Raw genomic sequence first — 135,244 nt, forward strand, 5'->3', positions numbered from 1 at the left:
CTCCAAGCTGGAGGCAGATGATGTGACCTCAGAGCTGGAGGCAGATGATGTGACCTCAGAGCTGGAGGCAGAGGCTGGGACCTCGGCACAGGAGACAGAGGCTGGGACCTCGGCACAGGAGACAGAGGCTGGGACCTCGGCACAGGAGACAGAGGCTGGGACCTCGGCACAGGAGACAGAGGCTGGGACCTCGGCACAGGAGACAGAGGCTGGGACCTCGGCACAGGAGACAGAGGCTGGGACCTCGGCACAGGAGACAGAGGCTGGGACCTCAGCACAGGAGACAGAGGCTGGGACCTCGGCACAGGAGACAGAGGCTGGGACCTCGGCACAGGAGACAGAGGCTGGGACCTCGGCACAGGAGACAGAGGCTGGGACCTCGGCACAGGAGACAGAGGCTGGGACCTCGGCACAGGCGGCTGGAGCTGGCAGATTGGGTCTCTTCCCAGAGAACAGAAATGGTGGAGCATAAATAATTTTGGAATGCGGAGAGGAAATAACAGGAGATGTTTCAGTAAGCTGACGTGGTCTACGGACAGGACAGTCCTGCAAGAAATGTGCATTGCTGGCACAGTAGAGACACAACTTGTATGTTATCCTGCGCCGCCGTTCCTCTTCGGTCAGATGGGGGCGTGGATCACCTGTGTACTGGGAATTTGTTACCCCATAGTTCATAGAAAACAGCAAATTTGTAGACGTATTTTTAAGAGGTGCTGTTTGCACAGGTTCATCAGCGGAGAAGGTGGATTTAGACAGATCAGCAGCTCCTGAATTAGGAGAGACAGAATCTGACAGTCTCCTGAGTGGGTCCAAAAGCAAAGTGGAAAATTTAGCCAGCTGGGAACGTAGCAATATAATGTCCATCTGTAAAGTTTGTAGCAGTGGAAATTCCAAGACTGGTGAAACAGACATGTTGCAAACACAAATGACAACTTGATTGCAGAAAAGGGTCCCAGAAATAAACAAAACTTCCACCTGACTCCAAAGCTGTTTTGGGGCTGGTTATACTGTCACGGTTACAAACAGAAGTACAGCTAGGAGTATGGTGAAAACACTCTGTGTTTATTTGCAGACAAGTATAACAACAGGTAGTCAAGAGTAGTGGTAATTACCAGGTGCAGGCTGATGTAGGAAATAATATAAATGTCCAGAAACAAGCAGGTATACAGCTAATGCAGGGAAGCACTGGTGTGAACAGACTCCAGGCAGCATGAACCAGAGGAGCAAGGCAGGAGGAAGAATCCACAGGTAACACAGGATATGACAAGAGAATGGGACCACAATAACCAGCCCTGTGTGCTGGGAGTGGCAGGTATATATAAGGGGAATGAGACACACCCAGGTGCATGAGATAATTAGTGAACATACAGGTTAACTCCTTAAGCACAAGAATAAAGCACAATAGCAGCACCTCTGGTGAAAAGAGGTACTGCTGGAACACGAAATAGAAATACAAATAATAGAATGACAAAAAGGCAGGAGCTGCCATGCAAAGCAGCATGTAATGCATACGCTGTAGGCAGATCATGACAGTACTGTTACGAGCCGCGGCGGTGCCCAGCCGCCGTGACTCTCCTACCTGCGTCCCGGCCATCGCTATGGCGACCGGGATGTCACTTCCGCCTGTGACCCGGCCGTTGCCGGGGCACTTCAGCGCTGCGTCCTGGCAATGAGAAGCCGGGCACATGCGCCCATCAATATTACTAGCCTGCGGGCTAATGAATTTAGATTCAGGGGGCTGGGTATTATCAGAGCCAGGCTCTGATTGGCTGTCCTCACTATTTAAGGCAATGAGGTATGCTACCTCATTGCCGGTTATAGCTTCTGTGTTTCAGTCTGCTGACCTGCTTGTTCCTGTTCCTGTATCCTGATACTGCTACTGATTTCCCGTGTATGACGCCTGGCTTTGAATTGGACTTCGCTTGTGTTTCCTGTGACCCTGATCTTCGGCTTGTTCACTGTTTCTGCTATCTGCCTGTGACCCCTGACCTCAGCTTGTTTACCGATACTGTTGTCTGCTGCCGGCCCTTGACCTCTGCTTGGACCTCACTCCGCTTGCCTGGGTTCTCCCCAGCCGGTACACACTTCACGACCCTCTGTCAGTCTGCGGCCCAGTCTGTCCCCACCATCAGGGGCTCCAGTGAACACCTGACTGGCAGAGTAGATACTGGGTTGTGTTGTGCCGGCTGGAGGGTTTCCTAACAAGCAGCAAACTTTATGAAAACCAATATTTGTGTCATTTTCAATACTTTTGGCCATGACTGTGTATAGGACCCTGGACAAGCACAAAAACCCTGATATGACCAGAACTCATAATCCTAAAATGCCTTTATACAGTCATAAGAGACACTAATCTCAAAGCTGCAAAGTGGGCTGGAAACTGACTTATACCGCTTTCATACTGCCGCCCCGGCAATATCCCGGGTTTTTCAAGCCGGGTTTTTGCCAGGGCTCGGAGCGTCCCAGCTCAGAAACACCATTCATACTGCACCTTGGACCCGGGAATTTCCCGGGTTGACCCCATTCATACTGCACAAGTCTGTGCCCTGACAATTTGTGGGAGTCATCACCAGAGCAGTTTTCATTGGCTGAAAAATGGTGATGTCAGTGAAAGGTGACTGGTTTTTTGACACATAAAGATGATGCAAAAGTGGGTGGTGATTTTTTACCACATTATTTTTCATCATGGCCGACGACTCACTTTTGTGTAGCCCAGAGTTCATGTTTACTAGTGTGTTTTTGCTGTTTTATGCAGCAAATGAGAGTTTGCTGCAGCTGCTGACACTGTGCACTCTTGCACAGTCCCAGTTCAGGAGGAGGATGTTAGGAACCCCTCCAGCAGGCACAACACAACCCGGAGTCTACTCTGCCAGTCAGGTGTTCACTGGAGCCCCTGATGGTGGGGACAGACTGGGCTGCAGACTGACAGAGGGTCGTGAAGTGTGTACCGGCTGGGGAGAACCCAGGCAAGAAGAGTCAGGTCCACGCAGAGGTCAAAGGTCGGCAGCAGGTAACAGTAACAATGAACAAGCTGAGGTCAGAGGTCACAGGCAAAGTAGCAGAACGGGTAAACGAGCCAAGGATCAGGGTCACAGGAAACACAAGCGAAGTCAAATACGAAGCCAAGGGTCATACACGGGAAGTCAAAATGTAGATACAGGAAACAGGGACTGGAACAAGCAGGTCAGCAGACTGGAGCACAGAAGCTATAACCGGCAATGAGGCAGCAGACCTCATTGCCTTAAATACAACCCACAACCAATCAGAACCTGCCCCTAGACATGGCCACACTTGTAGGCTAATTGCCAGCACCTAGCAAGACCAATCAGGGCTTAACCCTGAAATCCACACCTGCAGGCTAATGCCTGCTAATTCAGCCACAGGCTAAATCTGCCTGATTGTCCCTAGAGCGCATGCGCGCCTGGCTGCCAGGACACGGCGCTGAGGAAGCGTCCGACCGTTGCCTTGGCAACGGTCGGGAGTTGTAAGGAAATGACGTCCCGGTCGTCATGGTGACGGCCGGGACGTTGGGACCGACAGAAAGCGAGCCGCGGCGGCTGTGAGTACCGCCGTGGCTCGTGACAGTACCCCCCCTTGAGGAGGGGTTAAGGAACCCCGACATCCCGGTTTCCTTGGAAATTTTTTAAAGAACTCCTTCAACTGTTTAGGAGCATCGAGTTGTCTCCGTGGGATCCAAGACCGTTCTTCTAACCCACGATTCCTCCACTGCACTAGGAAGTGCACCTGACCTTGCACTTTTTTGGAATCCAAGATCTTCTGAACAACGTATCTTGGTGATCTGTTTGATTTTCTCTCAGGCAAATTTGAAGACTGGATTTGAGTAGGATATAATACCGGCTTCAACAGAGAACAGTGAAATGTGTTGGGAATTCTCAATGAGCCCGGAATTCTTAACCTAAATGCAACAGAATTAACCTGCTTGATGATAAGGAACGGGCCGATGAACTTGGGACCTAACTTTTTGCAAGGCTGTCTGAGTTTAATGTTTTTTGTAGACAGCCACACTCTCTGGCCCACCTTGAAGGAGCAGATGGTACGGTGGCGATCCGAATTTTTTTTTGCGACAAATGAAGCTTGTTTCAGAGATGCCTGTACTTTCCTCCAGATAACTCTGAGATCTCTTGCAGTGGAACGGATCTCCTGGACACCAACTGGGTTAAGCGAATACAAGGAGTTAGATCTGGGGTGAAAACCATAATTGCAGAAAAACGGAGAAGTTTTAGTAGATGAATGACAGGAATTGTTACAGGCAAATTCCGCCCAGGGTAACAAGGAAGACCAATTATCATGGAACTCTGATGTGTAGCATCGTAAAAACTTTTCTAAGGACTGGTTAACTCTTTCGGTTTGCCCATTTGACTGAGGGTGATATGCGGATGATAAACTAACCTTGATTCCGAGAAGGGTACAGAAAGATCTCCAGAATTGCGCTATGAACTGAGAACCCCGATCGGAAACTATGTCAGTAGGGAGTCCATGGAGCCGGAAAATATGTTGAATAAATAAGACGGCCAAATCCCGAGCTGTAGGCAGTCTGGGTAAGGGAACGAAATGGGACATCTTGCTGAACCGGTCTACCACGACCCAAATGGTATTGTGTCCTGCAGAAGGTGGTAGATCCACTATAAGGTCCATGGACAAGTGGGTCCATGGTTTTGCAGGTGGTGCCAAAGGAACTAACTGGCCTATTGGGCGGATCCTAGGAACTTTGTTTCTGGCACAAACCTCACATGAGAGGACATGACTCTTGACGTCAGCAGACATAGATGGCCACCAGACTGTACGGGAAAGGATTTCTAACGTCTTGAAAATTCCAGGATGCCCCGCAACCCTACTGTTATGCGCCTCTGCAATAACCGCCTTCCTTAGATGGACTGGAACAAAGAGACGTCGCTCCGGAGTAGTATCAGGGGCTAATTTCTGGAATCTCTGAAGTGTGATACTCAGATCTTGGGTCAACCCGGCATGGATTACAGAAGGAGGAATAATCGGCTCTGGGATAGTGACTGTAATGTGGTGTGCCGAGAAACTTCTGGAAAGGGCATCTGCCCGGACATTTTTGGAGCCTGGTCGGTAGGTAATCAGGAAGTTAAACCGGGTAAAGAATAACGCCCACCGGGCCTGTCTGGGATTTAAACGTTTGGCTGACTGTATATATTGTAAATTCTTGTGATCGGTAATGACAGAGATCTGATGTGAAGCACCCTCCAACCAATGCCGCCACTCCTCGAAGGCCCATTTGATTGCCAATAGTTCTCTATTACCGACATCATAGTTGGCCTCCGCTGAAGAGAACTGACGGGAGAAATAAGCACATGGGTGCAGACGATTAGTATGAGGATCCTTCTGCGATAGGATGGCACCGGCACCGATGTCAGAGGCGTCGACCTCAAGAACAAATGTCCTAGCTGGATCCGGATGTCTAAGGACCTGAGCGGAGACTAAGGCCTTTTTCAGGCTTTCGAATGAGGCTACTGCTTGGGACGACCAATTAGTTGGATCCATTCCTTTACGGGTCAGAGCGACAATGGGAGCCACAATGTCGGCAAAGTTGTGAATGAATCTCCTATAATAATTGGAGAAGCCCAGGAACCTCTGCACCGCCTTAAGATTGTTGGGTTGCACCCAATCCAAAATAGCCTGGACCTTAGCTGGATCCATGGAGAATCCCTCAGAAGAGATTACATAGCCTAAAAAGGATACCCTCTGCACCTCGAACTCACACTTTTCCAGCTTAGCGTACAGGTGGTTCTCTCGTAATTTCTGTAGAACTTGTTTGACGTGAGTCTGATGGGCGGGCAAAGATCTGGAATAGATGAGGATATCATCAAAATAGACGACCACGAAACAACCAAGGAATTCCCGAAGAACTTCATTGATCAAGTCCTGGAACACTGCAGGTGCATTGCTAAGGCCAAACGGCATGACCAGATACTCGTAGTGGCCAGAGTGCGAATTGAATGCCGTCTTCCACTCATCTCCTTCCTTGATACGGATGAGATTATACGCTCCACGAAGGTCGATTTTTGTGAAGACCGTAGCCCCTCTCAATTGATCAAAAAGTACGGAAATGAGCGGGAGAGGATAGGTGTTCTTAATTGTGATAAGATTCAATCCCCGGTAATCTATACAGGGTCTTAGCCCTCCATCCTTTTTGGATACAAAGAAGCATCCTGCTCCTACGGGAGATTTAGATGGCCTGATAAAGCCTTTCTCCAGATTTTCATCGATGTATTCCTGCATGGATTTGGTCTCGGGAACAGAGAGAGAGTACAGGCGACCCTTAGGCAACTTGGAACCAGGAATAAGCTCGATGGCACAGTCAAAGTCACGGTGAGGTGGTAAGGTATCAGCAGCCTTCTTGGAGAACACATCCCAGAACTCATGATATTGTGAGGGAAGCTGCTCTGGAATAGACTGAATCACCCGCAGGGGCAGTGACAAGCAGGACTGTGTACAATAAGAGCTCTACTGGACAATTTCTCCTTTTACCCAGTCCATGACAAAGTTATGACGGGAAAGCCATGGGTGGCCCAAGATCAAGGGAACTGAGGAACAATCGATAAGGAGGAAGGTTATTGACTCTGAATGGAGAGCTCCGATTTTTAATTGTAGTGGCGAGGTCTCCCAGGAAATCTTGCCACCAGGCAACGGACCTCCATCTAAGCCACAGACAGTAATAGCGGACTTGAGTTCTACCATCGGAATTTTAGCAGCGCGTGCGAACCCGATGTCCAGGAAGTTGCCTGCAGCTCCACTATCAACGAAGGCGGACAGGTCCATTGAACGAGCACTAAACGTGAGTTGTGCAGGGATCAATAAGGCGTTTTTCGGGGAGACAATCTGTAGACCTAGGTGAACTTTCCCCTCGTTCCCTAGGCATGCTCTTTTCCCGACTTATTCGGGCAGGAACGGGAGAAGTGGCCTTTTGTGCCGCAATAGAGACATAAGCCCTGTGATCTTCTCTTGTCTCTATCCTCAGGTGAGAGACGATACGCTCTCAATTGCATGGGTTCCTCACCATCCGTGGGAACAGGAATGAAGCCGGATAGATGTGATGATGTCTCCTTTTCGGTTTTCCGCTCTTTAAATCTCCTATCGATTTTAATGGAGAGGTGCATCAGATCCTCCAGAGAGGTAGGAGATGGGTACTGCACCAAAGAGTCTTTGACCTGTTCCGACAGGCCAAGACGGAACTGACTCCGCAAGGCAGGATCATTCCATCCACTATCAGGTGACCATCTACGGAATTCAGCACAGTATTCCTCTGCCGAGCGCCGGCCTTGTTTCAAGGCCCGTAGATGAGCTTCAGCGGAGGCAATACAGTCCGGGTCGTCATATAATAGACCTAACGCCTCGAAGAAAGCGTCTACTGACTGCATGGCAGGACTGGTCTGCGGCAAGGAAAACGCCCAGGACTGGGGGTCACCCTGTAGAAGGGAAATGATAATCCCGACTCTTTGATGCTCTAACCCAGAGGAGCGGGGTCTCAATCGGAAATAGAGCTTGCAGCTCTCCCTGAAATTCCGAAACAGGGACCTATTTCCAGAGAAGCGATCCGGCAAGTTCATCTTAGGTTCACAGACGGAACTTGAAGTGGGTTGTGACACTTTTGCGGCTTCTTCTTGAACAGACAGACGCTCAGCCAATCCCTGGATCATCTGATATAAAGACTCAACATGGGCTGCTAGGGCTTGTGCCGGAGACGGTGAGGATCCACTTGCATCCATTCCAACCTCGTCTCCGTGAGTGGGCCGGTTATAATGTTAGGAACCCCTCCAGCCGGCACAACACAACCCGGAGTCTACTCTGCCAGTCAGGTGTTCACTGGAGCCCCTGATGGTGGGGACAGACTGGGCTGCAGACTGACAGAGGGTCGTGAAGTGTGTACCGGCTGGGGAGAACCCAGGCAAGAAGAGTCAGGTCCACGCAGAGGTCAAAGGTCGGCAGCAGGTAACAGTAACAATGAACAAGCTGAGGTCAGAGGTCACAGGCAAAGTAGCAGAACGGGTAAACGAGCCAAGGATCAGGTCACAGGAAACACAAGCGAAGTCAAATACGAAGCCAAGGGTCATACACGGGAAGTCAAAATGTAGATACAGGAAACAGGGACTGGAACAAGCAGGTCAGCAGACTGGAGCACAGACGCTATAACCGGCAATGAGGCAGCAGACCTCATTGCCTTAAATACAACCCACAACCAATCAGAACCTGCCCCTAGACATGGCCACACTTGTAGGCTAATTGCCAGCACCTAGCAAGACCAATCAGGGCTTAACCCTGAAATCCACACCTGCAGGCTAATGCCTGCTAATTCAGCCACAGGCTAAATCTGCCTGATTGTCCCTAGAGCGCATGCGCGCCTGGCTGCCAGGACACGGCGCTGAGGAAGCGTCCGACCGTTGCCTTGGCAACGGTCGGGAGTTGGAAGGAAATGACGTCCCGGTCATCATGGTGACGGCCGGGACGTTGGGACCGTCAAGAAGCGAGCCGCGGCGGCTGTGAGTACCGCCGTGGCTCATGACAGAGGAAGGCGAAGTTTATGGCACAACAGAAGAAAACTCGGTGTCTGTATATGCGCAGGAGAGCGTTTCTCAGGGCCAGCATTGCCTCAATTTTGAGATTCATTGCTGCCAGTAACCGAACCATGCGTGCCAGAGAGCGTAGCCACGGAGAAGCTTTCTGGTCTACTGTGGAAGCGTTTGAGGAACAGCAGTGGATGCAACACTTCAGAATGTCACATGGGACATTTAACTATGTGCTGGACCTTATTACCCCAGCACTTTCCAGGAAGGCCACTAACTTTGGGAAACCTATTCCACCATGTAGGCGCCTTTCTATTGTGTTGTGGTGGTATGCTACCCCTGGAGAATACCGGACAATCTCCTGCTTGTTTGGAGTGGGGATATCCACAGTGTGCACTCTAGTGCATGAAGTCACCACGGCATTGCTGGAAGCCCTGTATCATCGCTTCATCTCCTTACCGCAAGGTCAGCGCCTGGATGATACAATTGCAGGATTCCTGAAGCGTGGGTTTCCACAGTGTGCTGGAGCCATAGACGGGACACACATCCCCATCATTGCCCCCACAGACAACCATGCGGATTACTACAACCACAAAGGCTGGCTTTCCATCATTCTGCAGGCTGTGGTTGACCACAACTATTGGTAAGCATTTTTTATGGGTTTTTTTAATGTGACTGTGCCATGTGTAATGCGTATTGTAAAACATTGCTATATGTATTTTTTATGTCAGTTTCACAGATGTTTTCATCGGCTGGCCTGGACGTTCCCATGACGCCAGAGTTTGTAGCAAATTCAGACCTTTACCAAATTGCTGAGGAAAGACAAGATGGCTGGCTGTTCCCTAGAGAGGTAAATATAGGTGTAATGTTGTATGATGTTTTTGTAATTGAAGCTTATATACTATTGTTTGCTATCAATATTGTATGTATTTACTGCCCCTTTTTATATATAGATGTACCACTTGCAAAATGCATTTTCACCATATAGCACCAAGTGTACTGCGTTATGTGACCAATATTTTTAACATGGTGACGTGAAACTGCATGTTTTTATTTACAGAAATCTACGTTTGTTGATGGTGTGGAGATACCGGTACACATCATTGGGGATGCTGCTTACCCTTTGAGGCGCTGGCTGATGAAGGGGTTCACTCAGCAACATCACCTGTCTCAGCAACAGATCCGGTTTACACATACCTTCAGCTCGGCTCGGATGGTGGTGGAAAATGCTTATGGGCGATTGAAAGGACGTTGGCGCTGTCTATTGAAGCGCAATGACATTGACACCAAGCTTGTGCCCCACATGGTTGCTGCTTGCTGTATTTTACATAACATTTGCGAAATACAAAAAAAACAATTTCTACCTGAGTGGAATGTGCAGGAATCTGAAATGCCAGTGCTGTCAGTGGACTCCAGTACTTTTGAAGAAGAGTGCACCAATACCTCTGCTTAACTTATTAGGACCACCCTCACTGCCAATTTGACCTCACTTGTTTGAATGTACCACACAAATGTAAAAGTAAAAAAAAAATGTTTATTTCACATATTGTATTTCGTTTTGTACATATTTCCTCATATGTCTCTTCACAAAAATATAAAATGACACAATACAAAAGTGCTTACTTGCATGTAGAAAAAAAAAATATATATACACAAGTAGTAAACAGAAGACACAAATGTGCCCAAACAGTAAGTGCAAATTTGCTTTTCACGTAATATGTGAAGCTAACGGCGTGTTTCCAGATCACACGTAACATACATGATAACAATTAAGTGTTAAACATTTGTCCATAAAACATGATTATTACAATTGCCGATATTGTGGCATTTCTGGTTGTGGAGTGGTTTGGTTACCAAGTGGGTATTCTATGTTGGGGTTACCCATAGGTTGAGCATGTTGTGTATTCTGTACCGGGTTTGGAGGGTTATTGTTGCCTATGGCTTGCCCCCGCTGGTACATAGGATAATGTCCGTCATAATAGTAAGGACTTGGAGGAGGTGCCTGCACCCGTGAGAGGAGTCTGTCCATGAATCCCATCATACAGTCACGATTTTCGCGTAACACGCGTTCCTGCATATTCATGATTTGCATGAGGAAAGAGTCCTGCAGTTCCCGCTCATTGTCCATGAAACGCTGCAGTTGTGTATTCTCGTGTTCCCTCATGGTGCTGTCCATCTCCCGCAGTTGATCCATCAAGACAGTTGTCATTGTTTTAGTTGCTTGCTCCATTTTGTTGGGCCTTTTGCGTTTTCTAGGAACGTTGTAAAATGTACGTAGAAAAAAACACAGTAAAACATACATTAGAATATATAATGTGGCAGAACAAAAAAGCATTGTTGTAAACTGATATGTGCTTGAGGCCTCCTCCCTCTTGCCCAGTAGTTTTGCACTGCAATATATGCGTGTTAATGTTTTAATACTTTGGAGTGTATTATATTTGTCTTTTGGGCTTTTTGTTGATATAGTTCTCTTTTTTAAGCTATGTAGATATATTGGTATTTGGTTTGCATTTATGTTGATATACGTCTCTTTTTTTGCCAGTTATGTTCAAACATTTTTTTCTTTTTTTTTTTCAAGTTATGTAGATATATTTATTGGTATTTGGCTTGCATTTCTGTTGATATAGTTCTCTGTTTTTGGCAGTTATGTTTATACAGTTAATTTATTTTTTTGCCAATTATGTAGATATATTGGTATGTATATATAGTTGGTTATTATGTGAGATTATTAAAGATACTTACTGTTGGAGCGTAAACTGGGACCTGGCGTAGACTCTGACACCGGCACTGGTTCTGGCTGCGTTTCTTGCGAAGTATCTGTAACGACTTGCGCAGCAGGGAATGGCTGTGAATCGTTCAGTTCGTCCAAAGAAATGTTGGTGTCATCTGTTGTGGCAGAGCACTCCAGTTCTGGGGTGTCTTCAATAGAATCTTCTATTACTACCGTTGCGGCCTTGCTTGTCTGTGTGCTCTCTGGTGGTGTTGGTATAGCCGCATTCACATTGCTAGAAGATGACAGTGCAATTGGATTTGTCAGAGGAGAATGTCCAAAGACCATATTGCACTGGTCATAAAAGGGCCAGTCAATTCTTGCAGCGCCACTTTTGCGCCTGTTGTGGTCATGGACTTTAGTGTACTGCTTCCTCAGGGACTTCAATTTGTTCAGGACTTGTTGCTGTGTCCTCTTTATGCCACGTTGTGTGAGTATTTTGGCGATGTTGTAGTACACTGTGGCATCCTTCACAGTCCCAGTCACTTGCCTTCGAATTTCTTCCTCCCCTCTGACATTCAGCAGCTCACGCACCTCCTCCTCCATCCAGTGTGTCATAATTGCTGTTAATACACACTTTTTCAGTGAAATAAAAGCAATTTTCTCCAACAAACTCCGATTCTGCTTCAGCTTGATCTGCACTCCACCATCCACCATTTCTCCTAAACTCCTTCTCCAATTTTCCACGGGCTCCCACCGATGACATCATCCTCCAGAGACAGGCAGACAGCCAATCAGCTTGTTTTCTATGCAACCCGGGTTGAAAAACCCGGGTTGCACCATTCATAGTGCAGGCATCCCGGGTCCGACCCGGGAATTACCCCTCGATAAATCCTGGGTTGAAGACCCGGGTTTTTAGACCCGGGATTTTTGACTTGTACCATTCATACTGCACCAAGACCCGGGTCGTTTGAGCTCGCCCCGGCAAAAACCCGGGATTTTGGTGCAGTATGAATGGGGTATTAGAGTGCATACACACTGCAGAATTGTAAGAACATTGTTCTACTGTTGAACGAGATTTTCAAGTCCGTTTTAAATCAACAATTTTACGTGCTTTGAAATGATAATAATTCCTCGTTGCAGGGTACACACTACTGTGATATCGGGCCAATCAGTCGTATATAATTGATTGGCCCGATAATCGGCTGAAAACACAGTATTGTGTATTTAGACTTACCCATGACAACCATTACTAAACTGTGGACCCTGAAGCCAGAACCACTGTTACTGGTAGGGAAATATTTACATTTTTAAACAGTCATAAAAGATTCCACTCCTTATTGTCCCTTGAATGTCATAACAGTTGTTTACTCAAAATATTATTTACAGATGCACTACCCACTTCCACATTTCTGTAAAAGTCTGCTGCACATCCTAGGTTGCTAACTGTTATCTGTAAATTACCTTATAGTCTTTAGTCAGTCAATTAGGATCTCTGGAGCATACATGTTGAAAAATGCAACCATTGTAATAGTGTAGCAGTTTTACTGTTATTGTTTATTTCCTGTCACCTTGAAAAGTTTATGCAGCTGTTACATTTTCACATCCTATAACTTCATGTTAAATATCTTGCTCAACCGTATAACATACCATTGCATTACAACCACTGTTTATTATTGTCACTGACAGTAAAAGTCTGGCTCTGCCTCATGGATCTTGCCCAACAAATATGCCACTTCAAATTAAAACAACTGTATTAAATAAGTAGTAACATCTTCATGCACAGTTTGTTATACACAGTGCTTTAATCGTTTTAGCTCTGCCGAGACAAGGCAACGGTTTTATGATACACATCTAAAACAACATTTATATTTAAGAGTATTCAGTACTTAATATGCCAAAATCTGCACTTGAAGTAAATAATTTATTACTGCTGTCAGGTACGCCAGAATGAGACAAAAAAAAGACATTGCATATTTTTGTAAAAAAACAAAAAAAAAACTTGTCTGCCTCCATTTCGAAACGTACAATAATTATGTATTTCAATATATACAGACAGTATCTATGAAAACTGGACTCAGTGACATGTCTGTCATGTGACCCCTGCTCTCCTCTATACCAATATTTGGCTATTTATCCTGGGCTCACTGTTTGTCCAGACTCCCTGTCACACTCTGCCTCCACCTACTGAGGTATCTCAAACTTCACTGAGACAGACCAACACTCCATAACTATCTAAATTTAGCAGTATCCATTACAAGAATGTAGTGCTCTGTCTTGTGTTGTATAAACCTGTGAAATTTTTATTGTATAGTCCAGCAGTTCCCAAAGTGTGCTGTCACAGGGGTGCCGTGGCCAGGGGAAAAAACAACCAAAAAAAACTTCCAATCCTGCGGCACCCAGGACCCAGCATCCTCCTCGCTTCGCACTGAATGTCGGGCGTGATGTCATCACGTCCGACATATTCAGTGAGCAGCAACAGGAGAAAGGAAGATGCTGTGTCCCGGGCGCCGCCGAATTGGTAAGAGGACAGAAGAGAAGACTGAAGAAATAGAAGAAAGAAGCCCAAGTATCGTAAGTAAAGAAACGGAGGGGAAATGGTGAAAGGAAACAGCAATGAAGGGGCAAAAGAATGAATTGGGGCACATAGTGTGGAAATGAAGGAGAGCACAGAGTGTGAGGATGAAGGAGGGCACAGAGTGTGAGGATGAAGGAGGGCACAGAGTGTGAGAGTGAAGGAGGGCACAGAGTGTGAGGATGAAGGGGGGGCACAGAGTGTGAGGATGAAGGGGAGCACAGAGTGTGAGGATGAAGGAGGGCACAGAGTGTGAGGATGAAGGAGGGCACAGAGTGTGAGAGTGAAGGAGGGCACAGAGTGTGAGGATGAAGGGGGGGCACAGAGTGTGAGGATGAAGGGGGGGCACAGAGTGTGAGGATGAAGGGGAGCACAGAGTGTGAGGATGAAGGAGGGCACAGAGTGTGAGGATGAAGGAGGGCACAGAGTGTGAGAGTGAAGGAGGGCACAGAGTGTGAGGATGAAGGGGGGGCACAGAGTGTGAGGATGAAGGGGGGCACAGAGTATGAGGATGAAGGGGGGAACAGAGTGTGAGGATGAAGGGGGGGCACAGAGTGTGAGGATGAAGGGGGCACAGAGTATGAGGATGAAGGGGGGAACAGAGTGTGAGGATAAAGGGGGGCACAGAGTGTGATGATTTTTGTACATGTTGTTTTATTTTATTCCTCTTAATATTAGCTGTAAATTATTCTTTGACAGAAATATAATTGAAAAAAATATATAAAATATTCTTTTCCCTTGAATTTATGTGTATTATTTTTGCAAACAATTATTTCTGTCCTGACCTAAATACTTATTATGTTATTTTGACTTAACTACTTATAAAACTGGACTGCTCTGTAATTATTTTGGAGTGCTGCCTTGAAACAATTATGGAGACTCTAAGGGTGCCACAAACTGAAAAAGTTTGGGAACCACTGATATACCCCTTTTTGATTTACCATGCAGGACAGTAGAGTATTACAAGCATGCAGAACAGTCTGTACTTTACCATAGGTAGAAAAGGTGTAATCTCAAGTAAATACAATGTTGATACCATCTATTTCAAAGCAAAGGGTCAAACTGGCCTGTATTAATGAAATATATATACTGGATATTATTTCCTGTCTCTGAACATTTTCTCTATGCTTTTTACGGATGGGTTTAGCAGATTAACATCATAATGCCTTCAAGCCTGTCTCTGAGCTCTTTCGTTCAGCATGGTACATCCCGAACTCCAGAATAGCTACTCTATAATTGTTGTACAAAAGTTAAATGACACTAAAAAAGAAAAGAGGCAATATTTTTTTTAATAAAGAACTATTAAAAGCATAACAGCACAGAGTCTTTGTCAGGCCGTAGGCCTATGGATGCTTGAAGTGGAGCAAACACTAACCGGTATTAGCACTACTGATCTAACAGGCGCGGAGTCTAACGTGCCCCTGGTGTTCACCAGGGACCCCCGCAAGGAGGTTTGGACTTCGCTGCACAGGGCACGCAGGTCGCGGTCCTATCAGTCAGTCAGCAGTGTAGTGTAGAAGGGTCAGACGGCCCGGGTCACAACATTCAGGAATATCAGGTACCAAGGGTAATCCAAAGGAATAGTCGCCAAGCCGAGGTCACAGAACAATATGGGTCACACAGATAAATAGAATGGTCGTCTAGCCGGGGTCACAACAGGTAATCAGCAATAGCAGGATACACAGAAGGATGTAGAAGCACGGAAGCCAGGAACACTGGTAGTAAACCTGTTACTCTGGCACCCTAATGGCGCCAGAGACAGGTTTAAATAGGGGTTAGGATGACCTGATTGGCGGTCTGGAGGAGGCGGTCCGGGTGGAGACAGCGGCGTCCCGTTGTGCTCCCGAAGATCCGGAAGTGCGTGGACTCCCGGAGCTGCCTGACAGCAGGTCAGACGTCCGTTCCCTGTCTGACAGGAGATCAGCGGGGACGGCGTCTGACAGTACCCCCTCCCCTCCTCCCTCTTGGAGAAGGATTTACTCTCTTAAGGAATTTAGCAAGAAGGCGAGGAGCATGAAGATCGGCTTCTGCAACCCAGGATCTCTCCTCAGGACCGTAGCCCTTCCAGTGTACCAGATACTGAGGTTTGCGCTGGAAGAAACGTCTCTTCAGAATCCTCTCAACCTCGAATTCATCACCTAAAGAGGTCTTGACAGGTGGAGGAAGAACCGGTTCTTTGAAGAATTCGTTGAGAATTAGCGGCTTCAGCAAGGAAATATGAAATGTGTTATGGATCTTGAGGGACGGAGGTAATGACAGCTTGTAGGAAACAGGATTTATGACTTGTGATATAGCAAAAGGACCAATAAACTTAGGAGCCAATTTCATGGATGGAACTTGAAGTCGAAGGTTGCGAGTAGCCAACCAAACACGGTCTCCCACCTTCAAGACTGGAGAATCTCTCCTATGACGATCGGCCGCTCTCTTCTGTCGTTGCACTGAAGTAGAAATTGCTGCTTTAGTCTGAGTGCAAATTTGAGAAAGGTCATGGATGAGAGTGTCGGCCGCCGGAACTTGTGAAGAGGGAGCTTCGGATAAGAAAGGAGGTGTGGGATGTCTGCCATAGATAATGAGGAATGGTGAACGACCTGAGGAGAAATGTAGAAGATTGTTGTGGGCGAATTCGGCCCAATACAGAAGCTCACTCCAGGAAGTTTGATGATCAGAGGCAAAGCACCGCAGGAAACACTCTAAGTCCTGATTCACTCGTTCTGTTTGTCCATTCGTCTGAGGGTGGTATCCGGAGGAGAATTTGAGACTGACTCCAATCTTAGTACAAAGGGCTCTCCAGAACCTAGCGACAAATTGTACACCCCGATCAGAGATGATCTCCTAAGGACATCCATGGAGACGAAAAATATTTTTAAAAAACAGATCTGCGAGTTTAGGAGCTGATGGGAGACCTTTACAAGGAGTGAAGTGAGACATCTTTGAAAAGCGGTCTACCACGACCCAGATGGTATTGTAGCCGTTGCTCAAAGGGAGATCGGTAATGAAGTCCAGGGAGAATCAGGGATAGGAAGAGGAAGGAGAAGACCAGGAGGGCTTTGTCTTGGAACTTTATGGCGTGCACAAACACAGCATGCTGATACGAATCTACGAACATCCGAAGCAAGTTTAGGCCACCAGTAGCTGGAAATAAATTCCTTCGTTCTCTTGTAACCGGCATGACCAGCAAATTTGGACTCGTGTGCCCAGCATAGTAATTTAGGGCGGAGATGTGGTTCCACAAAAGAGCACCCCGGAGGGGGAGAGGTTGCTGAGGAATTGGTAATGGCCACTACTTGCATCGGATTTAGAATCATCTTGTTGTCTGGGAAGGCGAGAGCATCCGTATTATCAAAGGACCTGGAAAGTGCATCGGCCTTAGAGTTCTTAGAACCGGGACGAAAAGTAAGGATAAGTTGAAATCTGGAAAAGAAGAGAGACCAGCGAGCCTGACGAGGGTTAAGACATTGTGCCTCCTGGAGGTAAGTAAGATTCTTGTGGTCTGTCATCACCGTGACAGGATGTAAAGCACCCTCAAGCAAGTGGCGCCACTCCTCAAGTGCAATCTTGATGGCCAATAATTCCTTGTCACCGATTCCATAATTTAGTTCACACCCGGAAAAATTTTTAGACAAAAATCCACAGGTCTCCAAGATACCCAAAGAAGATCTCTGGGACAGTACAGCTCCAATTCCTACCAAGGAAGCTTCAACCTCAAGAAAAAACGGTCTCCCCTGGTCAGGCTGTTTGAGTATAGGGGCCGAAAGGAATGCTTCCTTAAGAGTCTTAAAAGCCAGTCTTGCTTCGGTAGGCCACGGTTTGCAGCAGGCACCTTTGCGGGTTAAAGCTGTGATGGGACAGATGATGGACGAAAAACCTTTAATGAACTGACGGTAATAGTTGGCAAACCCGATAAAGCACTGTGTAGCCTTGAGGCCAGTTGATAATGGCCTCTACTTTTTTGGGATCCATTTGAAGGCCGGTGCAGGAAACTATGTAACCCAGAAAAGGAACTTGTGAACATTCAAACAGACATTTCTCCAGTTTACAATATAACGAATATCTTCTGAGGCGAGAAAGAACAGTCTTAACATGAAGACGATGAGAGGATATATCAGATGAGAATATTAAAATATTGTCCAGGTAGACAATCACAAACTGATACAGAAGATCCCTGAAGATCTCGCTGACAAAATCTTGAAAGACTGCCGGAGGGTTGCAAAGCCCAAAAGGCATCACTTGGTACTCATAGTGCCCGTCACGGGTGTTAAATGACGTTTTCCACTCGTCTCCTTTCCGAATGCGTATCAAGTTGTCGGCCCCTCTGAGATCTAATTTGGAGAAGATCTTGGCACCTCAGATCCGATCGAACAATTCTGTGATTAAGGGGAGAGGGTAACGATTCTTGATGGTAATGGCATTAAGACAGCGGTAGTCTATGCAAGGTCTTAATGAACCGTCTTTCTTCTTTACAAAAAAAAATCCAGCTCCTGCGGGCGAGGTGGACTTTCTGATGAATCCTCTTTGAAGGTTGTCTTAGATATACAAGGACATAGCCTTCGTCTCTGGAAGAGCCAGTGGATAGACTCTACCCTTGGGAATAGTTTTGCCGGGTATCAGCTCGATGGGACAATCCCATGCACGATGTGGAGGGAGACTCTCTGCAGCAGTTTTGCTGAAGACATCAAGGAAGTCTAAGTACGGCTCTGGTAGTTTGACCTGGGAGTCCAGAGAGAGACAAGCAAGGCGGGTGGGTGGAAGTACTTTCGAGAGACAGCGGTTGAAACATGAAGTACCCCAGGAGGTTACTTGAGCGTGAAACCAATCAAATTGTGGTGAATGCATTCTGAGCCATGGTAGCCCTAAGATGATAGAGTTAACAGACTGCGGAATGACCAGGAACTGAATCCACTCTTGGTGAAGAACCCCTACCTGCAACTGGACTGGAGTGGTGATGTAGGTGATGGAACCGTTGCTGACACGGTTACCGTCAACTGCAGTAAGAACCAATGGTTGCGGCAATGGAGAGCAGGGTTGTCACGGGCACTAGGAGTCTTTGCCCAGGATATCACCAGATGATGTTCTTACCAGAGTAATATAGCTGGTACTATGGTCCTCTGGTAGCAGGGTGACAACGGAACAGGAGAATCAGCAGATGGTGAGAGAATGCTCAAGGAAAGTCTATGACTAGCAGCAACTGGTAATGACTTAGATGTAAGTACACGAGGAACCAGATGGACAAGGAAACGTGAGGGGAGTCAGTGGTCTGCGTACAGCAAGTTGTACCACTGCTATAGTGAGGAGGAATGTCCAGGAGTAGAGAGGAGGTAGTGAGAGTCAGTGGTCTGCGTATAGCAAGTTGTACCACTGTCTATAGTGAAGGAATGGATTCCAGGTGCAAGTAGGTAACGGGGAAGTCAGTGGTCTGCGTACAGCAAGTTGTACCACTGCTATGTGAGAGGATACTTGAAACTGGTGCCAATGGGAAACAGGAGTCAGTGGTCTGCGTCAGCAAGTTGTACCACTGCTATATATATGTGAGGAGGGGCACGAGGAGATGAATGTAATGCAGGGGATACACGGGGCACACGGAACTTGATCCCATGATGATATCCACAATACAATAATAACTGACAAGCGCTGCTTGAAGTATACAAAGTCACTATAGCGATCCAGGTAATAGGAAACAAAGTCAATAGTAACAATAGCTACAGTAGATAGAAGACTCCGGAGATGAACACAACACAGTCCAGACGGATATGCAATACAATAGCAAAGTCAATGGAAAGTATGCATACCGTGGTTCAGGAGAGCAGGCTGTCAAGGAGACGTGCAGGGATACCTGAAAGGCTGAACGCCGGCAGGAGGAGAGACCACTGGAGGATGGAAGCTGTAATCAGGTTGGTGCAGCGCACGGAAGGTAACCGGTAATCAACGGAGCAATACTCAGGAAGCAGTAGTAAGTAAAACTGGAAACATGATGAACACGGGAGAGTTGAGGCTGTCTGGAATCCGGCAGAGTAACGGAGGCAGCGGAGGGAAGGTACGCTGAACACAGGAGAGTAGAGGCGGTCTGGAATCCGGCAGTAGTAGTGAAGGCAGCGGAGGGGAGACACGCTGAACACAGGAGAGTAGAGACGGTCTGGAATCCGGCAGCAGTAGCAGATAGGAATCAGTGGAGAGCTGACACGCTGAACACAGGAGAGTTGAGGCGGACTGGAATCCGGCAGCAGTAGCAGATAGGAATCAGCTGAGTGCAGACACGATGAACACAGGAGAGTTGAAGTGGTCTGGAAACCACAATCGTAGTAGACAGGAATCAGCTGGAGCTAAATACACGAGGAAACACAGGAACACCTTCAGAGGCTCATGGGGAATGAGACTCCAAGATCAGGCAACTAGGTAATGATCACAGGTGGTTTAAATAGGGAGGGTTGCCTGATCATCCAATCAATTAAAAGCAACAGGTACTGAAGGTTTCATAAGGGCTGCACATGCGCAGACCCTCAGGATGGCGGACGGCCACGGTTCCTGAACACAGGAGAAATGGCACTCACAGTACGGTGAGTGACAGTACCCCACCTTTTAAAAGTGGGCACAGAACACCTGGAACCGGGTTTGTCCGGAAACTTGGAATAAAACTTCTTAAGAAGAGCTGGAGCGTTGAGATCTTCTGCTTAAATCCATGAACGCTCTTCAGGACCAAAGCCCTTCCAATGAACGAGGAAACGAAGCACTGCTCGCGAAATTTTTGCATCCAATATATGAGTAATCTCAAAGTCTTCCTCTTGATGAATTTGAAATGGCCGAGGTGCTGAAGGAGGGACCGAGAAACGGTTGATGATGAGAGGTTTGAGTAAGGACACATGGAAGGCGTTGGAAATACCAAGATTCTTAGGAAGTAGAAGTTTGAAACAAACACAATTCACATGCGGCTACAAACTCTTTGACATCTCTCCTCATAGAAGGCCACCAGTAACTTCGAGAGAGGATCTCAAAGGTCTTGCGTTCACCAGAGTGTTCAGAAAAACGAGAAGAGTGAAACCACAAAAGGATTTTCTTCCTAAGAGCAGGAGGCACGAGGGTTTTCCCAAATGGTAGCACCTTAGTGGAAGAAGCAGCCAGAGAAACACATTTGGGATCTAATATAGAGTGGTTGGGGACCTCTTCAACGTCTGAGGACGTCACAAAGGCTCGAGATAGAGCGTCTGCCTTTTTATTCTTTGCAGCAGGTTTGAAGGTTATGATTAACTCAAAACGAGAAAGGAAAAGAGACCATCTTGCTTGACGAGGATTCAAACATTGAGCAGACTGTAAATATGACAAATTCTTATGATCCGTGAAAATTGTCACAGGATGACGAGCTCCCTCCAACAAGTATCTCCACTCCTCTAATGCTACTTTAATAGCCAGCAACTCCTTGGCCCCGATGGTGTAATTCTTCTCCGCAGGCAGAAGACCCCGAGAGTAAAAGGCACAAGGATGGAATTTTTGTTGCTCCGATCTTTGGGAGAGAATGGCTCCTAAACCAACATTAGAGGCATCTACCTCTAGGAAGAAGGGAAGCGTCACATCAGGCTGTCGAAGAATGGGAGCAGAAGAGAAGGACTCTTTAAGAAACTGAAAGGCTTGAAGAGCCTCAGATGACCATTGCTTAGTATTGGCCCCTTTACGAGTCAGGGCCACAATAGGAGATGCAATTGAAGAGAAGTCTTGAATGAAGCGTCTATAGTAATTGGCAAAACCTAAAAAACGCTGAATGGCACGAAGAGTAGTTGGCTGAGGCCAATGTAACACAGCATTCACCTTTTCTGGATCCATTTGCAGACCAACTCCGGAGACAATATAACCCAAGAATGGAATCTGGGGCAACTCGAATGAACATTTTTCTAGTTTGCAGAATAATGAATTTCTCCGGAGTCTGGAAAGAACTTCTGCCACATGTTGGCGATGAGAAGGCAGGTACTGTGAAAAGATCAATATGTCGTCCAGATAAACGACGACACATACATATAACAAGTCCCGGAAGATCTCATTAATGAAGCCCTGGAAAACAGCGGGGGCATTACATAACCCGAAAGGCATTACTAAGTATTCATAATGCCCATCCCTGGTGTTGAAAGCTGTCTTCCATTCGTCACCGGACTTGATTCTAATTAAATTGTAGGCACCACGAAGATCCAACTTGGTAAAGATCCGAGCTCCCTTAATCCGATCAAATAGCTCAGTAATCAGTGGAATGGGATACCGATTTTTGATAGTAATGGCGTTAAGACCACGAAAGTCTATGCAGGGGCGTAGTGATCCATCCTTCTTTTTTACAAAGAAGAACCCGGCTCCAGCGGGAGAAGTAGAAGGTCGAATAAATCCTCGCTGGAGATTCTCTTGGATGTATTCAGATGTAGCTTGAGTTTCAGGTAACGAAAGTGGATACACACGACCCCTAGGAGGAGTCTTGCCAGGTAGAAGATCAATCGGACAATCCCATGAACGATGAGGAGGAAGACGTTCAGACTGAGTTTTATCAAATACATCGGCAAATGAAGCATATTGAGGAGGGAGTCCTGGTGAGGAAGGTGAAATGGAGGATTGCTGTATTTTAAGGGGAACGACTTGGGAGAGACAACGATGATGACATTCAGCTTCCCAAGACGTAACTTGAGGAGTGCGCCAGTCAATCTGGGGAGAATGACATTGAAGCCATGAAAGGCCTAAAACAATCGGACTTGTAGTAACAGGAAGAATTAAAAACGAAATTTCTTCTTGGTGTAGCACACCAATCTGAAGAGTTACTGGAGACGTACTCTGGGTGATGAGACCATTGATAAGACGTGATCCATCAATAGCAGTCACAGTAATAGGTGTCTTCAGGGTAATCACTGGTAGGGACCATTGATTCACGAGGGATTTAGAAATAAAATTTCCCGCAGCTCCAGAATCAATAAGTGCTTGGGACGCAAAGGATTTGGTAGCGAAGGAAATTGTAACATCAAAAGCGCAGACTTTTAATTTCGTAGAACATGGAGAGGACTCCAGGGACCCTAACTTCACCTCTCCAGAACTAGTTAGGGCCTGGCATTTCCCGATTTTTTAGGGCATGAATTGAGCATATGTGTGGAATCAGCACAATAGATACAAAGTCTATTTTTTACTCTTCGGTTCCTCTCCTCAGTGGTTAATTTGGAGCGTCCTATCTCCATGGGTATCACAGGAGATGAAGCTGGACGAAATTGAGAAGTTGAGCGAAGAGGTGCTTTAACTGAAGTTGTTTTTTCAGACTCCCTTTCACGAAATCTCATGTCTACACGATGGCAAAGAGAAATCAAATCTTCTAAAGAAGTAGGTAGTTCTTGAGTAGTCAGTGCATCTTTCATTTTATCGGAGAGCCCCTGCCAGAAGGCGGCAATTAACGCTTCAGTGTTCCACTGAAGTTCAGAGGCTAGAATCCTAAATTGAATGACGTACTGGCCTACTGTACGAGAACCCTGACGTAGACGGAGGATGCTGGATGCAGCGGAGATGACACGACCTGGTTCATCGAATACACTTCGGAACGTGGAAATAAATTTGGCACTATCCTGTAATAATGGATCGTTTCTTTCCAACAGAGGGGAAGCCCATGCGAGAGCTTGTCCAGAAAACAATGAAATAAGATAGGCCACTCTGGAACGATGAGTAGAGAAATTTTGAGGTTGGAGCTCAAAATGAACTGAGCATTGATTGAGAAAACCCCTACATGTTTTGGGGTCTCCATCATACTTTGACGGAGTAGGCAGGTGAAGCGTAGAAGCCGTAGAGACCTAGGATGGCACTGGGGAAACGGAGGAAAGCACAGGAGCATCAACATTAGCTGTGATATTTGGCCCAGATGTTCCTTGGGAGGCTAACGCCTGGTAACATTGTAGTAACAGCTGTTGGCGAGCATCCTGTTGCTCCATACGGGTAACCAGATGCTGCAGCATCTCGTTAGCTGTAGGTTCCGAATCTGGGTCTGTCATGGCCTGATCTTACTGTCACGGGCACTAGGAGTCTTTACCCAGGTATCACCAGATGATAGACTTACCAGAGCAGTATAGTTGGTAATATGATACTCTGGTAGCGGGGTGATCACGGAACAGGAGACAGCAGGTGATAAGAGAATGCTCGAGGAAAGTCTATGACTAGCAGCACTGGTAATATATAGATAATTATACACGAGGAACTGGATGGACAAGGAAACGTGAGGGTAGTCAGTGGTCTGCGTATAGCAAGTTGTACCACTGCTATAGTGAGGAATGTCCAGGAGTAGCGAGGAGGTGATGAGAGTCAGCGGTCTGAGTATAGCAAGTTGTACCGATGTCTGGGTGAAGGAATGGAATCCAGGTGAAGGTATCCGGGGAGTCAGTGGTCTGCGTTAGCAAGTTGTACCACTGCTATGTGAAAGGATACTGGAAACAGGTGACTCAGAAAACAGGGAACAGTGGTCTGCCTCTAGCAAGTTGTACCACTGAAATATATAAATGAGGAGGAGCACGGGGAGATAAATGCAATGCAGAGTATACACGGGCACACTGAACTTGATCCCACGATGATATGCACACAATAATAATAACTGAGCAGCACTGCACAAATATACAAAGTCACTAGAACTATCCAGGCTAAAAGGTAACACAGTCAAATGATAGCAATAGTCCCAGTGGATAGGAAACTCCGGAGGAGAACAACTCAGTCCAGCTAGATATGCAATGCACAGCACAGTCAATGAAAAGTATGCATACCATGGTTCAGGAGAGCAGGCTGTCAGAGAAAAAAAGCATGTAGCGAAACGCGCGTTGGCGTTTACCCTGCTACTGTGTTTAATCACTCCCTGTTATTTTACCTATATTTAGTAATCTTTGATACCAACTATACCCTGCATGGGTTAGATAAAAGCATGAATGTGTGTGTGTGTGTGTGTAGGACTGCAAAAACGGCAGGCTTGCAACTTAGAAGGAGCTTCAACAGACACAGCAGATGCCTGTCTGATAACAGAGTAACTGAACAATCAAATACACGAGTGGAACTACTGGGGCAGCAGGGTGTCTGATTATAAAACTAAGCCAAACAATTGCTAGGCAGAGACCTTATTCTAACCCTAATAATCCTATTATAAATATATACAAAAGCTCAAGCCTTTTCTGAGCTCTATACAATAGTGTTTATGCAGATTAGTGAAATCACATTGAGAATGTGTCTCAGGTTTATATGGAGCTCTCATTATCTTAAGATATCCTTTTATTGACAAATAAAGTTATTTCATAGGATTATTGGGACATCAGATCGATTAAACAACTGCCAGAGATCCCAATTAAGTTCATCCACATACTGCTGCTAACAAGATTACATGATAATCAGTCCAGTTTACACTATATATACTTAAACCAGTTTTGATTTGGAGTGATATTCAACTGTTAGACTGGTCTAAAATAGGAGTGATTACTATATTATACATTGAACAGCTATACACATTTATATCAAGTAGTGGGGTATAGCAATTTATTTTGCTATTTTAATTCACTTAAATCACTTTGGTTTTAATATTTCGCTATTCAATTAGGAGGGATTCTTTTTAAGTATACCAAATAAAATATAGATTTTTTAACATATTATTGATATCGCGGAGTGCCTTCGAATACACATTTTCTCTCTATCCTTTCTTCCTCTACCTGTATATTAGTTACACGTGTAGAAGTGCACCATCCAGTAACCATATTATCTGACCATTTATAAACTGATAAATATTATGATACTGGAATAGCGATACCTAGTGCAGTGGTATTTTCTTTTGCAATTGTGTCACTATAGTGATTTTATCACTATCTTTCTCCACTAGCACAGGCAGTTTTCTATTATTGGATTATCATATCCCCCTCTGATTATACATTTTTTGCTCATATTATACACAATGGCATCGTTTAGTATTAACCAAGAATTGAGTCTCAGACAAGAAAAATGGTTACGAGATACTGAAATTGATTTTCTTGATGGCAATTCTCTAGAAGGAAATTATAACAGAGGTTGGTCAGATTATTTAATGGAATTAAAAAATTTAATGTTCAAACAAACTAAAGTACATTGGAATAAAACAATGTTTAACAATTACATCAAACAAAAAATGATTCCAAGAGGTCTGAGACCGAGATTGTATCCGGCCTTCGAATTAGCCACACCAGATCTCAAAAAAGAGTGGGAATCTATTTTGACAAAATGTTCTACTGATTTAATTAACGTATTGTTGAAACATGACAACCTACTATTAGAACAGTATACAAGAGATCTTGCCAGATTAGGAGACAAATTGAAGGAGTTTGAAGGATTAGACCATTTTAAGAAAGCTTATGACAAAGTTAAGGAAGACTTAGATGAATATGACAAATTTATTATGGAGAAAAAACGTACAAAATTCATACGTGACAAAAATGATTATGCCCAAAATAAAATATTTAAATGGGATTCTCGTAAATCTCAAAGACCCACTACCTCATTCAGCACCTCTGAAATAGAATCATCTGAAGGTGAGACACCTGAAACCTCTCCTAGGAATAGAGACCATATATTTTAATCTAGGGATTTTTTAGGACGAGGTTCAAGAGATATAGAAGGAGGGAGCCATGTACAAACAAACCGATACGAAGGGGCCGGGGCAAAATCCAAAGACAGAAAGAGGAAGCAAATGGAAGGATTAGAAGGCCCCCAAACATTTCGGAGGAACAACAGACGACAGAGATAATGGAGGACACTTTGAGAATTATAAATTTGTCAGATAGATTACTTGATACTACACATATTCAAGTACTTAGTAAGGGATTAACATTTTCTCCAACGAAAACGTTCAATAGATTTGAATGGGAGAAAGACCTTACGCTATTTACAAGAAAACTTCTCCTTAAAAAATTCTTTAGCAATAAAGAGAGACTCAATTCAGATACAAATGATGCTACTGCACAAGTACTCAGTCTAGAAACTGAAGAGGATAGACAGACCTTACAGATTTTACAGGAATTGGATACCAACTCTGGTCAGTGCTTACCAACGGATAGCAATACTGTCAATTTACAACTCAAGAAAAAAATCTAAATTTTCTCCTGACCTGTCAATATGCCCACAAGTCAGAATATACAGAGATCTAGTGTCAAGGGATCTTGATAAATTAATGAGTAAATCTAAATATCCACAATCTAAATGTAATCTCACTGTACAAGAGAGGAATGCTCTAAGGGATTTAGAATCTTGGAAGGACATAGTGATTAAACCCTCTGATAAAGGGGGAATGTTGTCCTATGGCCAGTATCAATGTATAAGGCTGAGATATATCGCCAATTGAATGATCCCTTATGTTATAAAAGACTTATCTTCAACCCCACTGCAAACTTTCTTACAATGTATATGAATTTAATAAAACGAGCTTTCCATAATGGAATAATATCAAAAATGGACTTTGATTTTCTTGAGGTAGAAAACCCAAGAATTCCAACACTCTATGCTCTACCGAAAATTCATAAGAATGATAAAGTTCCACCAGGGAGACCCATAGTCTCAGGGGTTGGTAGCTTAACTGAAAAAGCCAGTCAATTTGTAGACCAACATTTACGTGAATTTGTAACGAGTTTACCCTCGTATACAAGAGATACTTTGGATGTATTATCTAAGATCAATGACTTATCAGTAAATAGTGAAACCATGCTGGCATCCCTCGATGTAGAATCCCTGTATACTAATATATTACATCAATTTGGTATCCTGGCAGTCCAATATTTTCTGAACATGAAGATCCAGAGTGACTTTAATACATTTCTAATTGAACTTCTTGATTTTGTTTTGATGAAGAACTATTTTCTATTTGATGATAAATTTTATTTGCAGACCAGAGGAACCGCTATGGGCACATCTTGTGCACCGACGTATGCTAATATCTTTCTTGGCTGGTGGGAGCAACAACATGTATTTAATGATGTCAATGAGAAGTACACTAGCCATATATTATTATGGCTTCGTTATATAGACGACATTTTAATATTATGGGATGGTCAGGAGAATTTATTTCATGAATTCACGGGAATTCTGAACAATAACAACCTCAATTTAAAATTGACTTCAGATATACACCAAAATACCATCAATTTTCTTGACCTAAAAATACAAATTAATAGCGATGGTAGATTATGTACTGATATCTATAGAAAATCTACAGCTACCAATAGCCTATTACATTACACCAGCTCACACTTTCCCCCTGTCCTTAGAGGTCTCCCTAAGGGTGAACTTCTTAGGACCAAACGCAACTGTTCAGATGAGAATACTTTTAAGATCAGGTCTCAGGAATTGCAGATGAGACTAAAACGGCGGGGGTATAGCAACAAAATCATACGGAAAGCAGTACACTCGGTCCAAGAAACAAATAGAGAATCATTAATTTATCCATCTATAAAAGAGAGAGCTCAGAACTCTGGAGTCAGAATGATTGGGTCATTCTGTAATGAATGGAAGGAGATTTCAGAGATCTTCCAGAAACATTGGAATGTATTGCTATTAGATGAAGATCTTAAGCAGTTGCTGGATAACAAAGTCTCTATGACCTGGAGAAGATCCAAGAATCTTAAAGATCAATTAGTGCACAGTCACTTTAGTTCCAACAGAAAGACTCCGAAGACAACTACAAGATTTTTCAAATGTGGCACATGTAAAGCGTGTGAATACTGTATTAAAACCAAAGAATACACTGACCGGTATTCCAAAATCTGGCGAATAACAGAATTTCTGAATTGCAACTCCATAGGCGTAATATACTGCCTAACGTGCCCGTGTAAGTTACAATATATAGGCATGACAAGTAGGCCGTTTAAGAAACGCCTCTTAGAACATGTAAATAATATCAAAAATGCTTCTCGGGATAGAGACAAATTCAAACCTCTGACAACTGTGGCAAAACATTTTTTATTATATCATGAAGGCAATCCTAAACAACTATTAGCCTTTGCCATGGAAAAGGTCTCATTGGGGATTCGTGGGGGAAATTTCCAACAAGAACTCCTCAAACGAGAAGCAAGACAAATTTTCATGATGAATAGTCTGATTCCAAATGGTCTTAATGATACCAATAATCTTATGGTTTATTTATGAACCAAAAACAATTGATTCTTATATCCATAATCTTTTTATTAAGATTCATCATCCTTAGTCACACCCTTTAATGTTAATTATTATCACTACACAATAATTTACAGTGCATATTGTTCACTGAATAAGGCATGAATATTTTATATTACATGCAGTTATAATGTTACACCATATTGCCCTCCTCTCTTTATTTTTGATATATGGGCATCATAGAATATCAGATTGATCATGTTCTCACGTTTTCTTTTTTAGCCCTTACTGGGTTTTATGTTTTATTCACTACATTACTGTATATTACAACATATTCACCTCATTACATGGGGAATGAATCCAGATGTTGATTTAGGTAAGATCTAAGAGGATCCAATACAGACAAGATAAGCTTTAATAAAATTTTGGAGGAGATCTAATTAATATAAGAGGGACCTTAATTTATAACAGCATAATTGAGTAACTAAATCTGTAACCTGTATCATTGGTACTCTATCTAACCCATGTTATTCAATCACAAGTGTAGACACATGGTTCATTTTCACTGGATTTTTATGTTTTAATTATCACATGAAATGATTGTCACCACATACTTACTGTACTATACGGGGAATGAATCTTTGTTTAGATTAAGGTAGAATTTCAGAGGAAACAGACATAGGAAGTTATAACTCAGTATCTACATACTGTTTGTTTACATGCTGACAGCCTGACACACGGATTTACCAATCACCAACTCTCGGGGGCGGGCTAATACTAACTCTAACAAGGGATATGTTAACATAACCATCAATCATGAAATCATGAGACACAGAGTTGCTGCCTATCAGACCATGACACGTCATTCAAGTGGGCGTGGTGAACTGCATAAATATTCTCAATCCTCTTCATTTCAGATTGCCTTGAAAAAGCATGTAGCGAAACGCGCATTGGCGTTTACCCTGCTACTGTGTTTAATCACTCCCTGTTATTTTACCTATATTTAGTAATCTTTGATACCAACTATACCCTGCATGGGTTAGATAAAAGCATGAATGTGTGTGTGTGTGTGTGTGTAGGACTGCAAAAACGGCAGGCTTGCAACTTAGAAGGAGCTTCAACAGACACAGCAGATGCCTGTCTGATAACAGAGTAACTGAACAATCAAATACACGAGTGGAACTACTGGGGCAGCAGGGTGTCTGATTATAAAACTAAGCCAAACATTTGCTAGGCAGAGACCTTATTCTAATCCTAGTAATCCTAAATGGCAGGCTTCCAATTTAGAAGGAGCTTCAACAAACATAGCAGATGCCTATCTGATAACAGAGTAACTGAACAATCAAATACACGAGTGGAACTACTGGGGCAGCAGGGTGTCTGATTATAAAACTAAGCCAAACAATTGCTAGGCAGAGACCTTATTCTAACCCTAATAATCCTATTATAAATATATACAAAAGCTCAAGCCTTTTCTGAGCTCTATACAATAGTGTTTATGCAGATTAGTGAAATCACATTGAGAATGTGTCTCAGGTTTATATGGAGCTCTCATTATCTTAAGATATCCTTTTATTGACAAATAAAGTTATTTCATAGGATTATTGGGACATCAGATCGATTAAACAACTGCCAGAGATCCCAATTAAGTTCATCCACATACTGCTGCTAACAAGATTACATAATAATCAGTCCAGTTTACACTATATATACTTAAACCAGTTTTGATTTGGAGTGATATTCAACTGTTAGACTGGTCTAAAATAGGAGTGATTACTATATTATACATTGAACAGCTATACACATTTATATCAAGTAGCGGGGTATAGCAATTTATTTTGCTATTTTAATTCACTTAAATCACTTTGGTTTTAATATTTCGCTATTCAATTAGGAGGGATTCTTTTTAAGTATACCAAATAAAATATAGATTTTTTAACATATTATTGATATCGCGGAGTGCCTTCGAATACACATTTTCTCTCTATCCTTTCTTCCTCTACCTGTATATTAGTTACACGTGTAGAAGTGCACCATCCAGTAACCATATTATCTGACCATTTATAAACTGATAAATATTATGATACTGGAATAGCGATACCTAGTACAGTGGTATTTTCTTTTGCAGAGGTGCAGGGATACCTGAACGGCTGGAGGCTGGCAGGATGCGAAGTCCCAGGAGGGTGGAAGCGGTAACCAAGTAGGTGCAGCGCACGGTAGGTAGACCAGCAAGGATGAAAACAATACTCAGGAAGCAGTAGTATATAGAACTGGACACCTGGAGAACACGGGAGAGTTGAGGCGGTCTAGCTGAGATGAAAGCAGCGGAGCGTTGATCCGATGCAGACAGGCGAGTTGACACAAGCAGGAACGCTGTAGAAGCACGGAGACAGCGGATCGGCTGGCTGCAGACACGATGAGTACTGGAGGGTTGCAATGAGCAGGACACTGCAGATACACGGAGGCAGCGGATAGGAATCAGCTGGTGCAGTCACGATGAAACACGGAAGAGTTGAGGTGAGCAGGATACTGTAGAAGCATGGAGGCAGCGGATAGGAATCAGCTGGTGCAGTCACAATGAAACACGGGAGAGTTGAAGTGGTTTGGAAACTGTAGAAGCACGGAGGCAGCGGATGGGAATCAGCTGGTGCAGTCACGATGAAACACAGGAGAGTTGAAGTGGTTTGGAAATTGTAGAAGCACGGAGGCAGCGGATAGGAATCAGCTGGTGCAGTCACGATGAAACACAGGAGAGTTGAAGTGGTTTGGAAACTGTAGAAGCACGGAGGCAGCGGAAAGGAATCAGCTGGTGCAGTCACGATGAAACACAGGAGAGTTGAAGTGGTTTGGAAACCACAAACGAACAACAGGAATCAGCAGGAGCTGAATACACGAGGAAACACAGGAACACCTTCAGAGGCTCATGGGGAATGAGACTCCAAGATCAGGCAACGGGGTATTGACCACAGGTGCTTTAAATAGGGAGTGTTGCCTGATCAGCCAATTAACTAAAAGGAACATGTACTGAAGGGTTGAAAGGGCTGCACATGCGCAGACCCTCAGGATGGTGGACGGCCACGGTTCCTAAACACACGAGAAGTAGCACTCACAGTCCGGTGAGTGACAGTACCCCCCCTTTTAAAGGTGGGCACAGAACACCTGGAACCGGGTTTATCCGGAAACTTGAAATAAAACTTCTTAAGAAGAGCTGGAGCATTGAGATCTTCAGCCTTGATCCATGAACGCTCCTCAGGACCAAAGCCCTTCCAATGAACGAGGAAACGGAGAACTCCTCGCAAAATTTTTGCGTCCAATATATAAATAATCTCAAAGTCTTCCTCTTGATGAATTTGAAATGGCCGAGGTGCTGAAGGAGGGACCGAGAAACGGTTGATGATGAGAGGTTTGAGTAAGGACACATGGAAGGCATTGGAAATACGAAGATTCTTAGGAAGTAGAAGTTTGAAACAAACTGGATTTATCACTTGAATGATCCTATATGGACCAATAAAACGAGGAGCGAATTTCATAGATGGGACCTTCAAACGAATATTTTTGGTAGATAACCAGACACGATCTCCAATTTTCAGTGGTGGAATAGCCCGTCTCTTTTTATCTGCAAAAGACTTATATCTGGCAGATGTCTTCTTTAAACAGGTTTTGACCTGAGACCAAATATTTTTGAAAGTTTGACAAACAGTCTCTACAGCAGGAACTTGGGTGGGAGGGAGGGCAGGAAATTCCGGAAAAGACGGATGGTGACCGTAAACCACAAAGAATGGAGTTTTGGAAGATGACTCATGGTACATGTTGTTATGAGCGAATTCAGTCCAAGGAAGCAATTCTACCCAGTTGCCTTGATTGGCTGACGAGAACATCCTTATAAACGTCTCAAGATCTTGATTGACCCTTTCAGTTTGTCCGTTTGATTGAGGATGGTAGGAAGATGAGAGTGATAATCGTATGCCCAAGATCTTACAAAGGGCCCGCCAGAATCTGGAAACGAATTGTACTCCTCTATCTGACACAATCTCGGACGGACATCCATGAATACGAAAGATTTCTTTGATGAAATATTCAGCCAGAGTAGAAGAAGAAGGCAAACCAGCCAAGGGAACAAAATGCGCCATCTTCGAAAATCTGTCCACCACTACCCAAATAGTATTGCAGTTTTTACTAGGCGGAAGATCAGTAACAAAGTCCATACTAATATGGGTCCATGGCTTGGACGGAATGGGTAGTGGTTGAAGCAAACCCGCTGGAGTTCTGCGGGGAGTCTTGAACTGAGAACACAATTCACATGCGGCTACAAACTCTTTGACATCTCTCCTCATAGAAGGCCACCAGTAACTTCGAGAGAGGATCTCAAAGGTCTTGCGTTCACCAGAGTGTCCAGAAAAACGAGAAGAGTGAAACCACAAAAGGATTTTCTTCCTAAGAGCAGGAGGCGCGAGGGTTTTCCCAAATGGTAGCACCTTAGTGGAAGAAGCAGCCAGAGAAACACATTTGGGATCTAATATAGAGTGGTTGGGGACCTCTTCAACGTCTGAGGACGTCACAAAGGCTCGAGATAGAGCGTCTGCCTTTTTATTCTTTGCAGCAGGTTTGAAGGTTATGATTAACTCAAAACGAGAAAAGAAAAGAGACCATCTTCCTTGACGAGGATTCAAACATTGACCAGACTGTAAATATGACAAATTCTTATGATCCGTGAAAATTGTCACAGGATGACGAGCTCCCTCCAACAAGTATCTCCACTCCTCTAATGCTACTTTAATAGCCAGAAACTCCTTGGCCCCGATGGTGTAATTCTTCTCCGCAGGCAGAAGACCCCAAGAGTAAAAGGCACAAGGATGGAATTTTTGTTGCTCCGATCTTTGGGAGAGAATGGCTCCTAAACCAACATTAGAGGCATCTACCTCTAGGAAGAAGGGAAGCGTCACATCAGGCTGTCGAAGAATGGGAGCAGAAGAGAAGGACTCTTTAAGAAACTGAAAGGCTTGAAGAGCCTCAGATGACCATTGCTTAGTATTGGCCCCTTTACGAGTCAGGGCCACAATAGGAGATGCAATTGAAGAGAAGTCTTGAATGAAGCGTCTATAGTAATTGGCAAAACCTAAAAAACGCTGAATGGCACGAAGAGTAGTTGGCTGAGGCCAATGTAACACAGCATTCACCTTTTCTGGATCCATTTGCAGACCAACTCCGGAGACAATATAACCCAAGAATGGAATCTGGGGCAACTCGAATGAACATTTTTCTAGTTTGCAGAATAATGAATTTCTCCGGAGTCTGGAAAGAACTTCTGCCACATGTTGGTGATGAGAAGGCAGGTACTGTGAAAAGATCAATATGTCGTCCAGATAAACGACGACACATACATATAACAAGTCCCGGAAGATCTCATAAATGAAGCCCTGGAAAACAGCGGGGGCATTACATAACCCGAAAGGCATAACTAAGTATTCATAATGCCCATCCCTGGTGTTGAAAGCTGTCTTCCATTCGTCACCGGACTTGATTCTAATTAAATTGTAGGCACCACGAAGATCCAACTTGGTAAAGATCCGAGCTCCCTTAATCCGATCAAATAGCTCAGTAATCAGTGGAATGGGATACCGATTTTTGATAGTAATGGCGTTAAGACCACGAAAGTCTATGCAGGGGCGTAGTGATCCATCCTTCTTTTTTACAAAGAAGAACCCGGCTCCAGCGGGAGAAGTAGAAGGTCAAATAAATCCTCGCTGGAGATTCTCTAGGATGTATTCAGATGTAGCTTGAGTTTCAGGTAACGAAAGTGGATACACACGACCCCTAGGAGGAGTCTTGCCAGGTAGAAGATCAATCGGACAATCCCATGAACGATGAGGAGGAAGACGTTCAGACTGAGTTTTATCAAATACATCGGCAAATGAAGCATACTGAGGAGGGAGTCCTGGTGAGGAAGGTGAAATGGAGGATTGCTGTATTTTAAGGGGAACGACTTGGGAGAGACAACGATGATGACATTCAGCTCCCCAAGACGTAACTTGAGGAGTGCGTCAGTCAATCTGGGGAGAATGACATTGAAGCCATGAAAGGCCTAAAACAATCGGACTTGTAGTAACAGGAAGAATTAAAAACGAAATTTCTTCTTGGTGTAGCACACCAATCTGAAGAGTTACTGGAGACGTACTCTGGGTGATGAGACCATTGATAAGACGTGATCCATCAATAGCAGTCACAGTAATAGGTGTCTTCAGGGTAATCACTGGTAGGGACCATTGATTCACGAGGGATTTAGAAATAAAATTTCCCGCAGCTCCAGAATCAATAAGTGCTTGGGACGCAAAGGATTTGGTAGCGAAGGAAATTGTAACATCAAAAGCGCAGACTTTTAATTTCGTAGAACATGGAGAGGACTCCAGGGACCCTAACTTCACCTCTCCAGAACTAGTTAGGGCCTGGCATTTCCCGATTTTTTAGGGCATGAATTGAGCATATGTGTGGAATCAGCACAATAGATACAAAGTCTATTTTTTACTCTTCGGTTCCTCTCCTCAGTGGTTAATTTGGAGCGTCCTATCTCCATGGGTATCACAGGAGATGAAGCTGGACGAAATTGAGAAGTTGAGCGAAGAGGTGCTTTAACTGAAGTTGTTTTTTCAGAATCCCTTTCACGAAATCTCATGTCTACACGATGGCAAAGAGAAATCAAATCTTCTAAAGAAGTAGGTAGTTCTTGAGTAGTCAGTGCATCTTTCATTTTATCGGAGAGCCCCTGCCAGAAGGCGGCAATTAACGCTTCAGTGTTCCACTGAAGTTCAGAGGCTAGAATCCTAAATTGAATGACGTACTGGCCTACTGTACGAGAACCCTGACAAAGACGGAGGATGCTGGATGCAGCGGAGATGACACGACCTGGTTCATCGAATACACTTCGGAACGTGGAAATAAATTTGGCACTATCCTGTAATAATGGATCGTTTCTTTCCCACAGAGGGGAAGCCCATGCGAGAGCTTGTCCAGAAAACAATAAAATAAGATAGGCCACTCTGGAACGATGAGTAGAGAAATTTTGAGGTTGGAGCTCAAAATGAACTGAGCATTGATTGAGAAAACCCCTACATGTTTTGGGGTCTCCATCATACTTTGACGGAGTAGGCAGGTGAAGCGTAGAAGCCGTAGAGACCTAGGATGGCACTGGGGAAACGGAGGAAAGCACAGAAGCATCAACATTAGCTGTGATATTTGGCCCAGATGTTCCTTGGGAGGCTAACGCCTGGTAACATTGTAGTAACAGCTGTTGGCGAGCATCCTGTTGCTCCATACGGGTAACCAGATGCTGCAGCATCTCTTTAGCTGTAGGTTCCGAATCTGGGTCTGTCATGGCCTGATCTTACTGTCACGGGCACTAGGAGTCTTTACCCAGGTATCACCAGATGATAGACTTACCAGAGCAGTATAGTTGGTAATATGGTACTCTGGTAGCGGGGTGATCACGGAACAGGAGACAGCAGGTGATAAGAGAATGCTCGAGGAAAGTCTATGACTAGCAGCACTGGTAATAGGTAGATAACTGTACACGAGGAACTGGATGGACAAGGAAACGTGAGGGTAGTCAGTGGTCTGCGTATAGCAAGTTGTACCACTGCTATAGTGAGGAGGAATGTCCAGGAGTAGCGAGGAGGTGATGAGAGTCAGCGGTCTGCGTATAGCAAGTTGTACCGCTGTCTGGGGGAAGGAATGGAATCCAGGTGAAGGTATCCGGGGAGTCAGTGGTCTGCGTTAGCAAGTTGTACCACTGCTATGTGAAAGGATACTGGAAACAGGTGACTCAGAAAACAGGGAACAGTGGTCTGCCTCTAGCAAGTTGTACCACTGAAATATATAAGTGAGGAGGAGCACGGGGAGATAAATGCAATGCAGAGTATACACGGGCACACTGAACTTGATCCCACGATGATATGCACACAATAATAATAACTGAGCAGCACTGCACAAATATACAAAGTCACTAGAACTATCCAGGCTAAAAGGTAACACAGTCAAATGATAGCAATAGTCCCAGTGGATAGGAAACTCCGGAGGAGAACAACTCAGTCCAGCTAGATATGCAATACACAGCACAGTCAATGAAAAGTATGCATACCGTGGTTCAGGAGAGCAGGCTGTCAGAGAGAGGTGCAGGGATACCTGAACGGCTGGAGGCCGGCAGGATGCGAAGTCCCAGGAGGGTGGAAGCGGTAACCAAGTAGGTGCAGCGCACGGTAGGTAGACCAGCAAGGATGAAAACAATACTCAGGAAGCAGTAGTATATAGAACTGGACACCTGGAGAACACGGGAGAGTTGAGGCGGTCTAGCTGAGATGAAAGCAGGGGAGCGTTGATCCGATGCAGACAGGCGAGTTGACACAAGCAGGAACGCTGTAGAGCACGGAGACAGCGGATCGGCTGGCTGCAGACACGATGAGTACTGGAGGGTTGCAATGAGCAGGACACTGCAGATACACGGAGGCAGCGGATAGGAATCAGCTGGTGCAGTCACGATGAAACACGGAAGAGTTGAGGTGAGCAGGATACTGTAGAAGCACGGAGGCAGCGGATAGGAATCAGCTGGTGCAGTCACAATGAAACACGGGAGAGTTGAAGTGGTTTGGAAACTGTAGAAGCACGGAGGCAGCGGATGGGAATCAGCTGGTGCAGTCACGATGAAACACGGGAGAGTTGAAGTGGTTTGGAAACTGTAGAAGCACGGAGGCAGCGGATAGGAATCAGCTGGTGCAGTCACGATGAAACACAGGAGAGTTGAAGTGGTTTGGAAACCACAAACGAACAACAGGAATCAGCAGGAGCTGAATACACGAGGAAACACAGGAACACCTTCAGAGGCTCATGGGGAATGAGACTCCAAGATCAGGCAACGAGGTATAGACCACAGGTGCTTTAAATAGGGAGTGTTGCCTGATCAGCCAATTAACTAAAAGGAACATGTACTGAAGGGTTGAAAGGGCTGCACATGCGCAGACCCTCAGGATGGTGGACGGCCACGGTTCCTAAACACACGAGAAGTAGCACTCACAGTCCGGTGAGTGACATCGTTGTGACGAGTTTGATGTTCAACAAATCCTTGATTCCAGATTTTTTAGTGGGAAGATTCAGTTTCTAGTGGATTATAAGGGGTTTGGACAAGAAGAAAGTGCTTGGATTGATGCTGCAGATGTTCATGCTCCCAGTCTACTGAAAAAATGTCATCAGAACTTTCCCAAGAAACCTTTTATGGGGTGTCCTGAGTCCAACCTGCAAGGTTGACTACTGTCATGCACCAAACCCTCCTAGATACTTACCGTCCGACTCTCCAGTGTTTCTTGTTATTTCCATTTGGTCCAGTGTGTTCCTGGTTATTTCCATCTGTCCCAATTCTGTTCCTGGTTTTTCTATCCACGCCAGTGTGCTTCTGGTTCTTCTATCCACAACAGTGTGTTGAAGGCTATTATCCTGAGAGTACCTCTACACTCATGCCTGGATTCACCTACTTGTCAGCCATGGCAGATACCTGTATGTATGGCTTGTGATCTAAGCCTGCACCACCTTGCAGGGATCCCTGGTGAATACCTACCCTTTGTTAGTCTCCGTGCATCCATTTCAGAGTCAAATTGGTCTGTTTGAATCCTAAAGTTCCTGTGTGATTCCTGGTAAGCAGCAATATTTAAATTGACTTGAATTATAATCCAATGGATCCACTAATCTCATGTGATCATCTAGAGCATGTCTTAAAGTTGGAATATGTGTATTACAATTTTATACATACTTGACTACTCTCCAGGGATATCCCAAAATTCAGGGAATCCTCCCCTACTCCCAGTAGAGTAGGCCACCCTCCCGGATCCCACGATTCACATAGAATCAAATCATCGATGCCCTGCTGTCTGGTGAGCTATGAAACAAGTTGCGTCATTGCACAGTAGGGGGACGTGATAATGCAAATTCCCTCCACACTTGTAGGCAAGTATGGTTTGTCAATAATATAGGGATGTTTTCAAGCTCATCAACACTCTTGAATATTTCCATCTAATTTTTGGGTGAAAAAATTATTATAGAAGAAACTACAGTACGTTTATACAGTAAACATACTGTGTATTTAAGTTTATACAGTAAACTTACTGTGTAGGTAAGTTTATACATTAAGTTACAATATAGAAGAAACTTCAGTAAAAGTCCACATATTTACAGAATACTTCAATCATTATTTACTGCACACCACTCAACTGTCCTGATTTAGGCAGGACAGACCTAATTCACGAACTGTCACTCACCGGACCGTGAGTGCCTCTTCCCGGACATTTAGGAACCGTGGCCGTCCTCTATCCTGAGGGTCTGCGCATGCGCAGCCCTTTCCCATACTTCAGTGTATGTCCCTTTAACTTAATTGGCAGATCAGGCAACCTCCCTATATTAAGCACCTGTGGTCAACACCACGTTGCCTGATCTTGGAGTCTCATTCCCTATGAGTCTCTGAAGCTGTTCCTGTATTCCTCGTGTTTTCAGCGCTGCTGATTCCTGTGGTTTCCAAACCACTTCTACCTCTGTGGTTTCCAAACCACTTCTACTACTGTGGTTCCCATACCACTTCTACCATCAACTATATCATCGTGACTGTTAGCTGACTCCTATCCGCTGCCTCCGTGCACTTCAGTCCTCTAATCCACATCATCGCTATTATATTTCACTGTGACTGTTTGCTGGTTCCTACCCGCTGCCTCTGTGCACTCCAACCGTTACTTTACATCCACTCACCTGTTCCTCATCAAGTCAGTGAGCTGATTCCTATCCACTGCCTCCGTGCACTACAAGCCTTCAGCCTGCAACTCGCCTGTGTACATTATCGTGACTGTTAGCTGTTGTCTATCCGCTGCTTCCGTGCACTACAGCCTCCAGCCTACAACTCGCCTGTGTTCATCATCGGGATTGTTAGCTGATGTCTACCCGCTGCTTCCGTGCACTACAGCCTCCAGCCTACAACTCGCCTGTGTTCATCATCGTGACAAGTTAGCTGATTCCTATCCGCTGCTCCTGTGCACTGCAGTCTCTTCTCAGCTCTTCTGTGTTTCCTCGAGACTGCTGCTCTCATTGCCATTTGCTACTCTCCGTGATCAACAGCTCCTGGTCTACTCTGCTATCCCGTGTTCCATCGCTACTGACAACTATTGGTTGCTACTGGTTACCTGGGTACCGCAGAGCCCTGCTGCTGCTGACCGCGCTATCATCCATCTACTGCTGATCCGCTCTCCACGCCTTCACGTGTCCCGCAGGTCTACCCTCCTGTCTGCATTGGATTTATATTTCATCTACTACTCCTCTGCTGGATCATCTCCACTCTCCTGGGTCCTGCGTGAGTCCAGTTCCACGTGTTATTGGTTCCTGTGGATTCGTGTCCCTGTTGGTCTACTTATCTGTGCGCTGCACCTACTGACCGCTGCCTCAGGTATCCTGGGTCTTCTCATCCAGCCGGCCTCCGGCCGCTCAGGTATCCCTGCACTCCTATCTGACTACCTGCTTCTGAACCACGGTATGCATACTTCTCATTGACTGTGCTGGTGTATTGCATATCTTGCTGGACTGTGTTGGTTCTCCTCTGGAGTCTGCTATCCACTGAGTTTATTGCCATCATTGACTGTGTTAACTTGTGCTGGACTACTTCAAGAGACTTCCTATATTTGCAGACCTGTTCAGTCATTTATATATATATATTGTGCATGTTACTGTGGATCGTATATAAGGTGCCTGTGTATATCCTGTGTTGCAGTCTCTTCCCGTGCACCTCCTCACATATATATTCAGTGGTACAACTTGCTAGTAGCAGACCACTGATCCCTGTTTCCAGTATCACCTGTTCCAGTATCCTCTCACATAGCAGTGGTACAACTTGCTATCGCAGACCACTGACTCCCCGGATACCTCCACTTGGATTCCATTCCTTCACTCAGACAGCGGTACAACTTGCTATCCGCAGACCGCTGACTCTCATCACCTCCTCGTTTCTGTTGGACATTCCTCCTCACTATAGCAGTGGTACAACTTGCTATCGCAGACCACTGACTACCTTCACGTGTTCTTGTCCTACAGTTCCTCGTGTACTATTACCTCCATATTACCAGTGCTGCTAGTCATAGACTTTCCTGAGCATCTCATCATCTGCTGTTTCCTGTTCCGTGATCACCCAGCTATCAGAGTACCCTATTACCATCTATATTGCTCTGGTAAGCCTACCACCTGGTGATCCCTGGGTAAAGACTCCTAGTGCCCGTGACAGTAAGATCAGGCCATGACAGACCCAGATACGGAACCTACAGCCAAAGAGATGCTGCAGCATCTGGTCAGCCGGGTAGAGCAACAGGATGCCCGCCAACAGCTGTTACTTCAGTGTTATCAATCGTTAACCTCCCAAGGAACATCTGGACAGACAGTGACAGCTACTACTGAGGCTCCTGTGCTCTCCTCCGTTTCCCCAGTGCCATCCCAGGTGTCTACAGCTTCTACGCTTCACCTGCCTACTCCGTCAAAGTACGATGGGGACCCCAAAACTTGTAGGGGTTTCCTTAACCAATGTTCAGTCCATTTTGAGCTCCAACCTCAAAATTTTTCTACCCATCGTTCCAGAGTGGCCTATCTTATCTCTTTGTTTTCTGGACAAGCCCTGGCTTGGGCCTCCCCTCTGTGGGAGAGAAACGACCCAATATTGCAAGATAGTGCCAAATTCATTGCTACATTTCGAAGTGTGTTCGATGAACCAGGTCGTGTGACCTCCGCTGCTTCCAGCATCCTCCGTCTGCGACAAGGATCTCATACAGTAGGACAGTACGTCATTCAGTTTAGGATCTTAGCCTCTGAACTTCAGTGGAACACTGAAGCTCTAGTTGCCGCCTTCTGGCAGGGGCTCTCCGATAAAATTAAAGATGCACTGACTACCCAGGAGCTTCCTTCGTCACTTGAAGATCTGATCTCTCTTTGCCATCGTGTTGATATGAGATTTCGTGAAAGAGAGGCTGAGAAAACAACTTCTGCTAAAGCACCTCTTCGTTCTAACCCTCAATTTCGTCCAGTTTCACCCTCTGCGATTCCCATGGAGATAGGACGTTCCAAATTATCTTCAGAGGAGAGGAAACGAAGAGTAAAGAATAGACTCTGTATCTATTGTGCTGATTCCACTCATATGCTCAGCTCTTGCCCTAAGAGATCGGGAAATGCCAGGCCCTAACTAGTTCTGGAGAGGTGAAGTTAGGGTCCCTGGAGTCCTCTCCATCTGCCATGAAATCCAAAGTCTGCGCCTTTGATGTTACAATTTCCTGTGCTACCAAAACCTTTGAGTCACAGGCATTGATTGATTCCGGAGCAGCAGGAAATTTTATTTCCAAATCATTAGTAAATCATTGGTCCCTACCAGTGATTACCTTAAAAACACCCATTACTGTGACGGCTATAGATGGATCACGTCTCATCAACGGTCTCATCACTCAGAGTACGTCTCCAGTAACCCTTCAGATTGGTGCCCTGCATCATGAAGAAATATCGTTTTTAATCCTTTCTGTTACGACAAGTCCAATTGTCTTAGGCCTTCCATGGCTTCAGTGTCACTCTCCCCAGATTGACTGGCGCACCCCTCAAGTCACGTCTTGGGGGTCTGAATGTCACCATCGTTGCCTTTCCCAAGTCATTCCTCTCAAAGTACAGCAATCTTCCATCTCATCTACCTCACCGGGACTCCCTCCTCAATATGCTTCATTTACTGATGTTTTTGATAAGGCTCAGTCTGAACGTCTTCCTCCTCATCGTTCTTGGGATTGTCCGATCGACCTTCTACCTGGCAAGACTCCCCCCAGGGGCCGGGTCTATCCACTCTCGTTACCTGAAACTCAAGCTACATCTGAGTATATACAGGAGAACCTCCAGCGTGGGTTTATTCGACCTTCCACCTCTCCCGCTGGAGCTGGGTTCTTCTTCGTTAAAAAGAAGGATGGATCTTTACGCCCTTGCATAGATTTTCGTGGACTCAATGCCATTACTATCAAGAATCGGTACCCCATTCCGCTGATCACTGAGCTATTCGATCGCATCAAGGGAGCCCGTATCTTTACTAAGTTGGATCTTCGGGGTGCCTACAATTTAATCAGAATCCGTTCCGGTGACGAATGGAAGACAGCGTTTAACACCAGAGACGGGCATTACGAATATCTGGTAATGCCTTTCGGGCTGTGTAATGCCCCCGCTGTTTTTCAAGGTTTCATTAATGAGATCTTCCGGGACTTATTATATGTATGTGTCGTCGTCTACCTGGACGACATATTGATCTTTTCACAGGACCTGCCTTCTCACCACCAACATGTGGCAGAAGTCCTTTCCAGGCTACGGAAAAATTCATTGTTCTGTAAATTAGAAAAATGTTCATTCGAATTACCCCAGATTCCATTCTTGGGGTATATAGTTTCCGGAGTTGGCCTGAAGATGGATCCCGACAAGGTGAATGCTGTACTACATTGGCCCCAGCCAACTACTCTTCGTGCTATCCAGCGTTTTTTAGGTTTTGCCAATTACTATAGACGCTTCATTCAAGACTTTTCTTCCATTGCATCTCCTATTGTGGCCCTGACTAGGAAGGGGGCTAATCCTAAGCAATGGTCACCTGAGGCTCTTCAAGCCTTTCAAACACTAAAAGAGTCCTTCTCTTCGGCTCCAATCCTTCGACAGCCTGATGTGACACTCCCCTTCTTCCTGGAAGTAGATGCCTCTAATGTGGGCTTAGGAGCTATTCTTTCCCAACGCTCGGAACAGCAAAAATTTCATCCTTGTGCCTTCTATTCTCGGGGTCTCCTGCCCGCAGAGAAGAATTATACTATCGGGGACAAGGAGTTACTGGCTATCAAAGCTGCATTAGAGGAATGGAGATACTTATTGGAGGGAGCTCGCCATCCGGTGACGATCTTCACAGATCATAAGAACTTGTCATATCTCCAGTCTGCCCAATGCTTGAACCCTCGTCAAGCAAGATGGTCTCTTTTCTTTTCCCGTTTTGAATTAATAATAACCTTCAAACCAGCTGCCAAGAACAAAAAAGCTGACGCTTTATCTAGAGCTTTTATGACGTCCTCTGATATAGAAGAGGTTTCCAACCATACCATTCTAGACCCCAAATGTATCTCACTGGCTGCTTCATCCACCAAAACGCTACCATTTGGGAAGACCCTCGTGCCTCCTACTCTAAGGAGGAAAATCCTTTCGTGGTTCCATGCCTCTCGTTTTTCTGGACACGCCGGTGAACACAAGACCTTTGAGATTCTCTCTCGAAGTTACTGGTGGCCTTCAATGAGGAGAGACGTCAAAGAGTTCATTGTTTCCTGTGAGCTATGTTCCCAGTTTAAATCCTCCCGCAGAACTCCAGCAGGGTTGCTGCGACCACTACCCATTCCGTCCAAACCGTGGACCCATATTAGTATGGATTTCGTTACTGACTTACCACCTAGTAAGAATCATAACACTATTTGGGTGGTGGTGGACAGATTTTCGAAGATGGCTCATTTCATTCCTCTGACTGGTTTGCCTTCCTCGTCTATTCTGGCTGAACATTTCATTAAAGAGATCTTCCGTATCCATGGATGTCCGTCTGAGATTGTGTCGGATAGAGGAGTACAATTCGTTTCCAGATTCTGGCGAGCCCTTTGTAAAACCTTGGGCATACGATTAGCACTCTCATCTTCTTACCATCCGCAATCTAACGGACAAACTGAACGTGTCAATCAAGATCTTGAGACTTTTATAAGGATGTTCTCTTCAGCCAATCAAGACAACTGGGTAGAGTTGCTCCCTTGGGCTGAATTCGCCCATAACAACATGTACCATGAGTCATCATCCAAAACTCCATTTTTTGTGGTCTACGGTCACCATCCGTCTTTTCCGGAATTTCCTGCCCTCCCGCCCACCCAAGTTCCTGCGGTGGAAACTGTTTGTCAGACCTTTAAAAATATCTGGTCTCAGGTTAAAACCTGTTTAAAGAAGACATCTATCAAATATAAATCTTTCGCAGACAAGAAGAGGCGGGCTATTCCACCACTAAAAATTGGAGATCGTGTCTGGTTATCCACCAAAAATATTCGTTTGAAGGTCCCATCTATGAAATTCGCCCCTCGTTTTATTGGTCCATATAGGATCATTCAAGTAATCAATCCAGTATGTGTGAAACTTCTTCTTCCTAAGAATCTTCGGATTTCTAATGCCTTCCATGTGTCTTTACTCAAACCTCTTATTATCAACCGTTTCTCTAATCCTCCCTCAGCTCCGCAGCCAGTTCAAGTTCATCAGGAGGAGGATTTTGAGATTACTGAGGTACTAGACGCAAAAATTTCGCGAGGAGTCCTCCGTTTCCTCGTTCATTGGAAGGGCTTTGGTCCTGAGGAGCGCTCTTGGATCAAAGCTGAAGATCTTAATGCTCCTGCCCTTTTGAAGAAGTTCTACTCCAAAAATCCGGACAAGCCCGGTTCCAGGCGTTCTGTGCCCACCTTTAAAAGGGGGGGTACTGTCACTCACCGGACCGTGAGTGCCTTTTCCTGGACATTTAGGAACCGTGGCCGTCCTCTATCCTGAGGGTCTGCGCATGCGCAGCCCTTTCCCATACTTCAGTGTATGTCCCTTTAACTTAATTGGCAGATCAGGCAACCTCCCTATATTAAGCACCTGTGGTCAACACCACGTTGCCTGATCTTGGAGTCTCATTCCCTATGAGTCTCTGAAGGTGTTCCTGTATTCCTCGTGTTTTCAGCGCTGCTGATTCCTGTGGTTTCCAAACCACTTCTACCTCTGTGGTTTCCAAACCACTTCTACTACTGTGGTTCCCATACCACTTCTACCATCAACTATATCATCGTGACTGTTAGCTGACTCCTATCCGCTGCCTCCGTGCACTTCAGTCCTCTAATCCACATCATCGCTATTATATTTCACTGTGACTGTTTGCTGGTTCCTACCCGCTGCCTCTGTGCACTCCAACCGTTACTTTACATCCACTCACCTGTTCCTCATCAAGTCAGTGAGCTGATTCCTATCCACTGCCTCCGTGCACTACAAGCCTTCAGCCTGCAACTCGCCTGTGTACATTATCGTGACTGTTAGCTGTTGTCTATCCGCTGCTTCCGTGCACTACAGCCTCCAGCCTACAACTCGCCTGTGTTCATCATCGGGATTGTTAGCTGATGTCTACCCGCTGCTTCCGTGCACTACAGCCTCCAGCCTACAACTCGCCTGTGTTCATCATCGTGACAAGTTAGCTGATTCCTATCCGCTGCTCCTGTGCACTGCAGTCTCTTCTCAGCTCTTCTGTGTTTCCTCGAGACTGCTGCTCTCATTGCCATTTGCTACTCTCCGTGATCAACAGCTCCTGGTCTACTCTGCTATCCCGTGTTCCATCGCTACTGACAACTATTGGTTGCTACTGGTTACCTGGGTACCGCAGAGCCCTGCTGCTGCTGACCGCGCTATCATCCATCTACTGCTGATCCGCTCTCCACGCCTTCACGTGTCCCGCAGGTCTACCCTCCTGTCTGCATTGGATTTATATTTCATCTACTACTCCTCTGCTGGATCATCTCCACTCTCCTGGGTCCTGCGTGAGTCCAGTTCCACGTGTTATTGGTTCCTGTGGATTCGTGTCCCTGTTGGTCTACTTATCTGTGCGCTGCACCTACTGACCGCTGCCTCAGGTATCCTGGGTCTTCTCATCCAGCCGGCCTCCGGCCGCTCAGGTATCCCTGCACTCCTATCTGACTACCTGCTTCTGAACCACGGTATGCATACTTCTCATTGACTGTGCTGGTGTATTGCATATCTTGCTGGACTGTGTTGGTTCTCCTCTGGAGTCTGCTATCCACTGAGTTTATTGCCATCATTGACTGTGTTAACTTGTGCTGGACTACTTCAAGAGACTTCCTATATTTGCAGACCTGTTCAGTCATTTATATATATATATTGTGCATGTTACTGTGGATCGTATATAAGGTGCCTGTGTATATCCTGTGTTGCAGTCTCTTCCCGTGCACCTCCTCACATATATATTCAGTGGTACAACTTGCTAGTAGCAGACCACTGATCCCTGTTTCCAGTATCACCTGTTCCAGTATCCTCTCACATAGCAGTGGTACAACTTGCTATCGCAGACCACTGACTCCCCGGATACCTCCACTTGGATTCCATTCCTTCACTCAGACAGCGGTACAACTTGCTATCCGCAGACCGCTGACTCTCATCACCTCCTCGTTTCTGTTGGACATTCCTCCTCACTATAGCAGTGGTACAACTTGCTATCGCAGACCACTGACTACCTTCACGTGTTCTTGTCCTACAGTTCCTCGTGTACTATTACCTCCATATTACCAGTGCTGCTAGTCATAGACTTTCCTGAGCATCTCATCATCTGCTGTTTCCTGTTCCGTGATCACCCAGCTACCAGAGTACCCTATTACCATCTATATTGCTCTGGTAAGCCTACCACCTGGTGATCCCTGGGTAAAGACTCCTAGTGCCCGTGACACGAACCTTGAAAGGGGTCAGAATTTAGGGTTAGTGGTTGAGACTTCAACAGAAAATTGGATTGATGGGTCAGAAATTGGAAGTGATTGGGTGGTGTGGGGAGGGGTGTGCACCCTTAACTTACCTTGGGTTTACCTAGAATGGATGCTCTTCGGCTGTTTTGGTTTGGACTTGGGCTACATCTCGCTGGCAATGTCCTGTTGCTCCTGTGCTTCGTTTGTGGTGGCCAGCAGTGCTTTCTATGGAAGAGGGAATGCTTAACCTAGCAAATTTCCAAGTTTGAATCCAAAATCCTAATCCTTTTCCATTGCACTGCTTTCATTACCAAAGGTAGAAACTTGCAGTTCCTGGGTAGCCAGCTCTCATCCTTGGCTTGCACCATGAGCAATACTTCAATGGGACCATTAAAGCAGGTAAACCCCTACACACAGAAAAAAACTTTTATTCATGAGCAAGACACAGGAAAAGACACAGGGGAAGTGGAGAAGCTGCACTATATATTACCAGGGGTATTTCTATTTTCCTGGCTACCTAAGGCTAGAAGGGGACCAACCCATTGTTATGGCTGCCATGAAGGATGGAAGAGGAAACAACTGTCTCAGACTTTCAATACGCATAAATAAATAATAACACATCCCAAAGATGTAATGCAATTAGGGAAGTATATTGGATATCAAGAGAAAATGATCCCATTATTTACAAATTGCCCTGCTACAAAAAACCATCAGTGACAACAAACCTAATTTTAACTTTACTTGATATAAAAAACGAATGCATACTTATCTTAGATGCACAGTTCACTGCATCTGCTGGGGTTCCCACTGACTGTAATAGTAAGATGCCACTCTCCTCTCTTACCACATGGCTTGCTAAGTTGGCCTCTTTGCCTTGAAGTTCCCATACATTTTTAAAAAAGAAAATGCCTATATTATCTACCTGTATTCAGCTGTGCAGGATGTTAACAAGTGCAGCTTGTAGAATTCAGCGAATATATCAATCTTCATTATTGTGGAAAGTAGTTGGGCTGAATGTATAAGAGTATATAAGACCTAGTTTATTTAATGATACAGCATTCAGTAGAGTGCCATATTTCTGTTCTTGTTCTTTTAAGTTCTTTATCTCCTCCCAAATCTCTCTCGTTAACCTTAATGAAGGAAGATTAGACAAAGAGGTAGCAAACACAGCCCCTTGAGGTTACTCATAACTTGCACAGAGGGATAACACAAAACTATGTCTCATTCCGCTGTGTGCTTATAAAACCCATCTACCCGCCCAGCATACTTAGCGACCACGTGTGTAGGTGGAGACACTGTGTGACAGCCAGGTATAATGACATCATCACACCTGACCAGCCTGCATTGCGCTATTTCACTTGCTGATAGTGTAGCTGCCTCAACAGAGATTCCCCTGTGGCTAACTGTGTCCCTCTCGACATCATCACTGCGGACCTTGTCGTAAGAGTGGGTCGCTACTTCACACAGACTTTATATTTTAATAGTGATATTATCCCATTCTTACAATGTCGGTGGGGCCCCTGATCTCAGGGAGCCTTATGGCTATTATTGCAAAAACTACATTATGAAGAAATGTTTGATAAAGGGGACAACATTCTAACTCCCCGCTTGTTTGCTTTACCCACCCCAAAACATATTATTGTTATAAACTTTTTAATATAAATTACATTTTATTAATAAGACATTGAGATATATAACAATTTTAAACTCCTCTCTCAAGGATAGGCAAGGATCGGAAGTATTGACTATTTTGAACACATTTTTAGATAACTCAAGCAAGTTGACTGTTTGCAGTGCTGCTCTCATGTGGCTAGGAAAAACATAAACCAAAAGAATTGTGTGATACAACACGTGACCATAAATTTACCATCAGCAATATTATTGATCCTCTAAAAATCTATAGATAGTCGCTAAATTAGAGCTGCTGGCATTTGCGCAGTGAACTACATAGAAAATTATGCACACAAGAAAAAGTATACTAACATACATACATTGCATGTTGGAAGTTGGTAACGGCAACCGGCGTCCCACAGTCAATAGGAGACAGCAGTTGCTGCCTCACTCTCAGCTGGCTGCCAGGTAGTCGGCTGCCTAGCAATGTCTGCTCATTCTGTTTATGTGCATCCCATTATGCCTCCTTAGTGCTTTCACCTTTCATTGGTTCCCCAGCCGTTATAAAACCTGTGCCATCTAAAAGAAGTGCTGGTGATAGTTTAGTGTGCTGTGTATACTTATCATGAAAAGATCTACTATTGTGACCCAGAGTGTGTATTGGACTTTGCTGCTTTCTCCTGCTCTTGGCCACTGGATATTTTCTAGATTTGCTATTAATATTTGCGTGCCCTCATTATCGGATTTACAATTGAACTCTGCCAGCCCTGACTACAGCTCGATTACCGGCATGGCTACTGCTCTATGCCAGCCCTGACCTCAGCCTGTTTACAGATACCACTATTGATCTATGCCCACACCAGCTTTGGCCTTTGTATTGGACTTTCCCTTGCTATTCCTCTGCCCTTTTGACTTCACCCTGTTTATGTTTGTCACCAACTGCCTCTTTCCGTGTCCTGTCAACTCCACTCAGCAATATCGCAATTTAATAATCCACTACTACCATGAGTTAAGACCTTGGGGCAACCAAGTACTCTGGAACATTTCAAGTTTCTTGGAAAGGGGGCTGCTATAAGTAAATACCTTGTGATGTGAATATAGGGGTTTTATTATCTTACCCGATAATGACATAAGAACGAAATTAAATACAAACCCAACTGCCTCTATTGTTTACTCCTTTAAAAATCAAATGGTTATCTTCTTTCCTGGAGTTGCAGAAACGAAAATGGCAGTTATGTGAATAGACGTTTGCGCCATGATATAATATAGTTGCAACACTAATCTTTTATGTCTGATTAACTGGATGGGTCAAAAAGCAATCAGATAGGGCTAAAAAGAGCTGCTGAGTCATCCTTGCACCACCTCCAGTGCCTGCAAGAGGTACGCCTCCTAACAGATGTATCGGCGGATGCGTCCACATCTAATGATGTCGCAATTGCGTAAATATGTCCTTACTCCGCTTATGGTTGGCTGTCTCTTCAGTTGTAAGGGAACAAATGTCTAAATATGGACGTATGTGCAACCATTTTTGGTGCGCAAGTATGCAAATTCGGATCTTAAACAAAAACAGACATAGGTCCTCTGCACTCACCATGTACAGACTGGGGTGCAAGAGGGGGTTGCCCACATTGTATAGACAAGAAAGGAGGGATACTCTGCACTCTCCAAACACATAATTAATGCTATATCAAGTACTGTTCTATATTAAAAACAGGGAATGTTAGTTCCACATATTGCAATATATGTTTAAGCTGACCAACTCACGCCAAAGTCTTCCCATTCTGGTCAGTCCTAACATGATCAAATGCTATGCTATTTTATCTGGGCTTAAGGCTCACCTGCACACAGCTTTTAAAGGCAAGTCTTTCCCTAGCACTAGCAGCCATGGGAGACCTGGGACTCATCTGACACAAGTTGGAATTAATTAATGTAAAGAATGGGGTGCAAGAGTCATGGGACTTACATTGTATAAACAAAAAGCTGTGTGCAGGTGAGCCATAAGCCCAGATAAAATAGCATAGCATTTGATCATGTTAGGACTGACCAGAATGGGAAGACTTTGGCGTGAGTTGGTCAGCTTAAACATATATTGCAATATGTGAAATTCGGATCTTACACAAAAGAAAATTGACATATGTCCAAATCTAAATGAGTGAGCATTGGGCAATGTATTCAACACTCACATAGTGTCGAAGAGCCCTGGATGGTTGGTCAAGGATGACCAAAACAGAATTCATCCCCGTGTAAAAGTGCTCTACTACACAGTCTATATCATAAGACGCACAATTCAGTGTAAAGGTGTAATAGTAAATATTAAAGTTTTACATGCTCTAATCAAAGTGAAAAAGTTATTTCTGTATACCTTTACTTAAAAAAACACCATTTTAATTGTGTGTTTTAATGACAATAACTTTGTTGTTATAAATATAATATATACTTACTAAATTGTAGCCTTTAAAATTTTTGTAAACACTTGATTTCAGTTCAGCTTTAAATAATGTGCCATTTCTTCTGCCACCATCTTTATTGTGTGTAATTATATTTACTAATTTTCTTATCTAAAAAGAAACACTGAAAGTCATGTTTCCACTGATTATTTAAAAAACTACTCTATCTAGGGGGTAAATGTATCATACCCCGGTTTTGTCAACTCCCGCGAGAACTCGCGGGAGTTGACAAAACCGGGGTATGATACATTTACCCCCAGGTGTGAGATCGAACCCTTCCACAATAGATAGAACCATGAGGTTCCCACATCCAGGAATTAAGAAATCCCTTACTCACCACTGGTTCCATGAGTAATGGCGTCCATCCAGCATTATCAATACATTTTCATTGAGTGATGGATACATTTAAAGTTTTCGAGTGCGTCGAACCCTGGAGATCTGACTCTATGAGGAAATCCATAACATGGGAGTATGATGATTATGCAAATTGGGGGAGGGGTGTAAATTTTTAAAACACTAGATTTGGGTGCAGTACTTTTTTAAACCATGTCACTTTTTTCCACTAACCATTAATGTAATTTAGAAACATCACATTACAATTCTGCTTACAAATGTATTTGGGTTAAACGGATACATTGCAAATTAATAAAAATTAGCAAGGTTATTAAGGTACAAACCCCAGCTGGATGTAAAGGTGTTAAACATAAGCAGGGTTTATTTTCAGTTTATATCTCTGCGCATTCCATAAAACTTTGGGCTACACATCCTATTTACTTAGAGAAACTTACTTTTCTGAATATGTACTTACTAACAGAAATGACAGCTGTCTCTTTGCTTTACTTTCCTGGTAGAATTCAATATTATCCACAGATTCTAAATGACTAGTGAATTTTTGTCATGAACTGGTGTCACACTGCAAGAAACCAGTAATGTCACAAAAACTGTACTTGCAGACTGTATGCCTGTAGAATTTTAAGATATATTGCATTGATTAAAGTGGCAAAATTGCATTCCCTGCAGTGTGAGAAACTCTTGCATTGAATGCAAAAGTACAATTGAGTCGTATGGAGAGTGTGCCTCACCATCGTAGGATAGAGGTTATGCATATTTTAAAGTGTTTTTGTGGGGGGCTGCTGCATGATTTTCAGCCCTGCCAATGGAGGGATTTAAAATTTACACCACATTAGATTAGGCTGAACACAGTCAATTTCAACAAAGCCTCTTAACTCCATGTACAAACAAATAATACTTAGGGCTAGATTTACTAAACTGTGGGTTTCAAAAAGTGGAGATGTTGCCTATAGCAACCAAACAGATTCTAGCTGTCATTTTGTAAAAACTAAATAAATGAAAGCTAGCATCCGACTGCTTGCTATAGGCAACATCTTCACTTTATCAAACCCCACAGTTTAGTAAATATACCCCTTAACGTCTATACATATGTGCATCCAAAACCAGAAAATATCTCTTGACATAATGGCAGATGTCAAGTGATACTATGCCCATTTAATTTTATTAATTCTTTGAAATATTCATAAGTGTCATATGACCAATATACTAGGAGAAAATTATAAAATTGCAAATTAATGAGAGGAGCTCTAATGTGATATTAGGCTGTGCTTTGTGATGTCATTTAACTTTTGCAAAACATTTCCCATGACATACGCTGTGCCACGTAAGTCTTGCTCTTTTTTGAATGATTCCCCAGTGTGATCTCATTCAAATTATTAAGGAAATAGCATGACACTAATATTATACTGCCAACCTGTAAATATAAGACAAAGTCAGCTGATTAGTCAGTGAATTGTAAAAACACTCTTGCTATGAAAAGAATAAATAAATAAGAGTTTTCACTGGTGTTACAGGAAATATGAGGGAAATTTATCTTAACGCTACACACATAAATGCTTTTCTTATAATCAATCCATGCACTAGCCAGTCTGCGCTCATTAATGTGATTTTGGGCAACCTACAAACCACGTTCGGAATCCCTGAGGTGATCACAGAGATTTCTGGTGAATGTGCCACACAGAAGATGTGATGCTGCAGTGGCAAATGTTCGTTGTGGTTCCTTGACTCAACTATCATTTATTGGGGCAGCACGGTAGCCTAGCTGTTGGCACTTCTGCTTTACAGCGCTGGGGTCATGAGTTCAATTCCCGACCATGACCTTATCTGTGTGGAGTTTGTATGTTCTCCCCATGTTTGCGTGGGTTTCCTCCGGGTGCTCCGGTTTCCTCCCACACGCCAAAAACATACTAGTAGGTTAATTGGCTGCTATCAAAATTGACCCTAGTCTCTCTATGTCTGTCTGTGTGTGTGTATGTTAGGGAATTTAGACTGTAAGCTCCAATGGGGCAGGGACTGATGTGAATGAGTTCTCTGTACAGCGCTGCGGAATAAGTGGCGCTATATAAATAAATGGTGATGATGATTTATTCCCCACATCAACTCTATATCTAATTCATGTTATATACATCTAAAGAACATTTCCAGAATACGCACATCTCACACAAGACACTGCAAAAACCTTAATTCAAGCACTCTTCATCTCCCGCATCGACTATTGCAATTCCCTCCTTACTGGTTTCCAAAATCAGACTTGAACCCCTACAATCTATTTTGCACGCAGCAGCTAGATTGTCCTTGCAAGCCGTTCTTCCACTGTTGAGCCACTTTGTCAATCTCTGCATTGGTCGCCTATATTTCAACGAATCCAATATAAAATTCTTCTACTGACCTACAAGGCTGTCAACAAAATTGCACAGACATACATCTCCTCACTTGTCTCAAAATATCTCCAAACCTCGACACCTCCGTTGTGCACAAGATCTGCGTCTTTCTTCCACTCTCATCACATCCTCCAATTTCCGGTTACAGGATTTTTTTTGGGCTGCACCCATTTTGTGGAATTCCCACCCTCGCACAGCAAGACTTTCCTCTAGTCTTCAAACCTTCTCTGAAACCCACCTCTTCAGACAAACTTATGATATTCCTCAACCAGCATCTTATACTCCCTAGGTAACCCTATTACCAACCTCTACACAGCTAACACAACAACCCTCTGACCAACATTGCCGTGTGACTGATCACACAGCCCACTCAATACTCAATCTGGAGACTGAGGTCATCGCTATATTGAATCAAGATTTAGGAAAGAGGGCATGGCTTGAATTTTCTTAGAAACCATTTTTTAAATGACACTTTACCAAATTGTGCATGATGAACATATGCCCCAAATACCTCTAGTCTACTATAGTGAGGGCTTAACGAGAACCCAGGGTAGCCTGGAAAGTCCCTGTATTTTCCAGTGTGGCAGTGGTTGTAAGATTTACAAAGCACCATCCTGTTTGCACCCAAATTATACTAGCACAACTCTTACCAGTCTAGCTTCTGAATGATGTGATAAGAGGAGATCACTCTGTGAGTTAACCCATAAATAGCCCAAGCTGGCTAACAGAGCTTAGCTTGAAAATATGTGTGCATGTTAGTGTTTTTTTTGGGGGGAAAATGGTTAATAGGGGAAGTACATCCACGTATCTGGTTTGTGCTGCAAGATGAAAAAGAAAAAAAGAGGTACTTAATGCTTTCCTCTGTAGGATCTACAAATCATATATTTTTAGATTGTTTTTAAAACAAAAAATTAATTTCTCTCTAAAGTGCTGTGGGATATGTAGGAGCTATATAAATTTCTGAATATGCAGGTACTATCATCACATCATCATCACCATTTATTTATATAGCGCCACTGATTACGCTGTACAGAGAACTCACTCACATCAGTCCCTGCCCCATTGGAGCTTACAGTCTAAATTCCCTAACACACACACAGACGGACAGAAAGAGAGACACTAAGGTCTATTTTGATAGCAGCCAATTAACCTACTAGTATGCTTTTGGAGTGTGGGAGGAAACCAGAGCACCTGGAGGAAACCCACGCTAACACAGGTAGAGCATACAAACTCCACACAGATAAGGCCATGGTCGGGAATTGAACTCATGACCCCAGTACTGTGAAGCAGAAGTGCCAACACCTAGGTACTATATAAATTACCAGTGCAAACAACTTTTACTAGATTATGTTGTTTCTTGATTTGAATTAGAGACTTGCATATTGCACATTTAAACAAGTGCTTATATGGACCTATTTTATCTTAAAATACCTGGTGCATGTTCTCTTGGTTATTGGGGGGGAGATTTTTTTTTCCCTTGTATTCACTGCTTCCTGGGCATACTTTTTATTCAGGAAGTGGGAAATGCAAATGATAATGAAGTCTGCAGAGAAGAAAACACAAGGAATGTCATAACTTTAATTCTGGCAAGGTATGGAAATATGTTATTTTAAAAATACGCGTTGTAGCAATTTATAGAACAACTCCAACTTACATTAATATACGCATGCAATAGGATTTCAATATTTTTGGTGACAATCGTATAACAAATTATATTTAAAGAAAAAAGTAGCATTGTGATTATAAATGTGTAATAAGTGACCACTGTAGTGATGCTCTCCTACAATACCGATATAAATAAGGAAAAGAACTAGTACAGGGGGTTGCCCTGTGTATCAGCCTGATCTGTGTACGTTCCACCTAATAACACATATAGCGCTGGCTCGGCTTCCTCCCCTCCGGCCTGGGATGTGAGTGAGGCCTCCTCCCCCCGCACATACAGGAGGGAGGGGGATTCCTGAGCACCGGAGAGGAAGCCGCTGTACCCGGACGAGCAGGCCGTTCCCCCAACTAGGCCCGGGCCGCTTCCTGGTTACCAGCTGCCGTTGTCAGGGAGGGAGGAGAAGGAGAGAAGGGTCACGGCGGAGGGTCAAAGGGGAAAGGTCACCCACCCAGCATCCTCCGGGTTGGAAACACAGCCATCTTGGTTCTGCGAGACAAGAAAATTCATGCGGTAAGTGTTTTTATTTGTCTGCCCCGTCACTCCGGGTCCCCCCTCCCAGCCCGTGTTGTACCGTTGCTCTGTCGGGGAAAGCTGAGGAGAAGAGCAGGAGTTTGGCGGGCGGGGAGAGAGGGACCCGAGGGAGAGAGGCCCTGACGGCCGCGGCAGCTTTTGTCTGGATCCGGCCGGAGAGAGAGACAGGGGCTGGAGGAGGAGACAGTTGTAAAGAGCCGGGAGGCAACGGGAACGATCCGGGGAATGAGGGAGACGGAAGAGGTTGTAGGGTCTGAGGAGAGATGGCGATAAGCTGGCCGGGAGTGAGGGGACGGTAGCGGGGAGAGCAGCAGCAGAGACCGCAGGCTGAGTCCAGGCCTCTATAACATAGACCATTAGAGAGTGAGGGGGGACACCTGAAATCACAGTACATGTCTGTCAGACAGGTCACTGCAGGATAAGCTGATCTCCCAGCTTCAGCCCACACAGGTGGTTATAGAGGAACAGTTAGGCCTCTCATGTAAGCATCATCTTTATCCCAGGTATGGGGAACCTGTGTTTGCATCATTTGAATGTTCATCTTGTAGTGTAGACATCTGCAGCGGTAACTGTCACTTCCTGGTGCAGATTGCCGGCTGCTCGGTGACATTGGCTGCATAGTGATGTGAGGTCAGGTCACAGACCACAGACTGATGCATCCTTGTTGGAAAGGTGCATCAGAGGGAAACCCGTGTCACGTCAGCCTTCACTGCTGTTCAGAAGCATTCATTCTCTTTTCTCCACTCTGTTTCAATGCTCTGTATAGTTTTCAGTTTATAAACTTTGATCCATAATGTTCTCATGCTCTGACCTATGTGGCGATGATTAAAAATAACATCTATATATGTTTGTGAAAACAGTATCCCCATCATCTGTTCAACTGTGCTGTCAAGTGATGTTTTCCACACTGACACAAGTAGGAAGATTGTTTTGTAAACAGGTAGTAGCATGGATAACGGGTATATGGGATGTGGGCCCATCTAATATTGCGTATAATAATTATTGTTTTGATTCTTCATGTTGGCCCCTAATTCGTGCGTGTTTGTCTTGCAAAGTCTTACACTGCAGGTAATGCACAATGAAGTGATAATATGAGCGTGGTATCTCCAAGTTGTCTATACTATTCTGTGTTAATGAGAGCAAAGGAAACATTCAGATAGAAATAAAGTTTTTTGGTTTGTTTTTTTTAGCAAAGTGTGAAATATTATTATAGCAGCTTCTGAATGATTTTCTTTTAGTGAACAGAGTTTTTTCTGGTGGTAAAACAGCATTTTACACCGCTAATATTTAAATATTCATTTGGGGGGACTCAGCAGCTGTTTTTTAAGAATCTTCCTTTACAGATAATACAGGCTTAGGCCTCATAAGCATTGGACTTTATCAGCATTTGACGCATGTTCTTAAAGCCTATTAAACTCGACTTAGCTCTAATAGTCTAGAAAACAATATAAGCAAATGGACCTTTTCACACTTTCCAACAACCATTTGCTTCAGATTACGTTCATTTCAATGTTGCATGTAGCGTTCAGGAGTGTTACTGCTCAGTCCAATATAATTGAGTTCTACTCATTAAGTAAATAATACATTATACTGCATGGAAGCACAGACAACACTTTTTTAATGTCGTGTTAGAAGCGACTATAAAGTTCTGTCTTTGTTTTCAACAGACATTAGTTCTTAACAGTTTGTGTTAAAAAAGGATTTCTGCATACAGGTCTGGTTAAAGTGTCATTAGTTGTGTAGTTTGTAAAAATTGTCAGACCTATATACTCAGTCTTTTTACCCATCTAAAGTTATAAACTTTCACATTACAGTGTCCCTTTGTTATTTGATTTGGCAAGTAAAGTTGTATTAGCATCATCCATAGAGTCACTCTTGTATATCTGTTTATAATACACCCTTTGTGGGTCTCTGCACACTTTCAAAGTGGTGGCAATGGTGGAGCCCATTGGGGGGGTTGGTTCATCAAAATGACCAAACCCCTCTCTGGACCAACAGGTGACCAAAGTCATGTGTTGCCTGTATAATTAATAAGTACCCTTATATTAAATGTAAATTGACTTTTGTTTAATGTAATCTTTTTATTGAAAATTTTAAATTGCCAAAAATTCACTCAAATACAAATATACTCAATATAACCATGTAAATGAGCAAAGAAAAAAAACAAAGCAATTTAAACCATGGAAGTAGGATAGAAGAGGGGAACAATACTATCTGGGAATTATTAACATTTATTTTTATTGTTCTATGTTCAAATCTTGACATGAAGCAATAAGCAAATATGTTCTATTCGCTAATCATTAGAAGTCAGTATGGGCAGTATTGAAGATATAGATATGCCTTTTGGGAAAATCGTTATGCTAAAATAGATGCTATTGAAATAATTAAAACAGGGTATTGAGTACTTTATTGATATATACATTTAACTTACATTGAATACTTAGGGGCATATTCAATTACGATTCGTGGCCGCACTGGTCCCGCTACCGCAACATTGTGGCTTTCTGTGCGCACCCCAATCTGCGATATTGCGCTACCGTAATTACGCTTTATACGCGCAATCGCTGCCGCAAATTGTAATTGAATATGCCCCTTTGTGTGACACCGCGAATTATAATTGAATATGCCCCTTTGTGTGGCACCTGGTGTGCAGGTACCTACCAAAAAGTGTTTTATCCAATAACAATCTATTATATATCTGTCAGACACTTTCTAAACTGTACTAGAAAAATGACTCAATCTATTTGCTATACGTTACACTTTTTATGCTTCGTTAACTGACAGTTTTCATAAGTACCCCTTTGTTTTGTACAACTTTTTTCTATTAAATTGAAATTGTTCTTTTACACCAACCAGTTTCTTGATACATGTTTGCTGTTTTTGGAGTCTTACTGATATTTCAGTGTGTCACGGCTCATCTAGCAATAATAGCAGTTTCAACTCAGATTAATAATGGTAGATAAATGAGCTTGTCTTTAATGATAGATTACTGTCGAAATGCTTTACTGGACATTTGTAGACAAATAAACTGAATATAAAAATGGGGGTGGAAGAGACAGATACACAACAACTTGTATGAGCACCTGCTATCAATTTCCCGTCTGCAGACTGTTCATTTGTGTTTGTTGAAATTGGCGATGTTAAGTAGATCATGCCACGGTATGCTTAACCAGCCCACCTATAAGTGCCATAAACAGTCTTGGTTTACATGATGTTGCTGCCAGAGTAGAGGTGAATTAATCATTGCCTTAGTTACTGTAAACACGTGTGGGACCAAGTTGAATATTAATTCTGTCACCTGGTGTCCGTCCGCATTAGTTCCTTTTGAGAGGTAGATACTACAGGATGTGGTAATACACAAAACATAAACACTGCGTGCAAAGTTTTCAGCTTTGTGATATTCCTGGGACAAATAGCTTAACAGGACTACATAATATGTTGCTAAGAAACCACAATGTTTTTATGTGTGACATTGTGTGTATTTAAAAAAAAAAAAAAAAAAAAGTTCTTTCATCCCAAAAGTTGTAGACAGATTCACTTGGCGAGGTAGTGGTAAATGGACTAGGTGGTTTTATTTTGTCAGTAGTAAAATAGGACTTGTAATAGGAAAAAGACACACAAACCATGTTGTATCGGTATTCAGGACATCTGTAGCCCTGATTGAGCACATTAAAAATTTTGCATTGGTTTGAGTTCAAGGAAATACATTTTATTTACTGGGAATGGTGCATTCACCAAATCCTCTGGATTTCTACTCCAACATCAGTCCCATGATGCTTTGCTCTTTGCTCCACTATTTCAGACATTCCATATATAGTCATTGGCAAAACATACAAATATTGGTTTTCACAATTTGCATATACTCCCAGAATGTCATGGAGTGGTCAGATGAATTGCAATTAATATAAAAGTCCCTCTTTGCCATGACATTGAACTTTATCCCAAAAAAATGTTTCCACTGCATTTCAGCCCTGTCACAAAAGGACCAGCTGACGTCAGGTCAGTGATTCTTTCGTTAGCACAGGTGAGTGTTGATGAGGACAAGGCTGGAGATCACTCTGTGATGCTGATTGAGTTAGAATAACAGGCTGGAAGCTTTAAAAGGAGGGTAGTGCTTGGAAAACATTGTTCTTCCTCTGTTAACCATGGTTACCTGCAAGGAAACACATGTAGTCATCATTGCTTTGCACAAAAAGGGCTTCACAGGCAAGGATATTGGTGCTAGAAAAATTGCACCTAAATCTACCATTTATCGGATCATCAAGAACTTTAAGGAGAGAGGTTCAACAGTTGTGAAGAAGGCTTCAGGGTGCCCAAGAATGTCCAGCAAGCGCCAGGACAGTCTCCTAAAGTTGATTCAGCTGCAGGATCGGGGCACCACCACTGCAGAGTTTGCTCAGGAATGGCAGCAGGCAGTTGTGAGTGTATCTACACGCACAGTGAGGCGAAGACTTTTGGAGGATGGCCTGGTGTTAAGAAGGCCAGCAAAGAAGCCACTTCTCTCCAGGAAAAACATCGTGGACAGACTGATATTCTGCAAAAGGTACAGGAATTGGACTGCTGAGGACTGGGGTAAAGTCATTTTCTCTAATGAATCCCCTTTCAGATTGTTTGGGGCATCTGGAAAAACGCTTGTCCGGAGAAGGAAAGGTGAGCGCTACCATCAGTCCTGTGTCATGCCAACAGTAAAGCATCCTGAGACTATTCATGTGTGGGGTTGCTTCTCAGCCAAGGGAGTGGGGTCACTCAAAATTTTGCCTAAGAACACAGCTATGAATACAGAATGGTACCAAAACATCCTTCAAGAACAACTTCTCCCAACCATCCAAGAAGTTTGGTGACGAACAATGCTTTTTCCAGCATGATGGAACACCTTGCCATAAGGCAAAAGTGATCACTAAGTGGCTCGGAGATCAAAACATTGACGTTTTTGGTCCATGGCCAGAAAACTCGCCAGACCTTTCCTTTAATCCCATTGAGAACTTGTGGTTAATCCTCAAGAGGTGGAAAAACAAAAACCCACACATTCTGACAAACTCCAAGCATTGATTAGGCAAGAATGGGCGGTCATCATCCTGTATGTTGTCCAGAAGTTAGTTGACAGCATGCCACAGTGAATTGCAGAGGGCTTCCACAAAAAAAGGGTTAACACTGCAAATATTGACTCTTTGCATAAACAATGTAATTGTCAATAAAGGCCTTTGACACTTACGAAATGCTTTTAAGTTTACTTCAGTATACCATAGCTTCATCTGACAAAAAGGTCTGAAAACACTGAAGAAGCAAACTTTATGAAACCAATATTTGTGTCATTCTCAAAACTTTTGGCCATGACTGTGTGTGTGTGTGTGTATATATGTATATATGTGTGTGTGTGTGTATATATATGTATATACATGTATGTATATAATCAAATAATTATATAATACATTTTTTGGGCTTTTGGTGGATTTCTTTAACTCGGTTTCATTTTGAAAACTACTTTGCTATATGCTTGATTGTGTCATTACTTTTAACCAGCTTTAGATCAATAATCCCTGTTTTAGTTGTAATCAGGATTCATATGCATTTTGTGTGGAGTGAGAATTTGTTTTGAATGTGATACCTCGCCAAGGTCTTAAAATTACAAATTTTTCAAAACTTAACCCATTTTAGATTTAATCCAGGTCATATAAACATTTATGTGATAGGCAGTATTGCATAGATGGTTGTCAGCACATATGTCCCATAGATAAGCACTCAGTCTTTATATTATATAGTAGATCACCAGTTTTCAATCCTGCACACAATTTGTTTGTAATTCTTTCCTTAGGTACATGATTTGTGGATCTCCTAACCGTCTTATATAACCATTTGTACTTCTGTGTGGAAATCCGCAAAGCTTGGTTCATGAGGCCAGAAGACAGAATGGAGTACCAGTGTTGTAATTGACATGCCAGAAATGTGATAAAGCATTTTAAACCATGCTTAACCTCTGCTACACTTTCATAGAAATGAAAGGACTTTGGGAGGTATATTTACTAAACTGCGTGTTTGAAAAAGTGGAGATGTTGCCAATAGCAACCAATCGGATTCATTTATTTACTACATTCTACAAAATTATAGCTTGAATCGGAGATGTTGCCTATATTAACCAATAAACTTTTTCAAACCCGTAGTTTAGTACATATACCCCTTGGAGAGTAGCTGGTACTGAGAGTCCAATAAATTCTGTGTTGGTGCTGACGTTATTAAGCACCCCTACTCAAGGTTTGGAAAACAAAGGGGCCGATTCAATTTGGCCACATTATTCTAGGAATAACGCGGCCTGCGCACTATTACCATTGCTACGATAAAAGTGCGCAGTTCTACTGTTCTGTAGTTTTACGCTGATTTTTGCACGCAGAACTCAACCCACAAACAAAAATCTGGGTTAAAATTACTGCATTAAAGCTAATAGTATTAACACTGCGTTATTACTACGCTAAGGTGGCCGAAATGAATCAGCCCCAAACAGTATAAAGGATACATGTCACTGGAACACTTTTCAAAAAATTTTGTTTTTTTTGTTTTGTTTTTTTGCACAATAGTTCAGACACAGTATATTTCATGCTATTAGATTTCATATTTGTCTATGTATGTATAAATATCCTGTATTGTAACATACATTTATAGTTGTATCAATGTTGTCACAGTACACAACATGTCATACACAGTCATCTTCTTTTGCTGAGGAAACCATTATTTTGGGGAATGAAAAGTCACTTGGTGAAATGAACTTCCTATAGTATGGATGTCATATAGGTAAATCTAGCTATAAAGCTGAACCTGAGCGCACCAAAATGCAAGCTCTGGAATAGGCTCTCTGATTATTATTATTTTTTATTTTTTTTTGGTACTGTATTCCATTAGTTATAATTGTATCTCAGGTTACCTGTGGACTCCTTTCTGTGCTTTATTGCCGTACAAACTATATATTAATGCTGGTAGACAAGTAACAGAATCCAACTGCGATAAGCACATTTTACTTTAGTTCTCTTAATGCGTATAATAGTGCCAGGTCTAAAAAAAAAATGATGTTCTACTCAGTGGTCAAGAGACAGTTTCTCAGATGCTTCTCTTGTACCTCGCCAGATCCACATTTATGACACAAAAAGTCAGAAGTAATATTTATTTGTTGCAGGGGTTGTTGATGAGAGCTTGGCTGTACATATATTGTGGTTTGAGGTGAGCCACATGACACATCATCATGTTGACTTAGAACCTGCATTGTGATCTAGCCCCTGCACTTCAAATCCTTACTAGACACATCTTGCATTCTGACAGATGTATTTTCCTAATGCACAGTACCATTATACATGGCATTGTAATGGTGGCCTATTTGTAATGTTCTCCTTCATTTACAAGGAATATACATTTAGGCATAAATAGCCCCATTTTTGTCATGTCAATTTCTGAATTAAGGAACAACGCAGATCAAACAAAATCTAACAATATTGATTGCAAACCCCAATTGCAGTTATATGCAATCACTTCAAACAAACAAAAGTGGAGTGTTCCATTGTTAATCTTATTGAAATAGCACAGATCATATTGACTTAGGAAATTAATATAAATAATCACCAGGTATAATGTCCATGTAGTTGATGAAGAAATACACGTACAAGCTTAAACATTGCTGAGAATGTGGTCTTTTCAGCTGAGATGGTTTTGTAGTTCATTAAATTATGGTGATAACAACACTAAAGTTGCTCATTAGGCTTTTGAAAGCACTTACAGCATTAGAAATATCCTAATTCTGAAAACTTAGTAAAAATGTAATGTATGTTTATCTAGCTTTAGTTTGGTATAATCTGATTCCTACACTAATTGAGCAGTTTTTGTATATGGTGGTGTTCATGGTTTCGATGTACATAAGTGCTGCCCTTGCCTATTTTTCCAATTTGTGTGTGGTAGGAAAAGTTCCTCTTTAGTGTTATGTGTAATATTTCCTGCTCCCATTTTACATATGTTTGTTAATTTGCAGGGCTTAATTATTGTAAACAAATAGTTTTTACTTGCATGAAAAGAGCAGCTTGTATACCTTTTCATTTATTTTTTTAATTATTTCATTCTTCCAATATTAAGGCTAGTAAATTAATAATTCAAAAGGTGTAATTGCACTGTGTTTTTATTGAATGTTTGCTAGTTATGAGTGCTTAGTTGTTTATAGCGTTAATAATAAAGTTTCAAATGTTTAAGTAGGACATTTACTTTAATTCCACATGCCTGATGCATGCTATATTATGTTTTTTTTTTATATATCTATTTACTGGTTTGTTTGAGTCTTTGGAGTTAAAGGCATGTAGTTTATGTTCTTTTAAGGAAATCTATTTTTAGAAAGGCAAACCTTAAGCTGGGTACACACTACACAATTTTCAACCAATAATTAGCTAAATTAGCCGACATACGACCGCTCGTTCAAAAGTCGGGTCAGTGTGTGCAGTGACACAATGGTCGAAAGTCTGCCCAAATGAACGATTGTCGCCTCATTTGGTTGGTCGTACCGTTTAATATTTTCGTTCCAATCTCGTTTCCGATCCACAACAGTGAGTACGAAATTACAGTCATTGCTCACGACAACATGGTTGTAAAAAGTCGCTAAAGAGAAGTCTGCTCTTCCCTTTATCGTCCTAAACAAGGCTAGTGTGTATGCAGTCCATAGGCCGAGCGATCGGAACATCGGTCGCATATAAAATCGATCGGCATAAAAAGTTGGTTGAAATTTCTTTAGTGTGTACCCAGCTTTACTCCTGGCTCATTTTCTGTAAAACCTACTTTATTCTGTTATCACCAAATAAAAAAATCTGATAATAAAATTATTTAATTGGCCAATAAACAACATGCTTAGTGAGAGAATTGTAATATTTAAAAGCTGGTTTGCAAAATATTATACATTTATATTCTTTTGACCAAATTTGTACACCTTGCAAAAGAGAAAAAACATTGACTTTTTTTGCATGCCACATATGTTGCGTGTGGCTTTTCTTTTTCTCGAAAAAAAATACCTTTAACATGCATTTTTAACACTTACAAACAGGTCTGAAACTAGAAACCATTGTTTCTAGGGTAACATTTTATCCATAGGCGTTATTATTTGTGACGTTGCATCAATGTAATTTTTTACAATGCTACATGATCCATATATATTTTTTCCGTAATGGGGAAGCCTACAGTGATCTCTAAAGCATTAGTAAAACTGTATGTAAAACACCAGTGAATTTGAGGCCTAAAGCAATTTGATTTATTCCATATTGTTCTCAAATGTGTATATAGGGTGTAGGATCTCTTGTATTTGGTACTTGGGTTCTGCTTGGATCTAGGGGATTCTTTGTCATTCCATGACAAAAATATAATGGAAACATTTAAAAAGTATTGGCGTCTTTTCTCATACTGTCCCTGACATATACCTTTTATTTAATTGTTTAGCAGAGCTCTTCATGGTCACTGTTGGAAGGAGCTGGCGGTCAGGTGGTTTTGTCTCTTGATTTGAATAACTTAATTGACATGGTTCTTGTCAGGATGTTGTAAAAAAGCAAAAACATTCTAAATGTTATGCAGGTGAGATAACTATCTGCATCTGTCTGCCAATATTTGGATATTGAACAGTGCTAATTACACATGTTTATTCATGCTTGATTCTTTTTTAACAATGCGTAAATTTGAGTGTGGTGCAAATCCGTTTAAATAAAAGATGCCAAAAACTCATCTTTTGTATTTAATTGAGAGTGATTAATTTTTGTTTTTCTCTCAAAAGCCTATTATATAACAAGGTAACGAGGGACTTGATATATTTTTAACCCATAAACGGCACCATGTTTGCTCCAGTATGCAAATGAAAATATGCATAATTCAACAACATATTGTTCCTTGAAAAAGCAGATTTAAAAGCATATTTCATTGATTTGTTGCATAGAATAATTTAATTTATTGCAATGTTTTTCATGTTTACTTGTCACCATGTCATATTTTCTTTAGCGCATAAATTTTTTTTTTAGGTTGTGCTATCTCAGAGCACTAGGAAGCACACAAGTGAACTTTGTGAGAACCTCATAAGCAGTTGCCAAATCACCTGCAGATAATATACAGGGACAGTGGTCAGTTGGTACAGCACATCTCACCTGATTCTACCAGACTTTAGCGACAGTCAGGACTTTTGGGATGCTGTTTGAGTGTGTAGCAATTGAGGGGTGCTGTTAGGGAATGGGGCTTAAGAGCATGCCTATTGCTTCTGAAGCACTAGCTGCCCCCCTGTGTGACATACCCACACCCCTTTTTTCGAGGCACCTGCTGAGGTTTCACAATGTTTTTGTTTTTTTTTTCCCCAGAGATGCTTATTCAGTGTCCCAATTCCTAAAATTCTGATTTTGTTAGGTACTCGCTGAGCATACACAGGGCTATGGCTTTTGAAGGGGTGACTTCCAAAGTTGAGCACATATTTTATTATGAATATTGGACACCTGCTCATAAGCCTGCACATACACTTTGTTCAACACATGCAGTTTGTAAATGGACAATCATTTTACTGTTTAATCCTTTAAAGACCAGGGACTATATTTACTAAACTGCGGGTTTGGAAAAGTAGTGATGTTGCCTATAGCAACCAATCAGATTCTAGCTGTCATTTTTTTGGAATGTACTAAATAAGTGACAGAATCTGGTTGCGATACAAGATCTACACTTTATCAAACCCGCAGTTTAATAAATATACCCCCAGATTTTAAACAGGAAGAGACATTTAGGAGTCGACGGACACCAATATGTCTCCCCTGTTTTTCTTACTAATGGATCCAATGCAAACTGATCCATTAGGCACTACAATAGCAGCTGATATTATTGGCCTGAATTTAGTTATAATGCCCTGTGAAGTTTATAACTCTTGATTTACACTCCATAGTTATAAAATTTGCATAATTGTGCAAATTGCTTGAATCTGATAAAACCAATGGTAGAACAGATATTTTTCTTCTTTGCACAATACCGATCAAGGCAAATCGGTTTGCTCGCTATCATTTAGACAATGCTTGTGCTATTAACAATGTTGTTTAAAAGATATATCCACCTACAGGATTATCATAAATTCTACCTGTCATGTGCACAAAGTGGTGTGGGCCATTTTGTGCGCTAAATCTGCAAAATGGTGACTTCAGCTTTTTGTAGACTTCTAGTGCACCTTACCATTCTCTTCTAAGCCACCTAACCTTTCTACTAATTGGGCAGCACAGGGATTGGTGCTTTCTTTTACCATCTACAGATCAACATAAACATTTGCATCACAGTAGTGTAAATTATAAAAGACAAATATTTTCATTATTAGATCTACCACCAGTGTAGAAAGCATTTATTTAAACTAAAATCGGAACATTTACACATTTTAAAATCTCTGTTTTATTCCTTATAGTCTTAGCCTGTGTTCAGCTTGTGTTGCATTTCCGCAAAACCCTGGAAGTGCACAACCTTCAAATGTGGCACTGCTTGTTATGAGTAAAATGTACTTGAACAGAGAGAGAATGTGTGCATTGTCATGTATGTCAATGTATAAAAGTGTTGGGATTTATCTTTTGCTCTACCTAGCTCTGGTTTGGCATGGACAGTTCACCGAAATATTGAATAAATAGTGCACTGTGTGATTAAGCTTCTGAATGTTTTTGCCTACATAAAAAACATGTTTGATTTTTTTTTTTTTTTTTTTTTTTCTTCCCCCTCATTCGCCACCGGATACATTAACTTTCCTGTGCCATGTTCCAAGGTATGCTAATTGGGACCAGCGGCGGTTTCAGGTTGCAGTTTCGTGTCACTTACTAGGGGCATCTAGATCTCAGTGGTGCAACTTTGCTGCTTAAAAGCTCAATCTGTTTGCTAGATACATTTGGAAAATATTATGAACTAAAATTATGTAAAATTAAGAAGTACAATCAAGCCTTGCAAAAATATCACTTCTCTTGCAAGATTGTGTGTGAGCCTGTGGCAGTTGTGATCATTTGAGCGGCCAATAAAGGCACATGTATATCCTCCTGTCTGGATTACATTAATGCTCCCCATCACCCGACTCATTCACAGCTGGTATGTTGTTTAGTGGCTTGTGTTTGACTTGGACTAAAAGGATTTCACATAATATTTTAAGTGGTAAAATACAAACCAGCTTCTGCTCAGTCACAAATGAGTGAGATTGGAAACTTGACTTGTACTGTGTAGACTATTCATATGTTTAGACTAATTTAATATATTATGGACATATTCGTTTTGCTTTTTAGTGAGTTAAAGTTTTTGCTGTTAAACATTTTTGAAAGTTTGTTTTGCTTGATTTCACTATACTTAATCGATTTGTCACAGCTTTAATCTTATCAATTTAGGAATTATTGCTGTTTGCGATATTTACATTTTATTATGATAAAATGTGAGCATTTCATGTTTATACCAAGCACGTTATTTGCCAGCAGCGGTTAAGATGAAAAAATGGTTGCGATAAAGACACAAAACACAGTAGTAGTATATTGTAAATCAACACAACCCTCTTAAACTATTTTATTGCTCACCTAAGTCCTGGGGTTCTAGTCATCCTCCTCTTGGAACCGCCAAGCAAGTTGATGGCTATGTTAAAAAAAAATAAAAAATGACTTGTGCATTCATTTATATAGACTATAAATTTCCCATACCCTGAACTCCGACTCATACTCTCATGTTCATGGAAGAAGACTCAATGGGGAATATTCAATTAGAATCAAATTTTCTGTTATCTTGTGCAATAATGTTTTGCGGACTTCACGTGATTTTTTTATTCATTCTTTTTTTTTTTTTAAGTTCATGTGCTGCAACTCACTTATATAGCTCACCTTGTACTTATCTCATACTAAGCTATGACCTAAGGTACATGGGTGGGATTCATTTAAGGTCTGAAACAATCCTGCCCATAAATCTTTCTTTAACTATAGAAAGTTGTCATAATCTAATTTGAGAATAGCCTATCGGAGATCTGTGTTGCAGCCTGTTGCTAATCAAAAATAATTTGCAATCGTACTGTAGTAAACACTTCGCATAGGTTTGATTTCCATTAATGTTATCATTTCTTTTGTAATTTAAAATATAAATTATGTACTGATATATTATTATTGTATATTTATAAGGTTTCCCAAAAATCTGCAGTATATCAAGATAAACAGCAGGCAAATTTGTGCACATTTAAAAAGCATATTCGTTATGCTGTATTTAATTCAACAGCAAACATGCAGGAGAACTTGCAATTAAATGTGGAGGAGGGAAAATATAATTTTTGAGAGAGGAGTTTGCAAGAAGTGGACATGAGTTATTCAGATGTTAAATAGAGCTGCAGGATGGTGTGTGGTTGGTTGACTATGGAGGGGTATGAGAAGAGTGAAATAGAATATGTTTTTCCTGGTGCTGAGAACACCTGACTTCATTTGTGTATATTTTTTACCGACCGAGCACTGCTGACTCCACTTCAAACTCAAAACCTTTTGGCAATGGACATGCGAGCAATTCAACACAAAACCAACATACTTAAGTTGTGTAGCTAATTTTGCTTGAATAGAAAAGCAATATACATGTCTCTAAAACATTTTTGAACATGTTTTCATTCAAGGAGAGGTTTATTTGGTGTTCTCTACTATATCCTGACTTTTCTGGATTAATATTGATCATTTTCAAAATTTAGCGATCAGGAAATTTAAATGGTATTGTTTGAAACGAGTACAATGTGCAGTGGAGTAGAATCATTTTAATGGTAGTGATTCGGCCTAGGAAATTGATGATAAGCTCTTTCCACCTATTGATGTCTTGTTTGGGGCTTTGTAATGAATGTGAAAAGTTTGCGGAGTACAGCTGATCTTAATGATGTTGATGCCTAAATACTTGATGATTGCCTCTTGAACTTTAACTCTAATAAATTTGTAGTAAACGCAGCAATATTTAAGAACTAATTTTTAGTCTTATTTTTTGTAGCTTGGTAATGCACTCTAGCTCTGAATATCTGTGAACAGGTTTTGAAGGGAGGTCATAGAAGATAGCGTCTTCTCTTCAGCTGAAGTCATTGAGCTTCAGCTGAAGAGCTGTGCAGGGCAGCTACGTGGTCTTCTGTCCACACTTTTGTGAAATTTTACAGACTACAGGGCTTTGCATCTCAGCTTGGTAGCTTTGTCCATAAGGTTTTGCGTGCAGCCATGTCAGAGCAGTCCCTTCCTTAGGGCAGCTTTGGTATGTCCCCTATGTTTTGCAGTGTCCCCCAATAGGACGTAAGAAAATAGGATTTTTGCACTCACTGTAAAAATCCCTTTCTCGTAGTCCATTGAGGGACACTGCATGCCCACCCTTGCTCTGACAGTTTTACGTTGACTGTGGTGTTTTGTTTGGTTGACTTAAGCTGGGTACACACTACACAGTTTTCATCCAATAATCGGCTAAATCAGCCGACATACGACCGCTCGTTCAAAAGTCGGGTCAGTGTGTGCAGTGACACGATGGTCGAAAGTCTGCCCAAATGGACGATTGTCGCCTCATTTGGTTGATCGTACCGTTTAATATTTTTGTTCCAATCTCGTTTCCGTTGTGTAGTGTGTATAAACTTCCGACCGATCCACAACAGTGAGTATGAAATTAGTCATTGCTCACGACAACATGGCTGTAAAAAGTCGCTAAAGGCACGTCTGCTCTTCCCATTATTGTCCTAAACAAGGCTAGTGTGTGCAGTCCATGGACCGAGCGATCGGACCATCGGTCGCATGTAAAATCGCTCGGCATAAAAAGTTGGTCGAAATTTCTGTAGTGTGTACCCAGCTTTACTTTGACCCTCCTTTGGGCTTTGTTAGACATAAATGAGTACTCCTCCTATGGGAGGGACCTAGCAGGGGTGGAGCTACACTCACAGATTTAACTGTTTAAGTGCCTGACTCCCGGGACCACCAACTATACCCCTATGTTTCGCAGTGTCACCCAATGGACTGCGAGAAAGAGATTTTTACAGTGAGTACAAAAATCCTCTTTTTTTTTTTTTTCCCCCCCCCCCCAGAGTTTAAAGGGCAATAATGATGGGATGCACTGGAAGCCTTGACACGATGTACTGAAAATTTTGAAGGGGGGTTTCAGAGAACGTGTTGATAGCAACAGTTTCAGGTAAAACACTATATAAGGCTAGCATATCATGTGATAAGTCGCCTTTGACACCCATTCAAGACAGGGTTCATAACATGAAGTCCAGTATGTTTTGTCAAATGGCTTCTCGGGGTCAAGAGCCATGATGAAAGATTGGAATTTGTTGTCTACCTCCTATTGTCCACATCTTGATGCCCTTCTATTAAACCATCCTGATTTGGATGAATCATTGAAAGGATAATGGAGTTCAGCCTAGTTGCCAAAATTATTAGAATTGATTTAAGGATAGCAAAGATTTATAATAGTTGTGGCAAGATCATATTCACCTTTCTGAAGAAGGGAATAAAATAAGCTTGATGCAGGGGCTACAATGTCATTGAACTTTTTATTATAATGTGCTTTAAATTCATCCAGACCTGGGGCGTTCGTTGCATTCTTGAGATGTTTGTCAAATACATTAGAAATGAAACCGTGAGATCCATATGGGATCTTACATATGAACAGTTGCAGATGTACTCACAGTGCAGCTGTTGCTCTGCAAGTCTGTGAATACAGTTTAACTGCACATTTTAATTGGGCATATGTTAATTGAAAGGCACCTGAACATCATATAAAAAAGTTTTTACCACTAATGTTGTGTGTCTGTTGAATGACTGTCATTTGCCATTCTATTTTTTTTCTGTGAAGATAAGATTAAGCATTGCATATGTGTGTATGTATGTGTGTATGTATGTGTGTGTGTATATATATATATATATATATATATATATTATACACACCCACCCACCACTGTGACCGACTGAATTGGTTAGCGTCCTGTCTAGTACCTTTTTTGGATTTGCATCTCACAGCTGTGTTTTTCTACAGAAGTGTGCTGCACAGATGCACTTTATTTACTGAGACATATATTGCTACTGTGGAGTAAATCTTTTTTCTGAAGGACGTTCATCAGGTTAATAGGCAGTTTGCACTTTTGAAGTACAAGTAACAAATATATATATTAAAATGTAACCATTCTATTTATGGCTTGTATTTGTTGAACTGTGGTTAACTACAAAAGAGTTGTAGATTTAGTTGTGCAAGTAAATTATGTTTTAGGAGGATTGTCCATCATTCGATTTCTCTTTGGGCAATTTTTAACTTTATTACAGACATTATTTATATCTGGAATACTTCTCTAAGGGGCATATTCAATTCTTCCGATTCCCCGCCGCGTTAAAACTATTAGCGTTATTACGGTAATAGTAAGCTGGATTTCAGCTCGCGGCTCAGGGTACTGCGAGCTGAAGTCCAGCGAGAAAACTACCGTAATAACTGTTTGTACACACACTATTACCGTAACAACGGAGCGCAAGATTTTCGGCGTTTCCGCTGACAATTGAATATGCCCCTAAATGTTTAATGTGAACAGGTGTCTGTGCTCAATGATAAAAGCCTGAATGTAAACCTTTTTATGTAAATCCCTCTTTCCTAAAATGTCCCCCTATTCCACTGGCTGTGCAGGACTTCACAAAGAAGCCCAAGGGAAGGAATATAGTTTATCCACCAATAGTCTGCCTCATATTCAGTTACTTGAGCATTGTAGCTCCCTCTCATAGCTGATAGTGTACACTGCCAATACCTCATCCTACAGTTTAGAGGGGAGCAACACAGAGTGGGCCTTGGGGTATGCAGTACTACTCTCATTTACCAACTGTGCAGCTGTTATTACCGGTATATCATTAAAGGACCTCATGGGATAACTCTGGCAATACTAAGGTCTTGTAGCTTGATACTCATTTTCTGGTCTATAGAAAGTGGAGACTGTTAGCTGGTGAGGCAAAGATGGGACAAGCACTGAGTAGATAAACTGTTTCACCTGCAGGGCTTCTGACTGTCTCCCTCTACTGTCAGGACAGTAGGAAGTAGAGGAATATATATATATATCTATCTATATCTATCTATATCTATCTATATATATATATATATATATATATATAAAATGTATGTTTACAGGTCACTTAAAGGGGGATTCAATTCTTAGATGTCCCGTGAAGTGCCTCCAGAACAGTCCATGCAGACACTCCGTGGCAATGTCTGGCCTGAAATCTCTGCTGATTTTTCCTTGTACCTCTGTAAAATGAGCGGCCGTTTATAGTAACGGGCAGTGGCTGAATCCCCCCTTTCCCCTCCTACCTTAAGATTAATTTTAGATTTTTTATTTTTAAATCTACACCAAAATTCAGTAAATAGCCACCACAGTTAGATAGTACAAGTCGCTGAGATTTGAGTCTGTGTTATGTGGAGGCTGCTCTAACACCTTCCATTTAGATAAATGATTGGAGTCAGTGCCTAAGTGGTATGTACTGAATCTAGCCTATGTTGGTATATTGGCTACAAGAATTCATCTGCATGAGTTAATGGATTTCAACTTTTTCAGTTTTCTGGTTGGCATGCCACTATATAATCATAAATGAGAATTGCATATTAAATTGATTTATTTACCATGTTGGCACTGGATGCAAACCATGTCATGATTGTGAAGGGCAAAGCAGTAATATCTTAAGCAGATTTTACCCGTTTTGTGTGATCTATAGACTTTTGCAGCTTATTTTTCAGTGTTTTGCCTGGAAACAGCAGATTAATTATTTCTGTTACAATATATACATAATATTGTGGATGACAGCAGAGATTGCATATAAATCATAGTAAAATTAGAAGTTTATCCACTATGAACAATACCAAGTCTATAAGTAAAAGTTTCCATGTCTTGGCAGCAGATAAGTTTGACTATGTATTTAACACTTTTTATGTGTCTTAGCAATAAAGTTACTGACAGCAAGTCTTATGTGCAAAGGGGGAAAAAGATCTTGTAGAATTATCATCATCAGTTATTAATATAGCGCCACAAATTCCACAGCGCTGTACAGAGAACTCATTCACATCAGTCCCTGGCCCATTGGAGCTTACAGTCTAATTCCCAGACAGACGTCAGTTTTGATAGCAGCCAATTAAGCTACCAGTATGTTTTTGGAGTGTAGGAGGAAACCGGAGCACCCGGAGGAAACCCACGCAAACACGGGGAGAACATACAAATTCAAACACAGATAAGGCCATGGTTGGGAATCAAACTCATGACCCCAGTGCCCTAGTACTTATCTTTCATAGAAAGAAATTGTGTTTTGGTGTAATAATTCTATTGAATGTATTGGTCAACTTCATTAACCAAATTCTTAGTTTATTCAAATATAATGGGGTTCGTTTAAAAATGTGTAAACATAAAAATAGCAAAAGAAGAGCTGCTTAAAATGAATATGCAAAACATGTATGCCAATAAAGGGCTTGTTCACGCATATGCATTGAGAAAATATGTACAAATACATGATAATTAACTCACACTTTAGTTATGCGTTTTCTATGTGCTTTTAATGCATTGCGTTTTTACAGTTAATATATGTTGTGCTGGTTGAATGTGTTAACACATGACAAGTGTCATTCTCTCAAAGTGTTCTAAAATTTTAATACTTTTAAAATTTCAGAACACAGCACACACCCTATTTGTACGCATTAATGCATGCTACCGGAGTATTAGATTCCAGTGTTCTTCCCAGAAAGTGTTGCCAGCCGGGTGGCATTAAAAAGTAGCTGGATGGGAGAGTGTAATAACTTATGATAATAATGAAAATGTTGTCCACACCTAAATTATTTATAAAGACTCTTGTGGCTATTGCCAAAGGCTTTCCTGAACAAAACAACAAAAAAAAAAAAAATCCAAAGCTCCCTCTACTGCAGTGCTCTACCCATAGAGTAAGAACATCTAGCCATCAGGGTCGAGCTCCAAAAAGCTAGGCTTTTTTGGAGCTTGTTGAATTGCCCCAGACTGCAGTCCCCAATGAAAATTATGGGGACTGCGGTTTAATGCAATCTCCTGCATTAGGCTTTTGCTAGATAGCTATGCAGAAAAAAGAAAGAATGTTCCGGTTTATGGCTTAATAAATAGGCACCATAGACTGTAACCACGGGGATTTCTGACCTTACTCCCCCCATTTTCTTCAGCCACATCTCCCCCAGTTATTCCACTTATTCCCCCGTTTTCTGCGCAGTGTAGCAGCACCGTCATGATGCTGTCGCTATTGTCTGTTTACACAGGTGCAGGGTGGATGTTTACGGTCTGTCAGAATTGGATGTTAAGTAAAAATAGCCAGGTGGAGTGCCCGTGAAATAGGTTCCCGGGAGAACACTGGATTGTATTGGTAAAAGCACATGGAAAACAAATTAAAAATGAGCCATGTAAGCTCACATTAGTTTTTGGTTTTTAATTATTTTCTCCACAGCAGGTAAACAAAGTTGTCTATTATTGCAGAAGTAAATGTTTTGCTTTTATTTGTAACTAACATAGTAGAAAGCATTTTACTCTGAAAAATAGTAACATGTGTTTTTTCTATTTTGATATCACCTGATAAATTTGCTGTCAAATGAATTTGGAGATTGGCTTAGTATGGCTGGATCAAGTCACTTTTGGGTGTAATTTATCCATTTCTCTCATGTGATCTGACAGCTGTCAGGGTTTGTGTCTTGTTCAGCACACCACATCATTTCATCTTTCAAAGTGAGGCCTCTGTAAAGTCATTTTTTTTTTTACAACTTTTCTCTCTAAATTTATTAACAAAATTCCTGCATTATCTTAAGGTTTGTGTCCACGTTCTTCTTTTTATGCTTTAGGTTCATTAGCTTTGTAAAACAGTCATTTAGGACGGACTATTAATGCTGCAGAAATATAAATAATGCTTTAGTGAAGCGAAAGTAGTATTTTGAAAGTGTCTGAGATGTATGTAGCACAGTGATGGGCCTCATGTGGCCTCCAGCTCCGTTCTGCTTTATTGGCAGATTTGTTTGTTATTGCTTATAACACTTGTTTAAATGTCACTGAGACGTTTTTACAAATAGGTGTCTTTCTGTGATTTAAATGCATTGTTTACCCTTAATCTCAGTAATAAGATAAAAGTGTGGCACTTTTGATGGTTATAGAACCGCCCATGAGACCCCTGAAGTTTATCCTGTTAACATCACTGATGGTGGTGTAATTTTATTCTTGTCCTCTGACATTAATATGGATTTTACTTGTTACCTAGGAGTGACATTCTGAAATGTTCTTGGTGGTGTAATCACAACTCCTCTAATGCTCCTTTCACATTGCCAACCAAGCAATATTCTGGGTTATGAATCTGGGTTATTGTCGGGTGACAGAGCCTCCCACCCCGGAAAATTCCTGGGTCGACCGGGTTGAACCCGGGTCTGCAAAAAGATAATGAATGTAAAAATGTCCACTTACTATTTAATAGATAGGTAGTATTTCCTCACTGTTGTCCGGCAGCTACAGAAGGAGATGACATCACTTCTAGTAGCCAGGGTGAAAATTATGCTTTGCTTTTAAAGAGGCAATAGTGGACCCTACGCCTCTCCTGATCTGATCTCCAGCAGTTGAGGTCCACTGTAGGAGAGGCTGCCAACATAGCACTAGTGACAGAGCTGATGGTTGCTTTAGACAACAGTATGGCAGGCATGAATATATAGATGGTAAAATGTGCCATGAATCCCAAATTTTGAGCCCAAATTCCACCAGATTGCAACGAAAAGCATTTCTGGAGTTTCAGTACTCATTTTTTGGCAGTTCTGGGCCTAGTCAAACAGTAATTTTGTTACATTATATTCTTATCCTAATTCATGTTTTTAGCACCATTGTAATTCACAAGGTTGCAAATAGAGACAAATGTGACAGATTAGTCTGTTTTTGTTTTGTTTTTGTCCTGCAGCAGACAGGTTTCTTTCCGCAACTGCATGGGATTATAAACACACTTGAATTTAGAAATAGACTTCATATGTTACAGCATTTATTAGGCCATTAGTGATGAATGATATTGCTTTCAGTGCTCTGTTTGAAACGTCACTCTATGTGATTTGCATTTCTATGCATTCTAGTGTGTGTGTGTGTGTGTGTTAAACTTATAATTTTGCTGTATTTCTCAAATTATTTAAATGGTTGTTGTTGGGTTTTTTTTGGGTTTTTTTTTTAGACCATCATAGGATTTTGTAGGTTTTTTTTTTAGTAATTGTTTTAATCATTCATTATATGAATTGTGGGAAAACATGGTCTTCTATCCAGCTTTTTCTTACCATGTGTTTGGCTACAGTATATTACAGTATGTTGTTAACTTTAGTGAAAAGTATAGATGATTTCTATTTTTTTGTTTTAAATTCAATGTATATTTTAGGCCATGTCTGTCTATTTACTGTATGCGATTGATCACACCAAATTTTTGTTTAAAGCCGCACATTTTGATGCACTGATCATAATCTCATTCATTTGAATTAATTGAAAATATTTTAGTTGAATAGAAAAAAATCAAGAATGTTGCATTATTAAAAAAACACAAAGCACTATACCACAAACATGTGAATGATGCTTTAGAAATCAATTAGTTATATTGATGAAAGCTGGAACAAAAGGAAAGAAAAATGTTACCTATAGTAAACAATAAAATGTTTGCTCTTTTTTTCTCAACTGCAATGGAAAAATTAACTGAATCAGCTTTATTTTTTGTTTTGTTGTTTTTATGCTGTTGGTTATTTTTGCCTTGACTTATTGAAATGTTCCACAATGTGTTCTGTTTCTCATTAGCATTCACCAATTTTTTTTTTTTTTTTCATGGTGTAGATAAATAATCACATGTGATTCACACTATAAACCTCTGACTAAGGCTGGGTACACACTACAGGAAAATTCTAACGATGCAATAGTTTTAACGATTTTACCACTGACAGTTAAAGTCCCGATCAGATGCCGATTCATGTGTATACACTATACATGTTGTACACGATTACCTTCAGATCTGTGCATTACATCTGTCAAAACCTTTGGCTGCAACTCGGAGAGGTCTCCTGTTGTCCTGTTAGTCATTGTGCGGAGGATGTACACAGACACCCCTGTCCCTCCTCCCCTCTTCTCCGCCCTGCAATTCATAGCTCGGTGTCATTTGAATGCAGAGCACAAACCTAGTCTGGTCCCAGGCGATGGTGGCTCACATGGGCACCATGGAAAGTTAGTTTCACTTTTACAAGTACTGCTGCTGGCACGGATAAGAAGGCTGTTAGCGATGTGCTGTGACATCCAAGGAGGACAAAGTTGAGTCTGACCTGTCAGACGGAGTTCCGCTATTGTAATAAGACCTGTTAAGATTAATTTGTGCCCCCTAAATCTGCAGCTTTCACGCTCTGCTGCCACTCCATGCCCATCACCTTACCAGCGCTGTGTCCTGATAGATTGCTGGATGAAAGAGCGCTAATCCCCAGTTCATTGCTGGCACCTGTGAGACCCCCGGTTGCTGCACATTGTGAGGCAGCCATTTTTACTTGGAGGTAATATTATTTATATAAAGTTGTCATATATGCTTGCGTGAGAATTGGATCTGTCCTCTACCCTATGCTCTGTAATGTGTTTCGGATGTTCACATATTAGGATTATTGTTGTTTGTTTGTTTGTAAGGTGCCACAATGCTCCATGAAAGTGGACAATGGAGAAAACCTATCATACATAAAACAGGAACATACAAGGTAGAAAATATAAAATCGGACATGAAAACAAAATGTGTCCTGAGAGAGCTTACAATCTAATAGTAATAGGACAAAGCTGAGAAAAGAGGGACAAGTGTGGCTCAAAGAAACAGTCATGATATTGTATTATATACAGTAGTATAAGTTTGAGTAGGGTAAGCTCTAATTATATTAAATTGGTTTTCAGAGGGCGTTTTAACATTTGAAAACTTGAGTGTGCTCGGGTGTCATACACTGCATAAGTGGGTAGCGAGGGAAGTCTTGTAGGCGGTAGTAAGAGGCAAAAGTCAGCGGTAAGGGGATGTATGAAAGGATGGATTGAAGCTGAGATTGATGTGTTAGGTGAATGCCAAAAGTGAGGACTTTGCAGTAGTCAAGGCAGGGGATAAGAGAATGGATGTGTTTTGTTTGCACCTTTGCTAAGGAAAGGGTGTTTTGTAGCAATGTTTCGAAGAGCGAGGCTATAGAACTATGAGAGAGACTGGATGTGAGGAATAAAGCACCATGGAGTCAAGTGTGACATTAAGGTAGTGGGCTGAGGAAATTGTGGTGGTTTTGATGGGGAGGGAGATTTGAGGGAAGGCTACTACTCTCGGAGGAGGGAAGATTATGTGCTCTGTTTTGGATATTTTGTGCTTTCGATGGCATCAGAACATTCATGTCGATATAACAGAGAAGACAGTTGACCGCACAAGATAGTAAAAAAGTTGCGGAGTGGTAGATTTGGAGGTAATCCGCATAAAGGAAGTACTGAAGACCGAAGGAGTGAATATGTTCACCAACAGAAGATCAGTGAGAGAAGCAGAGGGCCTAGAACAGAGCCCAACAGAAAGTGGGAGTGGAGTAAAGATGTGCCAGTTACAAGAGGTGCTGAAGGATTGTGGCTGGTAGGAAGTGAACTAAGAAAGAATTGTCCTGAAGGCCAATATAGTGAATAATGTGCAGGATGGGGGGGGGGGGGGGGGGGTGATTAGCAGTGTCAGTAAATAGGTCCAGGATAAGTGTGGATAAATGACCTTCAGACTTATCTGTAAGTAGATCATTGATTGCTTTTGTGATTTTCAGAGAATGTTGAGTCGGAAGCCACATTGCAGAGACTCAAGAAGGGAGTGGGAGGAGAGAAACCAAGATAAACAACTTTGTACAACCACCTTAGTAGTTTGGAGGCAAAGGGGAGTAGACAAATAGGGTGGTAATTTGAGTGAGAGGCTCAAGATATGGTTTCTTTTAGGATTGGTGAGGTGGGCATGTGTTTAAAGTAGGATTGGAGTGTGCCAGCAGAGAAAGACAGGTTGAAAAGGTGAGCTATAGAGATGGACATGCAGGTTGTAGGGTGAAATAAAAATAATATATAGACTCTGTTACTGGGGAGAATTAACTGAGAGTGGGTTGGGGAGTGTAGCAGAAGGTGTGTTGGGTCTGCCATGAGGTGATATCTTGTAGAATGGCATTTATTTTGCCCTTGAAGTATGTGGAAAATGCTGACCTAACTGTCACTACAACTGATAATAAATAATAGAGCTGTGGACGTATAGTTGAATGTGTTTGAAAACTAGCTAAAAAAAATAAAAAAAATACATCCAGTGTATAAAAAATAAGACTTGCAAAAAAAGTGTTTCACAGTTTTCACTGTACGGTGGGTAAAGAATAATAGATAGTCCTTACATGGATTCCATTGCAGTAGCATTTCTCTATTGTTCTTACACCTGCATGTATAGTGCCTGGATAAAGTATGTTGTGCTATATTTTTATATTTTTATTTTTTGGACAGCTCATTAATATAGTTTTTGTACAATTTACTTGGGTGACATAAGATTTTTTTAGGTACTATATTGTAACTATTTTTATAAATCTATTCATTAAATATGAGTTTTACATTGTCTCCTCTTTCTCTTCATTTTCAGTCAAAAGTTCTTGGTTCTATTTCCAGTATGTTGCTCTCACTATTGCATTCAGGCTTACATTGTTAAAGGCTAATTAATGGAAAGTAAATAAAATATGAATGCTCTGTCAATGCAGTAATTTGGCAGTTCCCCAGATACATCTCAAGGTCACAGCAGGAGATGCTCTCTCTTCCTTGGACAGAACCTGTTTTAACACCAGGTTTGCAAATCCCTTTACCAATGAACTTTTATATTCACATGAATTGTCTTGCAGCCTTGTTTGATGGTGTTAGAGACCAGTGTAACGCCCAGCAGACCACGAGAAAGCGTCTCCTACTCTTGAGATTCATGGATGTACAGCTGCATTAACAGACCGCAGATAAAACGTTTTGTATTTTATTTTCCACTTATTTACCAACAAAATTAACTGGACTGTACATCTTAAATGTATCCAAAATCGTTTGGGCTTAAAAAAATGTTCTATGCCCCTTTCTCTGTCATATAAATGCCTTGGGCATAATTATTTAGAAGTTGGCGAGGATAGAAATTCCTGTGAGACTGATCACGTACAACCACTCAGCGCAAATGTACTGACAGCAAGCCGCTTAATGTCACGGGGTGTTTCTCAAGAACACACTACTCATGCACCTACCAGATTTTGCTGAATGCTGACATTATAGATGGATGATGGAGATTTCTGTTTTGATGGTCATAATGTTGAGAGGTGTACTGCCCATTGTATGGTTCCACTTTACTGAAGCTCCAGAGCATTTGCTTGTGTTTCTTAAGAATATTATTGTTGTAAACATGTAATATGGTGTACTAAGTCAGTCTATAATTTTTCAGGTGACATACAGCATGTTTGGTGCTTCAAGAAAGAAGTTCGTAGAAGGGGTCGAAAGTGACTACCATGATGAAAATATGTATTATAGCCAGTCCTCAATGTTTCCGCATCGGTCGGAGAAAGATGTAAGTCCTCTGTCCTCCCTACCGCCGCATCTGTATTTTTTCCTTCTGTGTGTTTTAAAACTCTGTTGAAAGGGTAATATCCTTTTGTTGTTTGACAAAAGTACATATTGGGGGTATGTTAATATAGACAATTGTAATACCATTTGAAACTTTGCTATTTTCCTATCACTTCACAATATCATAATTTATTTATATAGCGTCACTAATTCCGCAGCGCTGTACAGAGAACTCCCTTAAATCATATTTCGGTATATATATATTTAAGTCCTTTTGCTCATCAGTCCACTAGACATCTGAAGTCCCTCTGAAATCTCTAGGACAATGTCCCGATGGGATCTGCTACAAGTCTACAAACTGAAACTACAGTTATTTGAACTTTTGTGACATCACTGACTCTGTGTATAAATCAACCAGTTCACACTGTATGTTTCTGCACCACATGTCTGCCCAGCTGTCAGTCACTGTGTGTCTGCTCTATTAGAGAAACACCTCCAAAACATGCCAACCTGCTTCAGAGAAGTGAGAGCGAGCATGTGGGTCTTACTTTGTTGAATATAAACCGTTATTTTATGTATTATTCAGCTCGGTAGTGCACAGCCTTTGATCAATATTCATTTCAAATAGTGGCTTGAGTTTAATGAATTGTAACCCAAATGTCAGTCCTCAAGTTATTTAAATTCACCAAGTGTGCTACATGTGTACATATTGTACAAATTATTTAACTTTTTTTATTTTTTTCCCCCCAGATGCTGGCGTCTCCATCACCATCCGCATCGGGTCAGCTTTCCCAATTTGGGGCTAGTTTATACGGGCAACAAAGTAAGATTTTATTTTTCTCCTTTCCATAGCATCTTTGCTCTTTATTGCAGTAGTGTTGCATATAAGTTGCACCATTTAGGAATTCTTATTTCTGTTCAAATTCTCTTACTCTATTGCAACTATTGCACTTATTACTGATAAGTAATATATCAACCATTATTGTATAAACATGCTGCACATATTTGTAAAGTTTAGTGTTTATGTGTGCTTTTATCGCTACACTTTTTCAGGTGCACTAGGCCTTCCAATGAGGGGGATGAGCAACAATACTCCTCAGTTAAACCGCAGCTTATCACAAGGCACTCAGTTACCAAACCATGTAACACCGACAACAGGGGTACCAACAATGTCACTTCATACGCCACCATCTCCAAGCAGGTACTGGGAGAAAAAGATTTATCATTTTGCCATGCAGTTCTTATTTTTCATTTCACTGTACTTAAGGTGACATGTGGGGAAATTTGTAAGGCATGAGATTTATTAAATGGAAATGCTGGTGAAGTTGAGTAGTAATCCGAACAATAAATGAAGAAAAATTACTGGATGAGGTGTCTTCCTATGACTCGGCATATACTATGGGATGAAAGGTTTTTGGGACACTGTACGTAACAGTTTGGGGCTCCTTCTAATCTGCCTGTTGTCTTTCAGAGGTATCTTGCCGATGAATCCCAGGAACATGATGAACCACTCCCAGGTTGGACAGAGCATTGGAATTCCCAGCAGAACGAACAACATGAGCAGTTCAGGGTTAGGCAGTCCAAACAGAAGCTCACCCAGTATAATATGTATGCCAAAGCAACCACCATCCCGGCAACCTTTTACTGTGAACAGGTGAGAGGCCTTTTTTTGCTTTTCTATAAATGTATAGTACGCATACCCAGAGGGTATACATACAGTATGTTGAATATCTGATTTCTCATATAAGTGCACATTTTAAAAGTAAAGTATGTGCTATGGGATTGTCCTGTAATTGAGTTGCAAACTTTATTTAAGTCGGGGAAAAAAATGTGTTTTTAATATGTTGTGTGACATCACCTGCTCCTAATGCATTTCTCACGTGGAAAACATGTTTTATTGTATGTACTGTGATGTTATGATGCTTGGCTATGCATTATGTTAAATTGTTCTGAAATTGTGGTTGTTTCTGCCTGAAGTTCCCAGCATATTTTTTTAAAATGCACAACCGTTAGGCATTCTATGAATGTCTTCCACATCACTAGGCAATATAGACAGGAGAAGCACACATGTGGAATAGAATTGCTTTACTGGGCCGAAGTATTAAAACTTCCTGCAGCACACATTCATGAAAAGTAATCAAAAGTACCTGTCTCGTCCAGCATCATGACAAACGGTACAGATCTATTAAGTTTAGAATAAAATTTATATAATCCCTTATTTCTAAACTGCCAACATGTTGCACAACAGGAGATAATGATAAAAACAGATTATGCACAAGGACATTCATAAGAGAATGCTCCAGTAGAACAGTAGTAGATATGCATTTGATTAGTTGATAATATACTATGGGGAACGTGCTTGTTTTAAATGTAAAAAAATTGGACTATTTAGGTGATACATATTGTAAAAACATGCCCTTGGCTATACATGTCAATGTTGCTATAGAATTATGAAAAGTTTTTAGTTAAAGCTAAAAACTTGATGTACAATTCCCAATGCTAACTTGTCTGCTTCCTCGGGGCAAACATAAGCTTGGAAGAAATTCAAGATGCCTTTCATGAATTAACACTTGGCCTGGATGGATTACAGTGGTTTCCCCAGAAATCTTTGCCAGCTGTGTGTTATTAATAAATAGCCTGATGGGGGCAGTGTAATACTTTGCAACACTGAATTACCACTTGATGTATAGAAATGATGCATAAACATATTCACCACAACTGTCAGTGGTACTATCAAAATAATGCCCTTGCAGACACAATTTATGACGCAGCAATTTTTTTGTAAGGTGTACAGAAATCCTCTGGATTACTGCCCTATAATCCAGATGATTACTGCCCTATTTCACTGTTGAACTGTGATTATAAAATCCTGGCCAAATTTTGCCTTTTTAGCTTCATCTGTTATCCTACATGGTGACCAAACTGCCTTCATGCCTGGGAAGCCCACTTTTATTAAAAGGAGGCACTTGTTAACATTCAAGTTAAGCTTGCTATAATGGGAGATTCTGTGATGTAATCTCTTGATTTCATCGAGTGGAAATTGTTTGTAGCATTCTGACCAAAGTTGGCTTCTGCCGACATCTTACAAGACGGACTGGGGATGCTACTTTCTCCTTTGCATTATCTAATGAAGTTATAGCTAACATAAATTGAGTGAAGATATTTTAGGGGTTTCACTTTGGGCCCAGTGGTGGAAAAAACTTGGAAATGTGTTGATGGTATGGTATTGTTGTTTTCAGGTAATTCTAGGCAGTCGCTGAGCACAAAATTTTGCATAATCATATAGCTCAATGTGTGGGTTACTTACTAATTGGCATAAATTTACTACATTCGCATTCGTTGCCACACAAGAACTACATATCCCCCTAAATATATTCTAGAAATAGGGGCAGAGTTTAGGTATTTGTCTAGAGTTATTGCCAAGTCTTCCTCAAGAATTTTAGATGTTAATGTCTTTCACCTTTTAGAGTTGATGAAGTAGAAATTTCAGATGTTGAAGATACTCCCTTTGTCAATGATGGGGAAGTATACATGTAATTAAAATGATCTTACTGACCAAGCTACGTTATATATAAAGCATTTAATTGATATTATTAAAAAGCATCCTTTGCAAAATTTGGTATCTCCCTTCTTTTCTGTGTGGAGCTTCTATTTATACTAAACTGTACAGCTAATATGTCTTCAGATATAAGTTGTTAAGACTCTCCCACTTTTTGGGCATTATTATGTCACTACTTTTTCCAATACTTTTTACTTCCCATTACAAAAAGCTACCAGTTACTTGGTCGCAACACTACATTGCTGGACCCATAGCAGAAGTTTGATAGAGGATGGCGCATACACAGTGATGACCCGTTTGGGCCTTTTGTTCTGGAAATGAAAGCGAGACTTCACTGCACACGAGCAGAGCAGGAGCCTTTGGAGTAGTTGTATAGTCTTACAGGCAGGGTCACCACCACAATTGTCTAATAGCATTATTTATATGGATACTAAGAACACTAGGGATGCAGGACTTTTCACTAGACTATATGCCATTATGACTGTACCAGATGAAAATACCTTGCCAGTAGTGGAGAAATAGGAGGAGCTAATTCCAGGAAAATCAGAGGATGTTTTAAAAGTAGATATTTCACTCCATGCAGATAGAATGAATGTGTGTGTGTATGTGTGTGTGTATATATATATATATATATATATATCTATCTATCCCATATGCATTTTTCTGGCATGAGCATGTCCAGCTATTAAGTTAATTTGGAAGGATGTGGTGACTTTCCCTCTATAGTATTACCAGTTCCTCAACTATGTGCCACATAATTTTTAGAGAGCTTTTGATATAAGACAAAAACGCCACAGTCCATAGTGTATTTATTTAGTGGCATCTTACCCTATTAATGCCCAGACAAATTTAGTAAGATACAGAAAATATGGTTGGGAATCTCCTCTTTCTGAGCTTAACACTTTTGACTGATATTGGTGTTTTTAAGAAAGATGTGTTTTAGTTATGTTACAATATGTAGTGTATTCACATGTTACCTGTTTTAAACCATACAAGACTGTTTTGTTTGTTTTTTATTTTCATTGTGTACTCTTTATTGCACATTTTATAAATTAAGCAATTTAAAAAAAAAAAAAAAATGGCCAAAAACTGTGAGCAATAGCCATCAATGATAGTATGCGTTTATTTAGTCAGGAGAACCTTGGCAGATTTGTATTCTAGTCTGCTTTCCTACTTTTTGCTGTTTCATAGAGCAGATATATTTGCGTACTAGTAATTCTGTTTTATCCTTGTTTTATTACCAACCCACCCATGTCATATTCTGTTCGGCTTGAGGGACTGAACACTTGCATTTGTGGCTTGTGTGTGGCCGGCTTAAGTTCATGTTAGATCCTGTGCCTTGAGATTGTATGAGCATTCATGTGAAAAAGAAAGTGCACCCTCTTTCAAATTTGTGCTTTCACATATCAGAACCCAATTAAGTCACATAGTCCTCGCCAGGTCCTAAATTTTGATAAATATCTAAACTAATGTTACAAATAACGCAGTGTATTTCACTTGGTGACTGTTTATTCAGCTCAAAATAAATCAACATGAAGAAGCCATGTGTGATAAAGGAAGTACATCCTTACTGCTTCCATATCAATTGAGCCAGGTGCTGCTAATTAAGTGCACTTCTTTATTTGATCATCAGGAAATGCTATCATCTCTTTATACAACAGAACCTTTTGACAGTTCTTTCTGGAGAATTCAGGTTTCTAGTTGGTGTTAACACCACGCCAAGGAGAGAAGACATCTGCAATGATCTTAGAGAAGCAGTTATTCTGCTCATTAGTGTTTAAAGGGTTACAAGACCATTTCCAAATAATCATTCTACATTGAGATTATTTTCAAATAGAAGACATCAAAAGCTGTTGTCAATGTTGTCAATGAGTTGATGTCCCAGCAAATTTATCCAAAGATGAGATCGTATGTACTCCAAGAAATTGCTTCATCCAGGGATTTATAGGCCTCTGTCAACATGGTAAATGGCAAAGTTCATACTATCATTAAAAATGGCTTCTATGGACAAGTAGCCAGGAGAAATCCTCTTCTCTGACAAAATAAAATGGCAAAATATTGTGGCACAGCTTTCCTTTGAATATGAACATAACACAAACGTTTAGGATTGATGTTCTCTGGACAAACTAGAGCTTTTTGGTCTTATTGCACAATGCCATGTTTATAACCGACTTACCGGTGGAGAGGTGATGATTTGAGCTTAGTTTATAGCCATATGACCTAGATGCCTTGCAGTGGTTGAGTCCACCAGCAAACTCCTCGTTATACCAGAGTATTCTAGAGGAAAATGTTGTGAGGCATTCTTTCTAATAACCGCTGATCATGTTTAGCTGATCATGCAATAGGACATTGATCCCAAGCACATCTGTAAATCTACAGCTAAATGGCTGGGAACAAAAGGTAGTTTTGAAATGGCCAAGTCAATCTGCAGACCTCAACCCCATTGAGGTGCTGTGGTGGGGCTTTTAAGAGAGTTGTGCATAAACAAATGCCTTCAAACATCAATAAATGGAAGCAGTGTTGTAAGGAAGAGTTGGCTAGAATTCCTCAAATAGGAACTAATAAGCTCAGTTCTAAACTATTAAACTCAATAATTTTACTGCCATTAAAGGTATTTCTAGAAGTTACATACATACATAGGGGCATATTTAATAAAGCACGATAGTGCTTTTAACGGGTAATTAAGGTCCCACAGTGTCCTCCGCAAATTTATTAAGGGGGCATTGCAGCAGATATCATGGATATCTGCTGCTTTGCATTCCTCTTTGTTTTTGGGAGCAGTCACCATTCAACAGAATGGTGACTGCTCCTGGCCGCAATCTAACAAGTCCCGAAAAAACATTTTTTTCGGGAACTTGTCATGTTAATGTACGCCAGCTGAAGCTGGCGTACATCATCCGAATTGAGGAAATCTAATGCTGTCAGCTCTGCTTCGGAGAGCAGAGCTGGACAGCGCATGTGTGGAGGGATCACATGATCCCTCCCTGTCACTCACAGCTCTCTCTCTGCAACTATCGTTGCAGAGACAGAGAGGGGATCTGTGTGCGCATGTCCAGTTCTTGGAACTGAACATGCGCAATTGAAGAGTGAAGAGAAGACCCGGAGACAGCGCTTCCGAAGAGGGGGGTAAGTATGAATTTTTTTATCACTGAAACAGCAGTTTTTCGGAACTGCTGTTTCTGTGCAGGGCTGTACATAAATGTGAGAAGTAGTTCAATCCTTATCATTGCGATAAGGATTGAAAACTACTTTTCACTTTATGTGAATAATGATAAATGTGCCCCATAGTAACATAGTTGATGAGTTACTTCATATTGTCTGTATTCAGTGCTTTTTATTGCACCTTCCTAATGACATTCAATTTGTTCTGATGCAGTTTGTTAGTGGAATTTATTATCAAAACTGATCTCCTTCTCTGTCCACACAGCATGTCTGGGTTTGGTATGAATAGAAATCAAGCATTTGGTTTGAACAATTCCTTATCGAGTAACATTTTTAATGGAACAGGTAAGCATTTCTTTTACATTTGCAAAAGCATATTTGTTGCAATTTGGCAATTGTAATTTTGGTTTAGCTTCTCAAATATCTGAAATATCATTATGTAGATTAAATGTTTTAAACTCTAAACTAAGCCAGCCGTAGTTTCTATTCAGATTAAATGTATAATTTTTTTCTTAGATCGCAGCTGATTTAATTCTAACGATAACGTGCCTTGTACTGTAATTGAAATTCTGAGATGCTAGATAAAAATCAATCTGCCCCTAATGAATAATGCTAATTGCATTATTGGTTAGTAAAGAGGTTAACAATTTATATGTCCTGTCAAGTTTACTATTGAAATACATCCAAGCTTTAGAGTCCATATTTCTATAGGGAAGACATTTATTTTATTGTGTTGTAAACCACAGTGCAGAACATAACTTTCAAAGCAGAAAAAAAAACTCCCATTTGTATCTCGTTGGGTGGTTGGAGATGTATCCAGTAGGTGACACATATCATGGAACATTGTAGCCTACAGCGTCACAACACAGAAGCTCCAAAGCACTACGCTACATATGATTTCAAATATACAGTCTCCTGTAGAAAATTATGATACAGTATGCTTGTGCATGCCAGTGAAACAAATAGCAAAAATATGTACATCATTTTCTCTCACTTTTCTGCAGGAGATTGACATGTTAGAGGTAGCGGGGGTGCTTTTGATGTCAGAGTGTCTTTCAGCTTGGCAGATTTGCTTTGTAGAAATGCCCTGTTGATTGGTTTATTCATACATACACGGGCAGGGCTAGTGATGGAGCTCAGATCCCATTAGGATGCTATACTCAAATGTGTGACCAGATTTAGACACAGGAGTTAATTATTTAACAGCTACAGGGGATTTACCTTCAAGATTCCAACCTGAAATTTCATTTTCATTTTACTGGTCCTTGGAACCCTTTAAATTATGTTGCAGCTTGGAGACCTAATGACTGATAAGAATCCTATATCTTGCAATCACCTTTAATAGCAAATATCAATAAAATGTCAAACATCTTAGAGCTCGGTTCTCATATGGCTTTCACCCAAGCTGTGCCATGTCCAAAACATGGTGAACATTGCTGTCACTGACTGGATGCAACATTCTTGTGTGCATTGACTGTCTTTTTTACAGATAATTGTGATAATTCTTCCCTATAATGAAATCTATTAGAGCTCTGTTCACCAGTAGCTTGGATAGAAGCACTGTGGGCAGTTTACTGGAAGATGTTTAAATTTGTTATGAAATGAAGAGTAGATTATTGTTCTTTGACAGATTACAAAATGGACTTTTTTTTTTACACACATGAAAATGTTATTTGTTTATGGTCTGCCATATGTTTACTGTAATGCACATATGTGTCTAGACTCTAGGCTTTCATGAGTAGAGGGTTTCTTGACCCTCTGTCTCAAGTCTGCTCCTACTTTAACCTTGTATGTACATGTTCTGTTTTTATGTGACTTGTATTTTGTATGATTTGTTTTTCTTACTGTCCGATAATGACGACCTGCATTTTAATTGAAGTTGATCTACCACCTAAAATCCTGAACATTTTTGTTCACCACTTTAAATTGCCTTCAGAGCAGTGGTGTGAGCAGGCAGACCAATGTAAAGTCGCAGTGTCTGTGAATGCACCTTCTCATTGGTTCTCCCATCCACACCCCCTTCCAAAGCATCACACACAGACTAGCCACAGAGTTACAATGCTCCACATGGTAGTGCATCTTTAATTTAGTGCTCCGGTCACAATGTATTTATTGTGGTGCAGTTTGTGTGGAGACCCTGACACGTATGTGTGGGAGGTCCCAGCTCCTGTCATGGATCTTTTATTGCAACTTTTACATATGCATTTGTGAAGGTTAAGATATATTTTCTTTTTGGATGAACTTGATCTTTAATGTTTGAACTTGAACTTTAATGTTTAGTTGCCCTTTAATGATTCTTTTTATGTGACTTACTGCTTTGTGACAGGAAGTGTTCATGATCATAGGAATGACCTATTTATTGGATGCATAGATAGAAAAAGCCAATGCAATTGGTCTTTCTTGCTTTTCGAAAATATAAATCTCAAAAATAAAGAAGCATTTGCCATTGTCCTCTAAAATTTCATAGTTCTTGGTGAACATTAGCTCTTTTTCTCTTGCAGGCTAACATCCTGGCCATCCCAGTAACGTTTCAGCATTTGTGTTTTCATTCTACTTTTTGTTAGCTTTTATTCTACATTAGTTAAAGTACACTCAATCCTTTTGTATTTCAGATGGAAGTGAAAATGTGACGGGATTGGACCTTTCAGATTTCCCAGCACTAGCAGATAGAAATAGAAGGGAAGGAAGTGGCAACCCTACACCATTAATAAACCCTTTGGCTGGAAGGGCTCCTTATGGTATGGCAATACCTGGAAAGTGTCTAACTGTGTGGACTCAATTGCTGGTTGTATTCTGTGGCATGTAATATTATCTGGAATGAAAGGGTCAATGAAGTAATGAGCTATTGCTACTAATGTCTACATTATACTTTCTTTTCCAATGTGGGCCGCAGCTTTGTCTCATCTGTTTCCAGTGATACCGTTCTTATGTGAAGAATATACAGAGCAGTAACAGAGCTTAGGATGCATTAAGGAAAGCATGTCAGGGATCCAGGGTTTTACTGATGACAGGGGCAAGACTTGCAGTGGTCTTTCAGCACAGTCAAGTACTATATGTTGTTAGACCACTCCACCAGATAAATGCAACTATAATAGCTCCAATGTACTGTATATTAGCAATAAATGTTCATAAGAAGAGTATGCTCTTCACCCCTGTCCTTCCATTTAATGGTTAAAACACCACTTAGTATAAATACTATAATATTCACTTGTTTGCTGTGTTTTGATAGTCTTATCAGATAAAAGGTGAATAAAGTATACCTCATACATGTAATATTATCACATTTTTTCTTTAATTACAGCTGAATGGTTATTTTCCTAAAACGTTGAGTCTGTCATGTCCAGTATTTGATAATCTAAATGAGCGTTCAATAGCTGAATTCTTGTTATGAATTTCTACAGTTTAACAGAAACCATAGTGAGTGATGTGAAAGTGATTGCTCAAAATGTGTTTAGGTCCATTATTATTATTATTATTATTATATATTAATACACTAGTATATATATATATTCTAATATATATTATCATTGTGTAATATTGAAAGGAAGTCTTCCACTCCATGATAGATTCTTATTATAACTTTGGTCTGTAGCTCTTTCAGCATAGGCTTAATTGATGTAAGATTTTTTTCCAGCTCTGAAATGGGTTGCACAGTTCAGAAATAATCTTTAAATACTTATATATCAGTCACACTATAAAATATTCTTATTCTCTTTCTGTAGTGGGCATGGTAACAAAACCAGCAAGTGAGCAGTCCCAGGACTTCTCAATACACAACGAGGACTTCCCTGCATTACCAGGCTCCAGCTATAAAGATCCAACGTCGAGCAATGATGACAGCAAATCTGTACGTAGTAGGATTTTAACCACTTTCTTTACAACAGTTGACTAAGGCTGGGTACACACTGCAAAAACTGTCGACCAATTTGTTATCGCTAACGATTTTACAAACAACTGATGTTCCAATCAGTCTGCCGATTCATGTGTACACGCTATACACGATTTAGCTTCAGATCTGTGCTCTTCATCTGGTCCAATAACAGTACAATATTCAGTCATTCTTTCCTGTCACGAAATAAACTTTGACTTTTCCACAATGTCATTATAAATTTCGTTGGCTTCTGTGACTCTGAAACGAAAATAGTCAGTTTCAGAAAGAACTGACGGACGAATTTATTCCACCTGCAGCGCACTCTACATTTAACAACACAGACACAGTGACAGATTGCGAAGTCTCTCTCTCTCTCTCGGCAGATAGTCAGTCACTTATCGTCTGATTGGCTTGATTATCGGCTGAAAAGCCTGTAGTATGTACCAAGCCTAATTGAGTGTATTGATAAAGAATGTAACCCTTTTCTAATTCTACTATTTGTATTGAAAGTATTGCATTAGGTTATTAGCTCAGTAGAGATGGCCAGAGATGAGAGAAGAAAGGATAATGGTCCATTTATTTCCAGCTGTTCCCAATCTTTGGGTTCTTCAGGAACATGATGAAAAATACTCTGAACTTTTACAGTATTTCATAAACTTTAGAGCTTCATGTTTGTCACTTTTTTATATTGTCTGGCAGCAGTAAATAGCTAGAACAGTGCTGTTCAATATATACATTGTGCATTGCTTTTCTGAAGTGGGCTTGCAATGGCTTATCTTTTTTTAATCATTCAGTAACTTTAAAATCAGAAAAAGTTCGGTATTTGACCAAACTTTTTCACTTACCCTTCTCCCTAAACTAAATTGACAAGACTTTTTTTTTTCATTTTGTTCATTTTTTTCGCACCTTTGTGTGTTAGATACATGAAAGTAGATGACATAAGTGTGATTTTCCTTTTATTCAAATTATCACCACATGGAAAAACCAATACTCGGCTCTCAAACACACTGTGATTTGGACAACCACTTGTCACATTTTAGACCAAGTTGAATGCAAATGGCCACGCTTATGGGAGTAATAAAACTACCAGGTAGATGAGGTTAAACATTGACAGATCTTGACACGTGACAGTCGGTGACCAGCTTTAGTCTGATTTATCTTCTCCTTATATCGGCATAGAATGCCACCTGGCACTAAATGTATATGTGTAACCATTCCAGATGTACAATTGACAGACATAACATATTAAAAACAACATACTGTTTAGTAAAACAAAATTAATTAACTTGGGCATCCCCATACAGAATTTAAATACACCGGGAAAGACTGCTTCAAGTACAGATGGGCCCAAATTTCCAGGCGATAAAAGTTCCACAACGCAAAATAATAACCAGCAGAAAAAAGGGATACAGGTCTTACCGGATGGTAAGTTGTCTAATGCATTTCTTTTCAGTAATTTCCTGCATTACATCCATACACACATTTTATGATTCTAGTTCACTGGAAGATAATGCTGTTGGATAATTCCCACCCTACTGTAAATTATATCTATATTAGAAGTCACCAAGGAGTTTTGCAACCCTATAAAAGCACTCTGCTTCACAGATATCCACAGTGACTTCCAGCACAAGTCATGGGGTTATTTGTAAATGTCATGGCACACAGTTTATTAGCCGTGCTGTTTGAGACAGCACCGAGGAATTTTAGCACCGAGGTACAATGAGAAGTGAAGCAAGCCATCTTGTGGGCTGGTCCAATATTCAGTTTGGTAATTAAGTAACGTTGGTGACATCACTAAGGTATACGGCACTGTGATATGCTGCATTCTGTTCAAGGTGTTAAACTTATGTAAAAATATGACCTAATAATGGCTGTTGTATATGTAAGATTTATTGGACAAACAAGTTGTGTCTGAGAGATTTAAGTACTACTAAGAGGGGTAGTATAACGCTATTTCTAGCATATGAAGTCCACTGTATAATGTACATTTCTATTTTGTGTTTTCATGTGTTGGCTTTTAGTTTATATTAAGGATTTCATGTTATGTATTCTGGCTTTTTCATACATTCTAGAGATGTCTTAGGATTTATACATACTTCCTAGTTTATAGCGCTGGCCTTGATATCTGGCGGATTTTCAACTCCTGTCAGAAAATATTTGCAGTGTGTTGTACCAAATGCTTATAATCATTAGTGCCATTACCATTTGCTCCTGTCTTTTATCCAGGCCGAGTTACCAACATTCCTCTAGGCATGGTGACAGATCAGTTTGGTATGATTGGTTTGTTAACATTCATCAGGGCAGCTGAGACAGACCCAGGGATGGTACATCTTGCATTAGGAAGTGACTTGACAACGCTAGGCCTCAATCTCAACTCTCCAGAGTAAGTTTATTTTGTCTGCACTTCTGTGTTGTTTCTATGCAAATGGGGAGGGAAGATGTTTTGTCAAATATAACAAAGGGTTAGAAGCAAAACTTTAATTATCCAGTGAGAGCGCTTGCAGGCATTTTCTTATTTAATTAGATGTATGTTTAAGAATTCAAGAAACATTAGTAGTGTAAAATGTTTCCTTTGCTCAAGTCATATTAGATATTTTTATGTTTGACGTTTCTGAGAAGCTTTTAATAAGATTTATTTGTATTACATGTTTTTTTATTAATTGCTCATGAATTCCATAAATACAGCGTTGCAACCCATGTTTATACAATTTATTTCTTGCCTCGGCAATGCAAAATGCATTATTATGTTGAACAGATATTGAGATTCATTCTATCACAAAGCAATGAGTGGATTCCCATATCAGTAGATATATAGATCTTTCCAATGGCTTTCAATGTAATCTGATGGTCTTTATGGATGCTATAGAGGAAGACATTTACAGACATATGCTTTAAGTCAATACTGGCAGTACAAAACTGCTGGGTACAATTGAACCAGCAGGGTTTTGTTTGCCCTGCTTTAATCTGTAAAATCTCAGTTGCTGTACTAGGATCCAGACCACTCTTCAGTGGTTAAATATCGCATATTTATTGACAATTCCTCCTTCAGTTATGAGTTTGAGCTGGCTGAAGCACCAACCACACTATTGTTTAGCAGTAATCCTTTGTCAATCCTGAAATTTTTGGCATCGTATTTTATAAAGATGTATCCATAACAGAATGTGTAATACTCCAAAAGGCACTTGTACATTTTTTTAATAGCAGCTCAAGGAATGGTGAATAATTGCCCCTAGTAGTGATGTAATATGGAGCTATGTTATTATTATCGTAGATTTGTAAAGTTCCAGAATGCTTCGCAGCACTGTGCAGTATGGGAAAACAGGACATACATAAAACAAGGACATACAAGGCAGACAAAACAAATTAAGACATGAAAACAAAGGGTATGAAGCACCCTGCTCATTAAGAGAGCTTACATTCTAAGTGGAAGAGGGCATAGCTGAAACAAGAGGAGCGAGTGTGGCTTAGAGTGGAGATTGGGACAGTTCTGAGGGTTTATAGTATCATCAGGGATAAGGTAAGAGTTAAGAGATGGTTTCTTCGAGAACATCTAAAGATTATAAGGCTGTGTTAAAGCCTGATTGGGCATGGTAGGGAATTCCTTAAGTTAGGGACAGCACGGGAGAAGTCTTGTAAGTGCGAGTGAGAGGTGATTTCCAGTGACGAGACAAGGCACAGGTCAGAAGTAGATCTAAGAGGGCGGGAGGGAGAATATTTTGATATGAGATTTGAGATGTTTGAAGGTGTGGTGGTGTTGACGGCTGAGTAGGTAAGGATGAGTAATTTAAATTGGATTCTGGAGGACACAGGAAGCTAATGTAGGGATTTGCAAATTTGTGCAGCAGATATGGAGTAGTGAGAGAGGAAGACCAGTCTTGCAGCAGAATTTAGAATACATTAAAGTGTGGATATATGAGTGTCAGGAATGCCGGGATAGTAGGAGGTTGCAGTAGTTAAGATGGAAGATGATGAGAACATGCTATTAAAACTCTTACCCATTCTGCGTAAGAAAAGGACCTATTATGGCAATGTTTTTAAGGTGGAATGGACACGACTGGGAGAGAGTCTGGATGTGAGGAATAAAACAGAAGGCGGAGTCAAGTGTGACACCAAGGCAGTGGGGTTGAGAGACTGAGGAAATTGTTGTTATTGAGAGTGAGGGCGATTTGAGGGCAATTGGTGACGGGTGGGTCTGGGTGCAGCGGGGAGGGCATGAGGTAAGGCGAGGCTGGAGGAAAGGAGGTTGTGGTCAGAGAGTGGGACTGCTAAATTGGTGAAACTAGTGATTAAGCAGTAGCGGGTGAAGGCAAGGGAGTGTCCATCACAGTGGGTGGGAGATGAGGTCCACTGGGAGAGACCAAAGGAGGAAGTAAATGAAAGAAGTTTAGTAGTAGAAGATATAGTGGGATTTTCAATGGGAATGTTGAAATCGCCTAGTATGAGAGTAGTCAGGTCAAAGGATAGGAAATAAGTGAGCCAGTCCATAAGTTGTCAAGAAATTGGGAAACTTTACCTGAAGGGCAATAAATGATTGTGGAGACAATAAAATAGACGATAGTGTGGACTTCAAAGGAAGAGAATGAGAGTGAGGGTTTAGAGGGTATGACTTGGAAGGTGCAACTTGGAGAAATTAGATAAACTACTCCAGCACTTTGTCTGTTTCCGGGTCTGGTGGTATGGCTAAGGGAGAGTCCCCCATAGAGAAGAGCTGCAGGGGATGTAGTGTCAGAGAAGGTGAGCCAAGTTTCTCTAATGGCAAGGAGCTTGAGGGGATTTAGAAATTCTAATCTTGCATCCAACACAGTTTAACTTTCATACCAACCTGATTCCCTCAAATTTGCTGTCTATATTGTTAAGAGGTTTCCTGTCTCTCTAACAAGACATGCTAACAGATAAAGACCCCCTGCCCGGGCCTTCAGGCCAAAGCAGGTGTTTGTCACTTCTGAGATGAAAAGGATTAATTAACTTAATTTAGGTTTTCCTTGCCTCCTTTCTTACAAAAACGCATTTCCTCCACCATGGCTACTGCATCAGAAAACAGTACATTTCTAATACACAAATATAACACCGTATCAAAATCAGTACATTTGCAATGATATAAATTGACGCACTGTGCTTATAATTTAAATATATTTATACAATAAGTTATTTATAAGTGATCCAGCCTCATATATATTTGCACTTTTTGTTTTGTGTGTATATGTCTTCGCTATTAGCAAACATGGAATCTGACACCTATCTTAAATTAAATGTAATTGACATATATTTCCTTAATAGATACACGCTATTTTTGTTGCACTTAAAGTAATTGCTTCAATTTTACACCCAGAAATCTGTATCCTAAATTTGCATCACCGTGGGCATCCTCACCTTGTCGACCACAAGATATTGGTATGTCATTTTTGTTGTTTTGTTTGCAAATCAATTACTTGTACTTTAGTCTTTGTTTGCCGAATATTATATTCTATATACTTTTTCTAATTTTTTTTTTTTAGAATTTTATTTAATAGTAATTGCAAATACAGTAAAAGGACATTAACAGCAGTTTAATGGTTTAACTAGTTTCTAAAGTTTTTGCTTTTTGTTTTTTCCCCCTAGATTTTCATGTTCCTTCCGAGTACTTAACAAACATTCACATTAGGGATAAGGTGAGTGTCTGGAGCTCTCTGTTTATTGTATTTACAATGGGAAAAAAAGATAATATAATGTGATTTTGTTCCCATGTGGTGTGTCCTAAAAGTCTGGTTGTATAAACGTAGAGCAGATTCTTAGTTTGTACATTGATGATGGACACGTTTGTATCTGCCACGCATAGTTTTCCCATGTAACTGCTGTTAAGCGATGATTTGGGAGTTGTCACTTCTTTACAGTTGGGAATTTCTTAATGTAAGTAAAGACTAATGCTGGGAAGTTTCGTCTTTGCTGAACTACATGTTCTGTAATGTTTATCTATTTCCTAGTTGTTCATCACCGCCTAAAAATCAACTTACAAGAATTTATTAGTTGTAATGGTGTAAGTGTTTAATAGCAAGTAACAGTACAAAACGTCATATCCACTGTAGGTCATTATTATCTTGTTTGCCATCCAAATAATAAAATGAAACCTGGTTATTAAACTATTTGCTTCCAGATTAGTCTCTTGCTGTTAGACTGTTTTTTAAGAAGCAATAATGTGCAATATATCCCATTTGTTGTATCAAATTTATGAGGCACCCATGGAATGACAGTATTCATTGCAAATGGTGCATGATTTTTATAACATTTCTTTTTAGCTAAATTTAAGACTAAAAACGAATTCAAGTTGGCTACAAAACATTGTATTAAAGTAGAAGTTCAAAGAGGATACAATTTGTATTTTTGCTCACCGTATATTGCCGAAACATTTAGTGCTCTGTAATTTTGTATTATATCTTATAAGTATTTTTGTTTGCCGTTTTGCAGTTGGCTGCAATAAAACTTGGCCGATATGGAGAAGATCTACTCTTCTATCTCTACTACATGAACGGCGGGGATGTTTTACAGCTTTTAGCCGCAGTAGAGCTGTATGTACTATTTTATTTCTGTTTATTTTATTTACTGATGAGTGTATAAGACCACAATATATATTTACTTTGAGCAAAAGGGTCTTTAGTAGTGTACAATTAGTTGTTTTTTATGCTGTAGAGAGGTGCTGTGCAGCATGACATTTCAGAAATGTAATGATGATGCAGGTTGTGCTCTGCGCCTGCTGCCCTCACTGGACTCTCGCTGTTAGTGAAAGCCAGGGTTCCAGTGACAGCAAATAAATGTATAACCCTTGTGATGGTGCTATAATTAAATAATTAATAACAATCCCCAGTTGAACTCCATAGGGATTGGCAGTTCCTTAAAAGATATAATAGAACAGCACTCAAGCCAGGGATAAGTATAATTCAAATCTCAATTATAGGATATAGATAACAAACAATAATTTATATAATATCATGAAATATTTATTGCACATAATTAATAATCGTGCAGTAACATATTTATATAAAAAAATTGTATTGATCTAACAATTTGATAAGTGTTTAATAGTTTTGTTATATATGACCAGAGAGATTACCAATGCTAATAAATATGTGCGTTAACAGTGATGATCAGTCTTAATATTTATATAAATTTTATTGCATGCTGATTACTTATGTTTTGTAATACATATTTTATGATGTATTGCTTTTCAATGTAGATCCTGTAATTGAGACTTGAATTATATTTATCCCTGACTTGTGTGCTGTTCTGTTGAGTTTTATTTACATACAGTGACAGTGCCTGGAGCTGTAGACAACCATTTTCAAAGTAATCAGCAGGCATTAGGTAGTTGTCTATGGAGAAGTATTGGAGAAGTCGTTTTGGGGGCCCTTTCTGTTTTAATGGGGGAATGAAACTGATAATATAAAAATATTTTACCTTGAAATGGACTACTTCGCAGTAGATGAATGCTACTAAACCATACCATCTGGCCAATTGTGCAAATCTGTATATTATAGACAGCTTTCAACTTGACCTAGAAATCAGTGCTTTGTTGTGAGCCAACAACCTGCAATACTATCTCTAAGTATATGAATCGGCACACAACTGTATATTTGTTTAAAAAATGAAGGGAAGTAGATTGATAGACTAGATTATAATATTTGTTATAGAGCATTGCTATTAGTCCTTTCTCAGTCATCCAATCTGGGGGACACTGCTACCATGGGGTTGCATGAGGGCGCATTGAGTTGGCACTTAAACTGAGGCTAGCACGGATTGCAGAGCAGAGGAGCCAGCAGCAGTTAGTTTAGTTAACTATTTAAGTGCCAACTCCGTGCGCCCTCATGCAATCCCATGGTAGCAGTGTCCCCCAGATGGATTCAGAGAAAGAGATCTGACGTACCAAAATCTTCTTTTTCTTTTCTCTTTTGTGTGCAGCCTAATCAAACCTGAGTTTGCTTTCATGTAACATTGTTCAATGTTACCCAGTTATGCAAGAGGGCTGAAGTCCCTGACTCATGTTAGTTACCCAAATAAAGTTCCATTAAACACCATATGGTATTTTGAATGATAAATGTTTATATGGCAATACATTCAGAGCATGCAAAAAAATGTTCTTGTAAACCTTATGTTACTGTCTAATTTTAGTTTTAACAGAGACTGGAGATACCACAAAGAAGAGCGGGTATGGATAACCAGGGCGCCCGGAATGGAACCTACCATGAAAACAAACACATATGAGAGGGGGACATATTACTTTTTTGACTGTCTTAACTGGAGGAAAGTCGCAAAGGTACAGTATATTATGTCATTTACTGGTTGTACGCTGTGTACCATTACTTAACTAGTACCATAATCTGGCTTCATCAGAGACATTAAGGTCTTGTTAGTAGACCTTGCATGGGCAATCCATTATCAATTTGCGGTTCACTTATTCCACTGGATGTAACTCTCTTTTCAATTTCACAATTTGTTTTAGTTTTTGAAAAAGAAGTATACCCTTCAAATCCCGAGTGTTTCACAACTTAATGACCACATTTGTTTTCATGATTTGTTGTATATTTAAAATATTTGAGACAAAAAAATGGGATAAACAGGCAAATTTAGGAAGAAGTAGAATTTTATCTGCTTCTTCATTGATTTTTCACATGAATGGAGGGATTCCAGATGTGTAAGACGTACTTTTTTCAAGATCTTATGAAGTGATAGTGCTTAGAAACACATAACTATATACTCCCGGTTTGAACCACCATCTATATAAGGAGAGATAGGAAGGATAAAGTAGGTTAAAGATGGACAAGAATTGCATGAATCACAATTTTTAAACATTTTTGGTAATATTCACTCATGGTCACAGCCACTATTTTTGTAGTGTTGTTGAGCTGTATACATAAAAATGAATGCTATTAGGAATGTTTTTGTAGAAACAACTCTGTGTGTGCTATTATTGTGTTACTGTTTGGCTGCATTCAGTGCAACTAGTTATTTCAGTATGATGATGCATTTTGCCTTGCTTTTGTAGTCTACTGTCGTTTACTGCTTACAGCATAATACTGGTGGAAGTGGTCATCAATAATCTTTTGAATTCTGTAGGATATTGGGGGTTTGCAGAGTTGTTTGGAGTCTTCCTACAGCATTTTAGATGAACAGGGGCAGATGGGTGAGGGGAATGCCAGGCAGGAGGTGATTGCAGTATTCAAGGCAGAAGGTAAAACTTTTTTGGTTGCATCTTGAGTAATCAAAGGAGGAAATTCTAGTGGTGGTCTCCATTCAGATTTAAGAGGATGTGGTGACTGGTAGGAGGGAGCGTGATAAGCTCTGTTTTGTACAAGTTGTGCTTTAGTTTTGCATTCTTTGGGAAAATGGCAATGAGACCTTTGGTCACAGAAAGTAGCAAAGAATGGGAAATGTCAATAGAGGAGAAGTAGATTTGGGTGTCATCAGCATAGAGGTGATATTGAAGGTTGAATAATCAAATTCTCCAAGCAATAAGGTGTTCTGTGAGAAAAACAGAGGGAGGCATATCCTTATGAGCACCAACAGATGGTGAGACTGGAGGGCAGGATGTGCTAGAGCAGCGTTTCCCAAACCCAGTCCTCAGGGACCTCTAACAGTGCAGGCTTCCAGATCACAAGTGATTTATAATTAGGACCACTGGTGGATCACTCAGTAATGAATATACCCGTGCTCCAGCAAAGAGATATGGAAGACATGCTCTGTTAGGGATCCCTGAGGACTGGGTTTGGGAAACACTGTGCTAGAGTTTGAGACATTGAAGGAGTGGTTATATAGGTGAACCTATGAAGGGTGTGCAGAAGAAGGTGGTAATCACCTGCTCGAAAAAAAAGCCGCAATATTCAGGAGGAGGAGTATGGAAAAATGACCCTTAAAGTTTTATTTACTAAGCAGTTGGTCCAACGATTCTCAACGCTTTGCCTCCATTTTAGTCAAATGGCGATTTTCTTAAAGACAAAACGCTGCCGTGGTTCGTTGGAAGCGCTGCAAATGTGCCTCATACACTTTGCTCTAGATAGATCGTTGGTGACATTTGTGAGTACAGTTTTGAAATATTGGGTATAAAAGGCCAAGAAGGGAAAATGTGAGATTGGTGGCTGTACACAAGAGAAGAGGAGGTTGGAGACAAAAATATTATAAAATAGGATTGAGAAATCTTATATGTTATAATGGGAAATCCCAAGATTTTCATCTCCCACCCTTATTTTTATATCCCTCTTGTCTGGAAATCCTTGTGCCCCTTTGTGTCTCAATAGTTGAATTATACATACTGCCTTAAAATATTTGAATGCACTTTAAGGATGGAATTCAATTGGCCGTGTTTCTCTCGAAAGTAATGCGGGCTATGCGCTATTACAGTTACTACGGTCATTTTTAACACTAATTTTTACTCGCGGCCAATTGAATTCCCCCAAAATGTGTTCAAATCTTTTTTCATCTGTGTTCATGTCCTTTGTGTATTTTTTAGCTATAATATGTGATCAGGTCTTACTTGGCTCCTCTATTTATTTTAAGCCAAGTATACATGTGGAGGTTGGATTGATCAGCACAATAAATTTGAATCTAATTGCTGACATATTGTTTAGTACAGTGATTCCTAACATTTGTGGTGTTTTGATACACATCCTGGCACCCATGTCACACAATCAATTTGATCATGATATGCCAATATTCTAATCAATAAAAGCAGTATAATAATTGAACATAAATTGTTTCCTTATTAAAAAAATGTTTTCATTGCCCATAAATTCTCAGGAGACATACAGGTCTCATTTTTAATGTTTAAAGTAGCTGAGGAAGTGCTAAATCCTCTTTTTGGTGTGCATCTCAATTTGCGCAAGCTTATCTGGACTTCACCCAGAGTACAGAGCAAGATGCTGTCATGGAGGACCATATGTTTGCACCAGCCAATGGGAGGAGCAGAAGTTTGCACCAGCCACTGGGAAGAGTTTGGCACAGCAAGGGTATTCCCTGCCATGTATAAAGTAGGCCAGCCAGTGCAAAACCAGGTTTCATTTTGTGGAGTGAGATTATTGATATGAGATAAAGGGATGGAGAGGGTATTTTTACGGGCAACCCTTTTTCTCCAATTGTGCAATAGCTCTGAGCTGATAGAGATCAAGTCTCGCGCTATATTTTTAATGGTGTGCATTCCACTTGCAGTTTGGAGAGAATTGCATTTCTAATCCTACTTAGTCCAATATAAAAGAGGAGAATGATTATATATGCTGCATAATCAAAGACTGTTTTTTAGTAGCTGTGTGGAGAATATCCCAAACTGCCTCAGCAGCTGACTTTACATCTAGTAGATAATGTCTTGTGAAGGTATGAGTAGATGACCATCCAGCTGCTTTGCAGAGATTAACTTTTGAGGCCAGAGCCCTAAGTGCCCAAAATGTTGACACTGCTCTAGTTGAATGAGCTTTCAGAATTTCTGCCACCTTAAATCATTGGTGTGCCTGTCTAATAACTTTTCTGATCTATTTTAAGATGGTGTGTTTGGATGGATCACACCCTTTCCTGGGTCCTGTCAGGATCACAGAGTTGTTCTGTGTTCCTAGCTGTTCTGGATAATTACAGAGGTTGCTGTGACTGCATCCAATGTGTGTAGGTTCTGTCCTTCTTTATTATGAACTAGTTACAAACAAAATGATGGTAAAATGATTTCTCGATTAATATGAAAAGTATCTGTATAGACATTAAAAAGAGTTATTTGCGCCACAAAGCTTGTAGTTCTCTAATTCTACGGGAAGAAGTAATTGCCACTAGGAATACCAACTTTAGTGTATCTGCCTTAGGGAAACCTCATGTAAATGCTAAGAGATCAGACATCGGTGTTGAGAACGTACTTGAGAAAGTGTGGTGCCACAAAGGACTGAATACGAGGACAAATATTTTTCAGTGCTTGAAATAAACTGATAATAAGGTCTTTTGAACCTCATTTGGTATATAGCAAAACGTTGAGTGCAGATACACCTGTACCTTTTTTGAGTTAAGATGGCAGGACCTTTGCTAAGGGCATCGTGAAGAAAATCAAGAATATGCACAATAGTAGACGAAGCTGGATCTACATTAGCCTCGCATAATAAACTTCCAAATATATAATAGACCAAAGAAGAATAATTTTTTTCTTGCCTTTAGGAGTGTATCAATCACCTTCTCTGAGATTCCTTTATTTGTGAGTAGTGAATGCTCAATCTCCATTCCATCAAAGATAGTCCTTCTAGATTTGGATGAAAGAAGAAGAATTGGAAAAGATGAAATTGGATAAAGAATTTGGCCTTATTGTAGGAGATCTGGCCGAGGCCAAGGTTGCTTCTGAAGAATCTACCAACCTACTGTAAACCATTTGCATCATGGACAGAATGAAAAGATTGCTATGACTTTTGCGTTTTTTTATGTGTTTTTTTTTTTTTTTTTTTAAATATTGTTTAGGGGTGAGCAATGAGAGGAAATGGAGGGCAGTGAGGAACAAATCTGGGCACTTTGGTGTTCTGATTTGTCGCTATTATTTGAGGAAGGCCACATTTTCTTGTTAGCAGCTGAAATACTTCCTGATGCAGAGTTCACCTTCTGCCAGCTGTGTGTATCCTGTATGTGTGTATGCATGTGTATATGTATGTGTATATATATAATATTTTATTTGTTTATCTCTAACCATGACATGAATTTTGTTACTTTTGACATCCTGGTAACTCGTGGTGATTTGTGAAGGCTAATAAAGTCCTGTTTTCTGAGAAAACCTTGAGATACTTTCCTTGTAAGAGAGGATGAAAGGACTGAATTGCATTCCAGCCTGTCCACATTGCCAGAACATTGTGGTGCTGATACACTCTACTCCATTTACTCTTAAAGACAAAAAACACACAAAACAAGTGTATATCGCCATCAGTGCGTATTGATACCTGCCCAACAGCAGGTACAGAACACATGCCTCCTAACAAGGTTATGTGTGTTTTTGCAGGTCTGCATGAGCCACGTTTGCGTGAAAGCCTTTAGTGTGTTCGACCTCCGCTTGCATGTCCTTTTTTCTCCCCCCATCATGCCTCTCCAGGTGAACGTAAATGCACCTACTTCATAGGCATATGTATTGACGCAAGATATGTTGTGTAAAGTAGCGTATGTTCCACTCTGCATCAGCCCTTAGTGTAATTTCTTTTTATTCACTGATCACACACCCTGTGTTACTTTTGACAAGAAATGACACTCTACATTGTTTATAACCCAGCCATGTTCCTGTAGAAGGGCCGTTACTTGAGCTATCCTGGATCGGACAGTTTGCTTGACTTTTCTGTCAGTGGTGTATGTGGCTAGATCTTATATTTCTCTTACATCCATCTGGGGGACACTCCTTAACCATGGGGTTGAGTCGGGGGGAGAAGTCTGGAACCCAAAGAGTTAACTTTTTTTTCAGCTGACAGCATATCACCCCCGCCAATTCCCACATACCTCAGTTTGAATTGGGTGCCCTTGGAAGAAGGTCGCACCTGAAGAGCTCCAAGAGAGAAAGTGAACAGGGTTCACTGGTAATAGGTTTTTCCTTTTCTTTTGCAAGTTTTTCTCTTTTGATAGCAACGGAGCTGACTCGTGGGAGAAGCGCCTGTCGGGGGCGGCCCCGCTGACAGAGCAGGTGAAACGCTTCTCACAGTGGGAAGCAGTCGGCAAGAGACTCTCCCCGCTGATGCAGGACGGGCGCTGCCATTAGGCAGAAAGCGCCTTTACTGCTGAGGTTCCCCGAAAGCCAGTGGAGTATACCACGTTCCTCCTCCCATGGGATGGCAGTGAATTCTTGAGGATGGCGCGCTAATGATAGCGCTAGCGGGGAACACATTCTAACAGGTTTTCCCCTAAGATACAGAAAGGGTAAAACGCTGTTAAAGAAAATAACACAGAAGGAGAGCCAGTGGAAGGGGAATGTGTTTGAGGAACACCGCTTCCCCCCCTGCTGAGTGAGCGTGTGGAAGATCCCTTTTGGCGCCAAGGTTCAAAAGGTGGACAGTTGCAGCAGTCATTTGAAGAGAAGTGCACTGTTGACCCATCTTCCCCGCTGTGTATCACTTTTATTTCTTATGTGTGTGCATGTGTAGACATGTATATTATAAGACAATGATGTGTTGAGAGAACTGTTGTTTATAAGAAAACTATAAAGTTCTCCAAGCCTGTCTTATTTAAATCAGAAATACTATGATATGTTAAATAACCTAATCTGTATTTCCTGATAATTTGGAGAAGTGTTTGGGAATTTTGAAACGTGATTCAGTTTTAGCTTATCTTGTGATGGCAGATAAAAGCAAAACAACACGTACCAAACATAATGTCTGTTCAAAATGTAATGTTAAATTAACAAGTGAACGGCTGGATCAGGGGGGGCTCTGTGCGGCCTGCACTGTGACTCCTGTGAAACAGCCTATAGACACCTCCACCATAACGGTAGATCCTCCTGAGTGGGCGGCTGCCTTAACACAGGGAGTTAATACCCTTGTAAATCTGTTATCTAAACCAGTTGAGATCCCATCTACATCTGTGGCTGCTCAGGGTATAACAGTAAGAATGACAGATGAGTCATTTTCCCCAGGGGTTGGTTTAAATCCCTCCCCAACCCTCCCAGGGCTTTCCCAGATAGGACAGGTGGGTTGGTCAGCGTTGGCTAAAGGCCTGCACCGGCTTACCCATCTACTGGAGAACCCCAGACACAAACGTAGTGTTAAAAGACGTAGACCAGCTAAAGCGCTGTGGTCAGTGTCAGACTCTGAGAGTTCCTCAGAGGAGGAGGGGGAATTGTTGGACGATTCAGATGTGTCCATTATAGAGTCAGAAGGAAACTCTAGGCACCAGGGTATGGACGATCTGGTAAAAGCAGTTCGTCAGACCCTGGGGTTTGCTGAAGTAGAGGAGACGAAGTCCTTGGGCCGTTCTCTCTTTAAGAAAGCTTCTAAGCAGGTGCTCAGGTTCCCTCCCTCAGCTGAGTTGAGGGATATTGTGGAGGCCTCTTGGAAATATCCAGATAAGAGGTTCTCTATGCCAAAGAAGTTTGGTGTGTTGTATCCCCTTCAGGAGGAGGATAGGACCCGTTGGGAACAGGTGGCGAAGGTGGATGCACCTGTGGCGAGATTGGTTCGTCAGACTACACTACCTGTACCCGGGTCAGCGGCCTTACAGGACGCGACTGACAAAAAATTTGAATCCCTGCTAAATCGGTCTTCTTGGCCGCCGGTACTAGCCTCAGGCCAGCATTGTCCTCTACCTGGGTAGCTAGGGCTATGGAAGTCTGGGCAGGGCAGTTAGAGTCTGCCTTGCAGGATTCAGATTTACTGCCTCTGGCCATGCAGCTAAGGGAGGCAGGAGACTATGTATATGAAGCGGCCCATAATTCGGCCTCCATAGCTTCGTCTATTTCAGCTACAGCTGTAGTAGCTAGAAGGGCGTTATGGTTAAGGACTTGGAATGGGGATTCAGAGTCTAAAAGCTCATTAGACTCCATCCCGTATACGGGTGGGATGATATTTGGTCCAGAATTAGACTCTTTTATTTTACAGGCTTCAGGGGGCAAGAAGACGTCCTTGCCTGTAAATACTCCAAGGCCTAGGTCTAGGCCTAGGTTTAGTTCTTTCAGACAGCCTCTTTACGGGGGCGGGTCTGGCAGAGGCCAAACTACCAATCCAGGGGCCGTTGAATCCAGGAGACAGTCCCGTAGAGGAAGGTCATCCTTTGCCCCTGCGGCACAGAGAGCTTCTTCCGCCAAGCTGCCGGATAGACCAGCAGCATGACTACCACCCGCCTCTGGTTACAGAGGGTGGGGTGGGAGGACGGCTGCTTGGGTTTGCCCAGCAGTAGACAAGGTCCTCGGTTGACGAGTAGGTCCAGGGTATCGTGATAGAATTCATGGGGCCAGCTCATCTCGAGTTTTGGTTACCTCGCTGGCTTCTGTCAAATCAGAAAGAGCTCAGGGCTGTCGATTTGCTTTGTTTAAACAAAGCTATACAGGCTTAGAATTTCCAGTGAGGGAAAAGGTTTTAGTCACACCCATTCGGGGTGCTAAGGCCAGACGGGTCGTTCAGTCTATGACCGAACTTCTGGAGTCTGAAAGGGTCACAGAGAATCCCTTGTCTAAGAATGAGTTTCTTGAAACTAGTGAGGGACTTAATACGCAGCAGAATGTTGTCTCCACAGGACAAGTTGAGGGCCTAGATGGAGTGGACAGGCAGGATCCTGTCAGACAAGAGGCTGTCAGTAGCCAGGTCTTTGAAGCTGCTGGGAAAGATGGTGACATCTTTCGCGACCTTACCCTGTGCAGGGTTCCACCCCAGAGGAGCATTCCCGTGTTCGAGGTACCAGTGGAGGAGGTAGGTCCTCAGCTGGTGGTTGCCGGACAAAAACCGAACAAAAGGTAGGAAGGTCCCAGAGTTCTGCGCAAGAACAAGGGATCCACTGGTAGTGGACATCCTAGCAAGGCCTTGGGGCTGCAGGTAAAACCTGTCCCACAGGGCCCTGTGGAGAGTCAGTCCGGAGGATCGTCCAGTCTTTCTGGTACTGCCAGTAAGGCTGTGAAGAGATCTGCTGACCCTGGGACAGTTCTTGCGTCAGAGGCTGAACCAGCTGAATTTAATGGCAGAGCCTTAGAATCCAGTCTGTGGAGAGCGAGAGGTTTCTCGGGGGGTGTAATAGGCACTCTCCTGAATGCCAGGAAGCCAGTTTCAGCTAGAATTTACCACCATATCTGGCATATATATATAAAGGGGTGTAAGAAGAAGTCTTACAATTCTAAAACCTTTAGTCTGGCTAGATTTCTCGCCTTCTTACAGTGTGGTTTAGAGGCGGGGCTTAAACTTGGAACCTTAAAAGTTCAGGTATTTGCTTTGTCAGTGTATTTCCACAGGCGGCTGGCGAAGCTTCCGGATGTTAAGACTTTTCTACAGGGAGTGCTTCACATCCAGCCGCCCTACGTGCATCCTGCGGAGCCTTGGGATCTTAATATGGTCCTTAGCATGTTGCAGGAGCCTCCCTTTGAACCTCTACTCTCAGCAGAGCGGCAGTTCTTGACATGGAAGACAGTCTTCCTGCTTGCTATCGCCTCGGCCAGAAGGGTCTCGGAGCTGGGAGCTTTATCCTGCAAGGAACTTTATCTGGTTTTTCATGAGGATAGAGCAGTTTTAAGGACTGTTCCGTCCTTTCTTCCTAAGGTGGTCTCAGGTTTTCATATTAATCAGGATATAGTTGTTCCAGTATTCAGAGAGGAGCCTCAGACTCCTGGAACAAAGACAAATAAATATTTGGACGTAGTGAGGGCATTACGTATATATGTTAAGAGATCTGCAAAGATATGTAAGCCATATTCTCTATTTGTATTATTTGACTTTTCCAAGCGGGGATGGCCAGCATCTAAGCAGACTATTGCCAGATGGCTTACCCTGACTATCAGGGAGACTTATGTCCATATTAATCTCCCTGTGCCCATTCTACCCGGTCGGTTGGGGCATTTTGGGCGGCTCGTAATGGAGCCACGGCGGACCAGCTGTGCAGAGCAGCCACCTGGTCCTCGGTCCATACCTTTACAAAATTCTACCAATTTAATATATTTGCGTCTGGGGACGCCTCCTTTGGCTGTAGTGTTCTACGTGCAAGGAGATCAGAGCGGTCCCACCCTTCAGAGGGATTGCTTTAGTAAGTCCCCATGGTTAAGGAGTGTCCCCGAGATGGAAACGGTATTTATACTTACGATAAATCTTTTTCTCCATCTGGGGGACACTGCGATCCCCCCCGTCTTTTTCGTTGTTTTCTTTTATCTCCACTCCCCCCTCTGTTGAGTGGTGTGTCTTGGTTGATTGGCCTATCATCCTAAGGGCTTTGGTAATCAAACTGAGGTATGTGGGGAATTGGTGGGGGTGATATGCTGTCAGCTGAAAAAGTTAACTCTTTGGGTGCCAGACTCCTCCCCCCGACTCAACCCCATGGTTAAGGAGTGATTTATCGTAAGTATAAATCCCGTTTTGCTTCATGGTCTTGTGGCATGTGGCTAGATCTACAGCAGCATACCCCCCACCCCACCCCATAAAACTTGTGAATCATGATGTCTAGATTATCATCATAGAGCCTTCATATGAAAGTATTGCTAGACTATTTTAGATTGCCATGGATGCAGCCAGAGAACTCCCCTGCTTGTCACCATTAAAGCTCTAGTTCTGGGTGAAGATGTAATGGTATACAACAATACATCACAAATGAATTCTATTCCTCCCTACAAAACTTCAAAGCTTTAATATTTCCCTGAAATCTGTATGAAGTCTCCTTTCATAGTCTGAGTGCCCTTGCCACTGAAGCCATAGTTACCAGTCATTTTAAGATAGTTCCAGAAGAAATACAAAGCTTTTTAAAAACAACTTTTCATCTTCATATCCATAGGATCTCTTAGAAGACCACTACCATCTTCTGAAGGAATAGTGGTTCTCGCTGATGAGCTGGTTATTGCTGCTTCCACTTTTGTAAATTAACTTCAATTCTTTGCCGCTTCATAACTGAAGCGATGCATGCGTTCTAATGTATTCTGGTTAGACTGAGACTTTTCCGCTTCATTCCATTCTTATTATTGAAAACCTTTAATACCTGGTACATGGGAAAAACTATTTCTTTTACTGAAAGACTGACTTCTGAACTGCAATGGAGATTGATGCTTCATTCATTCCCATTGATTTATATATGTTGCTTTGCGGAAATTCCACATTATAAAAATGAAATAGTCTTATTATTTATTATATTTTGTAATACACATCAGTACCTGGCCCAATGGAGTTTACAGTCTAAATTCCTTATCACACAGACACACACACACACACTAGGGTTAATTTTATCAGATGCCAGCCAATTAACCTACCAGCATGTTTTTGGAGTGTGGGAGAAAGCTGAGGGATCCAGACGAAGCCCACGCAATTTCCCCTTACTCGCTCACATCACCTCCTCTAGAGAGTCCAGTTACCACTAAGAGCCCCTGTACAATTCAATAATTGTTCGGGACATTGCTCGATTAATCCCCAACATAGCCTATAAATCTTCCTTAATCACAAATTAATTTATCATCTGGGCTATCTGCTCCTTATTGCTCAGGGGGCTGCACAAGAGACCTCAGAAAATGGCTTGTTCCACAGACCCTATGCTGCTCAAGAGTACTGGGATTGGAAGAGTATTACTAACTAAAATCCATTAAACAAGCACCCGTAACTTAGCAATTTACCTAGAGTGGATGCTGGCAATGTTCTGTTGTTCCTCTGCTCCATTTGGTACAGGTAATGCTTATACTAGTGTTTCCAAGTTCCTCTCTGCCTGGTCCTCCATATTGGCGTCCCCGGACGTGTTGTCTGCGCATGTTCAAAGCACCTGCCTTGCATGCGTACCGTTTTCAATCTCAAATTCAAATTCCGATTTCATTGCACCGCGTTTGCTGCTGAAGGTATCAACTAGCGATCCCCAGGTAGCCAGACCCCCTCAACAGCAGTACATCACTGGAACCATTTAAGCAGGTAAGACACTACACAAAGAAAATAACAAACTACTACCTGTCCTTTCTACCTCTGCTAGGAAGAGACACTGGAGAAGGAGGAGCTGCATTATATATTACCAGGGGGGGTTTCTTCCTGTCTCTACCTAAGGCTAGAATGGGCCAACCCATTGTTATGGCTTCCATGGAGGATAGAAGAGGAAGCTTCAAACACACAAAATAATGCCACATTTAACAAAGGCAGCCCCTATCTCGTCTCGCTCTCATCAGTAATGTAAGCCATAATTGAGACTAAAATTAGCTGTATTAAAAAGTTGATGAAGGAATGATTCTAATGTAGGAGTTTAAAAAACTGCACAGTGCACTTCTTGATTTTTCTACCTCCCTGCAAACCTGGATGCACTTCTAGTTTGCATTACAAGGCATCTTCCAAGAGCAGATATGCATCTTTATATGGGCAATCGCAGATTGTTGGGTGACGCACCAGATTAAGTGGAACACCAGACTCCAGTTAATTAATATTGTGCATCACTGTTTAACTTATACGACCGGGTTCTTTTTTTTAAAATCTATTCTGCCACCTTGCAATTTTTGTCAGTCTTTCAAGAAACAATCATATTAGCGTGTGCAGTTTTATCATTTGCAGATTCAATAATTATTGTGATTACTATTTATACTTGGAATCTGTGTTATTATTTTATGAACATAATACAAGTCCATCACCTTTAAAATATCTTCCTGGTGTTAATTATAAATAACACATCTTAATTTGTGCTTTCAATGTATTGCTGGCTACCCACGAGCAATTTGTTCATTGTCAGACAGTTTTGCAATTTATTTTGGGGCCATGTTGACCAAGTAGACCTCATTTTGACTGGCTTGTTTGGTGAATCTGTTCAGGTAATGAATATGCATTTGGCGTGTGTGACCTTTAGCATGACTCCTACAACTAGCCCTGTGCAACTTGGCCTGTTTGTGTCAAAATTTGATATGTTTAGGGGACACAATGGGTCTGACTATCTGATACCAGCTATGCACAGTTTCTTAAATTATAACTGTTTTACATTTTCCTACTTTGAAAGAGTAATGTGCCCAGCCCACATATCTGTGTAATTTTGGATTTGAATTGTTCATTTTAAACTTTCACCATGTCACAAATGCTTTAATTCATTAGATTGTCAGGTAATCAGAATTATCTTGATACAGCTTCCTCAATTAGTTGTACAAATCAAATAATCCTAATTATGGAGCAGCCTGATTCAATAGAATAGAAAATAAATCATTTGATAAGGAAAACATTTTACTTCAATTTCACCATGAATAACAATTTGAAGAAAGAAATTAAATAAGCATTCAGACAGCTTCCCCGAGACATCTGAACAATTAGTTTAAGTACATTATTTGCAAACAGTGCAGTTGAATGTAGAGTCGGGCTTGCCTTAAAGGCATACACACACTACTTTTTGTATTTTTATTTTGTATTTGTCTAATGGAAATATAATTGTGTAATGGTTCATGTAGCAGAGCTTTACCTAGATTCTGTAATGTTAACTTTTACTGTGAGATTTTCTAGCTTCAAATCCCATCCCAAATGTCTTTTCTGTTTCTTGTCTTTTTCTGTTCATGTGTGACAATTCCTCCCTCAGTGTATCTTCCGCTCAGTGTGTGTCTGTGTTTGGCAGGGAATCTTAGCTTGTATCATTGTGGGCATCTAAATGATTGAGAGCATAACTAGCTTATTTGAAATGGAAAATCAAAAGAGAACAGGCAAAGGGGACGAGTGCCATTAATCAATTCTTATTATGCCACACAGTAGTACACACATTTCTTATTCTGCCACTCAGTAGAGCCCCCAGTTCATATTATGCCACAGAGTAGAGCCCCCAATTCAGCTTCTGCCTCATAGTTGTGCCTACAAATCATATCATGCCTCACAGTAGTGCCCCCAGTTCACATTATGCCTCACAGTAGTGCCCCCAGTTCACATTATGCCTCACAGTAGTGCCCCCAGTTCACATTATGCCTCACAGTAGTGCCCCCAGTTCACATTATGCCTCACAGTAGTGCCCCCAGTTCACATTATGCCTCACAGTAGTGCCCCCAATTCACTGCAGACACAGGAGTGATCCTTTCTGCAATGGAGCTGGGGGGAAACTGCTACACATGTCCAGCAGTCCAGTGTCAGCGATGTGAAGCATTGACATTCAGTTGGCTGCCAAACTACTGGGCGCTGCCTACCATGTCTGGCACACGTGCTAGGGGTTGCCGACTCATGGTCTAGCATATACACCACATGTGATAAACAGTATTAAACTAATGTTTCAGGTTAGAGTGCCTTTTACAATCCAATAAAATGTGAAAGAGCAAGTCATTGATTAGTGATGTAGTGCTTTGTCTGGTAATTCATCATGATTGTCTATTGTAGCTTTGCTAAATACTTGGGTTTTCTCTATATGTAAGTGACAGAGTACAAAGGAAAATGCTTTGTCAGTTTAGCAAATGTGACAAATTATTTGTTCTACAACAAGCTATGGAAATAGTATGGGCAGTTCTGCAACACAGTTTTGTATATAGCTGGATGTATATTATAATTATAAGCTTGTAAAAAAATAAAAAGAAGGGGCTTTAGGGTTGGTCAGAAATGTATATACTATGAAGCAGTTTTGATTCCAATGACAGTGTTAAGTGACTAGCACAGACATTTCGGTGGTCATTATTTAGTGTATATGGTAAATTATAGTAGCTAATTACAGCATTTTATTCAGACACATTTGTCCATGCCCCAGTGCTATTTACTATATAATCCCCTTTATCAGCACACAAATAGGGTGAATGTAGTCATTAGCTACCTGTATGACTTTGAGCTGTGGGAGGAAACCGAGACATCCTAAGTAAAAGCATACAGACTCTATATGTAGAGTATGGTCATAATCTAACCCAAGACTTTAGGACTGTGAAGTAAAAAAAAATGCCAATCATTGTGCCACTGTGTTGTCCTTGTGGGTGTAAATTATTCTGTGTATTTACTAATATGGCAGGCACCTGCCATGTTTCTAGCTCTGACAGCAACATTGCCTATTATCTATAAAAAGCAACAGAGTTGTGACAATGTTGTAAACAATGCAAAATGCTTGCATTACCAAGACATACAGCATATGAGCAGCAGTGTTTCCTTTTTTGTAGCCTCCTCCCATGTGAACACATCAATCTAAAAATGTACTGATTTTTCTGTGTTGTAGGCACGTGTGAAAATGTAATATATGATAAATTATTATGCTTAGTCCTTCAGGTTTTGGGTGTTTTTACGTTAAGTCAGTATTTTGACTGTTTGTTATATATGCAAGAAAATTGTACAGAAACAGACTAGTTTTTCATGCTGTTTGATGTGTGTCCTTTTAAAGGTGTTTAAATGCCATGGTTTAACATGATTCATACATGTTACTTGCATCAGCTGCCACCTTGATACCAGGCTGCTATTCGATCAAATGATAAATGAGGGGCAGTTTTAAGTCCCTCTCCTGAGACCACTATCATTGTTCTATACTGCATGGTTTTGGTAATACCGACTGTTTGGATCTGGGGCACAAGCTTTACCAATGACTAGCGATGGTACTGGCTCCATAAAGAAAACGGTGGGTTTTCAAGATAGAGGATCCTCACAGTAGTAGTAGTATGAAGAAATGGAGGTGGGTTTACACAAGGTTAAGATAAAATACTATTAAAATAGCTGTCCAGAGCTGGTCAACATCTAAAGTCCATGTTGTAGCCCCTACATGTTAAATTTTGTTTTGGGGGGAACAGGTTGCATTTTGACCGCCTTTCTGACCTTTTGGACCTAAACGATTGTTTTGATTTTCAATGAAGGCTAGCCCAACTTTTAATTTACTCCCATTGCTATTGTTAGCAATATTAACCCCTTGAATTGCCTTTTAAAAATTACAGTTGTTATGAAAAGAACTATGTGAATCTCTGTTAATCTCCATTTACATTGATTTCTTTAACCAATACAGAAATGTGTTTTTTTTTCTTTTTCTGTTAACACGTTAACCACTGCACGCTCTATCTTCTTTGGGTTGAGAAGGACCTATTACATAGCAGAAAAGCAGGGTGGTTGCAGATTATGGCTAAAGAAGACCGAGCTTCTGCAAAGAGAACAGAGGGGGTCTTCCGTGAATGAGACCGCATGGGCAGTATACTGTAGTTGAAGAGGAGAGCAAAAGTACCAAAACCTTCATGTCTGCCAGCTGCTACTGTGTACTTGGAGAGGAGGGCAAATGGGGACTGGTAGCACAGAGGACAGTGTGAATGTGTGCAGGTGTTGTTGCAGGCTGCTGAATGTGTCCTTGTTGTGATGAGTTTTATAGGCAATACTACATGGTGAGGCAGAATAGGTATAAGCTGGGATAAGGCTTAGCAAGGTTTAAGCTTCATTAGTAGGTCTGTTTAGTTTGTGTGTCCAGATATGGGATGTGTATGCTGTGTTTGGTTGAGTTCACATGCCAGCAGTCACTGTAATGTCTCTGTGACAAGGCATATCTTGTCCCTTCAGCCTTTATCTTTGCTTTAGTTGTATGATCCTAACTAAACTGTTCAACATGTTGTCAACTAATGGACTTATTGCCTGTTCAATGGACATAATAACTAAATTAACCCACAATAAAGAAAAATATAAATATGCTTAAATATCTTCTTCAGACCATAAGGAATCAAGATCTGCTTAGGTTTCAAGGATGATGTCCAAATTATTGCTCATAATAGTGACCTAAAAATAGGTTTGGAAGATTGAATTTTCTGAGACTTGAGATGTGGATATTCAGGGTTAAGTACTAAACTGGGAACTTCTGCTCACAGTCATGAAGAAAACAAAGATGCACAGCTTCTTTTAATAGTGTCCATAAAATTACTGCAACTTATGTTTGTATGGCTAGCAATATCCACAACTATTGCACACGAATGGATGTTAAATTGGTATTGTGACTTTCGGTGTTTTGATGTTAGTAGAGGAAGGCTATATTAAATGTAGATGCCCATTTAATCTAAATACTTTGCCAATTTTGATAGAGCTTATTTATGAAACATCATTTTATTAAAACTATCAACCATCTGCTTTTCTTGATTAATACTTTCTAAAATTAAATTATTTTTTTTTGTTTCCTGACAGGAGTTCCATTTGGAATATGACAAGCTAGAAGAAAGGCCTCATCTGCCATCCACCTTCAATTACAATCCTGCTCAGCAAGCCTTCTAAAGACTTCCCTGTTCATGGGGTATGGCTGTCTCAGCACAATACTCAACACAACTGCAGAACTGATGAGGCTCAGTCATCCTGGTTTTATTTCCTTGAGGATCTGGCAATTGTCTCATGCAAAGGGATCATCACTTGAGGTCCTGCCTTACTAATTATGTGCTGCCCAACAACTACAATTGTTATTTGTTTCTTTTTAGTTTGAGCAGGGTCTGGATTATTTTTTCTTTTCTTTTCTTTTTTTTTCTGTTTTTTTGTTTTGTTTTTCATTTTATGCCAGCAGACAGACCTAGGTCTGTACACAGATACACACACAAGTACAGTACACTGACAAAGTTTACCACTCAGTTTCCAAATTGTACAAAGGAAGAGAGAGAAAAAAAAAAACAAAATTAGACAGCAAAGTTTGCATTGTTCATTGTAGCACTATTGGTAATAAAAGAAACACATGTTTTGTGCATTTTTATGTGAAGATCCTTCTCGTATTTCATTTGGAAAGATGGGCAAGGTCACCTTCCTTCATTTTACTCCCCCTTCTGTTTTCGAAAGGCAATTTTCTGCCATGTTCAGCCCCTTCACAGCCAGAGGAGTCTGTGTCTCATTGCAGTGCAAGTTTCTGCAGGTCCCTGTGGTAGGGAACGGGCAGACAAAAAAGAATAATTCACTGTTTAGGAGATAGATATTGCCGCAACCATTGGACAATTTCCAGAGTTGCGTGTTACTGAGCTTCATCTTTCCAGAATGAGCAAAACACTGTCCAGTCTTTGTTACGATTTTGTAATAAATGTGTACATTTTTTTTAAATTTTTGGACATCACATGAATAAAGGTATGTATGTACGAATGTGTATATATTATATATATGACACCTATTTTGGAAATGTTTGCCCTGCTGTACCTCATTTTTAGGAGGTGTGCATGGATGCAATATATGAAAATGGGACATTCTGGAACTGCTGGTCAGGGGACTCCATTGTCGCCCTGTGCACTAAAGGGCCAGATTTTCAGCAGCCAAGGACATCCATACCCAAGTGAACGTGATGGGACTTAAGGAAGTGAACTGAGACAATTCACTCTGGCTGTTTGAACAGCAGCGTTTCATAGGAAGAAAAAAAAAAAAAAAGATCAATCTTGTATTTTCTGACCACATAAAGGCTTCTTCTCTTTGTAATAAAGTAGAAAAGCTCTCCTCACTGCAGTGTTGCCTTTGATTTGAGATTGTGAAATAATTTGTGTAATCATGAGAAGGGTTCCCTTTAAAATTTAGAACACTGGGACAAACAATGGAGTTGAAAATGAACACGGTAAGCACTGAGCATATGCACATGTGATAGAACACAGCCATCAGTTTCTATAGCTGCTAACTCTCTAACCCATTATCCAGTTCCATTTGTTACCAATGAGAGCATTTGTGCAGCAGATGGCCTAAATTACCTATTAGTCCCAACTAAGCAAATCAATGAAAATTACTAGGTCATCTTAACAATAATTGTTATTCATCTATCCAGCCTTCCACATTTTGAGTTAAAGATAACAGCCATTATTCCATGTTAAATTTAAAAGGTTTGTTATGACGTTTATGGTCATAACTAAATTTAGCAATTGAAAAAAAAATCCAGACTAACCAGATACTGGGTTATAAAGAGCTACTCTATTCTCATGTTATACATATAGAGACAACCATGGCATTTCACAGAACAGATACATAATAACTAGTAAACAATGGAATTGCTTGAAAGTAATCTCTCAGGTATTACGTTGCAAGTGGAGCAAGTTGCAGCTACCCTTTGCATCTGTGTTTGGCTGCTGTTGTCACAGGCCTCTGGCCGTAGCAGGTAGCTTTAAGATTGTGAGACTAGTTATTGTAAGACATGCTCAAATTGTTATCACTATGAATATGTGCCCTCATCTATTGATGCAAAGACTAAATGATTTCAAAGAGATTAAAATATATGTTGTATATATTAAGAAAGCATATGAAGAGGACTGCAATACTTTGTACTTTGCTGTTTACTTATTTTTGGTTTTTTTATACTTGAGACTACACCACTGTATTAAAGAAAATGTTCAGCTTTTATACATTCCTTGCATTCAATATTCTTTGCAACTTTTTAAGTTCCATTCCCCAATTCCCTATACACGCAACATCACATTGCCCATGTCTTTGCACAAATGCATAGTAACTTATAGTTCCTTACACTATAACACTTATGGTACAACACCAAAATTGATTTACTTATGGCTATTCTCCCATGTAGAAAGTGTATTTAAATTTTTGTTTTTTTTGCAGTGTTCCAGTGACAATCTTTTTAAGGCATTACCTACCTTTTTCAGCTAAATTAAAATCTTCCCAATGTCTATGTCCTCTGCACAAGTGCTGTATTTGCCTTCCTCCAATTAAGAGCTTTATTTGAAAAGAAACACCTGACAACATAACCCTTATAGGCTATTGTGTGACATTAAGCAAAAAGGTATATCCTTGTATCTCTTGAGTATTGGAGTTTCATATTGAAGCATTATGTTTACTTTGTGATACTCACAAATATGCATACATTTACCTATAACAAAATGCTCAAATCAACTAACTGTCAAGTAGCCAAGTACAGCCTACATTCCTGTATATTGCAAAACATATTTACCTGGTATTTTAACAATATCTGGAAATATTAACATACATGTTTGTTAAAAAATACTCATTGTAGCTATATCTTATAATGTAATGTCCAATATTTTTTATCAAGTTTTTAGAAAATCTACAACAGCCATAGTTTTATCTTGCATTGCCCTAGGACACATTTTAAAAAGTAATGTTTGCAAGACATTGAACATTAGTATGGAAAATAGTCTGTGTTTTTTTTTTTTATACCTGAAGCATACAGGAGAATTGTGTGGTACAGCTGGCAGCTTAGCAAACTAAGGATCTGGCCGTAGTAGAGAACTGAATTACTTGTAATGAGGAAATCTTAGTAATAAAATGGTTCATTTCATGGAAGTTGAATACACATATGAAGGCTGTGCTATGTTAAGTACAGTCAGTGTTGTCTACATAGGTCGACTGCTCAGCTTTGTAAAACTATGATTGATTTGGTAAGGTTTGGAGTACATATGGTATCTTAAAATAAAACTTTGAATGTGATACAACTTGAGTTAAGGAGTACAAACAGGTAATGTAAATGCCACCGATTTAAGGGGGTCTCAAGACAACACATGTATTTTCGATTAGGAGCGCTAATCAGCTATATTTGGGTTTTGAAAATGGACTCCTACTGTTTTTATATGCAATCATATTCATCTGATGTTGACGTGCTGTTTTGCTATCTGGTACATGTAAGTATACCGTTTTACAATAATAAGGTATTTTTTAGCGAGTATTAGCAGTGGTGGACAGAACTTGCTGGAACCTGGGTAATAGCTGGAGAGGACTTTACAGGATTCCTCTATTTGGATTTATAGTGGAAAATATCTGCTCAATATTGATTGATCTTTACAGTATCCTGTAATTAACTTTACACCAGGTAATGTGAAACAGCACTGCAGCAATTAAATTGTTTTAACCTGTCAATATAGTATAAAAAAAAAATATTTCTCCCATTTTGTTTTCTGTTATGTCCCCAGAGATCTAGTCACTTATTAACAGGAGTTCCTTCTCTCAACACGAGTTTGGATTTTGAATAGCAAAGTTTGTTTGTGTGATATTATCCATAGTCACTGAGCAAGTACAGATATATCTATAAATTTATATCAGTTATTTTCATACATCTGGCAAAATTTTAACTTGACATGTCTGACAGCCATAGTATGTCATTGGCAAACAATAGAGAGAAAACGGAATAGTGAAAGTAAAGTTAGGTTGGTATGGAATGAGAAAAGCAGAGCACATAAAAAGATAAACACTGAATTATTAAGCTTTGTATGTCAGAAAATTTCTAGTAATCAAAGTGTCTGTGTCTGTGTCTGATCAGCCACAACATTAAAACCACCGACAAGTGAATAATATTCATTATCGCATTACCCCTGTAATGGGGTGGGAACGGCAACCAGTAAACCTGCAACAGGGTTATGAGCACCCAAGGCTCGATGAGGGTGTGGAGTGAAAGCTAGCCCGTCTGGTCCAATCCCACAGAAGAGCTACGGTGGAATGATTTGCGGAAAAATTTAATACTGTATGATACAAAGGTGTCAACGCACAGTTCATCACAGCTTACTGCGTATGGAGTTGCAAAGCTGCAGATTGATCAGAATATCCATTGTGACCCCTTGTCAATGGGCACATAAGTGGCAGAACTGGACCATGGAGCAATGAAAAGGTTTCCTGGTCTGATGAATCGTTTTTGGTTTTTTTTACATCATGTGGACGGCAGGATGCACTATGGAAAAAAAGCAAGCCGGTTGAGGAAGTGTGATGGTCTGGGAAACCTTTGGTCCTGGTATTCATGTGGATGTTACTTTGACATGTACCATCTACTTAAACATTGGTGCAGACCAAGAACATCCCTTCATGGCAACGGTACTCTATGATGGCAGTGGCATCTTTCAGCAGTATAATGTCCCTTGATACTCACTAAAAATGGTTAATGAATGGTTTGAAGAACATGATAGAGAGTTCAAACTTGACTTGGCTTTCAAATTCCCCCAGATTTCAAGCTGATCGAGCATCTGTGGGATGTGCTGGGCAAAAAGTCCAAGCTATGGAGGCCCCTACCTCGTAGCTTGCAGGATTTAAAGGATCTGCTGTTAACATCTTTGTGCCAAATACCACAGGACACCTTCAGTGGTCTTGTAGAATCAATAGTTGTTTTGGTATATACATACATACATACCATATGTGATTTCTTAAAGAGTCTCTGACATGCAAAGCTTAATTATATAATCAAACCACTTGAACTTCACGGTACCAGTTAAGACACACTATTTTATGCAGAATGTGTGCTGTGCTGTATTATATTTGCATGAAATAAATGTAATTTTAGCTCTTGATTGTACCATAATTTCACTTTGGTAGAGGAAGCATGGAAATATATAAAAACCATGGATATATCTCGATTAGCTGAGTGGCAGATAGAAGTAGCAGATATAAACTGGTGAACAAAGAAATAGCCATTATTGGCGAGTGACCATTGCTCACAAAATAAGACATTCTAAAATCATGCCAAATGGCTTGTAATTCCTCTGTTCTTTTTTGCTTCTATTAGCTTATCAATATAAACAATGTGTGAAACATTGTTCACGAGGGGCAAAGGAAGGGACTTACTGGAATAAAGCTGCAGCACCACCACCTACTCAATCAGTTTTACAAAACTTTTCCCTACCCTAGCTGGAGGCTGTTCCATGCAGTAAATTTTCTGCGCTCTGCTGGTACTGCATTACAGAACCGGCACGTTAATGCTGCTGGTGAGATTTGTGGCTTTTGATTGGGCCTTCTCAAATTCACTTCATTTTTCGCTGGGGCTGTTAAAACAGCTCCAACTGTCCTGGGAAAAATGTCTGCATGGAGGAGCCACAGAGCTTCGGCTGTGGTGGAGAGAACCTTAGTGAAATATTGGTAGTACAGCTTTAACTTGCAGGTCTCATATTCATTCCCTTATCACACAGACATTGCTCAAGATATCTTTCTCCAAAACTGCTTGTAAAAGTCTTCTCTTATAAATGTGATAATTCTGTTATCTGATTTACACTATTTGTTGTCGTTCCCCAACATCTAAATGGCATTCCCTAAGAGGAAGTATATTATTTAGTTAAAGGGAAAAAAAATATCATTTAGACCTGAGGTGTACAGATTATTCATGATCCATTCATTAATGCTTCTGGGAAATGCTAATAAAAATAGTGTGTATACTATGTTAAATGCATCATCATCATCATCATTTATTTATATAGCGCCACTAATAACGCAGCGCTGTACAGAGAACTCATTTACATCAGTCCCTGCCCCATTGGAGCTTACAGTCTAAATTCCCTAATGTAGACACACAGGTTAATTGGCTGTTATCAAAATTGACCCTAGTCTCTCTCTCTGTCTATCAGTATGTTTTTTGGAGTGTGGGAGGAAACCGGAGCACTCGGAGGAAACCCACGCAAACACAGGGAGAACATACAAACTCCACACAGATAAGGCCATGGTCGGGAATTGAACTCATGACCCCAGTGCTGTGAGGCAGAAGTGCTAACCACTAGGCCACTGTGCTGCCCAAATGCAGAGGTTTAAACTGAACAAATAGCTTTATTACCCTGTCTATTAGATCAAGAATAAAGTAAAAAAATTAATAATGATGCTTTATAACTGGCAAGAGTTATCAGAATGTCAACCTAAACTGAACTCACTGCAAACATCTGAAATCGTGGCACACAAGTAGGCTAGAAACAGCTTTATGTGATGTTGGAATTTCATGGCATGCTCTGACTACCTGAGATAAGCATTTTGTAAGCAACCCTGTAGATGCATGAAGAAGTTGGGCATCAATTAAACAATACAACAAAACAGGATAATGGTCTGTTACTGTGGTGTATTATAATGGGGCACACATGCCTACAGTTTAAGGTCCTAGAACGTTTTTTATTTTGGATTAAATATTTCATGTAAAGCTATTACGAAAAGAAATAAAAATTCAGTTAAATTAGTAGAATAGGCAAACAGTCTGAAATCTTCATGTGTTTCTGCAGGTGATACATTAAGTGTGGACATTGGAGGATTACAAATGCAGTCATGACCAACCAGAATCAATTTATTTTCCATCAAGTCCCCCACCCTTTTTCCTTCAACATACTCACGCGCGCACACATACACTTCATGAGTTCTAGACAGAAGGGTCACTTCTGGTGAACCTAAGCATCCACCAACTTGTCACTGAAGTACCTGAAAAAAGGAATGTGCTACTTAAAGGTGGGCAAATTATGTGGCTGCAAACTATCGTCTCCTATTGGTAGAAAGTCCAGAACCTCTTTACTCTGCTGGTCTCCTCCTCTATCTTTCACCAGAAACTGGGGAGAATAGCTTGGAGCTATAACAGGAATTGGTAAGTGATATATTTTTTTCTTCTCACTCTACACACTAAAATATCCCACAGCTTGCTTTTTCTACAATGGGGTGACCTTTAGTTTTCTTTAAATATACTAAAATTAAATGTAAGTTACTTTATATGGTGATTTTAAAAAAGTTTGGTACAAATACTTTAGTTATACTTACTGATCATATATAGTATTTTTTTCTTTTCAGAATGAATTATAATTTTATCAAGGGTCCTAAAATAATTTGACATCGCTATCAAGCATGCATAGTCAGAAGTCTCCACTATTTAGCTTTGCACAAGGAAAATGTGAATATAGGATTTGGTTGATGGACAAATGTTATGGAGAATATTATTGCAGGTGACTTATTGGATTTAATGGGAGCACTGGTATCGCTGAGAATCTGTAAACCTCACCACTTTGGGTTCTTGTCTTGGCTTCTTCAATATGTTTGCTGTTTTAAATCAGTAGGATAATTGTCACCATTTTTAGTTAGATGTGCATATATTACCATTTTGGTGAAGAAGAAAAAGCAACATGCAAATATAAATAACACTATTGTATAGTATTTTCATCTAAATATTCATGGTACATTTCCTTTCCAGTAGAACTACTCGCATTTCTCTAATGACATTAATGAAAATAACCGGCACACAAAGTGGTTGTAGTCCTGCCATCAAACAGGAATTTAAAGTCAATTGATCTTTCAAATTTTTCTGAACGGTACCACAATCTCTAACCAACAGCAAGCGTTAAAGCGAAAATGCTGCCCATTACTCTATCCTGTCTCTTCCTAATAAGTCTACAAGATTACTTCATCAGTGCAGTGGTTATACACTGGGTATTTTCCAAAACCAAGAGCCTCTTCAGCTGAAGGAGTAGCCGAGATCCTAACTCTTCACATACTTACTGTGTTTAGAGTATTTGTATTAGTATGGAAAAGTAATACTTGTTTTAATATTTGGGCAATGCTGGACATCAAAGTCTGGGTCAAACTAATGTCTCACAATGAAAAGCTAGGATGGGATAACCATTAGAGTGGCTTGGGTGGTTAGAAAGACTAGACCACCAAATGACAATCCTTATTTGGTGTACATTAGAGATATGTATTTCATGCATCTGTAATATTGTAATAGGTGGGAACATATGCCTAGGATGATAATGCTTCATCTTTAAAATCAAATAGTGGCTTATATTATGAGGTCAATCTGATTTTTAAAGGATGAAACTTATTATAAATGTTACTTAAAATGTACAGGCCTTAAGTATTAGGATTGCTTAGTGTGAATAAACATCTCTGTTTCAGAGATCAAGCTAAATTCGTAAACTCTAGAAGGTTAGTATATAGTAACTGGTTTTGTCAGCTTCTAGAGCAGAGAACAATTTGGAACGCCGTCCAGAATTGTTATAACATGGAATGGACTGTAATGTTGCTATGATTGGAACCCAAGTAAAAAAAATAATTTTTCATAACTGTATGCTTTCTTTGTATACATTTTCTTGACAACATTCTACTGAATATTTCCGTCATAATATAGTCAACTTTTGGCACAGGGAAGCACCATTTCCCAGTGAATGGTATGTCTGAGGTGGACTTCAGAGAGTCATGTGTCAATGAATGGAAAAATGTATTTTTCAGAAATGGTGGTTTAACAATAGATTGTAAGCTTGCAAGCATGGCCTTCTTACCTCTCTCTATTTATTACCCAGTATTGTTTTATTACTGTTTGCTCCCAATTGTAAAGCGCTACGGAATCTGCTGGCACTATTTAAATAAATGATGATGATAATACATAGAACTAGGTGACAGTCCAGCAGTAGCTAACCTTGAGAGAGGCCATTCCCTTATACTCTATACAAAAACATGCTTTCCAAACATTGACAGACTAGCCAATGTTTTACTATATGCAAATGAAAAGATTCCTACAATCACTTTCTCAGCAAAAAAATGCAAAGGAAATTATGGTACAAGATGATACATGTTAATTTCTACTTTTGTTCTCAATCTTGTCACATACTCGCGATCATGAGAAACACGCCCATAATCTGCTCCGAGCATTTCATGAAGGAGTGCTCTCTGAATGTAATCACTGTGGCTGTGTCTTTGTTTTGTGAAGAATTGTCTACAAGGAGGTTGACTTAATGACATCTTTTCAAATCTCTTGACGTGTGACATTTACAGCTGCTGTGAATTAGTTGGATAGATGGGAACAATTAAAGAAAAATAAAGATACTAAAGGTGCATAGTAAGCATTTCTTTGTATATCTTTCTAGAAACAATTTAAAGCTGCTTAACAAAAGCAGAGAATGTAAATTTGTCTTTTCAATGGTACTGAATAGCTCACGAGTGCTATTTTTTTTAAACTATAAAGGTGTTCTAATTCCAGCTTGTAATGTAGAGAAAATTTCTATTTAACCCCTATCTATTTACAGGCCAAATGGCAAATCTGGCCATTAATATTGCAAAGGGCGGGTTTTAACAAAAATGTGGGACAATTAACAGAACATATCTCTGTTTTTCCAAACCTTAACCAAATGTGTGTATTGTCTCTTTGGAATATAAATTGTGCTTGCTTGCAGCATATTATTTACATACCGTATATACTCGAGTATAAGTCGGGGTACCGACTTCCAGTTCCAGGCCTCCTTCAGGTTCTGAGTTGTCCGGGACCAGCTCTAGGCTTATTCTGTTCAGGAGGTTGCCACCGCCTGTATAGTTTCTGCCTGTCCCAGTTGTGGTACTATATTACTCTGAGTTTGTGAGTTCTTGGCGGTATTAAGTCTCTGCTCATGGGGTAAGGTCCTCCCTATTCCCATGTCCAGGTTCCAACCCATCAGGCCCAGATTCCAGTCGTTTATTCCAGTACGAAGTCCAGTTAAGCATTCCTACTCTTAACGTCTGGTATACAGAAATAGAGGTATCCCCCTATGAGCAAGACACTCATCTGGCCTCCCAGTTTCCACTACGTCTCAATGCCATAGCTAGCCCCAAGGGTCCCGAGATGGATCACAGAAACAATATTGCCGTGACACATTCTACATATCACAGGAACTCTAGGACTCGCATTTTAAACCAAAGACAAACAAACTCTACCATTTATCTCACATATACACAGTGGCTTAGTGGTTAGCACCTCTGCCTCACAGAACTGGGGTCGTGAGTTCAATTCCCGACCATGGCCTTATCTGTGTGGAGTTTGTATGTTCTCCCCGTGTCTGCGTGGGTTTCCTCAGGGTGCTCCGGTTTCCTCCCACACTCCAAAAACATACTTGTAGGTTAATTGGCTGCTATCAAATTGACCCTAGTCTCTGTCTGAGTGTGTGTTAGGAAATTTACTGTAAGCTGCAATGGGCCAGGGACTGATGTGAATGAGTTCTCTGTACAGCGCTACGGAATTAGTGGCGCTATATAAATTGATGATGATGATATAATCCTATTTCTCTCTATCTCATAGATCAAATGTACAGCACAGCCCCACAACTGCACAGCACTGCTGGAGCGAACACATTGTCAGCCATCTTACCACTACATTTAGTCACATTGCTCAACTACAGTGCCACTTCAAATGTATACAATTCTTATCCATGAAACCTCAGTCTACAAAGTCACCTATTAATCTTCAACCTCCATCAAGACTTCATCACATTGTCTTACAAAATCTAACAAGCAAGCAGTTACACATTATAACTATAATCCATTCAAATACACTATTGTATTAATTCAAACTCCCTAATCTCAGACACATTCTACCATCTGCAAACCCAAGACAAATGCTATCCATTACATGATTCGGAAGTATGAAGAGGCTGAAGTACAACGCATACCCTCAAACAATTAAGGGTGTGCACCGGGCACTTTTAGTGTTTTGGGTTTTGGGTTCTGATTAGCTTGAGGTTTTGGGTTCTGATTTGTTTTGGCAAAACACCTGACGAAAGGTTTTGGTTCTGATTTAGGGTTTTGGGTTCTGATTTATTTTTTAAAAAGAATAAAAAGTGCTAAAATCTATTTTTTTTGTTTGTTTTTCACTCCTACGCTATTATTAACCTCAATAACAATAATTTCCACTAATTTCCAGTGTATTTGGAACACCTCACACCTCACAATATTGTTTTTAGTCCAAAACGTTGGACCGAGGTAGCTTTCTGGACTGCGTAGTGGAGTGGCCCCGGTACACAATTTGGATACCGGGGCCACAATAAAAAAACCTTAACTGGTCTGAATTTCACTCTACAGATGGCTGATCCTACATCCTCTGCAGCATATACAGGGTGTAGTTCTAACGCGTCAATACCTCTTGTTTTTGACGATGACAGGTCATTTTAATTAATTTTGGATTTGGCCCCAACATTGAATGTAGTTTAATATCTGATACGCATCTATCTGGACTGCGTAGTGGAGTAGCCCCGGTACCCAATTTGGTACCGGGGCCACAATATAAAACCCTCAACTGGTCTGAATACCACTGCACAGATGGCGGACACCGGATGCACGTCTAACACCAACATAGCAGTTAGGGCCGCAGTTACTTTTTTTTTGGAACTACAAAAAAAACAAAACGTAGCAATAGAAATAGCAGTTCGTCTTTTTTGGAAATACAGAAAGAAAGAAAGTAGTAATAGAAATGGCAGTTCCTCTTTTTTGAAATACAGAAAGAAAGAAAGTAGTAATAGAAATGGCAGTTCCTCTTTTTGGGAACTACATATAGAATGAAAATTTCAATAGAAATGGCAGTTCCTCTTTTTGGGAACTACATATAGAATGAAAATATCAATAGAAATGGCCGTTCCTCTTTTTGGGAACTACATATAGAATGAAAATATAAATAGAAATGGCAGTTCCTCTTTTTGGGAACTACATATAGAATGAAAATATAAATAGAAATGGCAGTTCCTCGTTTTTTGAACTACACAAACAATGAACGTAGTAATAGAAATGGCAGTTCCTCTTTTTGGGAACTTAACAAGAATTAGAGCATTTTTTTTATTCAGAAATGATGAGTCTCTCTATTAGAGTGTAATGCCCCTTAAAACTCCTTTAAATAAAATAGTACGTATTCTAGGAGACCCTGTTTATATATTTAAATTGGTTCTGCAAAAATATGCATGATGATCACTGTACAGAGATCTGTAATAGAGCAGCGGTTAAAGTGGCCTGATTAAAGGTCATGTAAGATCTTAAAGCACTCACAATTATATAGATACTGTATTCTCGTTAAAGACGCTGCCTAACGTGTATAAAAGTTGGCACTTATATAGCGCTTGCTTCACTGGGTGATGTGAGCAAGCGGAGTGTGTTAATATGTAGAGAACCTATCTAAACATTAATATGATAGAACAAATAGCAGCGCTGTATACGATGTGTGTAGGTAAGGTAAGGATCTCAAATACCATGACACTTTGTTTAGCCTAATCCCTGACAATGTAATATCACGGAAAGCCTATTTGATTATCAAGGCCAATGGCTAGCTTCTGCTAAATCAGACAGAGTATGCAGTGCACGTCTAAGACCAACATAGCTGTGCCGGTGATATGACCTGCAGGAATATCTCTGATGGAGATAGAACTAGGCCCCAAAGAGCACATAATGCCAAAAAAAGAGTTGCAAGACGGTATTGTCCTTGGGCCATCCCACCCACCCTGATGTTGTTGAAATAGGACATGCACACTTTAACAAACCAATCATTTCAGTGACAGGGCCTACCAAACTACTGTGGCTGAAATGATAGGATGTCCCTAGGTGGCCAAGATCCTTACCCCTGCTTATTTGAGCTTTACATAAGCTACATATGGCCATATATTTTGTCCGAATTCGGATAAAAATAACTTCTTAACTTAACTTAATAAGAGGTGGATTTTTGGGTCTTCTGACCAGGCATGACGATGGGCTTTTTCATCCCATGGACAACAATTGTTTCCCCCCCTGGTGGCTCATTTATGATAACCACATCAGCTTCCTCCTCGTCAAGTTCCTCCACAATGCCAGCTACATCAATAGCCTCCTTGACACCTTGATTATCCAAATCTGAATCTACACTGTGGGTCATCCTTCCAGCATATGCAGAGGGTGTGCTGCAAATGGTGGATGGAGTCACCTCTTCCCGTACAGTGATGGGAAGGTCAGCCTTCGCAACCACCAACACCCTTGGACTCGCCTTGGGGATTTGTGATGTCATCTGTTTAGAAGGCAGAGTTGTTTGCTGTTTTGTTGTTGTTGCTGACAGCATAACTCCAATTTTTTTGAGATGGCGGAGGAGGAGGGCTTAGATCCTTGGGTGAAGCTGAACCACTAGTCCTGAACACGGGCCAGGGCCTAAGCCGTTCCTTGCCACTCCGTGTTGTAAATGGCATATTGGCAAGTTTACGTTTCTCCTCAGATGTTTTCAATTTTCTTTTTTTGCTAATTTTAGTCAACTTTGGGTTTTTGGATTTTACATGCCCTGTACTAGGAGATTAGGCACCGGCCTTGGCAGACGACGTTGATGGTATTTCATCGTCTATGTCATGACTAGTGGCAGCAGCTTCAGCATTAGGAGGAAGTGGTTCTTGATCTTTCCCTACTTTATCCTCAAAATTTTGGTACTCCATTATATGCAGCACAAGAGAGCGTACCCCTAAACCACACACACTGGGCAAAGCCTTTACAAATTATCTGTGGCACAGGAGAGTACCACTGGACTGTAGTTATACAGCAGTACCTAATTTTTGTGACAGCTGCAAGAGTGAACGTAATGTGACTTTGAATTGAAATAGTTCTACCTATTTTTTGTGACAGCTGCAAGAGTGAATGTAGTGTGACTTTGAATTGAAACAGTACTACCTATTTTTTTTCAACCTATTTTTTTTTTTTCGTATAATTTTTTTATAATTTTTTCATTTGTTTTATATTTATCTTTTTATAACTTTTTAATACATTTTTTATAACTTTGGAATAATTTAGAAATAACAATGCCCTTAGCAGAACAGAGCACAGGACACAGCACCACTGGAATCAGCAGGACACAGCACTGCACAAAGCACCACTGGACTCAGCAGGACAGAGCACAGGACACAGCACCACTGGACTGGACTGAGCAGAACACAGCACAGCACGATAAATCACAGGACAGAGGACCACATAACACACCCTCCCTCTTCCCTGATCAATGCCCGAGTAAAGATGGCGGCGGCAAGCGGGGAATTTAAAGGATCCGGGTATCGCGAGATCCGACAGCGGGATTATGAGTCAGAGCCTCGTTTTAAGTTTCGGAATCGGCGGGAATACCCGGACATCGCTCAGATCTGACTCGGAATCACACTGTTCGGGTGTGCTCGGAATCCAGACATCCGAGCCCGTTCATCCTTACAAACAATACATAATTTTAAACAAAATATACTGCAAATATATTGGTATGTACCTGTTTATATAATACTTAAAGCAAAGCAGCATTAATAGTGTAATTTCTGACTCAGAATAACAGGGTCTTGTCAGTGCAATTTTTACTGTTGTTGTATTATTTATTGCTTATTTGGTATGAAACACATGTCGTAGTAACAAATATTGTTCAGGTACGCTATATCAGAACTATGTAACACTCTTATGCAAATCCGGACAATCTGATTTGGTTGTGGACACTATTTATTCTAACTTCTATGAACACTAAGGAATCCCCTGACTAAGTCAAATGATGAAACGCGTAGGTTAACATCGGATGCACTTATCAGATTGAGACAATAAGGGGTTATTTTAATACAATTGGAACTTCCGGTCTTCAGCCTCATTCGGAGCTGACAGATGCGAGTGCACCGCCCACCTGAAAACAGAGCTTAGACTGGACTTCTCGGGGACAATCGGATAAAGAAACCTTGATGTGAACGCATACACTTAAAAATTGTAAGTGTTTTTAATCTTGAAACCTTTTATTACATTTTTAAACGTTATCACAATATACTGCTTTTATTTTCCACATGTCAAACACAAGTGTTTATGAAGAGCACAATGTGAAGAACGAAATTTGGATTATGGAGTGGAGGATTTTGTATTTTTTGGGGCACTACTGACATTTTCTTTCAAAACTCTACTTATTTATGTGGAAATAGTAATATTAGACCTGGTTGTGAACAAAGTGATTTGGATTCACTGAGGACAACACAAAATTGCCTCTGATTTTGTTTGAGATTACAGCAAATAAGGTAACACATTTAGAAACCTATTTATCTCAATTTATTTTCCTTCCCCCAACCTCTTTTTGTCCAAATCCCATCCTATTTGCGCCCTTTTCCTTAATGGAATTATTTCACTATGTTTTGTCTTGTAGGGCTTTGAGACAACCTCGCAGGGTTTGAGACAGCACCCATAATAACCTTCCCCCATCCCGTCCTAGGAGCGCCCATTCAATCAAACTATTTTTCCGTATAAACTTACACATTTTCCATTCAATCCATTCAGAACTCCATTTTAATCCATTTTTCATACTAGCCAGCCTCTAATATAAATGGCCTTCCAAGCCTCTCACATGAACAAACCTGATTTACAAACCTTCATTACATTAGCTATATATTTATTATACAGCGTGGGAGTCTGGTCTGGAACATATTCTGTACTCAAGCCTGAAAATGTATAAATACAGTATGGGAATTTGTAGATTGGGACATATTCTGTAACCAAGCCAGACAGGAGTCTGTAATTGGGATTTATTCTTTAATCCAGCCTGTAACCTTGTACATATAGCATGGGAACCTTTATTGTGGACTTATTTGTGTATACCACCAAAGGGAGCCTGCTATGCAGCAGTAGGGAAGTGGTAGAAATAGTATGTGATCTATTGCAACACCTTTGTGCCTGTAATCATGGGCAAGCCAGGACATGCAGCAGCGGTTAAGTTGGAAAAATTTGCTCACCAGCCCAGTCCCGCCCAGGGCTCTCCAGTAGTTCCCTCGCTGCCCCTTATGCCGTAGTCCACCCCTACTCTATTTGTCTCAGATATTCAAGCACAGGGGGATCCTCTCTTGCTTCAACAAATCCTGACGGTTATCACATCCTCTGAGAAGAGGGTTATGGACAAGAATGGAGAGGTGCCGGTCAATCTCTTACTAATACGCCATGACCTTCAAAAGAGGGTCATGGTGTATTAAGAAGAAGAAAAGGTGATGTGGAACATAGAATATCCAATCTAGAAGATTCCACAGCACCCCTTCGTTGGGAGATCTCTGGTCTGGCTGCTCAAATCAGCCAGTGCTGAGCCAAGATGACAGATATGGAGGGAAGGCTTCGCTGCAACAATCTCTGTGAGGACGATTCCAGCCATAATAGATAAATATAATGTTAAACCCTATACAGGAGCAAAAATTGTGGAAGTGTTCTATGACTATTATAGTAACCTATATTCTCCACAGGCTTACTATTTGCCCACCCAGCTTACTACGTACCTTAGAGGTGTTAGACACCCGTGACTGTCCCAGGAAGTGGTTGACCTCTTGGACTTCTCGTTCACAGAGGAGGAAATTATAGCAGCCATCTCCACATTTCCCAATCGCAAAACCCCAGGCATTGATTGGATTCCTGATAGAAGTGTGCAAACAATACAGACAGTTCCTGGTCCCTAGCCTGTTAGAGTCCTATAATCAGTTGCTGGAATATGGTTCTCTTCCCTCTTCTACGTCTGAAGCTATAGTCATTCTTATACTAAAACCTGACACAGACCCCTTGTACCCAGACTTCTATCGCCCTATTTCCCTGATTACTACAGATGCCAAGATTCTGGCTAAAATTCTATCCATAAGGCTTAATGGGTTCATACATGAGCTTGTCCACCAGGTAGGTTTTATGCCTGGCAAATCAATGCTTACTTGTGTTAGACTTTTTTGCGCAGTTTCAGAGGACCGGTTTGGCTGGGGAGAGGGCAATGGTAGTGTCCTTAGATGTGGCCAAGACCTTTGAGTCGGTTGAGTTGGGATATCTCTAGCAGGTGCTGGAGCGGTTTGGTATGGGACACAGGTTTATTAATCTTGTCCGGTTGCTGTATTCTGCGCAAGTGTCAAGAATGAGTGTTAATGGGTCCCCGACAGCCCCGTTTGCTTTAGCGATTGAACCCCTGGCCTATCTGATCTGTTGCCATGAGAACATTAGGGGCATAGTGATGGGAAGAGTCACTGACAGCATAGCACTTTATGCGGTTGACATTTTGGTCTTCCTCGAGGAGCCTGATGGATCTCTTTTACACCTTTTTAGAGGTGGTTGAGGACTTAGGAACATACTTGGGACTCAAAGTCAACTGGGGCAAATCAGTGGCTTTTTCACTGGGGTGGCAGCCTTCGCTAGGTGCTATGTTTTGTCAGTCATTTCTTTGGACCAACAAGTTTAGGTATTTAGGTATCTAGATTACAGCTCACAAATATGTTTTGTGGGCTCTTTATATTGAACCAATAACGGAATATTTAAAAACCAAAAGCCACACTTTGTGCAGGCTCCCTCTTTACTGGCAGGATTAACCTGATAAAGATGGTGGTCCAACCAAAATACTTAAATCCCCTCCAACACTCCTGGAGTATACCTACCATTACGGTTTTTCCAAAATATTAATAAACATCTTATTTCCCTGGTCTGGAGTTTCAAGAGAACAGAAGAACACTTCAACATATTGCATTTACATTTGCAGAACAAAAAATTCAGGAGGACTAGCCCTGCCTAATCTTCAAATTTATTATCTTGCTTCTCAGCTTACACCTTTGGTCGCCTGCATGGGAGATATGTAGAACACCATTCTCAAGCACTTCTTGGGCTAGCAGACGGACCCCTCCCTAGGAGTTTTGCAGGTTTTGTTATCTAGGCACAGACCTAGCGAGGTAGCCCCTGTTATATTACATGCTCAGTGGTACGTGCTTTTCCGAGGTAAAG

General features: G+C 41.0%; 1 protein-coding gene across 3 annotated transcripts; it reads left to right on the forward strand.

Moving 5' to 3' along the window:
- The first annotated feature begins 55,827 nt into the window (after positions 1-55,827).
- On the forward strand, positions 55,828-118,559 carry CNOT2 (CCR4-NOT transcription complex subunit 2). Of its 3 annotated transcripts, none has more exons than XM_075209521.1 (15): positions 55,828-55,871; positions 81,917-82,039; positions 82,786-82,858; positions 83,089-83,236; positions 83,507-83,689; positions 89,022-89,101; positions 91,369-91,494; positions 92,479-92,603; positions 93,932-94,052; positions 94,854-95,010; positions 97,957-98,018; positions 98,226-98,275; positions 99,069-99,169; positions 100,767-100,911; positions 117,284-118,559. In XM_075209521.1, exons 2-15 carry the CDS (start codon positions 81,929-81,931, stop codon positions 117,368-117,370), a joined length of 1,569 nt encoding a protein of 522 aa, XP_075065622.1. In that variant the 5' UTR covers positions 55,828-55,871; positions 81,917-81,928; the 3' UTR covers positions 117,371-118,559. The 3 variants fall into 3 exon arrangements, with proteins under 3 accessions (XP_075065622.1, XP_075065623.1, XP_075065621.1); XM_075209522.1 differs by lacking the exons at positions 55,828-55,871; positions 117,284-118,559 and adding exons at positions 56,232-56,453; positions 104,775-105,375; XM_075209520.1 differs by lacking the exon at positions 55,828-55,871 and adding an exon at positions 56,233-56,453.
- The last annotated feature ends 16,685 nt before the right edge of the window (positions 118,560-135,244 follow it).

This window comes from Mixophyes fleayi, chromosome 4 (assembly GCF_038048845.1).
Source record: "Mixophyes fleayi isolate aMixFle1 chromosome 4, aMixFle1.hap1, whole genome shotgun sequence".
In the NCBI taxonomy this organism is placed as follows: Eukaryota; Metazoa; Chordata; class Amphibia; order Anura; family Limnodynastidae; genus Mixophyes; species Mixophyes fleayi.

Excerpts from the sequence above, each read along its gene's own strand:
- CNOT2 (XM_075209521.1), top strand. The coding sequence starts at position 81,929 with ATGTTTGGTGCTTCAAGAAAGAAGTTCGTAGAAGGGGTCGAAAGTGAC. Across the intron at positions 92,604-93,931 it reads GCAATGATGACAGCAAATCT|AATTTAAATACACCGGGAAA; the intron begins GTACGTAGTAGG and ends ATCCCCATACAG. Across the intron at positions 95,011-97,956 it reads CTCAATCTCAACTCTCCAGA|AAATCTGTATCCTAAATTTG; the intron begins GTAAGTTTATTT and ends TTTTACACCCAG.